Genomic DNA, 144,179 nt, shown 5'->3' with positions numbered 1-144,179 from the left:
AACAGGATATCAGAATAGCAAGATACAGAATCAGAGATCAGAGGAATGGTCAGGCAGGCAGAAGGTCATAACAAATAATACAATACAATATTCCTAAGCTAAGGTGTGAGCTCCGTGATCATCAACACCTTTGGAAACTGATCTAGAACACAGATACTGACAAGGTCTGAGTGCTACCACGTAGTGATCGCAACGCCAGACACCAGAGAAATGACCAGCACCCAGTATATATACTATAGCGCTCTCCAGCGCCACCCCTAAGTGCTGGACCAATGAGAGCTGGTGAAAATGTCAGCTGACCAGCTTGGTCAGCTGACTCTCCTCTGGCTGTCATATAAGCTCTGCCTCTCAGCGCGCGCGCGCGTCCTTCTGAACCTGTGTGGACTATCAGTCCCAGCCACACCAGACATGTTTTGCAATGTATCTGCTGACTCGGGCGCGGGACTAGCCGCGCTGCTCTCCAAGCAAGCGGCGGCCTCCCCGCGTCCAACCACAATGTCATTAACATTGTCATGCGCGCAATCTGCCGCATCCAACGCGGACTCCACCGCTCTGCCCATGCGGCATGCGGCGGTTTCTCCGCGTTGTGCCGCCATGTTGGACGCGGAAACAGCCGCCTCACTCTGAGTACTTGCGGCGGCTTTTCCGCGTTTCCTCACAGTACTGGCCTGATCTTTCTGTGTATCTTGAAATGTTTATCTTTGTTCACACCGGGGGTGTAACTAGAAATCACTGGGCCCCTTGCAAAACTAGGGATGGCTGGGGCCCCCTTAACCCCCCCCCCCACCACCACCACCACCACCACCACCACCACCTCGCTTTCTGCACAAGTAAACTGAGAACGAATGTTAATCAGTTGGCTAGCGCACACTTGAATGTGTTTTCCCCATGCAGATAAAAATGACAGCAGTGAAGCACTGCATACATTTTCTCTACCAATTACATTGACTACACCTTCTATGATCGAATGTTTTCACACATACAGACACACACAGGCAGAAAACACATACAGAAAACTGACAGACATGTGTGCTCCCAGCCTCAGCTTCTTATTACACTCACTCTGTCCCCCGGAGGAGCAGATCTGGCTCTGCAGACTCTTCCAGCAGCACTTGGGAAGGGGATGGAGAGGCTAGGGGCAGGGCGCTGTACAAAAGAACCTGCTGCACACCGAATAGGGACTGTCTACAAATCTTTGTCTACAAAACTTCCTATGATTCCGTATCAGTGGCTGAGCAGATTAGAACAATTGTGCTGAGAGCCTTTATGTGAGGAAACGCGGAAAAGCCGCCGCGTGTGCCAAGAGCTAGGCGGCTGACTCCGCGTCCTACGCGGCGGTTTGCACGCGTCTGGTTGTGTGGTGGAACGCGGAAAAGCCGCCGCATGTCCTGACAGCAAAGCGGCTGTTTGCATGCAGCAGCATGTGCTTGGTGTGGCTGGGTCTGTTAGTGCACCTAGGCAGATGGAGAGCTATGCTCGCGCGGGCCTGAATTCAGGACCTTTATACCTGCAGAGGAAGTGTCAGCTGATCAGGAAGGTCAGCTGATTCCTGCAGGACTCATGATTGGCTGAATGGTTCAGGCGGGGCAGCAGAGTCCAGCCACTATATATTCTGCTGCTTATTCAGTTGCTGGTTGTCTGGCGTTGCGATCACATACGTGGGAGCACCCAGATCCGTAGTCAGATCCGCAAGTGTGCCGGGACCAGCTGGAGCTGTAATCCTACACTAGTTTCTGTTGATAGCTTAAAGTACTAGTTTGATTGTGATTATCTGTTTTGACCTTTTGCCTGCCTGACTATCCTCCTGAACTCTGATCTTGTACCTCTATATTCCTGATACTCTCTGTTGCCGAACCCCGGCTCGTCCTTAGACTCTGCTTCTGCCTACTGATCTTGTACCTCGATATTTCTGCTACCCTGTTGCCGAACCCTGCCTGTACCTGACTCCGCCTTTGCCTCTTGATATTGTACTTTATCTGTCCGTGTGTGTACGACCTGGCTTGTCCGACCTCGAGAACCGACCTCACTGTTGGAGGCGGTTCCCCGTTCTATCAGTGACACTTCCTCCAGAGTGTTACTTTTAGACAATCCTTCCTACTCGCAGCCTGACTCCTCCCGTCTTGGAGAGTCCAGGTCTTCGGAAGGAATCCGTGCAGTATACCTTACTGCGCTGAGGCTTAGTCCTCAAAGTGTTACTGTTACACCAAACACTACACTCTACTCAGGTGAACAGAGGTTAGCTGGTATATCGGATTTTCAGTGATACTGCAGATCACTTATAATCTGGTATACATCTGTATTCCCAGTGATACTGCAGATCACCGGTAATCAGATCCTCTCTGTGCTTCACGTTACAGTTACAGAACGCCAGACCAAAAAACTGATGGACGCACGCGCTGACCCTCTGACTGTGCTTGCCACTTCGGTGGATAGCATCCATCAAGCACTGGGCCAGCACAAAGCCTTAATTGATGCCCTATCAGGCTCTGTGCGAACCCTTCAGACGTCAGTTGATTCGGTGCGATCCCCTCCTAGTGATGACATACGTATGCCCGTACCTGATAAATTTTCCGGCTACAAGTCTGACTTTCGGAATTTTAAGAGTAGAGTGTTATCATATTTTGAGCTGAGACCCCGGTCCTCGGGAACTGAGACCCAACGGGTCATATTTATTAAGACCTTACTAACTGGTGACTCCCAGACCTGGGCGTACAATTTGCCGGCCAGTGACTTAGCCCTTACCTCGGTAGAGGAATTCTTTAAAGCCATGGCAGTGATTTACGATGACCCTGACCTTGCTGCAACCTCTGAGTGGAAGCTTAAGCTTTTGCGGCAAGGCAGGGGTCCAGTCGAAGATTACGCAGCCGAATTTCGTAGGTGGTCAGTTACAGCCAGGTTTGACACCTATGCCCTGTTAGACTACTTCCTGTCTGGGTTGTCGGATGAGGTCTCCGAGCTAATGTTAAGCCAACCCGAGCCCAAGACAGTCGATGAGGCCATCTCGTCGGCCATTCGAATCGACCGTAGGCTACGCCATCAGAGACAAACTAGGGGCAGTCATTGTGTCAGGGTGACTTCCTACGCAGCACCTCCTGCTGCACCCCTAGTAACTCCATCTCCTGCTGTCTCATCGTCTCCGGTCTTGCTGCCACCTGAACCGATGCAGATCGGTCGGTCTAAGTTGACCCAAGTGGAGAGAAGACGGAGAATGTCTGAGCAATTATGTCTATACTGTGGTGAAGGGGGGCATAGGGTATGAGACTGTCCCATTAAACCGGATAAAAATAAGTCGGGAAACGCTACCGCCTAGGAGTTGTAAGGGGTGACACCCTGGGCGCCCAACTCACACCCCTAAAAGAAAGACGTTTACTCCTTCCTTGTACGATTACGTGGGGGGACAAATCTGAAGCCACAGAGGCCTTTCTTGATTCAGGCTCCGCGGCTAACTTTATGAGTTCAGAGTTCGCAGAAAAGTTGGGCATTCCGCTCACCCCAGTAAGACCACCTATCCAGGTTACTGCTGTGGACGATTCCCCGCTGCAAAGGGACCGTCCGCTGTCTCAGACACCAGAGGTGGAAGTCACTATTGGGGTTCTGCATAACGAAAGTCTAAGTTTCTTTGTATTACACATGACCACCTCCACAATTGTTTTGGGTATGCCCTGGCTGCAGCTCCATTCGCCACAGATTAATTGGGCTGCTGGACAATTAACTAGTTGGTCAGACTTCTGTTCCCAACAGTGTCTAGGGAAGGTGACTTTAGGTCAGACCAAGTTTCATGTGGAGGGTGTTCCCGAGCAATACTCCGAGTTCTCGGATGTATTCTGTCCCAAGGCTGCTGACAAGTTACCTCCTCATCGCCCTTTCGATTGCCCCATCGATCTCCGTGCCGGTTGTATGCGCCCTAGGGGTCACCTGTATAATTTGTCTGGACCAGAGAAAATAGCGATGCAGGAGTACATTCGTGACAATTTAGCCAAAGGGTTCATTCGCCCCTCTCGGTCGCCTGCAGAGGCCGGTTTCTTTTTTGTTAAGAAGAAAGACGGAGGGCTTCGACCTTGCATCGACTACCGTGGCCTGAATAAAATCACGGTGAAGAATCGATATCCGTTACCATTGATAGACGATTTATTTACGCAGGTCACGAACGCCAAGATCTTTTCAAAATTAGATCTGAGGGGTGCATACAACCTGATCCGCATTAGAAAGGGCGATGAATGGAAGACGGCCTTCAACACTCCCGACAGGCATTACGAGTACTTAGTGATGCCCTTCGGGTTGTGCAATGCACCAGCCGTCTTCCAAGAATTAATCAACGAGGTATTCAGGGAGGTGTTGGGTAGATTTGTGCTAGTATACCTTGACGATATACTGATCTATTCCAGCAACCTCTCCGAGCACAGGGTCCACGTTAAATTCGTGTTGGACAAATTAAGGCAAAATATGCTGTATGCCAAGGTGGAGAAATGTATTTTCGAGGTGACCACTGTCACATTTCTAGGGTATGTGATTTCCACCTCAGGCTTGTCAATGGATCCTGCCAAGGTCACAGCTGTCCTGGAATGGCCACAGCCAGTGGGGTTGAAGCCCCTGCAGAGAAACTACTATAGGAGGTTCATAAAGGGGTACTCCACAATAATTGCCCCTCTCACCAGTCTCACAAAAAAGGGGGCAGATACCACCCACTGGTCTCCTGAGGCTGTGGCAGCCTTTTCGCACTTGAAAAAATTGTTTTGCTCAGCGCCTATTTTAAGACATGTAGACACATCCTTTCCCTTTATTGTGGAGGTTGACGCTTCGGAGGTTGGGGTAGGGGCGGTGCTGTCTCAGCGGTCAGGGTTACAAGGCAGATTGCATCCATGCGCTTATTTTTCCCGTAGGTTTTCTCCGGCAGAGAAAAACTACGACATAGGCAACCGGGAACTTCTGGCCATTAAATTGGCATTTGAAGAATGGCGCCACTGGTTGGAGGGGGCAGAGCACACGATCACGGTTTATACTGATCACAAAAATTTGGAATACATCGAGGGAGCTAAGAGACTAAGTCCCCGACAGGCCCGTTGGTCTTTATTTTTTACGAGATTCAGATTTATTATCACGTACACTCCAGGCAGCAAAAACATCAAGGCAGATGCCCTGTCCAGATGTTTCGAATTAGAGACAGCACAGCCCCCCGCTCCAAGTCAAAAGGGTCAAGCGGACAAGAGACGTTCCATGGAATGGAAGTTTCAGCCAGGGGATTTAGTCTGGGTGTCCACACGTCACTTGACCCTGAAGCAGCCATCTGCCAAACTGGGCCCCAGGTTTGTGGGTCCATTTTCTGTGACCAAGAAGATCAACAACATCACTTATGCCATTGATCTTCCTGCCAGCATGCGGGGCGTAAGGTCGTTTCACGTGTCCCTACTCAAACCTGCGGTTTATGTGGGTCCTACTCCTCCTCCTCCTGTGATGGTGGAGGACCAACCCGAGTATGAGGTAGAGAAAATCTTAGATTCGCACATTGTACAGAACTCAGTACAATATCTGGTGCATTGGAAAGGGTATGGCATTGAGGAGAGACAATGGGTACCTGGGAACCGCATGCATGCGGACGAATTAAGGAAAGAGTTTCACGCTTTACATCCTGAGAAACCTGGTAGGAGTTGTCCAGAGTCCACTCCTCGGGGGGGGGGGCGGGGTACTGTGAGGAAACGCGGAAAAGCCGCCGCGTGTGCCAAGAGCTAGGCGGCTGACTCCGCGTCCTACGCGGCGGTTTGCACGCGTCTGGTTGTGTGGAGGAACGCGGAAAAGCTGCCGCATGTCCTGACAGCAAAGCGGCTGTTTGCATGCAGCAGCATGTGCTTGGTGTGGCTGGGTCTGTTAGTGCACCTAGGCAGATGGAGAGCTATGCTCGCGCGGGCCTGAATTCAGGACCTTTATACCTGCAGAGGAAGTGTCAGCTGATCAGGAAGGTCAGCTGATTCCTGCAGGACTCATGATTGGCTGAATGGTTCGGGCGGGGCAGCAGAGTCCAGCAACTATATATTCTGCTGCTTATTCAGTTGCTGGTTGTCTGGCGTTGCGATCACATACGTGGGAGCACCCAGATCCGTAGTCAGATCCGCAAGTGTGCCGGGACCAGCTGGAGCTGTAATCCTACACTTAGCTAGTTTCTGTTGATAGCTTAAAGTACTAGTTTGATTGTGATTATCTGTTTTGACCTTTTGCCTGCCGGACTATCCTCCTGAACTCTGATCTTGTACCTCGATATTTCTGATACTCTGTTGCCGAACCCTGGCTCGTCCTTAGACTCTGCTTCTGCCTCCTGATCTTGTACCTCGATATTTCTGATACCCTGTTGCCGAACCCTGCCTGTACCTGACTCCGCCTTTGCCTCTTGATATTGTACTTTATCTGTCCGTGTGTGTACGACCTGGCTTGTCCGACCTCGAGAACCGACCTCACTGTTGGAGGCGGTTCCCCGTTCTATCAGTGACACTTCCTCCAGAGTGTTACTTTTAGACAATCCTTCCTACTCGCAGCCTGACTCCTCCCGTCTTGGAGAGTCCAGGTCTTCGGAAGGAATCCGTGCAGTATACTTTACTGTGCTGAGGCTTAGTCCTCAAAGTGTTACTGTTACACCAAACACTACACTCTACTCAGGTGAACAGAGGTTAGCTAGTATATCGGATTATCGGTGATACTGCAGATCACTTATAATCTGGTATACATCTGTATTCCCAGTGATACTGCAGATCACCGGTAATCAGATCCTCTCTGTGCTTCACCGATCGTTACACTTTAGCTGTCAGTCTCTCGGGACAGAGAAAACTTCTCCCCCACAGGGCCCCCTGAGGCTTCTGGGCCCCCCTGTAGCTGCATCCCTTGCAGGGTCTATTGTTACGTCTGGTCCACACATAAAAAGGTGTCCAGTCCTGTTTTGTCAGTTTTTGACAGTTGGAATCAGTTTGCATGCATTTCTGTGGCTGTGTTCACACATAAATCAGTACTTTTCTGGTCAGGTCCTGTCAGTTTTGTATCAGTTTGTGTTTCTAGCTGTGTTCACACATAAAAGATGTACATTTCCAGTCCAGTGAGGTAAAACTAATAGAAATTTGATGCAACACTGACAAAACAAGACAGTACTGAACCAGACCGAAAATGTGCAGATTTATGAGTGAAAACAATGAAAAAGAGCAGGTCTCTGCCTGGATCTACTCAGGATGCTCTAGCAGATCTGACAGCTAAGACAGAGGACCATATCCATTTCTTTAGGGGAGCCTAAAAAAATAAATGGGTTATTACTTGTCACCTCTTCTTTGAGACTGAGCCTGCCCCCCCCCCCCCCTTCTCACCTGTTTTGCATATGGGAAGTGAAGGGAGTGGTTTATGCTAATTAATTGTGCCTACACTTGTTATGGTTGTGAAGGTCCCCACCCCTGCCACTATAGTGGGCTGCCAAAATAAACAAAATAATGACAATGGAGGAGATGATGGCAGTGAGCCTAGATTACATGGAGAAATGTCTACAATTACTGTATGTCTGGGTTGAATATAACGACTCACCTCTTTTTTCCTATCTTTGAGTAAGAGCAAACCAGGGACTTCGGAAGATGCTACTTTGCATTGTCTTATGCTAATTGGATACCGGCATATTTAGTAGAGAATTCCCAAAATGCCACATGAAAAAAAGATGTAAATAAATAACCTTCTTGTGACCTGCGGAAAAAACAGACACAATGCACTTACCCACCAATGCACTAAGCTATGACAGCCGCCCCGCCACCAACCTCTAGTACAAACACAGATACTAATTGCAAATCTTTCAAAATCCTGCTCTCACTTCCTGCTGTGCCTACACTCCCCCCTTTCCCTATCTCTACAGGGTAAACTGTGTTTAACACTACGAAGCTTAGATACACAAGGCTATCACCATAGTATGTACATTCTATGAGACGGTTTAGATACAATAGGCTATCACCATAGTATGTACATTCTATGAGACGGTTGTTTCACCCTAATTTGTACCCGCTTTCTTCTATTCTATTCTTTTTTTTTTGTCTGCACTTTATTGTATGTTTTGTCAAATAATTCTACCGGTATATTTAACCACTTCACCTCCAAGGGTTTTTCCCCTTAACAACCAAAGCATTTTTCACCTCTCAGCGCTCCTTCCATTCAGTCACCTATAACTTTATTACTACTTATCACAACAAAACAATCTATATCTTGTTTTTTTCAGCACCAGTTAGGCTTTCTTTGGGGGTACTTTTTGCTAAGAATTATTTTATTCTAACTGCATTTTAACATTTTAATTATTTCTCAGTTTTTGGCCATTATAGTTTTAAAATAATACATGCTACCATGTAATTAAAACCCACACATTTTATTTGCCCATTTGTCCCGATTATTGCAATATTTAAAATGTTTGCCTACTACGATGTATGTTGCCAATATTTTATTTGGAAATAAAGGAGCATTTTTTCAGTTTTGTGTCCATCACTTATTACAAGCCCATAATTTAAAAAGTAACAGTAATATACCCTTTTAAAAAAGTTCAGTCCTTAAGATAACTAATTATGTATTTTTTTATTGTATATACATTACATACCTGTATATATATATATTTTTTTTTTTAATTTGAGTAACTGTTGGGGAGTGTGGGAGGTAAGGGGTTAATTTTAAATGAAAAAAAAAGTCTGTTAGTCTAAAAAAAGTTTGTAGCTGTAATATTACTATTTGGCCACAAGATGTCCTCACGCATTACTTCCTTATGCATAGTATTACTGCACAAACAGGAAGCAATGCGTGGCCGTGTAAGTATCAGTTTTTGTGATTGAGGGTGCCATCTTATTGATGGCAGCATTCATTCACACAGGAACTTAGATCAATGAATGGGAACTGCGTTCCATGACGTCACAACATGGGCACCGTGATGTCACAGCAAAGAACCCTGCATCGCCATAGACTAACATGACTTCCAGGCCGACGCAGATCAGGAACCGCGTGGTAACATAGGTATGCACTAGTGTTACTTTAGGGGCTTCCGGCGCAGCGTACCGCAACGTGGGAAGTTTGAACTTCCCCATAGACTTTCATACCTCCCAACATTTTGAGATAAGAAAGAGGGACACTTAAGCCCCACCCCTGCCACACCCCTAGCCATGCCCCTAACACACCCCTAGTCACACATAGCATAAAGATTTAACAAGAAAATATGTTATTTTATAATTCAAACCACACTGATCCTTTCTTTTCTGGTTCCGATTCCTTCATATTAACACTTGAAAATAAGAAATATATCAGTTTAAAGGATGGAAATAAAGTTTAGAGTGAATTAAACACATTTTTCAGAAGATACAATACATATATTTACATAGATCTGTACATCCGTCCTGAAAGAGGGACAAATGAGGAAGAAAGAGGGGCAGAGGGACATGGTTCCCAAAGAGGGACTGTCACTCCAAAAGAAGGACAGTTGGGAGCTATGGACTTTTATTAGGCTGCGGTAGCAGTGTGTCAATTTGATGCACCACCACACCACCCCCAGTGTGTTTGTCCCCTGAAGGAGATATGCTGACAATAGTTCAGAAATGAACAACAAGGTGGCACCTCACCCCACAAAGAAATAAAGAAAATCCCTTGTTTTGTGTAGCAAAGACATTTTTAGAGTTGAAATTCAGATTTTGACACTATTTGTGATTCTGTTTCAAGTCCCCATTTATGGTGAAAAAAAAACATATTTCCCTTGTGGATAGTGCCGAAATGGTTTCAAAACCAATTTATGGCTTTTATGGCCATCTGTGTTCCCATTTCAGATGCTATCGTTCTCTTTTTGTCCTGACAGAAAGCTGGTAAATCTCTTCACATAGGGCAGCCACAGCCACAATAGTAGGTCAGTGGGGGGCAATGAAGGCAGTTTAGATGTTTATTTACTGTAGGTGTGAGGGCAGGAATATAGGAAAGATGTGATTTGAAGACATGCATAACAATCTGAGTTGCAGTCTCAGGTTGACGGAAGCCAGCGAAGGGATTGGCAGAGCATGGCAGCAAATAATGGAGCGGCTACAGCAATGAAGCCACGAGGAGAATTGGGTGCCAGACTGGTTGGTTGTTATGACTACCTTTGCAAAATACACCCCATTGCATCTATCCTAAATCTCAGTTGGACTTGTTTAAAGTGTATTCTGAGCTGATGCTCGGGTACAAAATGAGATATTTACCCTAAAGAGAGGGAAGCCTCAGGATCCTATTGAGGCTTTCCTTGGCAGGAGCCTATAGGCGCAGATATCATGGCACCCTAGACTTCACCCTCCATGAACCTACGAAAGCCGCTGAACCGCACCGCAAGTGTTCTGGCTGGCCCAGCTGTCACTTTTTTTCTAACTTCCCTTGCCCCATCATAGACAGCTACAGGTGCCTCTTAGTATTAGGTAGCCAGAGCTATCCTCAGTATTTAGTTAGAGGTGCCCCCAAGTATTAGGTAGCCCCCGACTAAAGGGAGATCTGGTCAGTGGAATGCAGAGACCCGGGTGAGTAACCGCTCATTTACACTCCCCTCAGGACTCTGCATACTTCAGGTAAGGAAGGAGGGAGGCACTTGGGGAGGGGAGTGAGCCGCCTTTCCATCATCAGGCGCCTGTAGGCACGTGCCTACAGTGCCTTATGGTAAATCCAGCCCTTTTCCTTGGAATTCTGATGTCCCCGTCACTGAGCATGGCCCCCGGAAGATTAGCGATGAAGCATTGTCGCTAATTATATCGGGGCTGTGCAACTCCTCTGCCTGCAGCATGTCCGTGCGTGCCGTGCATGAGCAGTAAGCAGGTTGTGTACGAGCAGCTCTGTGCTACTGCACATACGCGGCCGTGCTTGCGCGGCTACTGCACATCCGTGCTCGTAACTGAGGAGGAGCATGACCGTGATCTGGAGGGAACATCAGAATGCCAAGAAAAGCCTTAATAGGATCTCAAGGCTTCCCTCTGTTCAGTTAAGTATCTCATTTCGATCCCGAGCTTTGGCTCAGGATCATTTTAAGACCCAGATTCATGGAAGAAGTGTATCTTGGCAATACTGCCTATGTAGAAGCAACAGGCGATGTTCTGAATGTGAAAAATGAACGCTCAGCATGACTCTTCCGGGCGGCAAACCTTTTTGGCAGGTTGAACGGCAGCGTCATTTACATCGAAGTAACTATGCTTTTAAAGAGTTTATCCAAGCCAGGCAAACAAAGTAACAGTGATATTTGTATTCATGCACCCCATGCAGTAAGACGCCGCTCCCCCTGCTAGTGCCGTTGATCCATGATGCGCAAAATGTATTTGATGTCCTTAGGCCCAGGTGTCCTGGAAGCGTGAAATAGATTTTATGCAAATGCCGCAATTTCCGCAATATAACTTTGCCTAAAAAGTATGAAGTCTGCCGGAACCTTTCTGGCAGCCGCACACTATGGTTCCATTCACAGGCAGCAGACCATCACCCACCGCCGCTTCCCAGCTGCTGTCTCGTATTGTGAACACTGACATCCATATAAATCACAGCAGACAGAGTGAGGTATGGAGAGACGAGACCTGCCGTCCGTATAGACAGGACAAGATAGGAATTACCACCTACGGAAGTGGAAATGTCCACTAATTATAATCAGCTGTACAAAATGTCATTCAAATGTCATTCAACAGTTACTAATACACAAGCACAATTGAGCAAAGGTGAAGCAGCTTCCTATCGCCTGCAGGTGGTGTTAGTGAATGTCAGATACAGGCGCTCTAATCTCTAAAGTGGCTTTCCATCGGATGATCACAATACTGCCACCTGCAGGAAAGTAAAGACAGTATGGCCCTTATTCAATTGCTCATTTTCAGCACTTTTCAGCACTTTCACGGCGGGGAAGGCGCCAAACATATGATATGACTGAGTTAAAAATAATAAAAGGGAAAAAACAAAGTGGCATACCTCAATGAAGGCAAGTTGTCAATAATAACGATTTTATTATATGCACTGGCAATGCATTTCGTGGGTACTAGCCCACTTCCTCAGGCAAATTAATGTGCCAAAGGAAAATATAAGTCAACAAAAAGGTGCCTTTTTCTTGGCTTAGATTCTCCTTTGGCACATTAATTAAGTAGAACAGCAGAGATCAAAGTCAGCGATGAATATAAGGATATTAACCTATAGAATGCTGGGGCTCTGTTGGATAGGCTGATAGGACACTGGGGGTCTGCAGTCTTCAAACTGCAATCTGTAGCAGGTGCTACTAGTAGCCATTGCCAATGAAATGCAAGACTTGGAGATTTTGGTATGTGCCGCATACCTTTATGACTGTGCCTGCACTAGAACACCAAGCGCCAGTTCTCTTCATTTTATTAGAGCAATTTTCTTCCATGTAACTTCCCAGAGATGACATTTCACAAAACTGCCGAAGGGAATTAGAGAAACTGTCTCAGACTATCTCATCTCTCCTCTAAAATGCAGTGACAACACTGAGCCTGTGGCCCGGTGGGCTTCCTCGCTGGGTGTTGGAAATCACACAGCCTTGTTGATATTGTTCTTTTGGACGATTAGTCACCAAGTAGAAACCGTCTTGTCAGCTGCTTCTTGTGTTTGTAAATGTGATGGGCAAGCTGGTAGCGGTGGCCCTGACCTGACTTTGGTGGGTTGAGTTCTGCTGCATTGGTCTGGTGAGTTGTGAGGGTGTCCTCAAGGCAGACATCATACTATGACGTGAACAACCACCAATGATGGACGCAGTCTATGGAGGAATAGCAGCTGCAAATGCTTATGGTGGAAGGGCACAAGGAGAACTGAAGTCATATAGAAAAAGCATGGTATGCAAAAAATCACAGTAATAATTGAGTTTAAAGTAAGTCAACCTTTTTTTTAAGCTGCCCATCTCCTTGACCCCCCTTTTTTGTGTGTCTATCCAATAAGGGCGCTTGGAAATTTGGGCGCCCAGTTATGCCAATAGTAAAAGTGTAAAACAAGATATTTTACTATGGCCAAACCTAACCTAATGCCTAAACCTAATCCCCACCTCCCCCAACAAACACTACCTACCTAATGGCGAAACCTAAATCGTCCCCTCCGCACACACTACTTGCCTAATGCCTAAGCCTAATCCCACCCCTCCCCCACACATGCTACCTACCTAATGCTTAAACCTAAATCCCCCTGCACACACTACCTCCTTAAAGGATACCCCAACTGAAATGTGACATAATGAGATAGACATGTGTATGTACAGTGCCTAGTACACAAATAACTATGCTGTGTTCCTTTTTTTCTTTCTCTGTCTGAAAGAGTTAAAAAGAAGGTATGTAAGTGGCTGACTCAGTCCTGACTCACACAGGAAGTGACTACAGTGTGACCCTCACTGATAAGAAATTCCCCGTTTTTATCTCTTTCTTGCTCTCAGAAGCCATTTTCTGCTAGGAAAGTGTTTTATAGTTGTAATTTCTTATCAGTGAGGGTCACACTGTAGTCACTTCCTGTCTGAGTCAGGACTGAGTCAGCCACTTACATACCTGATATTTAACTCTTTCAGGCAGAGAAAGAAAAAAAAGAACACAGCATAGTTATTTGTGTACTAGGCACTGTACATACACATGTCTATCTCATTATGTCACATTTCAGTTGGGGTATCCTTTAATGCCTAAACTCCCAAACTACCCCCCTCCACAAATACTACCTACCTAATGCCTCCACCTAGCCCCCCCCCCCCACACACACACAGTACCTGCTTATTGCCTAAACTCCCCAACCCCTCCCCCCTGCACACACTAGCTACCTAATGCCTAAACCTAAATCCCCCTGCACACACTACCTCCTTAATGCCTAAACCTAACACCGCTTAATGCCTTAACCCCCCCCCCTCCCCTGCACACATTACCTACCTACCCTGTGGTGCCTGATATATAGCGGGGGCTGTATCAGCACTCGCTATTTACCTGGTGCCCAAATTTCTGCTCCGGTGCCCAAATACCGATAAAATACAGGCAGCGCCCAATTAGTCCACTTGCTGCATGCGCCCAAATGCATTGCTTCTGTGTCCATATCCCTCTCAGTTCAGGTATCCTTTAAGTAACAGGAGGGTAAAGTAAAGCTTTTAAAACTATTTTGTTTTGAATGAGTATGAATTATAAAGCCTTTTTTTTTGTGAACAAGGCCTTTAATACATCACATCACTGTCCTGTTTGGGTGACAGCTTTTAATCAAGATTCAATCCCCATCCAGTGTTCGCAGGCTTCTATTAGGATTCTCTACATTATTATTCCTGCCTATATCTCTTAAGAAATCTGCACAGTAAGTTTCGCTCTCATTCAGAATAAGACAAGCTCGTTAAGCTTCTGACTATTCCTTCCTTCCCAAATCACGAGTTACAACACTCAGCAGTGACTTGTTGAGGGGCGACTCCAGCAGAGAATGGATGGGTAACAGGCTCAGCAGCAGCAGGAGTTCAGCAGCACCGCACTGCATGGGGCTGGTATTATTATTTCTCAAGCGATTGTCTGGAAAGTGAGTGTTTTCTGCCTAAGTGCCCTTGCCCAGATACCTTCAAACATCTCTCTGTGCTCGAGGGAAAAAGAGAAGGCTGGGGAGCGAGTGAGATGGAGGAAAAGGGCGAGAGACGAGATGGCTGAGGAGAGGAGAGAGGGGATGCAAGGATAGCAGAGGGAAGAAGAAAAGAGAGGAGAGCATCAGGCAGCAAAAGAAATTGGGACAACAAAGAAAAAAAGGAATGAAGAGAGAAAATGGGAGGATAGTAGGTAATTCGAGGATAGGAGTAAAAGAAAGAAGAGAAAGCAGCAGGAAGTCAGAGTCGGAGAGAAGAAGACATAAAGAAGAGGAGCAAGGATGAGAACAGTGCAGAGGAGCAGAGAGAAGGAATGGTAAGCGAGGGAGGAAAAGCGGAGGAAATAGAAGAGGGAAAAATAAGCAGGAGAGGAGAGAAGAGCGAGAAGCAGAGGCGGGCAAAGGGAGTGAAGAAAGAAGGGACAAAAGGGGGATCAGATAGAATGGGAGGAGAGAGAAGAAGAGAGAGTAGTGGAGAGAGGTGAAAGGAAAAGAAGAGCAGAGAAATGCAGAGGGAAAAGTAGAGAGGAAATAGAAAGAGAGAGAGTGAGGGAGAAGTGGGGGAAAAGGAGCGGGGGGGGGGGGGGGGCAATGGAAAGAAAGTGGAAAGTGGGAGAGGGGAGGATCAGATATGACAGGAAAGAGAGACCAACCGGAGGAGAGGAGTGAGGGTAAGGTGAGAGAAGAACAACACATTTAAGAAGAAAGGAAAAAGGATTGGAAGGGCGAGAGAGAGGAGAATGGCAACGTTGAAGCTAAAGAGGAAAGGAGAGGAGGTGAGCAGGGAAGATAGGGAAGGTAAGGAGGGAATAGGGGCACAGAGAGGACCAGAGGGGAGGATCAGAATGGATAGGTACAGGGGCGTAACTACAAATCATGCCCCTCCCCCCAAAAAAACTTTGATGAGGCCCCCAATGTTCGCACCCTTTTCCTTGACTACCCTTAGTGACCCTCACAGCCTGTAGGCCCATCTTGGAAGAATCATAAAACAAGTAAAGCTATGATGATCTTCATGTAAGAAGAGTAGTCAAAAAATACCTGATCTGAAGGATGGACCCTTGTATACAAAGTAGGGGAGGTTAGAAGTTGGGGTCCCCTCTCTGGGCCCCCTGGGCATGCAGGGGCTGCTCCCCTCTAGTTACACCCCTCATAAGAGAGATGAGAGGAGTGAGTAGAGGTAAGAGGAGATGGAAAGAAAGGAGAAGAGGTGGGTTGGGGGTGGAAGGAGACAGTGACGGACTGGGAGGTAGAAAAACTGTGGAAATCCACCTGCTGGCCAAGCAGCAGTAACCCTGTGTTATCACTCCCAATAGAAACCTGCAGCAAGTCTTCACTGTGAGCAGCAACACCTGATTACTACTGCTTGGCCAGCAAGTGGATTTTATTTATTTATTTATTTATTGTATTTATAAAGCGCCAACATATTACGCAGCGCTGAACATTAATTTAGGTTACAGACAATATTTAGGGGTGACATACAGCAATATGACAATACAGGAATACAAGAAAACCAGATCACACACCATAGTATGAGTACCAGGTAATGCTTAGTCAGTCACTGGATGGAGCATGGAGATTAGGCAAGTTAGGTTCACTCAGATGCATAGCATGGGTTCACAGTAATGGAGGTGCAAGATCAGGTAGGACACAAAAGGAGGAGGACCCTGCCCAAAGGCTTACAATCTAGAGGGAGAGGTAAGGACACGAATGGTAGGGGACCAGAGTTCAGCTGTAGGTTTAGAGCACTTGTGAGGGGTAGTAGGCCAGAGTGAAAAGGTGAGTTTTGAGGGCTGTCTTGAAGATGTTGAAGGAGGGGGCTGCCCTAATGGGTGGAGGTAGGGAGTTCCATAGTGTTGGAGCAGCTCTTGAGAAGTCCTGGAGGCATGCATGGGACTGGGTGATGCGGGGGGTGGTTAGGTTTCCTCTGCTTTACCACTTCCCAGTCCGGAAAGAGAGGAAGGCGGAGGGAAAGGTAGGATAGGAAAAAAGAGGAGAAAAAAGAGCACATGTGGAAGCAAAGCCATTTTTTAGTTTCTACTCTTATATCCATTAGCAGCTGAAGAGGACCAAGTCTTTTCTCTTCCTCGCACAATCCATTATAAAAGTCATTAGCAAATGGAGAAGTGTCTTTCCAGGCTGGATGCTGCCTGTAAGCCTATTTGAGCTAATGAGCATGCTACATTTAATAGTTTTAAAATGCAGCTGATTGGTAAAAGCAAACATAATTAAAAGGAAAATGACAAGTAACGGCGTGGCTATTAATAGGCTACTTTCATGCAGCTATCTGCTGTTTGGACAAGAGGGGTTTACCACGCGCCTCGCCTGGGCTTTACCTGGAGACGAAAACTCCTGGGAAATGATAAGTGAGCCGCGTTTATAGAGAAGAGATAATGATCATTATAACAATAAGGTTAAATGAAAGACCACCGGTTCCTCCCAACATCATTATTTCCCACAAAGCAGGGGGAGGGGGAGTTGCTGTGGTGACATCATCACAGTCTGCTCTGTTCCACATGTTTACAAAGGTATCAGCTACTATAGGATTTTTTTTGTTTATTACTCTTCTTACTTGTGCAGTGGAGAGGTGCCTGCTTCTACTTCCCCTCCCCTCCCATAGGACTGAACATGCGTGACTCTCATCTGTCTGCCAGCAGATCAGTGGCTTAGCAATAGGGGGGAAGAGGTTGAGGGTTTTGCCAACTGCTAGCGGCAGAGGTTTGGGCACTCCCATAGAAATATTGGCAATACGGTTAAATGTGAGCGCCTGGGTCACCCACAATGCAAAATACAGCTACTAATAGCATAGAGGATGGCCCATGTTTATTTGGCGCTTGATTTCCCCTCACTGCTATTATATCTATGGGCACATATGGAGCTCACCATACTCCAGCTGAAATTCCCTGCGTCGTAAAAAACGTATCCCCTATTAAGCCATAGCAACTCGGAGGGAGAAGTAATTTAGGGTCTGGCGATCACCAGAACCCTGAATTACCAGTGTGTGGGCCACGGTATAGAGCATTAATGCTATAGTGGCGCCAACTCAGTTGGTACGCGGCTGGTGCCGTGCGCCGAAGTGACCATTCCAATTGTTTTTGCGGATTAGTGTTTGTGTGTGTGTGTGTGGGGGGGGGGGGGGGGGATTAAGGTCACCTGTGGGGGGGGGTAACATTTAGCCATGGGGGAGTGGTTAAGGTGGTTAGCTGTTGGGGGGGGGGGGGGTTAAGGTGGTTAGCCATTTGGGGGAGATCGGTTAAGGATTTGGTATCAGTAAACGGATGGTTCAGTGTGAAAATAGATGTATGTTTAGCAATTAGCTGTAGTAAATATCTGTATTTATTACCAGTATTTTACTATCGTCATTGGCACTGCAACAACAGAATATGGGTAAATTTACTGATATTCTGCTTTCGGCTTTTCTGGATACCCACATTTCCGGGCGCCCTTTTATCATGTACGCCTATGGGTCCAACTTCAATCACTGTGTTAGCTGTTCATAGGTAATGATCACCTCTATTTGGGCCCATTCACACTTGGCGATTTTTTCACCTTCGTGTTTAACGCTTCTATAGCACTAAACGCGATCGCCGGAAAATTGCCTGAAAATGGTGCAGGATGCAAATTTGCGTTTGCCGATTTGCATTAATCGCCGGCGATTAATGTAAATCGCCCAAGTGACAACAGGCCCATAGGGTATTATGGCTTTAAAAAGCGCTAGCGCTTGAGCGTTTTGCCGAAATTGCCGGCAAAACACTCAAGTGTAAATGGGCCCTTAGTACTTAGCAGGCTTTTGTGCTCCTTTATCAGTTATTATGTGTAGAGAGTGCTTGAGGGGGCCCAATGTAGAACCTGCACTGGGGCTCATAGCTACTTAGCTAAGCCACCGGAGAAGACTATAGGCTGAAACAACCCTGGATGATTGTTTTGCACAGGACTTTATCCTTTAAAATGACAACATTTCTACAGCTAAGGAAAATGCAGCAGATATAGATTCATTTTCAGAGGAAAGTCACACTGTGTCAGAATCTTCCGCTCGCTCGCAGCCTTGTAGCTTTGCGCAGAGGTGGCAGGAGGTTGGCAGGGTCTTGGGAAGTCCCGGAGGGAGATGGAGGTTACCAGGAAGCCTGTCAAAGAGAGAAGGTTAATCAAGCACATCGGGATGGTCCCTGGGCCTCCCAGCATTAGCCCTGGGCTGACAGGGAGAAAATGGACGCTGAGCGGCCAAGGGCTGATGGCTTCTCAGCTGGAGTAGAGTCGGACGCAAAAGATGAATTTAAGAGCAAGTGACAACTATGGAGGCCACAGCGGAGAGGCGCGCAGGTACACAGGAGACGTCCATCACCTAGGTTCAGGGGAATGCATGACACCCTTTCACTTCCTGGAGAAAGACAGCAATCTGCAGGACATGAGTGTGTTATAAGGAGAAGAATAAAACCAAATAAGAATGCAAACACTATTCAGTGACAGTGGAACTACCTAAATCACAGCACGCATCGCAGGTATTTTAGAAGTGTGTTTACATTTTCCCACATTGTTCAACCTCTGCATTCCACCCCTCCCCATTTCCCCATTAATAATGATTTGCATATCACATTTACTCTGTATGTAAGTAAAAATAGTACCATTGCATCAAGGCAAATGTTAAAACTGTGATATGTTATTGTCTTTTGCTCATTCGATACCAGCAATATATCTAAAAAATTGGGACAGAGGCATGTTCAGTAAATCATTTTGCTGGTTCACGTTCTCTTTTGTTTTACACTTGAACTGAGAGTTTGCTGTGCATTGCACCACAACGCACGTAATCACCCTGCAGCAGAGTGCGCCCATGGGGTCAATCATATGCATAGCGCCGCCCAGTGGCGGGCTGCCTGCTGGACAGGAAATACATCCCTGGGATTCTCGGGTGTTCCTGTCATATTCCCATCAGTCTGCACATGCGCACAGGGCCGGATTTGTACTCTTTACCACCCAAGGCAAAGGTCACCAGCCGCCCCCCTTCAGTATCGGTAGCCAGATGTCTCCTATCACCTTCCCTCCAGTATAGGTAGCCAGATAAACCCTCCCCACCTTCCCACTAGTATAGGAAGCCTGATGACCCCTCTCCAGTATAGGTAGCCAGATGACCCCTCCCCTCTTAACCTCAAGTATAAGTAGCCTGATGACCCCATCTCCTCCCCCTCCAGTATAGGTAGCCTGATGACTCCCTCAATCCCTCTCTTTCCCACTACCCTCTTTCATTACAGCTCTCCTCCACATCACAGCAGCCATCTGTGTCACTCACTTCTCTGCTCGTCTCCACTGCAGAAGCTTTTTCTTCCCCTCCAATGCTACCCAAGTCCATAGCTGCCCGCCACACAAGGCCATCATGCACAGAAAGCAAGGTGGCCACTGCACAGGTGGCTGGAAGCAGGGAGATCAGACGTTTGCCTGATCTCCCTGCATTGCAGCATTTGCTTGCACCAGTTTAGCCGGCTGCTTTGGTGCCCTTGCTCTTGTGGTGCCCTAGTCCATGGCCTAGGTGGCCTTGGCCTAAATCCGGCACTGCATGCGCACCAAAGCCGTAAACATTTTTAACCAATTAGGATTGCAGGATGTGAATTTCATGTCCTAATTAGCCCCCCCGTGCATTCCAAGACGTGAAATTCACATCCTGCTCTTTGAATCGCTGCCGTGCTGGTGCGCGTGCACGCGTGCTCCCTCCGTTCCTGCGCGTACATGTGCTTGTGCACTCATTTGAATGTGAATGAGTGCTGCTAATAGCAGCTCTCATTAACTGTAAACATGAAAAAAATTATAGGGACAGTGTCACTATTAAGCAATAAAGTGTTTACAACCTCCCCAAGCAAAGTATTAACTCCTACCTAACTAATTAACCCCTTGTGTCACCTATACTTAGCCTTAAGATTAGTGAACACCTGTAATGGCTGCCGCCCGTAGCGATCGGATGCGATCGCTAGTGCGACAGTTCCAAGACCAAACACTGTATAGATACTTTGCTAGATGTTGCCTAGCAATGTATCTGTACAGTACTGGGGTCCCCAAACCGTGCGCCATAGAGATCAGATCCAATCGCTACAATGCACAGGATGGCGATAATGGTACACCACATTCCCAACTCGCCTTGAAATATGGCATGTAGGGTATCATTTCAATCGGAAAAAGATAAATAATATACAATATTTTGAGGTGTGTTAAAACTGTGGCACTTATCATGTTAAAGTTACACAGGGTGAAAAATGAAAAAAAAAAATGTGTCTTTTTTGCATTTACGCTTAATTATTTTCTATAAGATGCTCATAAAATTAAATAAGTCTTGGAAACAAATATTATCCAAAGAAAGTCTAGATTGTTTGTAAAAAAACAATATGTGTATCACTCTGATGGCATAAGTAATAAAAAAGTTATTGCTGTATCATTGCAACACAGCTAATTTGTTAAAACTGTCAGGAATCTTAAAGGGAAGGTTCAGGGAGGGTATTGAAAAAATAAAAATCAATTTCCACTTACCTGGGGCTTCCTCCAGCCCGTGGCAGGCAGGAGGTGCCCTCGCCGCCGCTCCGCAGGCTCCCGGTGGTCTCCGGTGGCCGACCCGACCTGGCCAGGCCGGCTGCCAGGTCGGGCTCTTCTGCGCTCCAAGGCCCGGCACTTCTGCGTCCCGCGCGGGCGCGCTGACGTCATCGGACGTCCTCCGGGCTGTACTGCCCAGGCGCAGTAGTTCTGCGCCTGCGCAGTACAGCCCGGAGGACTCACTCTCTCTGACTGAGCTGGAGGACAGCCAAAGTGTGTAACATTCAACACTTGGATACATTTATGTAGACAAAATGTATCTATTTCAGCTTCGGATGCGTCTGCAGAAATCTCCAGGAACTTTAAAACTCTGTGTAACTCTTCCAATGCTGGTCTAGTAAAAAAAAAATGCGGGCTGCATATAATATACTGTAAATAATGTTTTAGAGCAAAGTTGAAATGCAGGGTTATATTCCGCTTTAGGGCAGAAATCACATTGAATGCTAAATTGCAGGCCTAAAATGCTTTAAAACATCTTGCATGTGTATACATCAATCAGGGAGTGTAATTATAGTACTGCTTTACACTGACACACCAAACTCACTGTGTAATGCACCGCAAACAGCTGTTGTAGTGAGTGACGGCCGTGCTGGACTGGTGCGCACCATGGCGAGAGTGCACTCATATAGCCGTTGGTCATTGCTTCATTGTGATACGCAAGCCCCTTCACCGCAGCAAGGTAATGATCACGAAGAGGAATTGGCACATGTACAGTACATGCCTTTTGTTTTGTTGTTGCAGCTGCAGTTAGGGTTGCCACCCAGCCGGTATCTGGCCGGCCCAGCCGTTAATTCTGCTACAAAGCCGGCGCCGGAATTTTTTTTTTACCGGCACGTCATTTGCATGTCATTTGCCGGAAATTCTCGTAGCAGAACAGAGATGAGACCTCCCAGCTTTTTTCTTAGCTTGGCTTTCCTGTGGGCCACTGCCAGCCAATCAGGAGCGAGCATTTTCCCATCCCCAGGCTGTTTTCTTCTGACAGGCAGGCTCCTGGGGAAAGAGGAGGAGCCGATCTGTGTTTCCTCTGTGAGCAGCGTGTCTGTGTGCCCGGTCCCTGCAGGCTATACAGATTCAGTGCTATCTGACTATAGCTGAGCGTTGCGAGGCTGTGCGTGAGTGTATGGCGTTTCAGCATGGGGGAGAGAGGAGAGTTCAGGGGAGAGCACCCTGGCTGTGTGCATTCCAGGAAGCTGAGCCAGTCCAGCAGCAGAGTCCTGTGAAGAAAGGATCAGCAGCAGCTGCCCTGAGCCAGCCCAATATTTCAGCCTAAACTAACTGTGAAGCTGCCCAGCCAGGTAAAGAGACAGTCAGTGAGTCACACAGTCACTACAGGCTCACACTGACAGCTGTCCAGGAGGCTCAGGGCTCATACACTGGGATACTTTTGTGAGGGATTTTGCTGATCACCAGCGATCAGCAAATTGCTGTGTATAATGTAACCCTATGGGATCATTCACATTACAGAACTTGCAATTTTCCGAAATCGCCAATGCACTGTCTGCATCAGCATGTAGCATTTTTTGAGAAATTGTGATTCTCAGTCATTGAATCAAAATGCAGTTCACAATTCAATTCACAAGTGTGAATGGAATGCAAGTGTGAATGTGCCGTCTGTCAGACCTGGAACCCACTGGGAGTGTTTGCAGGGATCCAAAAAGCCAGCCCAGCACGCAGGAGACAGACAGAAAGCAAAGCCCAGCCACAGCCAGTAAGGGCAGCATGGTGGCGTAGCTGTAGTGGATAGCAATCTTGCTTTGCGGCGGCACTATCTGAACAGCGTTTGTATGTTATCCCCGTGTCTGCATGTGTTTCTTGCAGACACTCAAGTTTCTTCTCACATCCCAAAACCATACAAATAAGTTTATTGGCCACCCCCTAAATTGGCCCTAGATTATGATTGACACATAGTTATGGAAGGGATTAGATTGTGAGCTCCTCCGAGGGACAGTTAGTGACATAACTGTACTGCAAAGTGAAAAAGGAAGATCTGCATGTTCCTCGATGAAAAACATTATTTGTGGACGTATCAAACATGAAAAAACGGACACTATGCTTTCTGGCTACATGTCCAGTTTTTCACTTTGGATATGTGCACCAAACAAAGGTTTTCATTGGGCAATGTGCGGATCTTCCTTTTTCACTTGCTGCATTGGGACCGGCCATTAGACTGGTTAGAGCAGTATTTTCAATTTTCTATATGTACTCTATAAAATGAGGCAGAAGCTGTAGGACATTAGACTATGGTAGGATTCAATTGTGAGCTCCTCTGAGGACAGTCAGTGACATGACTATGTACTCTGTAAAGTGCTGCAGAAGATGTCAGTGCTATATAAATACATAATAATAATATGGTAGGACATTAGACTATGACTATGGTAGGATTAGATTGTGAGCTCCTCTGAGGACAGTCAGTGACATGACTATGTACTCTGTAAAGTGCTGCAGAAGATGTCAGTGCTATATAAATATATAATAATAATATTACACTATGACATTACACTATGACTATGGTAGGATGATTAGAGTGTGAGCTCCTCTGAGGACAGTCAGTGACATGACTATGTACTCTATAAAGTGGTGCAGAAGATGTCAGTGCTATATAAATACTTCATAATAATAATAATATGGTAGGACATTAGACTATAACTATGGTAGGATTAGATTGTGAGCTCCTCTGAGGACAGTCAGTGACATGACTATGTACTCTGTAAAGTGCTGCAGAAGATGTCAGTGCTATATAAATACATAATAATAATATGGTAGGACATTACACTATGACTATGGTAGGATTAGATTGTGAGCTCCTCTGAGGACAGTCAGTGACATGACTATGTACTCTAATGTGCTGCAGAAGATGTCAGTGCTATACAAAAACAATATTAATATGGTAGGACATCAGACTATGACTATGGTGGGGATTAGATTGTGAGCTCCTCTGAGGACAGTCAGTGACATGAGTATGTACTCTAGTCTAGTACATAGTGCTGCAGGAGATGTCAGTGCAGTATAAATACATAATGTGGTAGGACATTAATGACTATGGTAGGATTAGATTGTGAGCTCCTCTGAGGTGCAGTTGAAGACATGACTATGTACTCTGTAAAAACACCTCGGAAGATGTCAGCGCTATGTAAATAATAATAAGTTAGCCAAACTAAGATTACCTGTATGTTCCTCAATACTGCAGGTCAATCAACCTTCCAATTCAATAATTTTATCAAATTGGAAGAGAATCGATGCCAAATATTGCTGCCTGATCAATTTGTGGCCAAAATCGGAAGAATAAAGCGATTAGGAATGGCAGAAAATCTCTTTTTCAAGGGCTTTATCGGATGCGCAGTGGTAACCACGTTCAGTATTGCGACGTCTCCTCGTGCCTATATGCAGTGTTGAAGGTTCACCTGTCTGGCACGATTCTTGGCCTCCTCCAGCGTCCGGCATCACCTGTTCCACATGACTCTCTCGCATGTAATGAAGTCACTAAATGCGCCAGTGTCAGTGGTACATGCACTCATGGATACTGGACAAGGGCAGGTGACCCTTAAACATTGAACACAGAGGGGGAAACATACACTTGGGGGCCATGGCGCTAGGACAGTTTCCAATAGTGCAGTGTGTGGGCAGGCAATAGATCCCTCACTGATCAGATTCAACAGGTGGCCAATCCCAAGCATTGTAGCCACTTAGCCATCCAGTCAGCAACAACCAGAAAGATCCAGCCACAAGCCAGCCACTAAATTGCTGCCAAAGGCCAGCAACAACCAGTCGGGAGGCCCATCCACTCAGGCTAGGCAGTCATCATGTGCAATTTCCGAAAAAAAAGACGTAGCAAACCACTCCCACTTTTAGGCCACACCCCCAAGCCGGTATTTTTCGACCCAAAAGGTGGCAACCCTAGCTGCAGTGCAGCCAGAAAAATTAGGCAGGCATGTACACGCACCAGAAAAATTAGTATAGCATCCGCTGCTAGCAGCGGCCTTAAAAATTCAGGAATCCACCTGGAGTCCTGGACCCTGTTGGTGGTGGCAGAGAAGGCAGTCAAGCGGCCTGCAGGCAGAGATGCTGTGTGGGGAGTGACTTATTCTTGGGGCAGGCAGTCACACGCCGTGCAGGCAGAGATGCTGTGTGTGGGGACTGACTTAGTCTATGGGTGGGCAGTAGCCCTCCGGGATCCATGCCTCATTCATTTTGATAAAGTTGAGGTACTGAACACTTTTGTGACTTAGGCGACTTCTCTTCTCAGTGACAATGCCTCCAGATGCGCTGAAGGTCCTTTCTGACAGGACGCTTGAGGCAGGGCAAGACAGAAGTTGGATGGCAAATTGGGACAGCTCTGGTCACAGCTCAAGCCTGTACACCCAGTAGTCCAAGGGTTAATCGCTGCTCACAGTGTCTACATTCACACTTAAGGCCAGGTAGTCAGCTACCTGCCGGTCCAGGCATTGGTGAAGGGTGGATCCGGAAGGGCTAAGGCGAGACATTGGACTAAAGAATGTCCTCATGTCCGACATCACCATGAGATCGCTGTAGGGTCCTGTCCTTGCCTGCGTGGACATGGGAGAAGGATTACTGGCAGTGGTACCTTTATTGTGTTGTGCTGTGACATCACCCTTAAATGCATTGTAAAGCATAGTTGCCAGCTTGTTCTGCAAGTGCTGCATCCTTTCTGCCTTCTGGTGATTTGTAAACATCTCCGCCACTTTGTGCCTATACCGAGGGTCTAGTAGCGTGGCCACCCAGTACAGCTCATTCCCCTTGAGCTTTTTTATACGGGGGTCCCTCAGCAAGCTGGACAGCATGAAAGATGCCATCTGCACAAAGTGGGATCCAGACGTACTATCCATCTCCTCTTGCTCTTCCTCAGGGATGTCAGGTAAGTCCTCCTCCTCCCCCCAGCCACGAACAATACCATGGGAACGTTGAGCAGCACAAGCCCCCTGCAATGCCTGCTGCGGTTGTTCTTCTGCCGCCGCCTCCTCCTTCTCCTCCAAAGAAAAAACTTCCTCATCATCCGAGTCTGACTCCTCTTTCCCATACGACTCTTCTGTCTCCTCCTCCTCCCGCCCTCCAGGGGCAAATCCAGGATTTTCAAGGGGGGGATTCCTGAAAGTGGCATGTGGGCGTGGCCAAAACATGATGTGCGTGGAGCCAAATACTAGCAGTTTCTAGGCTAAATTGCACCCAGGGCGAGGGCGTAAAATGCGCCCCAATGTGGAGACAGGTATAGGTGCCCACAGTATAGGTAGCCAGCCCAGTATAGGTAGCCCATATAATTGCCCCCAGTATAGGTAAGGTAGGTATATGTCCGCAGTATAGGTTATATAGGTATATGCCCCAGTATAGATTAGATAGGTATATGCCCCAGTATAGGTTAGATAGGTATATGCCCCCCAGTATAGATTAGATAGGTATATGCCCCCCAGTATAGATTAGATAGGTATATGCCCCCCAGTATAGATTAGATAGGTATATGTCCCCCAGTATAGATTAGATAGGTATATGTCCCCCAGTATAGATTAGATAGGTATATGTCCCAGTATAGATTAGCTAGGTATATGCCCCAGTATAGATTAGCTAGGTATATGCCCCCCAGTATAGATTAGCTAGGTATATGCCCCAGTATAGGTTAGATAGGTATATGCCCCAGTATAGATTAGCTAGGTATATGCCCCAGCATAGGTTAGATATGTATATGCCCCAGTATAGGTTAGATAGGTATATGCCCCAGTATAGATTAGATAGGTATATGCCCCAGTATAGGTTAGATAGGTATATGTCCCAGTATAGATTAGCTAGGTATATGCCCCAGTATAGGTTAGATAGGTAGGCAAGGGGGGTGGGGAGCGGGGAGAGAGGAGTTTCCACTTACCTGCCTTCATCCTGCACGCAGCTTCTATCTTCTGCTTGTCCCGGCGCCCATCGCATCAGTAAGAGCTCCACCTGTGATGACATGCGGTGCGTCATCACAGGGGGCGCTGTTACCATAGCGACAGACGCCGGGACAGGAAGTACATGGAAGCCGCGCAGAATCCAGGCACCGTAAGTGGAAAGTCTTCTCTCCCCACAGCTCTGCCTTACGCCCGCCGCCAGCGAGGCCCGCCGCAGCGCCGCACACACATCCTTCCGGTCGCGGGGACACCCGACACCCGAAATACCCCCTTCCGTGCGCCAGTGCTGTCACACACATGTACCGTGAACAGGTACAGTGACTGGTGGTATTAAATATCACACTGTGTGCGCTCACGTAGGTAGGTGGGTGCACTGAAGTGAACAACAGGTAGGTATATGCAGTGATGCGTATTATAATTGCACCTGTCACACACAGACAGGTACCGGACAGGCACAGTGACACTGCGTGCGCTCACGTAGGTAGGTGGGTGCACTGTGAACAACAGGTAGGTATATGCAGTGATGGGTATTACAAATCTGCACCTGGCACAGTAGTAATTATACCACCAAGGGGCCAAAGGCCAGCTGCGACTGACTGACAGGGCTGTATATAATGCAAGTGGGCCACACAAAAAAAAATAGATCACAAGAACAAGACTAGCTCTCAAAAGAGCTGTTGAGGGGTGCTTTTTGTGCAGTGATGGGTATTATAATGTGCACCTGTCACACACAGACAGGTACCGGACAGGCACAGTGACACTGCGTGCGCTCATGTAGGTAGGTGGGTGCACTGTGAACAACAGGTAGGTATATGCAGTGATGGGTATTACAAATCTGCACCTGGCACAGTAGTAATTATACCACCAAGGGGCCAAAGGCCAGCTGCGACTGACTGACAGGGCTGTATATAATGCAAGTGGGCCACACAAAAAAAAAATAGATCACAAGAACAAGACTAGCTCTCAAAAGAACTGTTGAGGGGTGCTTTTTGTGCAGTGATGGGTATTATAATGTGCACTTGTCACACACAGACAGGTACCGGACAGGCACAGTGACACTGCGTGCGCTCACGTAGGTAGGTGGGTGCACTGTGAACAACAGGTAGGTATATGCAGTGATGGGTATTATAATGTGCACCTGTCACACACAGACAGGTACCGGACAGGCACAGTGACACTGAGTGCGCTCACGTAGGTAGGTGGGTGTACTGAAGTGAACAACAGGTAGGTAATGCAGTGATGGGTATCATAATGTGCACCTGTCACACACAGACAGGTACCGGACAGGCACAGTGACACTGAGTGTGCTCACTTAGGTAGGTGGGTGCACTGAAGTGAACAACAGGTAGGTATATGCAGTGATGGGTATTATAATTGCACCTGTCACACACAGACAGGTACCGGATAGGCACAGTGACACTGCGTGCGCTCACGTAGGTAGGTGGGTGCACTGTGAACAACAGGTAGGTATATGCAGTGATGGGTATTACAAATCTGCACCTGGCACAGTAGTAATTATACCACCAAGGGGCCAAAGGCCAGCTGCGACTGACTGACAGGGCTGTATATAATGCAAGTGGGCCACACAAAAAAAAATAGATCACAAGAACAAGACTAGCTCTCAAAAGAGCTGTTGAGGGGTGCTTTTTGTGCAGTGATGGGTATTATAATGTGCACCTGTCACACACAGACAGGTACCGGACAGGCACAGTGACACTGCATGCGCTCATGTAGGTAGGTGGGTGCACTGTGAACAACAGGTAGGTATATGCAGTGATGGGTATTACAAATCTGCACCTGGCACAGTAGTAATTATACCACCAAGGGGCCAAAGGCCAGCTGCGACTGACTGACAGGGCTGTATATAATGCAAGTGGGCCACACACAAAAAAATAGATCACAAGAACAAGACTAGCTCTCAAAAGAGCTGTTGAGGGGTGCTTTTTGTGCAGTGATGGGTATTATAATGTGCACCTGTCACACACAGACAGGTACCGGACAGGCACAGTGACACTGCGTGCACTCACGTAGGTAGGTGGGTGCACTGTGAACAACAGGTAGGTATATGCAGTGATGGGTATTATAATGTGCACCTGTCAAACACAGACAGGTACCGGACAGGCACAGTGACACTGAGTGCACTCACGTAGGTAGGTGGGTGTACTGAAGTGAACAACAGGTAGGTAATGCAGTGATGGGTATCATAATGTGCACCTGTCACACACAGACAGGTACCGGACAGGCACAGTGACACTGCGTGTGCTCACTTAGGTAGGTGGGTGCACTGTGAACAACAGGTAGTTATATGCAGTGATGGGTATTACAAATCTGCACCTGGCACAGTAGTAATTATATCACCAAAGGGCCATCACCATCACCAGAGGGCCAAAGGCCAGCTGCGACTGACTGACAGGGCTGTATATAATGCAAGTGGGCCACACACAGGCTCGGACAGAGCCGCCGAACCACCGACGGTCCCATCGGTGGGCCCCGACTGCCCCTCCTCCTGGGGGCCCCTAGAAGGGGTGCGCTGGAGGGGAGAGCCGGGGAGGGCAGCCCGACTGGTTTTTTTTTTTTTTATGTCCCTTAAAAAAAACTATTTTCCCCGGGGGGGCCCCCTCCTATCCTCCCCCTCCCTCACCTCGTAGGGCCCCCCTCCTGTTACGAGCGGCAGTAGAGCGGCGGGTACAGCAAAGTTCCGGCGAGGTATAGCAGAAGATAGAGGTCCAGCTGCCTCCCGGGCTACGCTGTCTCCTCCTCTATGCCGCTCGCACTGCTTCCTGGTTTAGTGCGCGGCAATTACAAAGGAGACAGGCAGCGACTGGGAGGCAGCTGGACTTCTATCTTCTGCTTTACCTCGCCGGAAGTTTGCTGTACCCGCCGCTCTCCCGCCGCTCGTAACAGGAGGGGGGCCCTCCGAGCGAGGTGAGGATAGGAGGGGGCCCCCCCGGGGAAAATAGTTTTTTTTAAAGGAAAAAAAACAGTCGGGCTGCCCTCCCCGCGGCTTGTAAGGAGGGGGGACACCCAGGTGAGGGGGAGCATAGGAGTCGGGGCCCCCACTGGCTACCCACCCGGCTACCTAACTGCCCACCCGGCTATCTAACTGCCTACATTCCCACCCGGCTACCCTTCTGCCTACCCTCCCACCCGGCTACCTAACTGCCCACCCGGCTACCTAACTGCCTACCCTCCCACCCGGCTACCTAACTGCCCACCCGGCTACCTAACTGCCTACCCTCCCACCCGGCTACCCTTCTGCCTACCCTCCCACCCGGCTACCTAACTGCCCACCCGGCTACCTAACTGCCTACCCTCCCACCCGGCTACCTATCTACCCACCCGGCTATCTAACTGGCTGCCCACCCGGCTACCTATCTACCCACCCAGCTACCTATCTGCCTACCTTCCCACCCGGCTACCTAACTGCCCACCCGGCTACCTATCTACCCACCCAGCTACCTATCTGCCTACCTTCCCACCCGGCTACCTAACTGCCTACCCTCCCACCCGGCTACCCTTCTGCCTACCCTCCCACCCGGCTACCTAACTGCCCACCCGGCTACCTAACTGCCTACCCTCCCACCCGGCTACCTATCTACCCACCCGGCTATCTAACTGGCTGCCCACCCGGCTACCTATCTACCCACCCAGCTACCTATCTGCCTACCCTCCCACCCGGCTACCCTTCTGCCTACCCTCCCACCCGGCTACCTAACTGCCCACCCGGCTACCTAACTGCCTACCCTCCCACCCGGCTACCTATCTACCCACCCAGCTACCTAACTGCTTACCCTCCCACCCGGCTACCTAACTGCCTACCCTCCCACCCGGCTACCTATCTGCCCACCCGGCTACCTATCTGCCCACCTGGATACCTATCTACCCACCCAGCTACCTATCTGCCCACCCGGCTACCTAACTGCCTACCCTCCCACCTGGCTACCTAACTGCCCACCCGGCTACCTATCTACCCACACAGCTACCTATCTGCCTACCCTCCCACCCGGCTACCTATCTACCCACCGGCTACCTATCTACCCAACCAGCTACCTATCTACCCACCCAGCTACCTATCTGCCTACCCTCCCACCTGGCTACCTAACTGCCCACCCGGCTACCTAACTGCCCACCCAGCTACCTATCTGCCCACCTGGCTACCTAACTGCCTACCCTCCCACCCGGCTACCTAACTGCCCACCCAGCTACCTATCTGCCTACCCTCCCACCCGGCTACATAACTGCCTACCCGGCTACCTATCTGCCTACCATGCCATGGGCGTCCCTACATAGGGCAAAATGGGGCATGCGCACTCCCCTGGCTAGCTGCTGCCCCCCCCTAGCTACCCGGACGTGGCTGGCCCGCCCGCCCTGGGGTGGCAGCAGAGAGAGAAAAGAAGCGGCAGGCACAGCGGCGCTGCCTGCCGCATCACTTAATTCTAAAGGGGGGAGCGAGAGAGGGGGAGCCCCAAGGTGAGGGAAGGGGGAAACGTCCTCCCTTCCCCACCGCTTCTCTTCTCTCTCCGCTGCCACTGAGGACACCTATAGATCTGGCTATTTAAACTGGGGACACCTATAGACCTGTCTATCTATACTGGGGGGCCCTGTCACTACCTAAACTAGGGGCTCCTGTCACTACATACACTGGGGGGCTCCTGTCATACCTAAACTGGGGGTACCTGTCACTAACTGAACTGGGGGGGCGCCTGTCAATACCTGAACTGGGGGCACCTGTCACTACCTGAACTGGGGGGCACTGTCACTACCTAAACTGGGGGCTCCTGTCACTACATACCCTGGGGGGCACCTGTCACTACAAACACTGGGGGCTCCTGTCACTACATACCCTGGGGGGCACCTGTTACTACCTTAACTGGGGGGCACCTGTCACTACAAACACTGGGGGCTCCTGTCACTACCTAAACTGGGGGGTATCTGTCACTAACTAAACTGGGGGGGCTCCTGTCGCTACCTAAACTTGGGGGTCCTGTCACTACCTAAGCTGGGAGGCTCCTGGTGCTACCTAAACTAGGGTGCCCCTGTCACTACCTAAACTATCCAGGCCAGCCCAGCATCACCACCAGCCAACCAGCCCAGAATCACTGTCAAAAAGGCCACAGCATCACCACCAACAGTCAGGCCAACATTTACTTCAACCAGCCAAGTACAGCCCAGCATCACCGCCAGGCCGGCCACAGCATCACCGCCAGGCCTTTCAGCCCACACATCATCCCCAATCCAGCCCAAAACAGTATTGCCTGGCACAGCAGCCAGTAGAGGAGAATTCAGAAGCCAGGTGAGAGGTGTCTACCATATTAAGTGGGCATTCTGCCTATTTATGTGAAATGCTGTTTATTTATGTGCCTCATGACTGCTGAATTTGTCTTGTTGGGGGCCTCATGGTTACTGAATTTGTCTTGTTGGGGGCCTCATGGTTACTGAATGTCTTGTTGGGGGCCTCATGATTGCTGAATTTGTCTTGTTGGGGGCCTCATGATTGCTGATTTTGTCTTGATGGGGGACCTCATGATTGCTGAATTTGTCTTGTTGAGGGTCACATGATTGCTAACTGCGAGACTATGGAAAAAGCTGAATCATCATCATATGAGACAATAGCTACTTTTTAGCTTTTTAAAACAGAAAATAAAACTGGGAGGTTCTAAAAAAAAAAAAAAAAAAGAATACATTTTTCAGGAGTAGGATGGATGAAATTGTTTATCTTCACAGTTTATTTTCAACTTGGATTTTCCATAATGTTCATGTATGAGTTAAAACGTTTTTATTTAGTTTAAATTGCTGTTGCCACTTTGCAATAGATAAGTGACTTTTGGGTTGCAGTTTGGGCACTCTGCCTTCAAAAGGTTCGCCACCACTGTCCTAATCTAATGTCCCACCATTCATGCAAATTTGTCTCCACCCATGACTACACCCACATTCTGGTCCATGACCACACCCAATTCTTCCATGACCGCACCACTTCTTCCCCCTCCCCCTTTTTTCTATCTGCCCACCCGGCTAGCTATCTGCCCGCCCTCTCACCCTGCTAGCTATCTAACCTATACTGGGGGCAGCTACCTATCTAACCTATACTGGAGGCACCTACCAATGTAACCTATACTGGGGGCAGCTACCTATGTAACCTGTATTGGGGGCATCTACCTTGCTAGCCTTTACTGGTGGCAACTATACTGGCTACCTATATTGGAGGCACCTACCTAACTAACCTATACTGGGGGCACCTACCTATCTAACCTATGCTGAGGGAAACAATTCTGCTACCTATATTAGCCCACTGCCTTACTGTTACAGTTACATTACAATTACCCCCCACCCATGTGATGTCATGTCCACACCCATTTTTTTTGTCGCTGCGCGCTTTGCTTTTTTTGGGGGGGGGGGGTGTTGGTAAATTATCCGCACCGGGTGTCAAACACCCTAGCTACGCCACTGGAGGGGGGCACAGCTTGGAAGGGGGGGAATTGGGCACAGAGCGGCGGGGAGGGGAGAAAGCGTCCCCCCCCCTCCCTCACCTAGGGCCCCCCCCTTCCGCGCACCCCCCTCCTCCAGAAGTGCAGCCAGCAGCGAGCGGAGAATAGCTACAGAGATGATGCTATCTCCGCTCCGAGTCCGCATGCCGCTGCCCTGCTGGTCTCTGACTGTAGTGTGTGATGCTGTCCAATCACGCTCTCGCAGTACTTCCTGCTAGAGCGTGATTGGACAGCGTCACTACAGGAGACAGAGACCAGCAGGGCAGCAGCGGCATGCGGAGCGGAGATAGCATCATCTGAAGCTGGTAAGCTATACTCTGCTCGCTGCTGGCTGCACTTCTCGAGGAGGGGGGTGCGCGGAAGGGGGGGCCCTAGGTGAGGGAGGGGGGGAGGCTTCCCCGCTGATCTGTGCCCTCTGCCCCCCCTTCCAAGCTGGGGGGGACTTGCATTGTGTGGGGGTATCTCTGCCACCAACCTGATTGCATTGTGTGGGGGTATCTCTGCCACCAACCTGATTGCATTGTGTGGGGGTATCTGCAGCTAACCTGATTGCATTGTGTGGGGGTATCTGCAGCCAAACTGATTGCATTGTGTGGGGGTATCTGCAGCCAAACTGATTGCATTGTGTGGGGGTATCTGCAGCCAAACTGATTGCATTTTGTGGGGGTATCTGCCGCCAAACTGATTGCATTTTGTGGGGGTATCTGCCGCCAAACTGATTGCATTTTGTGGGGGTATCTGCCGTCAACCTGATTGCATTTTGTGGGGGTATCTGCCGTCAACCTGATTGCATTTTGTGGGGGTATCTGCCGTCAACCTGATTGCATTGTGTGGGGGTATCTGCCGTCAACCTGATTGCATTTTGTGGGGGTATCTGCCACCAACCTGATTGCATTGTGTGGGGGTATCTGCCGTCAACCTGATTGCATTTTGTGGGGGTATCTGCTGCCATTTGACTACTTGATGAATTATCATGAGGCATGTAACTACTTGAATATACAATGTATCTGGTCGGACCTAATCTCTGTGAATAACGCCGCTACTTATTTTGTGTTTTGTATTTTTTTTTTAAGTCTGCCCATGACTCATCATGACCACACCGATGTTCCAGTGCATGGTGACACCCATTTAGTTTCGCATTTAGACATATCCCTATTGGAGACTGTCCTCAGAATTGCTCACAATCTATTCCCTACCATAAAGTCATGCAAAATTTCTAGAGTACATGTGTATGTGAGCCCAAAATGGGGGGGGGGAGCTGGATAGGGGGGTGGGCCCCAGGCTGAAACTTCCTTGGTGGGCCCTTGGTGTCCCAGTCCGACCCTGGCCACACACACACACAAAAAAAAAAGATCACAAGAACAAGATTAGCTCTCAAAAGAGCTGTGTGGGGTGCTTTTTTAGCAATAAGAATCAGCAAGGAGCAAGCTAACAAGCCTACAAGAGCCTAACTAAGCTTTCCCTATGAGAGTCTGCAGCAGCTCTCCCTTCTCTAATTACTGCAGGCACACGAGTGAGTGAAAAGCCTGATGCTGCCTGCCTTTTATAAGAAGGGGAGGGGGCTCCAGGAGGTAGTGTAGCCTGATTGGCTACAATGTGCCTGCTGAGTGTGATGTAGAGGGTCAAAGTTGACCCTAGTGATGCACTATGGGGGCGAATCGAACTTGCGGAAAAGTTTGTGGTTCTCCGCGAACGCGAACCATGGAAGTTTGCCGGGAACCGTTCTATCCGGATATCTCCCAGTTACCTGTGCGGGGTGGGCGGGGGGTCAATCTTACCTGCCTGTTGTCTTCTTTGGTCCGCCCCTCGGCACCTCCCACGATGCGGTCCAAGCGGCGCTCACGTAATTACAAACACTTCCTCCTTCCATGTTGAAGGCGGAAGTGTTTGTCGTCACGTGACGCAATGTGGAGCGCATCGTGGGAGGTGCCGAGGGACGAACGAAGAAGACGTCAGACAGGTAAGATTGACCCCCCCGCCCACCCAGCACAGGTTTACAGGGAGATATCCGGATAGCAACTGTCCGGGTATCTCCCGAATACGGATTTGAGCAGCTCTAATCAGGATATATATAAATAAATATATAAATAAATATATATATATATATATATATATATATATATATATATATATATATCAGCATTCCCTGGGAGGGGGGGAGGCGGTGCATCCAGAGCTTGCTCCAGGCAGCAGGAAGTCTAGAACTGGAGTTTCTTACTACATGTAGCAGTACCTGCACACATTACACACGGCACCTTGCTAACTGTTTTCGCGCACAATAAAAGACATCCCCCTCCCGTCAGTTCCCCTTGATCTCTAAAACACTGATACAGCGCAGCTATTGAAGACTGATCTGGGAATGCAGCATCAAACATGGCACGGGTCCCCTGGAAGTTCAATTAATCCGCGCGTCATTAAGTAAATGAAACCTAAAAATATTCTGACTTCTCAGCGTGAATCTATACATGAACAAAGAGCCTCACTGCTACTGAGTCAGGCCCGTTCGAAGCACTGACATTAATTACTAACATATTGAGTTTCATTAGCCTCATCCCAGCATGTCATGCGGCATGGCTGAGATCCACATCCCTACATACGACGAGGCACACGCCATTACTGACATTATAGATAGCAAGAGGCACTTCTGCATTATTAGTGCTGAAGTCAGCAGTTGGTTCAGCTGCAATCCATGCTGGCACTGGGCCGGACTTGCAGGAGGAATGCAGGCAGCTACCAAGGGTGTAGTTCCACAACAGATGCAAGTTTAACCCTTTTTAAGGCCCAGTTCATGCCTATGACTCAAACGCAGCGGATGCAGAAATGGTGCAGTAGGCGCATCCACTTGGGGTGTGCTTGCCTCCGCACCATATCACTCACAATACCTGCCATTTTGCATCTGCTCCCCCTGTGTCACCAGTCTGCTTTGTCCTCCATCGTCCCAAAACCTATCAGAGCCTGGTAGATGCACGGGGCTCTTTTTTTCCTGCAAAAATGTGGAAATAGATTTTCTAAAAGCTACAAGGTCAAAAAACAAAATGCCTTCAAAAAGTTAAAGAAAACAAACAAACATATTTCCACTATTGATCCTGACATAAGTAGCAGATTTGATGACAACAGCATGTACAAGGAATTGCAATGAGACAAAATCTACTGCAATATGACACTGCACTGGATTTGCATTTTCCTCTCTACATTTCAAAATCCCCAGCTCCCCCCCCCCCCCCCCTCCCCAAAAAAAATAAAAAATAAAAACTGTTTTACTGTATAAGGTTTCTTTTTTTTTTTGGGGGGGGGGGGGCAGTTAGCCTAGATATTAGATTGTAGTATTGATATTGGCTTCCTGATGCATTGTAAAAAATCAACTGGAGTCTTACCTAGCAACAGGGAGGATTCTCATTGGTCCACTATGAACCAATAAGAATTCCTGTATATACAGTACTTGCATATAAGCCGCATATAAGCCGAAGTATCCACTTTTCCCTCCGAAAACAGGAAAAAGGGATTGACGCATGTATAAGCCCCCTACCCAGTATAGCTCCCTCCACAGTAATCAGATGTGCCCTCAGTACAAGTCAGCCCCCCTCCCAATAGCAAGATGTGCCCCAAGGATGATACAACTGTGTTTAAAGACACCACTAGACGGTATCATAGATGTGAGACACATCGATTGCCACACAGTAACAATCCCTGATCCTTGCACCGCTGACACGTTGCTGGCACGCTTCGCTCCACAAGCTAGGTGACACAGGTTGTCCTCAGCAGTGCACTTTGTACACCATGTGTCAGGTGATGGAGGGCACTGACACAGCAGGTAGCCAGGTGGCAAGAGCAGGATCACTAGTTCACAGTCCTTATGCTCCTCTGCCAGTAACAAAACCTGCTCCACCATCTGTTCTGCTCCACTGACTCACATATAAGCCGAGGGGGTAATTTTTCAGCACTTTTTTCTGCTGAAAAATTAGGCTTATATATGATTATATAAAGTATCCCTGTTTCTAAGCAGGATTCCCATTGGGCTGCCTCACTTCTGCTGGGCTCCGATCTCCTTCTCCCCTGCAGTGGACTAAATGGTGGGAATCAGCAGCGGTGGAACCAAATCTGCTGGACAGGTGAGTTGGCATTTTGCATGTAGCGACCAGCCTAGTGCATAGGGTTCCGTTGCGTCCAATTTGCGGCGTTTACGGCACAATCACAATACATTTGCGGGAAAATGCAGCAGATCGGGAGACATCTGTGGTCCAATCCATGTGCGCTCCAATTGATAGTGTAAACATATCCTATTAATAACATTACATGCATTCACCATCAAATTTTTCCCTTTTAGTGTTCCGGAAAACACTACAATTGTTACTGCAGCGTAAACGGGCCCTAGCTCTAGTTACTGATTTAAAAGCTTTTAAAGGGGAACTGAAGAGAGAGGTATATGGAGGCTGTCATGTTTATTTCCTTTTAATCAATACCAGTTGCCTGGCAGCCCTGCTGGTCTATTTCTCTGCAGTAGTATCTGATTAAAACCAGAAACAAGCATGCAGCTAGTCTTGTCAGATCAGACTTATAAGTCTGAACCACTGAAACACCTGATCTGCTGCATGCTTGTTCAGGGGCTATGGCTAATAGTATTAGAGGCAGAGGATCAGCAGGGCTGCCAGGCAACTGGTATTGTCTAAAAGGAAATAAACATGACAGCCTCCATATACCTCTCTCTTCAGTTCCCCTTTAAGCACCTATACCAGGAAAAATTACTTGGGGAAAAGAAAAATATTTGCAGCTTGCTTGCAGTCTGCCACTGTGAATGGTTGGGTTTAATGCATACATCATAGCCCCCAACCGTCCCGGATTGGTCTGGATTCTCCCAATTTGGGGGGCCCTCCCGCTGTCCCGGGCCCCCCCTCTTGAATCCCGGCCGGCTGGGCAGATAATGGAGGCGGAAAAACTGATCGAGGCTCCAGCCGCGGTAATGAGGCATGCGGGAGCTTCACTGCTTCCTCCCTCCCTCTCTCTGAATACCCCCCTATGTATGTCTGTGTCCCCCCCTCCTGTAGGCAGAGTGAGCGCAGCGCATCGGGTCCTCTTACCGCTGATGCACGCGTACACTGTCTCTGGCATCCGACCTCCATGTGCTTCCTGTTTACTATGACGTCACAGGAAGCACATGGAGGTCCGATGCCAGAGAGACAGTACGCGCGGCGTGCATCAGCGGTAAGAGGACCCGACTGCCCGCTCCGCTGCGCTCACTCTGCCTACAGGAAGGGGAGGGGGGCACACAGACATACATAGGGGGGTATTCAGAGAGAGGGAGGGAGGGAGGAAGCAGTGAAGCTCCCGCATGCCTCATTACCGCGGCTGGAGCCTCGATCAGTTTTTCCGCCTCCATTATCTGCCCAGGCAAGCCCCCCCCAACCTAAAAGTGGCACCCTCCTCCCCACCCACAGGCACCCTTACCCTCCTCCCCACCCACGGGCAGGGTGTATGAGGGTATACTTATAAAAAAAAATATAAGGGTATAAATATTTAATTAAAAAAAATCTTCAAAAAACGATGGTAGGCGTGTTGGGGGTGTGGTTAGGGGGTGTGGTTAGGGGTGTGGCCAGTGTCCCGGTTTCTTATTTTAAAATGTTGGGAGGTATGCATACATGCTCATGAAAATGTACACATGAAAAAGTAGAGGTAGAAACTGTAGTCATGCATTCATAGTTTTCTGTTTTCCACACAATGTACATAAAAAACTTGTTACCCTATTTGGAAGTTTTGGATGTAGAAATCTGGTCAATGTGAATGTGGCCTAGAGTCTCTCCAATCTACACTTGTAAACAACAGTGATGTCACTTTCTAACTAAGGAGAGAGAAGGAAGTGGACCGTCAGCTATTCAGTTTCAGCCTATGACCATTATGTTGGAATCCCAGCCCCTCCTAGCCTATTTATTTAGACTGGAAATGACATTATTATTGTTTATAACTGCCATTGCCATTGTGGAGTAGAGGTACACTGGGCTAAAAGAAGCCAGATCTCTTTATCCAGACAAAGGCTTTTAAATGTAATTCTTAATGCATTATGACGGTGTAAGTAAGTAGCTGTACTCAAAGGAAACCAGAGCCAAGAGAACAGAAAAGATTTATACAGGACAGGAGCCTATTAGCACAGATGTCCTGGCACCCTAAGTTGCACCCTCTGGCAACCCACAAACCCCCGCCGAACCTCACTGTAAGTGTGCTTGCTGGCCCAGCTGTCATTTCTCCCTTACTTCCCTTGCCCATCATAGGTAGCTACAGGTGTCCCCTAGCATTAGGTAACTAGAGGTACCCTCAGTATTAAGTAGCTAGTGGTACCTCCGACTGAAGGGAGATCTTGTCACTGGAATGTCAAGAGCTGGATGAGCAACCTCTTTTTTATGCTTAGCTTGGGACTCAACATAGGGATGGAGGGAGGCGCTAGGGGAGTGGAATGAGCTGCCCTTTCATCATCAGGTGCCTGTAGGCATGTGCCTACAGTGCCTTATGGTAAATCCAACCCTGGCTACATACCTGGGGCTTCCTCCAGTGTCCCGCCCCATCCACACGGATCGCTCCCACGCTTCCATCCTCAGTCTTCTCCTGCTACCAGCTCTGACGCAAGAGAAGTGCACTCTTTACGTATCTCTCCAGCAGAGATACATAGAGGGCAGACTTCTCTTCTCTTGTGCAGACTGGCTGCGACTGGCTGAAGTTACAGGACCGGGTACCAGAGTTGGAGAAGACTGAGGACGACGGTGTGGGAGCGATCCATGTGGATGGGGCTGCAGGAAGCCCCAAGTATGTATAAATCTTTCATGTTCTCCCGCCTCTGGAACACTTTAAAGACTACCTCCAGCCAAAAAAGGTCTGAATAGCAATACATATATGAATGAATGAATGAATGAATGAATGAATGAATGAATGAATGAATGAATGAATGAATGAACCAATAAAATTTACATCGGTACATCATATTGGATAGAACAGACTTACATTTATATCTGTATGTAGCACTTCCTTATGCCTCCTGAAGCTGAGAGCATTGTGCCCACCTCTTTAGCCTGGTTAACTCCCCTGCCCCTCCCTTCCCTGCTCTATGCCTGCCTGAATCACGTACTTATCTTTTCACAAACTGTAGCACAGAGAAAAGACAGAGAAACTGCAGCAGCCTATCTTATCATGTCTGTTTGCTATAATTCTTATTTCAGATGTCTGTCTGTCTGCCTAGATTAGATCACATGGACATGAGGGGTGGAGTTATGACATCAATCTCCCAGCATCCCTTGCACCTATAGTTTGGAAAGAAAAAAACTGCCCGGGCCCAATTTTACACTGGGGGCGGAGATTTCAAGATTATATGTGGAATACAGACCCTGGGGGTGAGAAAATCACACTTTATCATGGGTGATTTTATATATCTTGGCAATTTACTAGGTTTAAAGCAAACTGTAATTTATAATGTAGGTACTCGAGAACCCTAGGTGAGAGACTAGGGATGCTAAAAAAATTTAGCGGAAATTTGTTTTCCGCAATTCCGGACGGAATTTGGTAGTTCCATTCCGTCACATCGGAACGGAATTGCTGTAGTGGTATGACAGAATTTCCGCGAAACGATGCAGATTTCCGCGGAATGCAAATTTTTTGTGAGCCAGTCACAAAGAAGCCCCTAGAACAAGATTAAAGTGACAAAAAATGTATTTCCTACATGAAAATAGGAATTATTTCAGCAGGAATTACAGTCTTAACAAAAAACAATCAATCCTATGTTAGCAACCTATCCCAACCATTTTGTATAGCTTCCATAGCCTACGCGACACCACTGCAGCGCCAAAACGACCGCCATGGGACCACCGCCAGGTCCCAAAGCTTACGCGACACTTCCTGTGGCGCCAAAATGACCACCATGGAACCACCGCCAGGTCCCAAAACTTACACAACACCTCCTGTGGCGCCAAAAACCACCGTCAGGTCCCAGAGCTTATGCGACACCTCCTGTGGCGCCAAAAAGACCGCCATGGAACCACCGCCAGGTCCCAGAGCTTAAGCGACACCTCCTGTGGCGCCAAAACGACCGCCATGGGACCACCAATAGGTCCCATGGCTTAAAGCGACACCTCCTGCGGTGCCAAAATGACTGCCATGGGACCACCAATAGGTCCCATGGCTTAAAGGGACACCTCCTGCTGCAAAAAAATAAATAAATAAATAAATAAATAAAAAATGACTGGGGGAACAGCCACTAGGTCCTATGGGCTACCATTTGGCATAAAAGAGGTTTCATTTGCGTTTACTTTAATTTTTCCGCCGGAATGCGGAATCCCGCGGAAATCCTCAAAATTCCGCGGAAATCTGATAGCGTCGGAATTTAGCATTGGCGGAATTTCGGAATTCCGGCGGAACGGAATTTCCCCTTTCCATTCATCCCTATTAGAGACTTACGGAGACTGACATATTTATTTCCTTTTCTACAATGCATACAGTATTGCCTGGCTGTCAGCTGACCCACTGCATCTAATACTTTTACTAAATACTAAATTATCAGGGGCGTAACTAGAAATCACTGGGCCCCCCTGCAAAACTTGGATGGGGCCCCCTCCCCCTGCACACTGAATAGGGACTGCCTACAAATCTTTGTCTACAAAACTTTGTATGATTCATTATCAGTGGCTGAGCAGATGCAGTCATTAGAACAATTGTGCAGAAAACAGGAAGTTTTTTCTCTCCTTGCCCTTACTTGTCAGTCTCTCAGGTCAGGGTGTGGCTTTTTTGAGGGAAATTATCCCTGATTGGGACACAAACAACAATTAGAAGACAAAAGAGTTTTAATGCCTCGTCACACATTATCTAAACATATTTTTTTCCTGAGGTTGAAACTTAGGGTGCGTACAGACATGCGACTATAGTCGTTTAAAACGATCGTTACCGACGGCATTGCCCGACGATCGTTCGTAAAAAGTGCACGAACGATCATTAAAACGACCGACCAACGAGATATGTCTTTGGTAAAGAACGATCCATTCTGCCAGATCTTTTCCAACGACCATCGTTCAAAAAGTAATGTCTGTACAACGATCGGTCGTTGATCGTTCGTTCTCAAAGCTTTGCACATGCTCAAACAGTTCTTTTTGACACTTGTGTTTGAAATCAGTTTATACATCATGTTGCGCACGCAACGCTCATTCCAAGATCGTTCGTACACGAACGATGTTCAAAGTAGCCTTTCTTCAAATGATCATCGGCCGATACCTCCTTTAACATCGTTCGTCGTTCAGAACGAACGGTCGTTATCGTATGTCTGTATGTACCCTTAAACTCATCTAGATGTCCTGTTGCTTTTTGCATCTATATGCTAACAAATATACACAGCTGTATTGTGGTGACAGAAAATCCTTCTTTCCTCACCTAGTCTTATAGCAAAGCAGTACAGACAAAAGGTGTATATTGTCACTCTTGTTTAGGCAGAGCCGGGTGACAATGTCTCCAGGTGTCTAGCAGGCAGCAGATAAACACACTGACACTTCCCTCATTATCCAACTTTTGTGTGTACGTTTCCAAAAGCTGCAGCTCAGCCCAGCTATAGATCAGGAGAAGCAGGTGCGGGTTTTAAAAGACAATCTAGAAGTTTAGACATGGCAATATACAAAAAAACAATGGTCTAGACGCCTCACGCACTCCCTGATGAATTTACTTATACATCAGAGGTGACATTAACTGATGGAGGTCTGAGTAATGTCTTCAGTTTTTAGACACTCTGTCATGTGCCATTATATAATCTTTTGTTCGAAGGTAACCCAGGCTTAAATCAGACAGCCAAGGTAAAGAGAGAAGTATGAATATACTGTGTATGTGTGTGTGTGTGTGTCAGTAAAAGAAAAATTATATACAGCCAGGGCCGGTCCGCTCATGAGGCGGGGTGAGCCAAGTTCCTCAGGCGGAAAATTCGGGGGGCTGAATCCAGTTTATTGGTATCTTTATAGCATCCATCTGAAAATGGCGCCTGTGAATAATGGCGCACAGTGTTGCCGCTAATCCGTTTGCCGCTTATCGCTATTTAACGTTAAAGCCTTATTGTTATTTAGCGTTAACACACAGAACCCTCTCTGTACCTATCCCTAACCACTAAACACCCCCGGTGGTGTCGAACCCTAACCACCCCCCTGGTGGTGCCTAACCCTAACCACCCCCCTGGTGGTGCCTAACCCTAACCACCCCCCTGTTGGTGTATATTGTACTGTAACTATACCTAACCCTACTCTCCCACAGAACCCTCCTTGTACCTAACCCTAACCACCCCCTTGGTGGTGCCTAACCCTAAGACCCCCCTGATGGTGCCTAACCCTAAGACCCCCCCCCCCCCAGGGGTGCCTAACCCTAACCTTGACAGTATTACATTAAATCCATTCACCATTTTTCAGTTAAATAACGTCTGCAGTTTGGCTTATGTAGGGCGCTATTGATAAATAACGTTACTGTGGACAATAACGTCTGCTGTTTGGCAAATGAACGGCACTATTGATAAATAACGTTAGTGTGTGCCACTATTGATAAATAACGTTAGTGTGTGCCGTTTTTCTTCTTTTTTCCCTGTGCGCCATTATTATGCAGTACTAACGATAAATAGCGATAAGCGTATCTTTTTAATGCGGCGCCATTTTTATGCATAGGCGCTGTGCACCATTATTCACTGATCCCATCTTTATATGCTTGCATTGCAGCACTGCAGATCCACAGAGCCAGCTTTGAGTGAGTGATTCCTGTTGGGTTTTGACTCTAATCAGGCCTCCCAGGGTCTTATGCAACGCAGTTTCTAGTTAGAACTAGAGACAAAAACTGTCATATAGGAAGGGCCGGATTTTACCATAAGGCACTGTAGGCATGTGCCCACGGGCGCCTGATGATGAAGAGGTGGCTCCCTCCCTCATTATCTATTCAGAGTCCTGATCAGAACGTAAACAAGAGGTTACTCTCCCAGCTCAGCATTCCACTGATGAGATCTCCCTTCAGTCGGGTCACCTCTAGCTACTTAATACTGAGGTTCTTCTAGCTATCTAATAGTAATGGGCACCTGTAGATACCTATGATGGACATGGGGATCAGTTGAAAAGGGTGCCTGGGCTGCCTGTATGAAAAGGGCGCCTCCATTGACATCACTGTTATTTCTGCAAATATTGGCTACAAGGTGGTGAAAGGGGTGCCCGGGTTTTGATATAGGCTACAAGCGGGTAGCCCATATTTTATTTGGCTACTTTCGGCTACAGTAGGGCATCCCTTTGTAGCCCATATGTTTTATTAGGCTACAAGGTTTTCGGCTACAGTAGGTTGCCCCTTTGTAGCCCATAATTTTTATTCGGCTACAAGGTTTTCGGCTACAAAAGGGCGCCCTTTTTGTGGCCCATATTTGTTATTCAGCTACAAGGTTTTTGGCTACAAGGTTTTTGATTCTGCTACAAAAGAGTACCCTTTTATAGCCAAGATTTTAGGTTTTTGGGTGCAGGGGGGTTAGGATTAGGCATTACAAAAGGTGGGGAGGGTCTTAGGGTTAGGCATCACTAGGGGGATTAGGGTTAGGCACCACCAGAGGGGACATAGGGTTAGGTACCACCTGGGGAGTCTTAGGGTTAGGCACCACCTGGGAGTCTTAGGGTTAGGCACCACCAGGGGAGTCTTAGGGTTAGGCACCACCTGGGGGGGGGGGGTCTTAGGGTTAGGCACCACCTGGGGGTCTTAGGGTTAGGCACCACCTGGGGGGTCTAAGGGTTAGGCACCACCAGGGGAGTCTTAGGGTTAGGCACCACCTGGGGGGGTCCTTAGGGTTAGGCACCACCTGGGAGGTCTTAGGGTTAGGCACCACCTGGGTGGTCTAAGGGTTAGGCACCACCAGGGTAGTCTTAGGGTTAGGCACCACCGGGGGGGGGGTGTGTGTTAGGTTTAGGGGAGGGTTCTGTGTGAGAGTAGGGAGAAGTTAGGTCACAGTAATCACCATGGGCTGTCTTAGGGTTAGGCACCACCAGGGAGGGGTTAGGGTTAGGCACCCTCAGGGGAGGGTTCTGTGTGAGAGTAGGGAAAAGTTAGGTCATAACAATCAGTTTTCTCAGCTATGTTATATATCAATAAGAGGGCGCTGCTATCAATCAAGGAGTGGTATTTCTACTAGGGACTTCAGTACTCTGAAGTATTGTTACCCCTCTGTTCCGGTCCTGCCGGAACGATACTACCACACTTCCTCCTGCGGCAACCTGAAACGATGGGTGTTACCCCTTAACCCACCTCCGGGTAAACAATCTATATAAATTATAAGGTGCGCTAGGATCTATTACATATATAAATGGAAAACTACTACAGATCAAATGGAGCTTGTTTTACACGGATATTATGTATATGGCTATGCCTGATTGTTGTGTTGTGAAGTGTGCATGAAGGAGTGTTATTGCTATTTTTATAATTGTATACCTTAATTTTGATTTGATTTAACTTGCCATTTTGTACAATAAAATATATTGTTTAATCTTAAAAGAGAACTGTAGTAGTTTTCCATTTATATATGTAATAGATCCTAGCACACCTTATAATTTATATAGACTTTTCTCAGCTATATCTAGAGCTCTTTTAGAGCCCAACACATTTTGCCTATAACAGTATCCTTTTTATAAACTAAAACTAGCTTTTGTAGCTGAATTTGGCATATATGGGCTACACCAGGCGCCCTTTTTTTCAGGCGCCCTTTTCAAATGGACGCCAGACATGGTAAGTAAGGGAGAAGTGACAGCTCAGCCAGCCAGCAGACGTGTGGTGCAGTTTGATGGCGGTTCGTAGGTGCATGGGGGGCGAAGTCTAGGGTGCAAGGACATCTGTGCCTATAGCCTCCTGTTATGTAAATCCGGGCCTGTATATAGGCCTTAATAATTTGCTCTGGGGTATCTAGGCCTATCAGAAGAGGATCATTCATACTATATGTGTGGCTGGATGGTGTAATGGTTAAGGGCTCCGCCCCTGACATGGGAGTCCAAGGTTCAAATCTTGGCTCTGCCTGTCCATCCAGTAAGCCAGTAGCTATTCAGCAGGAGACCTTAGACAAGTCTCCCTAACACTGCTACTGCCTACAGAGCGTGTCCTAGTGGCTGTAGCTTTGGCGCTTTGAGTCCGCCAGGAGAAAAGCGATATATATATATATATATATATATATATATATATATATATATATATAATAATCCGGCTTGTGTCATCTTTCGGGTGCTGCTCTCCTGAGTGAAGCTCCATGTGAATTGCAAATACTGTTTTATATATGAGCTCCAACTGCCGGCCTACTATTTAGATTAATATTGGCCAATGTTTAGGGAAATTAGTTTCTCTGAGTTTGATTATAACAGACCGTTTGTATATTTGTCATTTAACTGTCTAACTACTGCTCAATGCCAATTGGCGTGAAGTGCTGGGGGCGGAGATTGCAGAGGATCATGCGCGTCGGAGCTCCGTTGTGTCGTCAGCCTCCCAGCGTTGATCGCACTGACTAGTATTTACACTGTACAGCGCTGTGATCTATGGCAGCGCTGTATTGGGGACAGCCGTGTGACACGGCTGTCCCCCTGGGAGGCAAGAGGGCAATCGGCTGTCGTAGGCTGATGCCTTTGACAGCTGATCATGCTGACTGATTGGGGAGGGATATGTAAATAATTAAATAAAGGATAATAAATATTTATCAATAAAAAAAAAAAAACCACACAGGGATCTTCGCCCACCAACAGAAAGCTATGTTGGTGGGCAAAAGGGGGGGGGGGGGAGATCACTTGTGTGCTGAATTATGTGGCCCTGCAGCGCAGTATTGGACTGGGAGGGGGAAAATCTGAGGAAATCCACCTACTGGCCAAGCAGCAGAAATCCTGTGTTATCACTCCCAATAAAAACCTGTAGCAAGTCTTTACTGTGAGCAGCAACAACCTGATTACTGCTGCTTGGCCAGCAAGTGGATTTCCTCAGCTTTTCCAGCTCCCTGTCCGACACTGCTGCAGCAAGCCCTTAAAGCTGCAGTCGACTATTTTGCAAAACATTGCCTGGTCAAAAGGGGGGTTTAAGACCACGGTCCTCAAGAGGTTAAAGTGCACTTAAAGCCAATGGGTACCACTTTAAAAATAAAAAAGTCAGATACTCACCTAAGGAGAGGGAAGGCTCGGTCCTAATGAGCCTTCCCTCTCCTCTCCCGGTGCCCTCGGTGCTGCGCTGGCTCCTCCGTTCGCGTCCGCCGCCGCAGGGACTTCGGAGGTCTTCGGGAGCACTCGGGCTTCCGAAGACGGGCCGCTCCATACTACGCACGCGCGAGTGCGTCATAGAGGGCGCTCGCGCATGCGTAGTATGAAGCGGCCCGTCTTCGGGAGCCCGAGTGCTCCCGAAGGCTTCCGAAAACCTCCCTTTGGTGGCAGAAGTGGCAGTATTTGACCGAACTGGTCGAATACTGCTACGGGGGATCCTGCGCGGGACCGGGAGAGGAGAGGGAAGGCTCATTAGGACCGAGCCTTCCCTCTCCTTAGGTGAGTATCTAACTTTTTTATTTTTAAAGTGGTACACATTCACTTTAATGATTTACTGTGATTTTTGAAATTTGACATCTCTGGATTTTATGGTGTTCTTTGGGCCAAACCCTTTCCAGAGACTTTGGAGGTGTCATTCTCTATTGCATTCCTTTGCAAGCAGCTGTTGGTATTCCATTATTGCCATAACTGCGAGTTCAGATGCTATGACCTATCTGTTAGAACATATTGCTAGAAGGTAAATTGTTCATTTTATCTTTATAGCTGGGTCTCCGGATCCAATAAAATTGCTTAGCATTATACTGCTGGTTCATGTGTATCACTGGAGGTTGTGGGTGAGCAGGACCCATCTAACACAGCTACACCTACAGGTGCACTACATAAATAACCATTGTTTTACTAGTGCAGAGTGTCACCCCCACCTTACTGCCCAGAGTTACAGAATCTGCCAATAGTTCCATGGCGATTGCTATCTTGTTTTTCATGGTCTGGAAATTTCCTTCCATGTGTAGGGGTTGCTACAGAGTTAATCAGGTAAAATAGCTGCTCTGCATGCCTGGTAGCTTGGGTGCAGCCATAGGCCAGGCTACAATGCTAATTGCAGCAGTTATGGTGGAGCCGAAAAGGAAAATTGGGTGCTGCAGTTTAGCTATAGTATATACTGTAGCTGCCAACTGCATGCAGGGGAGAATGGGTGCTGGTCGCTATAGATAACTCTGGGTTGTGTTTTGGCTAAAACTGTAATTGGTGAGTACTGCAAATAAGTACAGAAAGCATTAGTGTTAGATGTACTGTAGGTGGCCGGGAGGGGGGTTAGTGTTGGGCGTAGATAGAGGGGGTTAGTGTTAGTAGTTGGTGGGGTAGGGGGCTAGTGTTAGGCATAGGTAGTAGTGAAGGGTAAATGTGAGAGTAGGTTAGATGAGGTGATGGTAGAATATTGGTAATGTTACAAATATTCTTCTACAATATGTTAGAGTATTTGATGGAACAATATTGGTAATATTTGTAATATTTTACTACCGTCTTTTTATGGGACCCAAATAAACATGCACCTTTATTATGCACCTGTCGTATGCACCCGTTGTATGCGCCCGTCGTATGCGCCCGTCGTACTGTTGCTAAATGGTGTACTGGTTAAGGGCTCTGCTTTTGACACAGGAGACCAGGGTTCGAATCTCAGCACTTCCTGTTCAGTAAGTCAGCACCTATTCAGTAGGAGACCTTGGGCGAGACTCCCTAACACTGCTTCTGTTTATAAAGCACTTCCCAGTGGCTGCAGTTCTGGTGCTTCGAGTCTGCCAGGAAAAAAGTGCTATATCAATGTTATTTGTCTTGTCTTATTAGACGTACGCGTTACAGAGTGGCAACTGACATCTGCTGCAGACAAGGGATGCTCGTGTCTAGGAGAACTCAGGGAGAACCATGAGATCTGTTTGATCGTTAGGTAGAACTACAAAGCGCTGAGTTGTAGTCACTTCCTGCTTTAGCACAAGATCATGAACAGCAAATCAAAACCTCACAAATCTTTCAATCACCTGATCAAACAAATCACATGCTTCTCCATGTGTTCCCATAGACATGACATGAGCATTACTGCTGCAGATACTAAAAGGGTTATGTCTGCCTGTGATGATCTCCCTTGTCAAGATAATCTTTAAACTGGAGGGGCACAGCAGCAGCAGACGTCTGATGCGACATGTTGCAGTTCTCTGTCGCCGAGTGATGCCACCATGCAGCTCCGTTTCTATGGGCATGCAAATAGTGCAATCGCCTGAGGAGCCGGATTGAACGGCAGGAGGGGGCGCAGGCATAGTAGTTACAACTCATCTTCCACCGCCTATCCCCTGCAGCCTCTATCTCCGGGTAAATTCGGGCGCCTGAGGCTACTGGACAAATCGGGCGCCGCCATTCACTCCTATAATAAATATCGTTTAATGGGCGCCCGATAGGAAAAAAGGGCGCCGGAGAAAAATAACGTTTTAAAAGCGGCGCCCGGAGACTTAATGTTTTATTACTGTTTCTCATGATTACACATTATTTAATGATTTATACATTTTTAAATTTTATTTTTAAACGAAAAACAGTACAATATTTTTTTTTAAAACATTATTTTTAAACGAAAAACAGTACATTTTTTTAAACATTATTTTTAAACGAAAAAACTAACAGGGGGGTCTTAGGTTTAGGCACCAACAGGGGGGTCTTAGGTTTAGCCACCAACAGGGGGGTCTTAGGTTTAGGCACCAACAGGGGGTCTTAGGTTTAGGCACCAAAAGGGGGGTCTTAGGTTTAGGCACCAACAGGGGGGTCTTAGGTTTAGGCACCAACAGGGGGTCTTAGGTTTAGGCACCTACAGGGGGGTCTTAGGTTTAGGCACCAACAGGGGGGTCTTAGGTTTAGGCACCAACAGGGGGGTCTTAGGTTTAGGCACTAACAGGGGGGTCTAGGGGTTAGGGGTAGGTACAGGGAGGGTTACTTAGGCACCAACAAGTTTAGGCATCAACAGGGGGGTCTAGGGGTTAGGGGTAGGTACAGGGAGGGTTACTTAGTAATTTTTTTTTTTAAACGTTATTATACGTTTCAGTATTTAAACGAAAGATTAACGTTTTTACAATTGCCGATTTAATGCACATTATTTAATGATTTATAACTTTAAAAAACATTAATTTTAAACGAAATACAGTACAATACATTTTTAAACGTTATCCATGCTTATCGTTAAAAACCCGGCGCCCTTTTTTCCCAGCGCCCCTTTTTAACGTACGCTCTATCTCCTTCCTCTCCCAGGTGTCCATCTTGTTGTTAACAGCGCCCCCTGTGATGATGTGACCGCATGTCATCACAGGGGGCGCTGTTACCAATGCGACAGATGCCGGGACAGGAAGGAGATAGAGGCTGCGGGGATCACAGAAGGAAGGTGAGTTGTAACTATGCTATACCCGCTCCCCTGCTGTTGTGTCTATGTTGGGGCACCTACCTACCTAGACTATACTCGGGGCACCCACCTATCTAACCTATACTCGGGGCACCTACCTACCTAACTTATACTCGGGGCACCCACCTATCTAACCTATACTCAGTGCACCTACCTATCTAACCTATACTGGGGGACCTACTTATCTAACCTATACTGGTGGCAACTATACAGGCTACCCTATACCGGAGGCACCTACCTAGCTAACCTATACTGGGGGCAACTATGCTTGGCTACCTATACTGGGGGGACCTATAGCTGGCTAACCTATACTGCGGGCACCTATACCTGGCTCCACAGGGGGGCTCAATTTTTACACCCTCATCTTGGGTGCAATTTAGCCTAGAAACCGCTCCGCCACCGTGTGTCAAGCGTGATGTTACTAATGCTACCATTCAGCTGCATTAAATTGCACCCAAATGATACTCGTGGGAGGCAGACGAGACGCTGAACTGTTCGGCAACGCACAGTTCAGTCATCCGTCTGAACGAAGCCTAAGATGGAAACAGCACAAGCATCACTCTTTTTCTTGTTCCCGCTCCCTTGTAAGCCCCGTAGATTGTACTGTTGCCATTAATTTAATTTAAATATTTGCCCAGCAAACAAGCCGTTATTAACTACAGGAACTTTCATTAAACAAATACTCCAAGAGCGTTTAGCCGACTCATAAAAGCAAATAAGCCAACTATGCGGTAAATTATATAATGTTTGTCTGCATCTGTGTATTTAATGATCGGATAACAACAAACTTGTTAATGCTTCTGTTAACACTACCGTCTGTAAAAATAAACCTCGGCTCGCATGAGAGTTTCAGAGTTTCTACACAACTCTCTGTAACACCTGCGCCAACAAGCGGATGTCTGAGACTAATGGCAGAAGGTGTTTAACGTTCCGCTACGCTCTCAGCTTTCCAATAAAGGAATATTCACTATGTCTAGACATATTCTCTACAAACGGAAAATGTGGATGGCCAGAATATTTTTTTCTTTTTTGTCCTGAGTATTTCTTATTCTTTCTGACCATACTTTTTCACCTACTTTTGGGTACTTTTTCAAAAAAACTTACTGTATTTTCCTGAATATAAGACACACTTTTTCTCCAGTACAAATGGGGAGAAAAAGTCCCTGCATCTTATATTCCAAAGACAGGAAGTCCCCGACTTACGATCCCCCGCCGATACAAGCCGCCAACTCGCCACCACGTCAGGGATTCCCTGCATTGTTGCCCTGTGTGGTCCTCCCTCCACACACACACACACATGTGTATATATATATATATATATATATATATATATATATATATATATATATATATATATATATATATATATATATACCATGTTACTGTATACTACAAGTTTTTGTAATACATAGTGAATTATCTGCACTCCAGTCTGGGATTCTCACAGTTTCTCAGCATGTGACAGGCAGCTCCCTCCCCCCTCAGCCTCACAAACTGCATCACAGACAAGCTGAGAGCAGAGACACTGTCTGTGAGGAGTAAACAAAGCACACAGAGCCTGCAGGGGCATGCATAACTTGTATTCATTACAACAGAGGCAGTGTATTCCTCTCTGGGTCGACAAAGCTTGACAAAGAAAAGAAGATTTGATATATTATAGAGACAGTGCAACTAGAAAAGGCTGCAGTAATCCAGACCACATTAGAACAGGTATAGGAACTTATAGGATAGAAGATATAAGGCTGAAAATGTTGTTACAGAGTCTCTTTAAGATTCTATTACATTTTGCTTGAACTTTGCACATATATGAGTATAGCATGTTTTTTCCAGGGGTATAACTATAGGGGAGCAGCTCCTGTGAGCGCAGGGGGGCCCAGAGCAGTAAGGGGGCACCCACTTCTAATTTTCTCCCTCTATTAAAGGGGTTCATCCTTCAGATCAGGTGTTTTTGTGGCTACACTTGTTATGGGTGTGAAGATTACGATGGGCGCACTTGTGTTATGCCCCCTGGAAGAAGGGGTAGGGTGAGAACATTGGGGGCCGATTAAAGTTTTGCTGGGGGGCCCCATGATTTATAGTTAAGCCCCTGTTCTTTTCTATTACATTTTGCTCAGCGTTCCTCTTAAGGTTTCCAGGACATGTTCCTGTTGCCTGTATGGGATCCCGGATCCACCCTCATCACCCCCACATCACCCATCGGCCCAACCAGCCGCAGATCACAGTCTGAGCAAATGTAACCTCTCGTCATCTCTAATTACAGAAAATTGTAAAGCAGGTGTACTTGGCTTTGACAATACATAACAAGTAAAGTTGTATAATTACCATCTTAAGAGAAAGGCTGGTAAATTGGATTACAATCCCTGCACTGTGCAATTAAAAGAAAGCAGTGTGATAATAATCGGTAGCACAGACTGTTTAATGACTTTAGAGTTGATGTAATAACAGAGTTTGTGTCCTCGAGAACTACCGATTTCCTGAACAATAACCCGCAAAATTACATCTCTCCTGAAGAGAGCTGCTGAGGCTAAGGATTCATTTCCATTCCACAAATAATATATTAAAAAAGAGATTGCGTACTACCTATTGACATTTCAATGTTTTAAATGTATTCATGTATAATGTGACTGCCAGTAAAAAGGCCCGCCCATTAAAAATGGGCGCTAGGCAGCGGCAACAACCCCCCACAACGTGCACACGGACACGTCCCACAGATGTGACCCTTGGAAACGCACGGTCACACCCGCCCATCTCCCACCGGCCACCGCTGTCCAATGTCCGACTGAGTGTCGCACACGGGTACACAGCAGAATGCTGGGACAGGGGTTTTATTATATAGGATTTAGTCTGCCCATTGCAAAATCTTTCATCTCACAATTTACATTCTGAAATGTATCACTGGTGGTGACATCTTTAGTCCTGTCAGGTGATCTGTACGGAATGTTCGTTTACTGAGAGTTCTATGCACAGAGGGGGATACTGCTTGCTTGGCAGTTGGAAAAAGCTGTTATCTCCTACAATGCAATTAGGTTCACAGATGGCAAACTGTCAGGACCAGACGCCAAGACCTAGGGACACAGGAGGACGCAGGGACAGGAGTTTATTACAGGGGTTGGACAAAATAATGGAAACACCTAACATTTTGGCATCATAATCTTTGAACATGTTTTAAGCAATTAAAACTTGACATATGTTAATTTTTTTTTGTTTATTATTTTTGTTATTTGATATGTTTAATTAAATTGTTTTTTTACAGATATTTAAACCAAAGTTGGTTATAATTTATAAAAATGGCAAATCTCTCAGACTTTCAAAGAGGCCAAATTGTTGGTGCTCGTATGGCAGGCGCTACTGTAACAGAAACTGCCCGAATGCTTGGAATTTTAAGAGGTACTGTCTCAAAAGTAATGACTGCCTTTGATAGAGAAGGAAAAACGTCCTCAGCAAAGCACAGCTGTGGCCGAAAGTCGAAGTTGTCTGAGAGAGACCGTTGGACTCTAAATCGAATTGTTAGAAAAGCTCGCAAGACCGTGGCTCCTAAAATCACTGCAGAGCTGAATGAACACCTACAGAACCCAGTTTCCACAAAAAACTGTTCGTTGGGAGCTGAACAAATCTGGATTCCATGGAAGAACTGCAATTAGAAAACCTCTGCTCTCAAAGACAAATGTTTCAAAGCGTTTAGAGTGGTGCAGGGGTGCCGCCAGGCACCAAGCAGACCAAGCGGCCGCTTGGGGCCTCATGTTTTTAGGGGCCTCGGAGGCTCCGTGACGTCGTCGTGACACTGTTGTCCGCTCCACACTGGACTGGCCGCGGCGTCTAACAGGCAGAGCAGGGCTACGGGAAGATGGTGTCCGAAGCCCTGTACTGGAGACTATTTGTGTCATCTTCCCGTAGCCCTGCTCCGTCTATCAGCGTGGGAGATTGGAAGCGCAGAATCTCCTGGGGAGCTGCATGCCAGAGGCCGGCCCGGCCGGGAGAGGAGACTTCTGCCAGGTGAGTAAATTTTTTTTTTTTTGCTGAAATGTTGCCCAAATTGAAATTGCGTTTATTTTCTGCTGAAATGTGACCCAAATTGCGTTTATTTTCTGCTGAAATGTGGCCCAAATTGCGTTTGTTTTCTGCTGAAATGTGGCCCAAATTGCGTTTGTTTTCTACTGAAATGTGCCCCAAATTGCGTTTGTTTTCTGCTAAAATGTGGCCCAAATTGCATTTATTTTCTGGTGAAATGTTGCCCACATTGCGTTTTATTTTCTGGTGTCTGGGGAAACTGTTGCTGCATTTATTATTTAATAGTCATAGTTGGCTATATTTGCTGCTTTGGGGTTACGGTTATGCTCCACTCATACAATGTCATGGCCACACCCATTTTTCGACGAACACCCCCCCAGACCCCCTCCCGCCCATTTTTTGGCGAACACCCCCCCAGTCCCCCGACCCACTCCACCCACATGTCAAGGCCACGCCCACTTTCTGCAGAATAGCCACAGGATGGGGCCACTTTCTGCAGTCCGCTTGGGGCCACAAAAACCTTAGCTGCACCCCTGGAGTGGTGTAGAAACCACCAGAATTGGTCCCTCGAGCTGTGGAAAAATGTGATTTTCTGACTAATCATCGTTTACCTTATTTCCGATCTCCAGCCGAGTGTACGTTTGGAGACAGCCAAAAGAAGCATTTTATCCAGACTGCCTTCTCCTAACCATAAAACATGGCGGGGGTTCTGTGATGATCTGGGGTGCTATTTCATGGAAATCCGCCGGGTCAATGATTTCCCTTCATGGAAGAATTAACAGCCGAGACTATTTAGGAATTTTGGGTGACCAAGTTCATCCTATGGTTCTAGAACTGTTTCCGGAGGGGAATGCCATCTTTCAAGATGATAATGCCCCAATCCATACAGCAAGAATTGTTAAAGAATGGCACAAAGAACATTCTAATGAAGTTGAGCATCTCATCTGACCACCACAATCCCCAGACCTCAACATTATGGAGCATTTATGGTCGTTATTAGAGATTCAGGTAAGAAGTCGATTTCCGCTGCCATCGTCTCTAAAAGAACTGAAGGGTGTTTTAACTGAAGAATGGGCTAAAATCCCTAAAATAAACAATTGACAATTTGTATGAATCAATACCTCGGAGAACTGAGGCTGTAATTGCCGCAAAAGGTGGACCTACACCATATTAAAATAAATTTTGTTGATTTTCAAGGTGTTTCCATTATTTTGTCCAACCCCTGTATATAGGATAACATTGTAGCAGATGTAAAATTATCCAACTTAAAACCCTTGTTCACAGTAATTATGTATCAATGTACCGTATTTCGCGCCGTATAAGACGCTCCGGAATATAAGACGCACCCAGGTTTAGAGGTCACAAACCAGGGAAAAAAAGATATATATACTAAACCTGGTGCGTCCATATTCCAGGAGCATCTTATACATGTTCTCCCCCAAATGGTGTCCGCCTGTTTCCCCATGTCCCCTCCTGTGTCCCTTATGTGCCCTCCTATGTCCATTATGTGCCCTCTTGTGTCCATTATGTGTTCTCCTGTTTACCTTTATGTGTTCTCCTGTGTCTCTTTACATGCCCTCTTGTGTCCATGATGTTTTCACCTGTGTCTATACAACCTCCTGTGTCCCATATGTGTGTACCTGTGTCCCTTTATGTGTCCCATATGTGTGTACCTGTGTCCCTTTATGTGTCCCATGTGTGTACCTGTGTCCCTTTCTGTGTCCCATATGTGTGTACCTGTGTCCCTTTGTGTGTCCTCCTGTGTCCCATATGTGTGGCCATTCCCTGGTGCCAAGTGGGTGGTCGCTCTCTCCCCGTGTCTCTGATGCCCGTGCACAAGTGAATCAGTAATGCTCAGGCAGCCGGATCACATACCACATGGCCGCCGCCGCCGCCGGGAACTGCCTCCTGTGTAATGCTGCTGGCGGCTCTTGTCCCGTGTGCCCGCTCGTTCTACTGCATGTCACTCCCCCATTTGCCAATGTAAATATCGGGCAGCTGGCTTCACTATCGCCGCGAGGATTGCAGACCTTGTCCCCCTGTGCGCGGCTGGCTCTATTGAAAGGCTCGTACTGATTGCGTCATCAGTACGAGCCTTTCAATAGAGCCAGCCGCGCACAGGGGGACAAGGTCTGCAATCCTCGCGGCGATAGGGAAGCCAGCTGTCCGATATTTACATTGGCAAATGGTGGAGCGGAGACGCAATAGAACGAGCGGGCACACGGGACAAGAGCCGCCAGCAGCATTACACAGGAGGCAGTTCCCGGCGGCGGCGGCGGCCATGCGGTATGTGATCCGGCTGCCTGAACATGATTCACTTGTGCACAGTCATCAGAGACATGGGGAGTGGGCACACACAGGCAGGGAATCCCCGACATGGCGGCGGTTCATATCGGCGGGCGTTCGGAGGTCGGGGATTCCCTGCCTTTGCCGTATAAGACGCAGGGACTTTTTCTCCCCATTTTTGGGGGAGAAAAAGTGCGTCTTATACGGCGGAAAATACGGTATATAAAACTGTTACATTTATGATAAAATAATTGCATGTTTTTCTTCCAAAAGCATCATGTTTTTTTTTCCAAAACAGAAAATGTAACTATCGATTGTTGCAAATCACACAGGTACCCGTCTCCTTACTGCTAGTGTCTTTGCACCTACTCAGTCTTTTCCATCACCAGTGGTGCTCAGCAGAGCTCGAATATTCGAGTAGCTCGAATATTCGAGCTCTTTCTCAGCTATTCGAGCTCGGTATTCGAGCTCCGAATAGCTAGAGCTATTCGAATGGGGTATTCGAGTACACTCGAATAGCCCATTCACTATTCGAGCTATTCGAGCAAAACGGCGCTATTCGAGCTCGGTACCGAGCTCGAATAGCGTCATAGCCCAGATTGATGTCCTTAGAGCCAATCAGAGGGCTCCCAGGCCCTCTGACGGCAGCCAATCACAGAGGGGGACCCTGGCCAGCCCCTACCCTATAAATAGCGGCCGCCATGTTAGGTCTCTCCGTGCTTGCCTGAGACTTGCATAGAGAGAGAGTTGCTCCTTTGTGCTTTGGCTTAGCAAGAGCTCTATTGTGTTCATTTACCTAGCGTTTTTGCTCACATACACCTCCTATATACACCTATATTGTTGTTAGTTAGATAGACATTGTATTTTAGTTAGTAGCTTTTGTGTTACATAGACAGAGACACAGCTGCTGCAGGCTTACACAGCTTTAGGCCTCAGGGCCTGCCTGTGTGGGCAGCTGTTCTCTCCTGTCCTCTGTTAGTATATTTCTCTCATCTATACCAGTATTTCTGCTGCTGTCCTTTACTACTGATTGATTCTGTATTTAGTATTGTAGTTAGGCTAGGACACTCACTGTCACTGTTCATAGGCTAAGGCTAAGGCTACTAGCTCCTGCGTGTGTGCACTCACAGTCTTGTACACACACACTCTATTTCCTTCTGATTAGTGATTGATTATTGTAATTAGTTAGTTACTTACTGTTACTACTTGTTACTCTTACTGTACTAGGAGTCTAGGACACTCTGTCACTGTTCATAGGCTACTAGCTCCTGCGTGTGTGCACTCACTGTCTGTGTACACACACTACACACACTCTATTTCCTTCTGATAACTGATTGATTATTGTAATTAGTTAGTTACTTACTGTTACTACTTGTTACTCTTACTGTACTAGGAGTCTAGGACACTCAGTCACTGTTCATAGGCTACTAGCTCCTGCGTGTGTGCACTCACTGTCTGTGTACACACTACACACACTCTATTTCCTTCTGATTACTGATTGATTATTGTAATTAGTTAGTTACTTACTGTTACTACTTGTTACTCTTACTGTACTAGGAGTCTAGGACACTCAGTCACTGTTCATAGGCTACTAGCTCCTGCGTGTGTGCACTCACTGTCTGTGTACACACTACACACACTCTATTTCCTTCTGATTACTGATTGATTATTGTAATTAGTTAGTTACTTACTGTTACTACTTGTTACTCTTACTGTACTAGGAGTCTAGGACACTCAGTCACTGTTCATAGGCTACTAGCTCCTGCGTGTGTGCACTCACTGTCTGTGTACACACTACACACACTCTATTTCCTTCTGATTACTGATTGATTATTGTAATTAGTTAGTTACTTACTGTTACTACTTGTTACTCTTACTGTACTAGGAGTCTAGGACACTCAGTCACTGTTCATAGGCTACTAGCTCCTGCGTGTGTGCACTCACTGTCTGTGTACACACTACACACACTCTATTTCCTTCTGATTACTGATTGATTATTGTAACTGCTAGTTGTACTTCCTGACTGTTACTACTTACTTACTGTACTAGGGACACTCACTCAGTCACCTCACCCACCAACCCACTCCATTAAAGTACCCCACTTTTCACCCGCCCTTTTAAAAAACTTTTGTCTATACGCCCAAAACATCGAAGATGTCTGGAAGTGGCAGCCAGCGCGGTTTGGGCAAGGGGAAGGGCAGCAAGGGAATCAGGAGGAGAGGGAGCAGCATTGTGGCAGGCCGCGGCCGCGCCACAATGCACAGTTCCGCAGCAGCAGCAGCAGCGTCAGTGGCTAACATTCCTCCCATAGCCACTGGCCGTGGACACCTTGGGCGCCGCCCAGCAGGAGCATCTGCAACTCACGCTGCAGAGACACAGCAGCAGCAGCGTGTAGCACCTGCTCCGATTTTCCTCCAGCCGGGTCGGAAACGTCCCATTGAGGAAAAGGATGCAGACACTGTGGTGCAACTCATGACGGAGGATGAGCAGCCCGCCATCAGCTCTGCATCCGAGGCCTCCACCCTCACCACCACCACCACCACCACCACCCCTGTTCGCAGCAGCCGCCCAGCAGGGCCTGGGGGGGAGGAGGAGGCCAGTTCACCGTCACAAGTTGGCGACTTGTCACTCAGCAGTATTTTTACCCCAGGCACCATCAGGGTATTGTCTGCTGTTGTTGGCGATTTTGAGGAGGAGATGCTGATGGGCACGTTGGGGGATGAGGGATTGGACAGCAAGACTGTGGCGACAGTCAAGCAGCCCATCCATGCATCAGGAGAGGAGTTTGGGAGGTCATCATCCCAGCAGGACATGTTTCAGGAGGGGGAGGATGATGGTGATGACCCGGTGACAGACAGAGACTGGGTGCCACCACCTCCAGGGGATGTCGTCCTCAGCAGCTCGGAGGAGGAGGAGGATGCGCTTGTGGGCCTTTCAAGGAGGCGCATCATTGCAAGCATTGGCAGCAGTAGGCAGGTCCCACAGCCTGCTGGTGTCTCAGGCTCAGCAGCAGCAGCAGCAGCATCTGCCAGTACCACCACCAGCCGCACCCAAGCCCCCCCCCCAACCACCACAGGGAGACAGGCAGCAGCGCTTCCATGCCGTAGGGGGATGTTTTTGTCACCAATCTGGCGATTTTTCACGATGCCCACTGTGTACAGTAAGTACGCCACTTGCAACCACTGTCAGCGGAAGTTGAGCAGAGGTGCAGACCCCTTAAAGTTCAGCACCAGCTCGCTCATAAACCACCTTGCTGCGAAACATTTCCACCAGCATGAGGAGTTCCAGAGGCTGAAGGCATCTGGTGCTGGCAGTGGCACCACACCCATCACTGCACAGCCTTCAGCAGCAGCAGCAGCAGCAACAGCAGCCACCCGCCCTCCTGCTCCTCCAGCAGCACCAGCAGGAGTGCGGAAACGCACTGCTCCTCCCCCCTCTGCAACTCCAGCCGCCGACACTGAGGCCTGTTCTGGCAGCCAGTCCTCAGTGGCCTCCTCCGCTGTGTCTGCTGATTCCCGTGCCAGCAAAAGGCCACGCCAGAGCCTTTTGAGCGAGTCCTTCCAGGGGGTGGTTAGGGCTCTGCCTCCCAGCAGCCGTCGCGTGCGGCAGCTGAACGGCTTGCTGGCACGGGCCATGTGCTCCCAACTCCTGCCGTACACGCTCGTGCAGGAGGGGAGCGACATTCGTGCGCTGCTTGCTTGCGCAGCCCCAGACTGGCAGCTCCCCAGCAGACACTTCTTTGCCCGCAAGGCCATTCCTGCACTGCACCGCTTTGTGATGGCCAATGTGGAGCGAGGGCTGGAGCACGCGGTTGGTGAAAGGGTCCACGTCACCATGGACTCCTGGAGCAGCCGCTTCGGGACAGGCCGCTACCTGTCCTTCACTGTCCACTGGGTCAGCTTGGTGGAAGGGGGTGAGGATGGGAGAGCAGCAGCGGGCACAGCAGCAGCAGCAACACAGTGGGTGGTGCCACCCCGCAGGGTCAGGGGAACTGCAGCAGGTTCCTCCGATCCTCTGCCATCCTCCGGCACACCTGGCCAAACCCCCCGCCTCAGCAGCAGCGTGAAGGCCCGCCACTGCCAAGCGCTGCTGCACTTGGTCAGCCTTGGGAAGACCAAGCTGACGGCAACCCATGTGTTGGCCAAACTCCAGGAGCAGGAGAGGATTTGGCTGACCCCCAGAGGCCTCAGAGTCGGAGAGGTGGTGGCCGACAATGGGGCCAATCTGGTTGCCGCAATAGACAGGGGAAGCCTGACCCACATCCCCTGTCTTGCCCACGTGCTGAACCTGGTGGTGCAGAAGTTCCTGCGCACCTACCAGGGGATGGGCAAACTGCTGGAAACGGCAAGGAACGTTGTGCGTCACTTCCGGCGCTCGGCTGCAGCCTGTGCGAGCCTGGAAGACGTGCAAAAGGAGCTGGATCTGCCATGCCATCGGCTGATCATTGACGTTCCGACTCGCTGGAACTCCACCCTGGCGATGTTGGAGCGTCTGGTTGAACAGAAGCACGCTGTCAACCAGTACCTTGCCCTGGCCACTGTTTCCGCCGCTCAGAGAAGGGACAAGACCAGCAACATCCCGTCCATCGTCCCCGATGATGACTGGAGGCACATGCAGCAGGTGTGCTTAGTGCTGGCTCCCTTTCTGCAGGCCACTAACATGGTGAGCAGGGACCATGCTATGGTCTGCGAGTGGGTGCCCCTGGTTTGTCTGCTGAACAGGGCCCTCGATGCTTTGCTGGAACAGGGAGCGGCAGCCTTGGACCAGCAGGAGCGGCAAGCAGCTGCACAGTCCACCTCTGAGGGGGAGGAGGAGGAGGACTTGGTGGAGGTCCCTGACCTTGCTGCTGATGAGGGGGAGCAGCACAGTGCAGCTGAGTTGGTGCGGGGGTGGAGAGAGGATGAGGCTAACGAGGCAGAGGAGGAGGATGAGGACAGCAGCACTGCCGTCGATGTGCCAGCAGACGTGGCCCGCCTCTTCCCAATGGCAGCGCACATGCTGACGTGCCTGCGCAGGGACCCCAGGGTGATCCAGATGAAGCAGAGGGAGGACATCTGGATCAGCATGATGTTGGACCCACGCCTCAAGGGGAAGTTGAGCCAGTTCCTGCCGCCTGCAGGAGGAGACCCAGCGCAACAAATAAGGAGCTTGCAGCAGGCCCTTGTTGAGCGCTTGGAGGAAGCCTTCCCCTAGCCTTCCACCCCCACTGTCCAGCAGCCAGCACAGAGGCAGCAGCAGGTGCCTGCATCCAGCAGCAGCAAGCGCCCCACAGACCTGCTGTCTCTCAGCCACGAGCTCTACAGGACTGTAGAGGCTCCGGCAGCAGTGACTAGAGAGGAGGTGCATGCAGCAGCATCCTCCTCCGGTCACAGCCAGCGCCTGACCCGCATGGTGGCTGACTACATGGGGTCCTACAGCGGGCTTGACAGCGATGCCCCTGTTGATCCCATGGAGTATTGGGTCAAGCGCATGGAGATCTGGAGCGAGCTGGCGCAGTACGCCCTGGAAGTGTTGTCCTGCCCCCCTTCCAGCGTGCTGTCCGAGCGCTGCTTCAGTGCAGCTGGTGGCGTGGTCACCGAGAAACGCTCACGTCTGTCTCACAAGTCTGTGGACAGACTGACGTTTCTCAAGATGAACCAGGCGTGGGTGGAAGGCGAGTTCCTGGCCCCTGTTGTCGGCGAGAGGGGGACATGAACTGGCTAAGAACCATCGTTAATGTGCCTTACCACCCTTTACCACCTCCTGGCTCCTGCTCACTAAGCCAGCCTGGTTCACTCTTTGACTATTACGTCGCCTGCAGCCACACATTTTACACCTACAGTGGGCTGCTGTGTGCTGCTGCTGCTGTCTGTCTGTGTTTCCCACTGCCAGGGTACACAGATTTACCTTCTGCTGCCACTCTGCCACCAGCTATTACGTCAAACAATAGCTATATATCTGTGTAATTTCTTTTACAAACAAAACCAAAAAACCATTAAAAAAAAAAGGTTTAATTTTTCTGAGATGCCCGGGTTGAAAACTGTGTTGTCCCAGTTGTGTATTGGACACAATGTGGGCTGCACGACCGCTGTCTGGGACCTCCTGTTGTGTTTATTTATGGCCTGGTATCACCGCTAGGTACCAGGGCTATTATGTCACGCTGCCTACCTGCTGCCACACTCACACTACTCCTCCATTCCTCCTGCTGCTGCTTTCTGTCTGTGTTTCCCACTGCTAGGGTACACAGAATTACCTTCTGCTGCCACACTGCCACCAGCTATTACGTCAAACAATAGCTGCTCACAATACTCCTCCATTCCTCCTGCTGCTGCTGCTGTCTGTCTGTGTTTCCCACTGCCAGGGTACACAGATTTACCTTCTGCTGCCACTCTGCCACCAGCTATTACGTCAAACAATAGCTATATATCTGTGTAATTGGTTGTAAAACCAAAACTACAAAACCATTACAAAAAAAGGTTTAATTTTTCTGAGGTACCCGGGTTGAAAACTGTGTTGTCCCAGTTGTGTATTGGACACAATGTGGGCTGCACGACCGCTGTCTGGGACCTCCTGTTGTGTTTATTTACGGCCTGGTATCACCGCTAGGTACCAGGGCTATTATGTCACGCTGCCTACCTGCTGCCACACTCACACTACTCCTCCATTCCTCCTGCTGCTGCTGTCTGTCTGTGTTTCCCACTGCCAGGGTACACAGAATTACCTTCTGCTGCCACACTGCCACCAGCTATTACGTCAAACAATAGCTGCTCACATAATTACTCCTCCATTCCTCCTCCTGCTGCTGCTGCTGTCTGTCTGTGTTTCCCACCGCCAGGGTACACAGATTTACCTTCTGCTGCCACTCTGCCACCAGCTATTACGTCAAACAATAGCTATATATCTGTGTAATTGGTTGTAAAACCAAAACTACAAAACCATTACAAAAAAGGTTTAATTTTTCTGAGGTGCCCGGGTTGAAAACTGTGTTGTCCCAGTTGTGTATTGGACACAATGTGGGCTGCACGACCGCTGTCTGGGACCTCCTGTTGTGTTTATTTACGCCCTGGTATCACCGCTAGGTACCAGGGCTATTATGTCACGCTGCCTACCTGCTGCCACACTCACACTACTCCTCCATTCCTCCTGCTGCTGCTGTCTGTCTGTGTTTCCCACTGCCAGGGTACACAGAATTACCTTCTGCTGCCACACTGCCACCAGCTATTACGTCAAACAATAGCTGCTCACATAATTACTCCTCCGTTCCTCCTCCTGCTGCTGCTGCTGTCTGTCTGTGTTTCCCACCGCCAGGGTACACAGATTTACCTTCTGCTGCCACTCTGCCACCAGCTATTACGTCAAAAAATAGCTATATATCTGTGTAATTGGTTGTAAAACCAAAACTACAAAACCATTACAAAAAAAGGTTTAATTTTTCTGAGGTACCCGGGTTGAAAACTGTGTTGTCCCAGTTGTGTATTGGACACAATGTGGGCTGCACGACCGCTGTCTGGGACCTCCGGTTGTGTTTATTTACAGCCCTGGTATCACCGCTAGGTACCAGGGCTATTATGTCACGCTGCCTGCCTCATTGACTGCATGCTGCCACACACTCATCCTCCTCCTCCTGCTGCTGAATTTACCTCCTGCTGTCTGTGTGTTTCCACTGCCAGGGAGCACATACAATGGCGCTTCCAACATGCGTGCGCCACCAGCTATTTGTTGTTACGCTCAAAAATAGCTGCATTTCTTTAAAAAAAAGAAAATGAAAAGAGAAATAAGTGAAGAAGAAGACGATATAGAAGAAGATGAAGAAGAAGAAGATGAAGAAGATGAAGAAGAAGAAGAAGAAGAAGAAGAAGAAGAAGATGAAGAAGAAGATGAAGAAGATGAAGATGAAGAAGAAGATGAAGATGAAGAAGATGAAGAAGATGAAGATGAAGAAGATGAAGATGAAGAAGATGAAGAAGATGAAGAAGATGAAGAAGAAGAAGATGAAGAAGATGAAGATGAAGAAGATGAAGAAGATGAAGAAGAAGATGAAGATGAAGAAGATGAAGAAGAAGATGAAGATGAAGAAGATGAAGAAGAAGAAGATGAAGAAGAAGAAGAAGATATAGAAGAAGAAGAAGAAGATATAGAAGATAAAGAAGAAGAAGAAGAAGAAGTATATACAGTACTGAACAAAATTCTGGACACAACTTCTCTTTTCACCTTTTTTTTTTTAAAGGAACATCCCCACATAATCACTTGCTGTTGTTACTTGGAAAAAAAGATGTTTCTTGCATCATTCACCCTCAAAACAAGTGTTGGGAAGCTATTTAAGGCCTATTCGAATAGTCAGCTCGAATAATGAGCTCGAATACCGACTCGAATAGTGAGCTCGAAGTCCGAGGTCGAATCGAATAGTAAAATTTATTCGACTCGAATATTCGACTGACCTCGAATAATTTACTATTCGAATTCGACCAAACTCGAATTTTAAAAAGGGGTATTTGAGCACCACTGTCCATCACCTCCCTGGAAGCTTTATTGGCACCCCTCTGGTCACACTGTAACTGCAGTTAAAGAGGAACTTTATCCCAGGACTGAGATTCATCCCAATCAGTAGCCGATACTGTGCTCTGCCGCGTGCCCAGTGCCCTCTCCTTGGTAACAGCAGCGTCTCTTGTCACATGATGCCGCTGTTAGCAGGGAGAGAGCTCTGGGTGTGCTGTAGAGGAGAGATGACTTCATCGGTGGAACGTCTTCTGCTGTGCTGTGGTGAGTTTTCTTCTTTTACATCCGCACTCAGAGGGAGGAAGGGACAGAAGCAGGGGCACATCTGGCTATCTAACAGAGAAAATCTGACTATCTAAAGGGGGGCACATCGAGCTATTTAATGAGAGCAAATCTGACTATCTAAAGGGGGGTACATCTGGGTATCTAAAGAAAGGGGCACATCTGGATATCTAATTGGGGCACATCTGGCTATCTAAAGAAAGGGGCACATCTGACTATCTAATGGGGGCACATCTAGCTATGTACAAGGGGGCAAACCTGGGTATTCAATGGGAGCACATCTGGCTAGCTATAACGGGGGGCACATCTGGCTTTATAAAGGGGCACATCTGGCTATAGGAGGGTAAGAGGGGCAAATCTGGAAATCTATGGGGGGAAGGGGGCACATCTGGCTATTCAAACAGCATTTGTACATTGTTCTTTACCAACAACCACACCCACATTCTGTTGCATAGCCACACCCATTTTGTCCCTGGGCGCTGAAAACCCCAGATACACTGATTGGGGTATATTCAGTGGCGTATCAATAGGGATGCAAAGGTTGCAGCCACTCCAGGGCCTATGGGGTAGAGGGGCACACCAACTATTGCATTAGATCATCTTTGGTGTTATGGTGGTAATAGTCAACTTTATGGCCCATATCCAATTAACTTTTTCACCTGAGGTTTTTCCTAGGTGAAATTTTCAAACTTGCCAATAAAATGTCTTTTAAACCACCAGAAAGCAAAAAAAAAATACTCAAAATAATTTTGATAGTACTTTTCCCCCTACCTTTTGGTATCTTTTCCATTGCAAAACGCTAAAAAGTTATTCTAAATCAAAGAAGAAACATTTTCTCCTGGGAGAAAAGTCAGGTGAAAAAGTGAATTGCTTATGGCCCTATATGTGCTTCAAAAAGTGGTAATCATGAACAAACTTTCCCCCTCAGCTTACGCTTCTCTGACAGTGCAGCTGTCCTTGGTAGACCTTGGAGGATTATATCAATTGTTAGCTTTGAAGTGCTTTACGTGGTTTAATGTAAAAGTCGCACTGGGATACTAACTAGTTAGCTACGCTACTGGGTATAATCACGAAAGTATGGTAAAAATTGCCTTGCACAGACACCACATGTCAATTTTATTGGTATTCATGCAAACAAGGTAACGTATGCTGTGCAAACATTTTAATTGTTATCTCTTTGTTTACTGTTATCTAATTCCTTTCACACTTTTCTGACGAAAAATCTGACAGTGAACCATGAGGGAAGGGGGAATTCCCTCGCACTTCACCTGTTAACACAGTGTGTGTGAGAGAAAGCTCTGCCTGTCTCTGACTGAGCTCTCAGCGATATCCGCAAGACTACACTGGCTCTTCTGATCTGTGCGTGAGCGGCTGCGTGAGCGGCTGCGTGAGCGGCTGCAGCCACACAGAATGGAGCAGGACACGGACGGTGGTAAACCCGCCCTCCGCTACCTCCTCCTCTGATCATTACTGAACGAGCGCTGATACAACGCGCTGGCGTATGTAAGAAGGAGCGTGAGTACACTTTGAACGGCTAATCACCATAACTACTTCCAGCATTGGCTCCACATTTGCATATATGAGAGAACTCTCCATCATATGGTATTGATATTTTTTATGCAGCAAGCAGCACAGAAAATACTGTTTGGATTGATTCACATACTCTAGAAATGAAGTTGTCAAAGCTGTGGAATCTGGTGGACATTTAAGCTACTAAGGTTAACCTCTTCGTTGCTGATTGGGTTTCTCTGAGATTGGCTTCCATCTGCTAGGTTTTAGAAATAATTTCTTGTGCAATATGGGCATTATATATGTGCAATAATTTTTAGTGGTATTTTAATTTATATTATGCATAATTAAAGCATTAAAGTTGTGAAGGCGCAGGAGTTTTTTTTCTTCTTTTTGGTTTTATTATTGATGGGCTAAGAAGCACTATCCCATCTCTCTTTGCAGCCTACTTTGTATAGAACATTGTGCTAACTAGCACTGCAGTCTTATTTGTACAATTCCTTTCACACTTTTCTGACGGCAAATCTGACGGCACAGTGAACCATGAGGGAAGGGGGAATTCCCTCACACTTCACCTGTTAACCCAGTGTGTGTGAGAGAAAGCTCTGCCTGTCTCTGACTGAGCTCTCTGCGGAGAGCAGAGGAAATGTATCTTAGGTGCAACATAAACATTTGTAGTTGTGTGTGTGAAACCTGATACCTGACAGGCTTTTCATATAACTCTACTTCAATATTACCCTGTTCTTAGCATGTCAGACTGCAGAGATTCATACCTTTGCAAATGAGACATTTCAAAAGTAGCTAAAATCTACACACAATGAATTAACGCTTTTGCCTCTGATATTTAACATGAAAAGTAGGGAAATGTTTACACAGTTACTTAGACATTATTTGTACATTGTCATTTTAGAACACTTGGTTTTATAGTGTTCCTTTAAGTACACAATATTGTGTTATAGAGGCAGCATGTGTGTTGTGTACAACACAATTTACATTGTTTGTCTTAAAACACTATAAACCTGCCATGCAGTATCTGCGCCCTGCAAATTTTCCCATACTTTCGTGAATACACCTCAATTTCTGCCAATAAAATTGAACAAAACTAGGATGTTCATGCTAAAAAAAAAAAAGACATGAAGTAGCATGATTAGACACTCGATGGTAAGCACCTTCTGCATTCCCATTGCATTGATACTGACAGTGCCCTCTTATTAGACTATGCTAGTCATACTCTTACAGCAATGAGTATTAGCAGCACATTGCTCTGTGTCAGTCACCAGTAAAAGCAAGAAGTTTTAAATCATGATGATATAATTTATTGGCTAACTTAACAGAAAAAGAGTAAGCTTTAGACTAGGCTTATTAGCCAAAAGCTTACACCTTTTTTTAAAGAGTACCTGTAGTGAAAAAGTGCCCCTAGGTACTTACCTTGGGAGGGGGAAACCTCTGGATACTAATAAGGCTGCCCTCATCCTGCTTAGCACCCATGATCTAGTGCTGGCCCCCTGGAAAGTCCATTGATAAGGGCATGTCAGGGATCACGCAGGAGCAAAGCAGGTTCCACTGCTGGGTGGTAAATAGCCTAAGCTGAGCCCTTTCGGGTCCACTCTACTGTGCAGGCACAGACAACTAGTGCCTTTGCAGTAGAGTGGACCCGATCAGGCTCTGCAATTTCCGCCCCAAGCCTGAGCAGCAAGCAACTACTGTGCCTTCGCGAGGTGCATACATATTAATATTGTGGTGACTGTTTTTCTGGGGCAGCCAGTGCTGGATCAGGACTGCTAAAAAGTATGGGGGAAGCCTCGTTAGGATCCAGAGGCCTCCCTCTCCCGAGGTAAGTACCCCCTAGTGGCAGTTTTTTTATCTTACAAGTTTCCTTTGAGTTAGCCAATAAATATCATCATGATTCAAAACTTCTGGTTTTTACAAGTAGACAGAAGTAGACAATTTGCTAATGTTACATTCTTAATTGAGTTTCAGCCATTCCCCAGCTTCCCTCGTAAAAGTACGTAAATGTATGACTTGTTGAGTTTCAGATTAGGCTCGCATCTGTCTTGTAGACTGGAATTTTGAAAAAAAACGTGACGTCTTCGCCACCTGGGAGAATTCCCTGAATTTCTGGATGTAAACCTGGTTGACGAACGCAGGAGCGATTATTTCCAATAATAGGCTGTTATACAGGTGCTTTTTATCTACGCCGAAACATGCTGTTAACTCAGCATAAGCTACATATCTGAATGTTGGAATGTTCAGCTTAGGCGCTAATTTCTTGGTACGAGTCATGTTTATGGAATAAAATTGGCGCTAAGTCCCAAAGCCAAAAAAAGAATTAGTGTTTCCTTTACTTTCTTCTACCCACTTTTAAAGTGTCTCTGCACTCAAAACTTATAGAATTATACTGAGTGGCCATTGCTGGGTTGAAACACACGTTCTACCTCTCCCTACCCTCATATGCTTTCTAAATCTTTCAGGCAAACAGGATTTGTGGGATTGTAAACCTCTGAATCCTTGATAGGAGATTCCCTGTTTACCCACTGAACCACAACACACGAAGTTTGTGCCATTCAGCATCTTAAATGCTCACCACAATCCCCTGGGGCGATCCCCAAATTCACCTCTTACCCTGAGGGCCTCCCTAGCACCCGGATGCCACTACCCGCTTTCTCCAGTGCCAAAATAACACCCTTTTTGAGGGCTTTTTTACACTTAAAGGATACCCGAGGTGACGTGACATGATGAGATAGACATGTATATGTACAGTGTCTAGGGCACAAATAACATTGCTGTGTTCCTTTTTTCCTTCTCTGCCTGAAAGAGTTAAACATAAGGTATGTAAATGGCAGTTCCTGTCTGAGTAAGGACTGGGTCAGACTACAGTGTGACCCTCACTGATTAGAAATTACAACTATAAAACACTTTCCTAGCAGAAAATGGCTTCTGAGAGCAGAAAAGAGATACAAAGGGTCAATAGTTCATAGAGTTTAGCTCTGGTATATTTCAATGAATGTGTCATTGAGCAAAAACAACAGTAAAAACTTAAAGGATACCCGAGGTGACATGTGACATGAGATAGACATGGGTATGCACAGCGTCTAGCACACAAATAACTAGGCTGTGTGTTCCTTTCTTTCTTTTTCAGTCTGAAAGAGTTATATATCAGGTATGTAAATGGCCGACTCAGTCCTGACTCAGACAGGAAGTGACTACAGTGTGACCCACACTGATAAGAAATTCCAACTATAAAACACTTTCCTAGCAGAAAATGTCATCTGAGAGTAGGAAATGGATAAAAAGGGTCAAAAGTTCATAGATTTTAGCTCTGGCATACTTCAATGAATGTGTCATTGAGCAAAAACAATAAAACAGTTAAAACTTGAAAAGAAGATTTAAACATAAAATGAAACTGTGGAATATCTTAAAAAGTCGTTTTTAGGAGAAGGAAGATCTGTACAATAGTTTATTTTATTAGTTTATTTTCGCCTCGGGTATCCTTTAAAAAGTAGATTTAAATATAAAATAAAACTGTGACTATCTTAAAAAGTCATTTTTAGGAGAAGGAGGAGAGATACAATTGTTTATTTCATCAGTTTATTTTCACCTCGAGTGTCCTTTAATGTGTTGCTTTGCGTTGCATTGCATTGTGTTATGTCGCAACGTGATGCAAATCAGCGCATAAAGTGTAAAAGGGCCCTCAATTTGTGCCACCCCCTTCCTTGAGAAGGCCCTTTTACATTTGTTGAGTTGAGTTGTGTCGCATTGCAGTTTGTTGTTTTCTTTCTTCTATAGATCTATTCTTTTTCTCTAATTTAGATTTCTGTCTTCCTTTCTAGAGCAAATAAGTTCGTCCTCAATGAGCACTCATCGTGAATGAAAGGCAATAAAGACATCCTTTTTCTTTTCCTTTTGGCCAGAGTCAGCTATTAGGCTCGACAAACCCTTCGGGGCTCAGCAACCCGCCATCAATCCCCACATCTTGTAGATAGCAATTTGCTTGGCGGGCCGGTGTGCGAGGATTAGAAAGTGGAATATATTTTCGCCAAGTCTACTTCATCACCAGTTCCCATTATAAAGCCTTCACTTCTTTGTAATTCATTTTCAAAACTTGAGGAGTATATTAAAATTGTAATCTCTTCTTACATGCTATCTTAATTGAGTGTAAAGTTTGAAATTGGTTTTAAATTTTAAATCAGGTTTTGATTTTCGAATCGCTCTAACTTCCAGCTCCTTCCGTTTCTCTCCCTGGTGCCCTCTAGTGTTGTCCGGATCATGAACGATTCGGATCTTTGATCCGAATCTTTTTTATGAGTCGATCATCCGAATCATCAAAATGAACGATTCGGATCGCAAAAGGGGCGGGGCCAGGAGCGACACGCCCCCTCTCAGCGGGCAGCGGGGTCCTGGAAGCAGGGATCGCTCTGTTGGATGGGAGCCAGCCTTGCAGGGAGACAGGTAGCTGAGAGAGGGGACATGGGTGCCACTGCCAGATATGTGTAGAGCACACATACTGGCTATAATGTGCTGCCCATTATAGGCTGGCTGTTCTGTAGTGCTGCACAGTGAACACATGGGAAGCTTTTGGCTCAGCACAGCTCAGTAACTTTGCAGACAGTGTGATTGAAAGGCAATATAATCCTCCTGCACTGGGCACTAAACAGCTGCACTTATCTTCTGGGAATGCTTTCTTTCACTGTGCGACCTTTTCTTTCAAAGTGTACAGATGAGCATATAGGTGAAATATATGTAAAGCATATGATTGCAGCATGTGGGTATTGTGTGCAAACATTTCTGCTCTCTGCTCGTCCCTCCTCCCTTCTCTGTCCACTCCCTGCCCTCTGTCCATCTTCTACCCTTCTCTGTGTGTCCACCCCCCTCTCCTTCTCCTGTCCACAGACCTGTCCTGCTGTTCATTTCACCCCCGAATGCTTCAGTAGTAAAATGATCCGAGATTCGGATCAAAGATCCGGATCTCTTCAATGATCCGATTCGAATCATCCGGATCATTGAAAAGATCCGAACTTCCCATCTCTAGTGCCCTCCTTCGCCGTTCACCATCTCATTTCCCGTCGAGGAGAAAATCTCTGACCTCAGGAGAGTTAGTGTGGGACTTTTTACTTCACCAACCGCCAGGTCTTATTTTTCTAAGAAAATCGGAAAGGTTTAGATAGAAGCACAGGGAGTTTACAGCAGGGCTCTGTTCTGAGGCGTAACTATATTGTTCCCGCCCTCCTCCACAGAGATCTGTCGGCCTGCCTCCCCCCTCCCCTTCTGGTCACAGTATTTAACTAATCTCCGTCACAGGGGGCTGCCCGCTCCTGTATGTAATGCAAGCGTCTGTAGAGCTTTAGGGCCGGTTCACACGGACGGCAGGCGGCGTTGGGGCGGCCAGGAAGTCGCGTCGTCCTGTGACGTCCCGTTCGGTGGCGGCGGTACAGAGATCGTCGCGATCGGCGTTTCTCTTCCCCGCAGGGGGACATGAAGCCGCGCCGGCTAGCCGTCCCTGGACGTTGCATGCGGCTTCTAGGGACGGCCGAAACGATGCGTTAAATCGGGATCAGAACGCCGCGTTTATGCAATCGACGGTAATCGACGGTAACCGCGCAATGCTAAACGCTCCTATTCACTTGAATGGGAGAGTTTAGCCGATGGGTCCCGAACGCTTGACGGTAGACGCCGCCAAGCGTCCGTGTGAACCGGCCCTTATACATTACCTCCTTCTGGCAGGAGGACAGGTCCTCTTCACTAATCTGCAGCGTACAAGCTCCGTACAGTCAATCACCATGCAGCTTCCATCCCTGCATGTCATGTGACAGGTACAGAAGCCGCATGGTGATTGGTTGTATAGCTCTTGTACACTGAAGAAGAGTGAAGAGGACTTCTGTGGCTGCCGGTAGGAGGTAACGTATAACTGCATAACACTCCACTTCCTCTGCTGCCCTGCATTATGTACAAAATTGTGCCCGCCCTTTCCCCATCATGTCAGGGGTCACGGGGGTTATTGTTATACCCCTGGTTTTTATTCAATTGCTGAGTCAAGAGTCATATTTCAGAACAAATGGTACTGGCGATACCTGAACAGGTCACATGGGAGTAGACTGACAAATCTTAGTGAATCTCTGTAGAGTACCATATCTCAGTCAGTGACTCACTATAGATTGCTGAATGTAACACTTTGAAATACTTTTTTTATTTTCACCCATGTCAACCCCAAGCTCTTACTTTTTGTGCTGTTTGGGGGGGGTTCTTTAGGGGCTCGTGGGTCATCGTGAAAGTGCTACTGCGGGTGGATCTGGTAGGGTCTCTATCTCTTCACACTGGAGATAGGTGACAAACCGGTATCAGTGGGAGCGATGTGGGGCAGTTCCAGCTCACTTGCTTTGGCTCCATCCCATTGCAAATGCACTAGCGTAGCACTGATATTGCGCATCTCACTGTGATATACCCAATGGGATTAAAGTGTTAGACTTAGGAGGGAGTGGTGATGGCTGAATTGGGAATGGGATCAGCCACACGTGTGATTTGAGAGAACCCAGATAAGCGGCATGCTTGGGAGTTCAATGGCGTTTGGGGCCCAGAGCGCTAGAACTTATCTTCCCATAGGCTTCTGAGATCTAAATCCAGCCATTGAAGAGGACCAAAAGAAACAAAAAAAAAAAGCCCCTACTGAAAAGGTATACCAAATAAAAACTTGACTTTCCTTAAAGGGACACTGTAGGGGGGTCAGGGGAAGATGAGTTGAACTTACCCGGGGCTTCTAATGGTCCCCCGCAGACATCCTGTGCCCACGCAGCCACTCACCGATGCTCCGGCCCCGCCTCCGGTTCACTTCTGGAATTTCAGACTTTATAGTCTGAAAACCACTGCGCCTGCATTGCCCTGTCCTCGCTCCCGCTGATGTCACCAGGAGTGTACTGCGCAGGCCCAGTATGGTCTGTGTCTGCGCAGTACGCTCCTGGTGACATCAGCGGGATCGAGGACATGGCAACGCAGGCGCAGTGGTTTTCAGACTTTAAAGTCTGAAATTCTAGAAGTGAACCGGAGGCGGGGCCGGAGCATCGGTGAGTGGCTGGGCGGGCACAGGATGTCTGCGGGGGACCGTTAGAAGCCCCGGGTAAGTTCAACTTACCTCATAGGCAACCACTGTACATGTAGGTGAGGAGATTAGACCTGTCCCCACTCAGGATTAAGAAGTCGCTCTCTGTAGATTGGAAAGAAAGGGGGTATATCACCCCTCCATCAGGGGTGGACGCAAATCTTGTATATAGTAAACAGAGGCGCCAAAAGAATAAAATGGACTAAACTTGTTAAAAAATGCTATGAAGGCGGTGTTGGACTTACCTCCTAAAAGCAGACACAAAAACTGTCAATTTCAAAATGACATCAATTTATTGACATACTCCCCAAAGTGTTGCAACGCGTTTTGCAGTTATGACCTGCTTCATCAGGCAATAAATGGGGGTATATAACAGTGTATGGTCAGGGTGCATCCCTGAACATTCACTGTTTACTATATACAAAATTCCTTAAACAGAAGATATTTGCAATTAATCAACATCATATTAGCAAGGAGCAGAGCAGGATCACACACCAGGCAACCCATGCAGGTAAGCCAGCCCCGGATTTATTTCACAGGAGCCTATAGGCACAGATGTCCTGGCACTTAGACTTCTCCCTCCATGAACCTAAAAACTCCCAAACAGCACCGCCAGTGTCACTTCTCCCTTACTTCCCTTGCCCATCATAGGTAGCTACAGGTGCCCCTTAATATTAGATAGCCAGAAGTACCCCCAATATTAAGTAGCTAGAGGTGCCCCTGTCTGAAGAGAAATAGTCATTGGAATGCCGAGAGCTGGGCGAGTAACCCCTTATTTACACTCTCATCAGGACTCTGCATAGGGAAGGAGTAAGAGAGGCGCTTGAGGAGGGGAGTAATCCCCCTTCCATCAGGCGCCTGTAGGCACATGCCTACATTGCCTTATGGTAAATCCGGCCCTGAGGTAATCTACTACTTTGTCTAGGCCCCATCATCTTACTCCATCTCTTGCAAGGAGCCCCCCATCCCCAACCCACATACAGATGCATTACATCAGAATTGTGAGTGAATATGCATATGATTGCCAATATTGGGAAATCTAACTGAATTGGTAATTACCGTAGGCAGAGATAGAGAATACCAGCTTTACTTTTGAAGAACTTTACTTAATCAAATTCTGCTTCACTTTATTAGTAAAACAAATGTGAGCAGAAAGCATGGCTGTCATGTGTAATGTGTGTGAGCTATCTGCACAGTGTGTTCACTTCTCATTACAGTCCTATCGTACACATCACACACCTGGCTGTCTCTTATCACATTCATTGGACCACTGATCAGAATTTCCTTCTCTTTTTTTTTTCACGCTTTAAGGTGTGGAATACAATTTAGTTTACACAATGCACTGAGAGCAGGTGTGGCAAATTCTCTTCAGTTTCTTCTCGCAGGGCACTTAAACTTCTGATCAAATGAAATAAACTGTCACTTTCCGAGCCGGTCTCTGCCTCCAGAGCTCACTTTGAAAACCGGCTTCAGCGTCAGAATGTTATTTCTTAGTGACGGTTATGGCTGCTGAATAATATATCATAACTATTTGTTCATGAAATAGAAATGAGAGCGGCAGAATGGGTGTCTGTGTGTCTGGCGGATCTGGTGAGGAGGCACTTGGGTAAAGATGATTCATTCTTCGGGAGAAATTGATGGAGAAGCGCACTATCTCAGTTAACCTGTCGATCAGTTCGCACATCTTTGGTTGGCTGCTGAGGATCATGTGATCGTGGGGTTGATTCACAAAATGACCTTACCGTAAGGGTCTTGATTCATTAAAGGCCAGCAAATGTATCGCGCACTCACAGCGCAAGTTAAAATTAGCATATGCACGCTACGCGCGATCCTCTATGCATAGTGTGCGCACTTAACTTAAGCAAGCATTTCCTAATTGAAGCGCAATAGCATGTGGCGCAATAGTACACTAGCAGGGCCGCTACTACATTAATGAAAATAGTAGCGGTAATAGTCTCGCTGCATGCTATCGTGTGGCATTTAGGATTAGCTTATGTAAGTTAAGAGCGCGCGCTACGCAGAGACGCTAATTTTCACTCGCACTGTCAGTGCGCGATACATTTACCAGCCTTTCATGAATCAAGGCCAAGGAGAGTTAATTCATGAGATAAACAGATAAGCGGGGTTGATTCACAAAGCTTACGTATTTTTCATTTTAAGGGCTCGTTTCCATGCCACGGGGCTCTGCGCTGTGCGTCACTCCCAACAGGGGCGGAGCTTGCAATCCTATTCATTATACTGAATGGGATCGCGGGCTGGAGCGCCCCGGAATGCACAAACCATGCGCAGTGATTCAGTGGTAAATCGCTGCGCATGAATGTAAACAGCAGACAGTGCGGTCTATGCCCTGTCTGCTTTCCCTGCGATCGCGTTTCCATGAGCGCGCATTAAAGCGCTATATGGAAACAAGCCTAACTGTAAAGAGAGCTAATGAATGAGAAACAGATAAGGACTCGGAGAGATACATGATGAGTTAAAGAGGAACTGTAAGGAAAAAAGTACCCCTATAGGATACTTACCTCACAAGGGAGACACCTCTGATCCCAATGAGGCTTCCCGCTTCCTCTTCAGCCTTGGGGATCCAGCTCTGGCAGCCACCAAAAATCCTCTGAAAGCTTGTTGGCAGGCGGCTTTAGCACGCTACAATATCTACCTATCCATGCTCATGCGCAAGCGCTGTGCAAGCTTACCCTCGGGCTCTGGCGGGAATAGCCGAGCTTGATTTACGTCTGCGCAGTAGCGTGCACCCAATCCAGCTCGTCTATTTTGTACTGCACCTGCACAGGAGTGCAGCAAGGTAAATATTGCTGCACATTGCTTTCAGGTGTGACAAAACATGTTGGGGGAAGCCTATTGGACGGGCAAGGAAGTGGAGATTGAGAACAGCAGGGGTGACTGACGGGGATACGAGCGTTTGGGCACTCTCTAAGCCTCAGCCAGAACGCATCGGGGAGAGCCCATTACACATTATGCCAGTTATCACAACACACCGCATGTGAGCGCATTTTAATAATAAAATTTTAGCTGTTTAAACGGAATTATGCTATGGAAGCAGTCTTTTATGAGGTATTCGTTATCTGCTGAGGACACTGCCTGTATCCACGGTACTGGGGGGAATAATTCAGGGTCAAAGGAGCTCCTATAAGAACCCAACACACCAATCAGGTGAGTTCTCTCCCTCACGGGGTGCCCGGTGGTGGATTCTGGATGATGCTGAGTGACATATATACATACACAGATTTGAATACAGATCTTGAACAATTGACCTTTTTTTATCGTTTTCCTGCACTAAGAAGTTTTATGGCCTGTAATTATTTATCACGGAGAGTTAGTCTATAGTCATGCTGCAGAGAAAGTGTAATTTACTGCCCTGAATTCTTAACCCTTACAGTGAGAAAGTTCTGTGTAGGATTGGGAGTGTACATGCACATGTTTATCTCCTCTTGTCATATGTCACTTCATACACAGACACTTTAAAACAGTACTTTTTTTTTGTTTTTGTTTGCTTGTTGTTGTTTTTTTTAGCTTAATTGAAAAATGGGTCATAGAGCACTACCAAATATACAGTAGCTTTCCATTAACACAATATAATAAGTTAATAAAGTAAATACTTTAAATAGATAGAACTCAAGCATACATGAAAAATCGAGAAATAGGCTCCCAGGAGAGGCATTCCATCATCGGTGGAATGATATCACTCCGCTCGGATGCCTGGCTCTCCCCGGTTTCAGCATGCCACAGTGAGAGAGAGACTGTAGGCAGATAATGACATTGTGTCCCCACAGTACGCTGCCTGTCTTCCTATTTTACAGTGTCAGTCTTTGGAATATCTGACCTTTTCCTGATGGCGCTGTGACATTTAACTAAGAGGCAGCGATGTGAGTGCGGCTTGTGCAGGTACTTCACATCTGTTATCCTATGATAGATCTATGGGCAGCCACTCCAGTGTATAGTCATTTATACAGAGAGTCCTATACCTGTAAAACTGGTCATACACCACACACTTATACACAATGTTAATGTAAAAATTACCATAAGAAGCATGGCCGACCTTTGACCTGAGCGACCGGAGCGGTCGCTCAGGGCGCCGGCTTCCAGGGGGGCGCACGTGGTACATATTCAACTGGCCCTGACCGCATTTCTTCCGCCTGGCTGTGGCTGCGGGCTTCGGGTCCATCTGTTGCTGCTGCGAGTGGTAGCTCCGCCCCCTGGTGCCACTGGGGGTGAAGACTCCAGAAACCTGCTGCTGCCTCTTGCTGAGTCTGTGTGAGCCGTGCGTGCCAGTAGTGCCTCCCCTTGCTCACAGGCGAGGTCTGCGCTGCGCACTAATCAGAGAGAGACCTGCTTGTCACTCCTGACTCCTGGCCATCTTCTGTCCCCAGCTACAAGCAGAGAAGTAAGATTCCCCAACTGTCTCTCGGTTGGGTAAGTGTGTGTGGGGGGGTGCCTATATACGCCAAAGGGGGATCTGCTTGTATACTATACACGATTTATCTGCCTAGCTATATACACTAAAAGGGGAATCTGTTTATATATACTAAGGGGGGGGGGGGGTCTGCCTTTATACACTAAGGGGGATGGGGGGAATCTGCCTATATACACCAAAAGGGATCTGCCTATATACACTAAAGGGGGGGATCTGCCTATATACACTAAAAGGTGATCTGCCTATATATACTAGAGGAGGGATCTGCCTATATACACTAAGGGGGGGAAATCTGCCTATATATACTAAAGGGGGACTCTGCCGATATACACTAAAGGGGGGATCTGCCTATATACACTAAAGGGGATCTTGCACATAAGTGGGTGTGTGCATGCGTGTTTGTGCAAGAGGATGAATGGGGGGCACCAAAATCTGGTTACGCTCAGGGCGCTGTGAAAGCTAAGGTCGGCCCTGATAAGAAGTTCTGGACCATAAGATGCACCTAGTTTTAGAGGACAAAAATCAAGGGGAACAAAATATACTAAACCTGGTGCATCCATGGTGCTGGATTCAGGAATGTCTTGTTGATCTTCTCCCTTCAATCCCCTCCCAATTATTATTTTCCTCATGTGCCTCTTTTATCTTCCTTGTGCCTCTTGTGTTCTTCTCTGTCCCGCCTGTGTCCGTCTGTGTCCTTCTTCACCCCCTTTGTGACCTCCTGTGTTTCCTCTTTTCCATATTTTCTTCTCTGTCCCGATGTCACCTTTGTCGCGTGTCCTTCTGTGTCTCCTATGTCCCCCCGTGTTTGTCCTGTGTCTTCTCTGTCCCCCTGTGTCTCCTTTGTTCCATTTCCACCTGTGTCTCCTCTGTCCCCCATGTCTCCTTTGTCCTGCATCTTCTCTGTTCCCATGTTCTCCTTTGCCCCCGTGTCCTCATCTGTCCCCTTGTGTCCTCCTGTCTCATTTTCTGGCAACCTATGATCCTTCTGTCCCCCTGTGGCCTCCTTTGCCCCCCATCTCCCTTCTGCCTTTCTGTCCCCCTGTGGCCTACTTTGCCCCCCCTCCTTTGCCCCACCTATGTTGATTTTGTCCTCCTTTGCCCCATCTTATCTGTCCCCCTGTGTAGCCTTTGTCCCATGCCCACCTAGTAGATTATATACTTACCAATCGGCCTGAAGGAGGGCAGGACTGGCGGAAGCACTGATTCCCTCCCAGTGCACGCTGTGGTTACAGCTTCCCAGTATTCCCTTCAGCCTCCAGGCGCATGCGATCAGGTTGGGGGCACTGCAATTAAATCAGCCAATTACCGCCACCTTTTCTAACTGCAGCCAATGGTCCCACAGAGACGGGACCAAGGCTCGTCATTGGGCAAATCGCTGCACTCGCTCAGTGGCAGCAAAGGAGGACAAAAGGGACACAGGCGGGGGAGGGGGGTACAAAGGGGCCACAGGGGACAGAAGAGACACAGAAGGAGGTCACAGAAGGACACCTTCGGACCATAAGACACAGGACACCCCCCCCCCCCCACACACACACACACACACACACACACACACACACACACTTTTGAGGGAGAAAAAGTGGGTCTTATGGTCTGAAAAATGTGGTATTTAGTCAGTATTTGCCCATTGTAAAATCTTTCCTCATCATGGTTTACAATATATCACAGGCGGCAACACCTTTGGTCCTGTCAAGTGCATTACTGCAGAATGTTTGTTTCTGAGAGTTCTTCTGCTCTGGGGAGAGAATTCAGCATAGTTAAACAGCCCAGGCTAAGCATCACTGGGAGGGCAGGGCTACCTACCAATATACAGCAATATATAAATATAGCAAGTATTTCTGATGCCGAAACCAGGAAAATTACTGTAAAAGTGGATACCCTGAATAATTTACTGCATTCTACTATATGTTGCTACAGTGCTTCTTTAATACAATCTGATTTCTGATGTGACGTTTATAAGCTGAATTAATATAAGCATGGGTTACCATTCACTTCAGTAGGGTGTACTAAGTGTGATAATTATATATGCAACACAATTATAGAACTTTCAATTAACTTTAATTTCAATGTATGGGTTCAACTATAGAACATCTGAAACACAAACATGTTTCTAAAATATAACCCTGGCAGGGGCATAACTAGAGGAGAGCAGCCTCTGTGATCACAGGGGGGCGCCAGAGCTGTGGGGGCCCCAATTGCCAACCTCCCCTTCCTCCATACTTCAGATCAGGTGGTTTTGTGGCTACACTTGTTATGGGTGTGAAGATCATCATAGCCACACTTGTTATATGGACCTTGTGAGATGGGCTCCAAGGCCGTGAAGGGCACCAAGGGGAGGCAAGGGAAGGGGTGCAAACTATCAAAGTTTTGCTGGGAGCGCCCATGAATTGTATTCACATCACTAAACCCTGACATAAACTGACAACTCTATAGTACTATTTCCATTTTTCTTTTAAGGCATAACATAGGATGGATCAGTGCTGCCTATGTGGTGGCCTGAAGGACGCATGCAGCTCCATGGATTTAGTTTATGGTCCTTTGCAGGCTGTCTGATTCATCAGTAGGCTGAGGCTGGATTCTCCATGTAGTACTCTGAGGTCATCTGTTTATCTCACCTGCTTGAGGAATGTAGCAGTGGCATAAGCCGGCGTATTCTCCATCTTCCATTGTGTGACAGTCACATGATTCACCTCATGATGAAGAACTGATAAAGAAATGCCAGCTGCTTTCCAGAAGATGCTGCAGGCTGATAAGATATGGAAAGGAGCTGCAAGCTGTTGTAGAGACACAGTTGAGATGACTGCAGAAAATGAGAAGAAGAGGACACAGTGGAGCATTATTGAGGATGTGTGTGTGTGTGTGTGTGTGTGTGTGTGTGTGTGTGTGTGTGTGTGTGTGTGAGGGGGGGGGGGGGGCAAAGGGGAGCATTCAAGAGAGAGGAAGGAAGCATGGAAGAACAATCATTTCAGGGGAAGGATCATTACTTACAAGGGACACAAACTGAAGGTTGGGTGGGGGGCATACTAATTATACAAGGACAGGGCATGACTTGGCACTTATTTCAGGAGGAGGTCACTAATAATCACATGGTATGATTGTGCAGGGAGGTGACCCCAGTGTGAGTTATAAATGGGGCCCCAAGAACTCTATTAATATGTAGCCCCAAAACCTACCAGTGTCAGAGAGGTGTACAGAGCGGGCCCTAGTGGGCCCTTCTGGTCTAGGGGCTCTGGTGCGGTCGAAAACTAAATAATTGGCACAAATTGTCACCTAATTAAAGAGGATGGCACTAATTATAAGAAAGTGGGGTTTGTGCTAATTATAGGGGAGAACAGCAAATGAAAATTCTCAAATTAGAGATGGAGGTGACACAGAGGAGAAATAGCTAAGCGGGAGGGGGGGGGGGGGGGGTAAATGTGGTCACTTACAGCAGAGGGAGGAGCACTATCAGTGAGGTTAAAGGGGTTCCAATTGACACTAATTAATAGGAGGAGGTGCAAAGAGAAACATTAATTACAGCAGATGAGGCAATCATTAAAATAGCAGGAAACACAGGGAAGTGCTAATTATATATGGAGGGCAGAAAAGAGAGCCACTAATTACAGCAAAGGTTCTAATTACATATGGTCACTAATTATGAAGGACATGGTTATAAAGGGTCTGTAATTACACGTGAAGGGGAGGACATGTGTGCATTACTGATGTAGTGGGAGAAAAGCACTTATTATAGGGAAGGGGTGTAGTTAGTTTGGGTACAGTTGGAAGAACAACAGGCAGAAGAACTGGGCAGTAACAGATTATGTTGTGGGAAATAGAAATAGCCAGGCCCGATTTCTGGAAAGGGCACAAAGGCCCAGGTGTTGGGCGGCTGCTGCCAATGGGGGTGGCTGGATGGAAAAGGGGTCGGTGAATATAAATAAAAAGGGAGATGTAACTGGGGAGCAATATATGGAAGAAAGAGATGGCTCTATATGGAAGATAGGAACTGCTGAACATGGATGTTACACACAGAAGAGAGGGCTGTACAGGAATGGGAGGGGTGCCTGTTGTACATAGATAGGGATCTAGGGGGTTGGCCTAGGGGTGATTATGCCTTACAGTAGCATAATAATAGTGTGGCCAGAGATTTCAACTGCAACAGATCCTTGGAATCAAAGGTTTAACCTAGGTCCAGGGCCAGCACTTCTATAGAGGCAAAAGGGGCAATTGCCCCAGGGCCCCAAAGCCTGTAAGGGCCCCCCAAGTTGCCCCTCCTCCCCTCCAGCTGTGGTGACCCCAGTGGGCATGCTATGTGTTTACTCTGTACCGGAAAAGGAGGAGGTGAGTAATGGGAACCCTGAAAATGCTTTTTAGGGGACATATGCTGGACGTCTAATGATATTGGCCTCAATTCACTAAGCTTATCTCCTGTCTTTAATAACGTTTCTAGAGTTATCACCATGGTGATGAGGCATGTCCTATTCAGGAAACATTTTACCTCAGGCAAACCTAAAGGTAACTCTTAAGTTAAGGAGAGATCTCTAAAGTTAACTCTTCAATACTTAAAATAACTCCAGAATTCTAAAGACAGGCTACTAATTAACTGCGTACGAAAATAAATTCAGAGGAAGTAGCTTAACTACAGAGGAGGTAATTTAACTACAGACTAGGAGGTAATTTAACTGCAGAGAGGTAATTTAACTACAGAGGAGGTAACTTAAGGAATGAAGAGATAAGATAACTCTCTCACTGTGTGGTGGCAAGTTATCTCTTGCCTTATTATCTCCAGCATGATCTTAGTGAATTGAGGCGACTGTGTTGACAGGGGAAGATGGGGATTGGATTGGGCCTGGCAGCAGGGCCGGAGCTACCATAGGAAAAAATGGGCAATTGCCCCAGGGCACCAGAGCCTGTAGGGGCCCCCAAGGTGTCCCTCCCCCATCTTAACTGTTGCTCCCCAGGGACTCTGCAGAGTCTGTTAAGTTGGGAGGTGATTGGGGGAGGGTCAGCAGCCAGCTCAAGGGCCCTGGAGGGAAATTTGGCTGCAACAAAGGGCCTCTAATGATGCTTTTTGGTGGGGGGGTGTCTGTCGGGGGGCCCCCAGGCTAATTTTGCCCTAGGGCCCAATTGTTACGTGAACCAGCCCTGCCTGGCAGCCGGCTCAACAGCCCTGGGGGTAATTTTGGTTGGAAAGGGAGTGTCAAGTGAGCCCCCTAAGTTATTTTGCCCCAGGGTCCCGTTGTAGCTAGAACTGGCCCTGCCTAGGTCCCTACTCCAGGTGCAGAAGTGGCTCTTCATTGGTAGTAACAATAAGTGCTGCTCGGATACCCTTTTCAAAATCCGGATTGGATCCGGATACCCAGATATCCAATCCGGGTCGGATATACGAGTTCAAAATTTTCCAATCCGGATCCGAATCGTATATCCGACCCTAGTATCCGGGGTATCCGGCCGGATTCGGATATCTGGATAGAAAAAACAGAAGTGGCCTTTAAATTGCTTTAAAACGTCTTTTTTTGGGGGTAAATGAGGAATGTAGCATCATTATTTTGTAAAGGGGAACACTGATGATGTGGGGACTTTAAATCCCCCCCCCCAAAAAAAAAATGGCTGTCAATTAACATTAAGCCTAGGTTCCAGACAGCGGTCGTGCATCCCACATTGTGACCAAAGTCCAACCGCACAACTGGGACATGGCAATTTTCAGCCCAGACACCTCCAAAAAATTACGCAGCAATTGTGTTTTGGGTTAAATATAGGTGGTAGCAGCACAGCAGCAGTGGCCTGTGGCACCCTGGCGGTGGGAGCAGCAAAAGCAGCAGGAGCAGGGCAATGCAGTAGCAGCTGTAGCAGGTGTAACGTCTGCCAGGAGCATGCCGGATGTGGCACTTGGCACACGGCACGTGGCACTTGGCACTTTGCATTTGGCACTTTGCACATGCCACCTGCCACCTGCCAAGTGCAAAGTGCCTCGTGCAAAGTGCCAGGTGCAAAGTGCAAAGTCACGTGCAGAGTGCCACGTGCAAAATGCCACGTGCAAAGTGCCACGTGCAAAGTGCAAAGTGACATGCAAAGTGCCATGTGCAAAGTGCCACGTGCAAAGTGACACGTGCAAAAAGCAAAGTGCAAAGTCACATGCAAAGTGCAAAGTCACATGCAAAGTGCCACGTGCAAAGTGCCACGTAACATGCAAAGTGCAAAGCTTTTGCACATGGGCACTTTGCACGGAGCACTTTGCACATGACGTGGCACTTTGCACGTGGCACTTTGCACTTTGCACATGACGTGGCACTTTGCACTTTGCACGTGCACTTTACACTTTGCATGTGACATGGCACTTTGCACGTGGCACTTTGCATGTGCTTGCACGTGGCACTTTTCACGTGGCACTTTGCACGTGTTTGCACATGGCACTTTGCACATGTTTGCACTTGGCACTTTGCACTTTGCACGTGTTTGCACATGGCATTTTGCACTTGGCACTTGGCAGTTTGCACGTGGCACTTCGCACTTTGCACGTGTTTGCATGTGGCACGGGGCACGGGGCACTTTGCACTCGGCTAGTGCCACGTGCCAAGTGACAGTCAGACAGCAGAGGAGAGGACACTAACTGTCACACTGGCACTGCTCAGCAGCACCGCAGTTCTGTAGTAAGCTAACACAGTAGTACTACTACTCTAACAACTACTAGCACTGACTGCAGTTCTACAGTACTAACTAGTAGTAACTACACAATTACACAGTAATGCTATTCCCTAATCCCTAACCTAACCTGTAGCTAGCTAAGGCTAATAGCTGGCCAGCAGGCAGCAGCTGGCCTGGTCTGTGCACAGAACACACACAGACACATAGCAGCTGCAGTAGCACTGGAGCTCACACTCTGACTGTCTGTCACACAATGAACGATTTAACGATAGTGAAGGGGTTAACCACTGAACAGCTTTAGGTTTATAACTGTGTACAGGCAGCCCTTCCATCAGCACTGGAGCATGTCTCTCAGTGAGCATTCAGCAAGCTAGGACGATCTGTCTCATCATGGCAGCCCTCCTTATTATACAGGGAGGGCTGGCCAGTGTTCCTTTCTGTGATTGGGTGCCATGGTTTAGGCTGGGAGCCCTCTGATTGGCTCAATGAGGTCAGGTGGGGCTGGCCAGGGTTCCCCTCTGTGATTGGTTGCTAGGACTTCTGTTGGGAGCCCTCTGATTGGCTCCAGGACGTCAGCTCCTTAGTTACAGTATTTTGGATGCGGATATCCGCGGATATCCAGGTTATGTGCCCAACTATCCGCAGATAGCTATCCGGATTTGGGCCCAACTATCTGGAATCCGAATCCGGTCAGATAGCTGGAAAAAGGTCGGATATCCGGGTTATCCGGAATCCGGATGAGCAGCCCTGGTAACCATCAGCTCGTCAGGTGTGTATGAATAGTGGTAATTATTACAAATTGTTCTTCCCCTGTTTACTTGTCTCTCACACTGCAGGTTTTTGCACTACCACAGTGCATTTATAGCTATGACACTGATGCCTGGTATAGAAGCACATAACGTATGGTAGTGTCAGGGGCCACAGCCGAGGCCCTCTGTACTTAACCAGCCAATCGCCACTGAGCTGCATAAAGAGAAAATAGCAGTAAAGGAGTTTTCCTAAAAGGAACAATAAACTTGCAGTGACGGATTTGCTGTATCCCTCCGAAGCTCAGGGAGAATTCTATTAGACGTTACTTTGCAGCCCGTGGATGTGCGGCTATTGTATTCCAGAATAAATCAGCTATTCTCCTGCAATATATTCCACGTACGCCGCCAGAGCAGCGGGTGCACCTCCATCGCGGCGCGTGTGACCTGCAGCCACAAAACAGCAGTTTGAGCACATAATAGAGTTGCCTTGGAATAAAATTTCCTGTGTTCATATAATAGCGCAGACTTCTTCATGAATTATGTAGCTGAATTACCCGAATTCCAAACACCGCCTTGAGATTGTAATATATAACATGCCTGTCTTTCTTTTCCCCCTTTTTTTTTTCAGTTGGCGGCTGTTTAACCCGCAGTGAGCCACCAACGTTGCTTCTGTTCATGACAGACACTGACTGCATTGCCTGAGGTCAGAGAATCATGTAAGGGGTGTGTCTTCTAAAGCCCAATGGTAAACTGTCACTGTGCTGAAAGGACCACTATTGCGAAAAAGGTAGGCAGTTAAAGGGACACTACAGCGAAAAATTGTAAAATTTAAAATATGTGCAAACATATACAAATACGAAGTACGTTTTATCCAGAGTAAAATGAGCCATAAATTACTTTTCTCCTATGTTGCTGTCACAGTAGGAAGTAGAAATCTGACAGAAGTGACAGGTTTTGGACTAGTCCATCTCTTCATAGGGGATTCTCAGGGATTTATTTATTTTTCAAAAGCACTTAATGAATGGCAGTTGCTCTGCCCAACTGCCAAAAAACTGTGTAGCGAGCGGGGAAGCTGGCCAGCATCATTGTTTAAATCCTTTTTAGGGAATATCTTTATAAAGAATAAAAGTCTTGCTGAGAATTCCCTATGAAGAGATCATGGACCAGTCCAAAACCTGACGCTTCTGTCAGATTTCTACTACCTACTGTAAGTGACAGCAACATAGGAGAAAAGTAATTTATGGCTCCTTTTACTCTGGAAAAAACATACTTCTTATTTGTCTATGTTTACACAGATTTTAAATTTTACAATTTTTCGCCATAGCGCCCCTTTAAAGGACCACTATGGCGAAAAAGATATGCAGTTAAAATCTGACAGAACCGACAGGTTTTGGGCCAGTCCATTTCTTTGTGGGGGGATTCTCATGGTTTACTTTGTTTTCAACAGCATTTCCTGAACAGCAGCTGCAAAGTCTAACTGACAAAACAATGTGCAAGTGAGTAGGGAGGCTGGCTGGTATCTTACTATTTTGACAGTTAAACGGCTGTTCAGGAAATGCTGTTGAAAACAAAGAAAACCCCAAGAATCCCCCATGAGGAGATGGACTGGCCCAAAACCTGTCGCTTCTGTCAGATTTTAACTGCCTACTTTTTTCGCAGCAGTGGCCCTTTCACCAAGGAACTAGTACTGGGGTTCCAGCGCCTATTTTTATAAAGGTCCTACATTAGACTTCTCTATCTCTATCACTTATCACTGTAAACAAAGGGGTTAGAAGAGGGGGTTAAGAAAGACTAAAATTCCTCCTAATAAAGAGCAATGATGAGTATAATCTGAGTATAATTGTGTAAGTATAGGAGGCTAAAAGAGACCGAAAGCCAGTGGCGTAGCAACAGGGCCAGGCAGAGGCGAGAGAGGCTCCAGCCACAGGGCGCAGTGTAGGACGGGGCGCACAAGTCACTTAGCTATCATTCCCCTATTGTGTTTGAAGCAGAGATAAATAAGAAAAGGGGATACATGGCAGTGACTGAAAGCCAGATAGAGATTAAGGTGTTGGGGGGTTGGAGGCCCTAGGGCGCCTCTTAGTTAAATAGCAATCAGTGTGTGACGGCTGGGGTGGGAGGGATGGAGGGGTGCACTTTGGTGTCTCAGCCTTGGGTGCTGGAGGACCTTGTCCCGGTTCTGCGTAGCAATAGGAGTTGCAGAGGTCTCTACCGCACGGGGCCCTTGGAACAGAGGCGCCCTCCCACAACCGCAGTATTAGCTCTTTATTGGTCCTGTGACTGTAATGATCACTTCTAAAAAATGTTTTCAATGATAATAATGATTAACAAGCTGTTCCCCACCCCTTTCTTGCATCTCTGACACTGTGGTTGTCCTTTGCAGGAATAGGTGCGCCGTATCAATTGTTATGTATAGAGTACTTGGGGTGAGGGCGAGCATGTAAAACTTGCACTGGGGCCTATAGCTCCTTAGCTACACCACTGCCAAAAGCCCTCCTACTAAAGAGCAATGCTGAATGTAATTTTTGGTTTGGGTTTTGGTTGCTTGGCTATACCATCTGCCTCTGTAAGAGGGCAGTGCATTGGGTGTCCACTGTTGGGTCCAAATCGGCTTTGACTTTATGATCAGGCCCCCTAGAAGATTATGATACAAGGGCAGTAAATTGGATAAGAATGTGCAAGGAAATACATGTTCTAACCCTGCTTTTTTAGAATTGAAATGAAACAAATGATTGAATGAGACCCATGGCATTACATACTTGAACTGACAGTCATAATCCACTGCCTCCAACTTTAACCTCCATAAACACCCAAGATGCTTTGCAGCTGCCAGTAAGGTATTCCAGGTCCATCTTCTGTCTCCGATGTTTTTCACCTTCTCCTGTCTGGAACTGAAGGACATTTGGCTTACCCAGGGTAACCTTGTCTCGGTGCAAGTGTGGCAGAGGGTTATTTTATTGCTGCTTAGAGAGGTCCGTATGCCCGAGTCCTTCCTTACATGGAAGTCATCCATATTTTACGGGCTTGCCAAGGGCAGTTTGAAATTTCACAGCCCTTTTAATCTTGCCGCACATAACAGATTTAACTGTGTTTATTAGCATTCCTGTAACGGTTCCCTAGAGCATCTCGGCAGATAACGCAGCGGCGGGCGGCCTCTATGGCGCATACAAATCAGTCTGGGATGGCAGCAGCCGAGCTACGAGTGGGCCCAGAGTCACCTATACGGCAGAGAAGGGATTTATGGGGAAAGCAGGCATTGTGTGTGCAAGTCTGTGTGTTTGCGTAGCTCAGCAGAGGAGGCTCTCAGCCCATGCTTGATGAAGCAGAACTCTGTAAAGTGTTCAAACACAACCCCCGAACACAGTGAACGCTCAATAGGTAAAACAGTAGAACTGCAAGAGGCAGCAAATCTTCAAACTATTCCCTAATAGCATGCAGCAGCCGGCAACGTGCCAGCTATGCTAGGTGCTTTACGGAATGCCTACATCCTTTTGCTTCCTGGCCATTGGAGGGAAGCCGCCACAGATTGTTTACCCACACAAATAGCCGGAGGATCACTATGGCAAAAGACTCCAACATTTAAAGGAAATCTGAAGTGAAAATTAACTTATGATATAAAGAATTGTATGTGTAGTACAGCTAAAAAATAGAACATTAGTAGCAAAGAACAGAGTGTCATATTGTTTCCAGTACAGGAAGAGTTAAGAAACGTCAGTTGTTATCTATGCAAGAGAGCTTCTTTGAGCACTCCGACCCAACCTGGGTCTGCTACAGTGCTGTTCTTTGAAGCACTTTACATAAAAAAAAAAAAGTGAGAGACAGCTTGGGATAAGGTTTTACTGCAGTGAAGATCAAAGGGTCATTAGCTCTGCTCTGTTTCATAGTTTAAAAATAAGAGCATGGTTTGTAATTGCAAATATGACAGAATAATAAAAAAAATAAAAGCTCTATATCTGAAAATAAAAATATGAGGCTCTTTTCTTTGCTACAAATGTTCTATTAATTATCTGTACTACACAAACAATTCATTATATCGTTTTTGGTTTTTTTTTGCTTCAGTGTCACTTCAAAATACATTTGTATGTACTTATAAGAAGCCCCAGAGAAAAATTAACTATAAATTACTTTTCTGCTATGTGGCTGCCGATTACATTTGGCAGTAATAATCTGACAGATCTGTCAGGTTTTGGACTAGTCCATCTCCTCATAGGGGATTCTCAGTATTTCCTTTTTTATTTGAAAAAAAAAAAAAAAAACCTTTATAGCTGACACACTGCAACGCACTTTTAAAACACGCTCCCAATGACTAGCATTAAGATTGCAATTAAAAAACAGAAAAACAAAATCATGATCACTGCAATTTTGTCATGATTTTACCACAATTTTAGTGCAAGTCAATGGGAGCGTGTTTTTGAAAAAGAAAACGGATTGCAAAAGCTCTCTGCAGTGTGTCTCCAGCCTATGAAAGGGATCTGTACATCCTATTAGGAGATGGACTAGTCCAAACCCTGTAAAGGGGCCCATACACCTAACGATTTTCCCGACGATATACAGCAGATTTGATCACTGTGATTGAATCTGCTGTGAAATTGTTACGCAAACGATTGATTTCTGTCCAAAATCAATTGTTCCCATCGATTCCTGTCGAGCCGTCCATGTGGAAGATTTTTCTCAATCGCCGGCGGGTCTGGAGTGAGTTGATAGCGGCGTTCAAATGCCCGACGACCGACGCAATACAGCGGCAATACATTACCTGCTCCAGCCGGCGCGAGTCCCCGCTGTCACCGATGTCTTCTTCTCCGCTGGGTTCTGCGTTCCGGTCCGGCTGGCCTCACTTCCTCTCCCAGCAGGAAGTTTAAACAGTAGAGCGCCCTCTACTGTTTCAACTTCCTCGGACAGAAAGAAGTGAAGCCAGCCGGACCGGAACGCGAGAACCCAGCGGAGAAGAAGACATCGGTGACAGCGGGGACTCGCGCCGGCTGGAGCAGGTAATGTATGCGGGGGGGGGGGGGGGGGGGAAGGAGGCAGCGGCAGCACCACCACAGATTGTGATCGGTTTCATGCTGAAATCGATTCACAATCTGTTTGCAGTAAAGGCAGCCATACGATCCCTCTCTGATTAGATTCGATCAGAGAGGGATCTATCTGTTGGTCGAATCTGATGGCAAATCGACCAGTGTATGGCCACCTTAAGACTTTTACAATCTATTGTAGATGACAGTGACATAGTAGAAACAAAAATGTATAGTGCTTCCTACCCTGGTAACTGGTATGTGTTATAGATTTTTAGTTTGACAATTTTTCACAACAGTGGTCCTTTAAATGGGATTGCTTTTTTTAAGATTCCCATAGCAAGATAACCCAATCACTGGAAGTTGGACGTAGGGCCCAGGCACACTATAAGCGTTTTTCTGAGCGCTTTTTGGGCCCATTCACACTACGGCGACTAGCAAGCGATTCCCACTAATCACCAAAGCACTAGCACTTTTTAAAGCGGTAATGCAATGGTAACTATATGGCAGTGATCTCACTGCTGCGATTGCCACCGATCGCGATTAGCGGCAATCGCAAGTGCGTTGCATGCAGCATTTTGCTGCGATTCTGGAGCGATCGCGGTACAGTGCTTAACAAATCTTATTGCGGTTGTCGGGAATTGCAAGGGTGTCCAGTGATTTTACCGCACTAATCGCGGTAAAATCACCCATGCAAAACGGTAGCGCTAAGCACTGCCGTTTTGCTACTTTATAGTGTGAATGGGCCCTTTGGCCTCAAGAGCTTTCTGAGAGCTTTTTAATGTTATTGCGATTTTAATGTAAGTCAATGGGAGAGTTTTTAGAAAGCTTTCAGAAAGTTCTGGAGGCCAAAAAGCAGTTTAGGTGAGCCCTAAGGCTGGTTTCACAGTGGGACGTTACAGGCGCAGGTTAGAGCAGCCTGTAACGCACCCCACCGCACAGCAATGAAAAATCAATGGGCCGTTCACAGTGCCCACGTTGCGTTACACAGTAACGCTGCGCCATTACACAACGTACTGCATGCAGTACTTTGTAAGCGGCAGAGCCGCGTTAGACTGCTTGGACATGCGCAGTACTGTTGGGGAGGAGCGGAGAGCGGCCAAGCACATGGCTAATTAATATTCAATGCACTCAGTGACGTGCAGTGTTTACTTCCTGGAGCGGCCGCTCTGTGCGGCGATTGGCCGGGCGGGACCACGTGATGCCGCATGCGCACAAGAGTACGCATCACGGGATCACGGACGCCAGAGTGAGCTGCACAACGCGGCTCACTCTGACGTCCACCTTAGAGGGCGCCGCGTTGCGTTAGGGGCTTGTTATGCGACCATAACGTCCCCTAAAACGCAACGTCCTGGTGTGAAACCAGCCTTAAACTCCTTTTATGTATGTTTATACAATTATGTACAGAGCATAGAAACTTTGCAGTGCTTTACAGGCATTTGTGGTTACTACACATCAGGGCTGGTTCAAGGGGCCCTGAGGCCCTGGGGCAAACTACAGCATTGGGCCCCGCATGCACCGCCCCCCCCCCCCCCCCCCCACAGCCACTACTGTTCTGCTCCCCGGGGCCCCAGCAGCGCCGCCCCTGCTATATTTTTTGCTCCTCCACTCCCTGGGGCCCTGCTGAAAGGATATTAACAGCCATAATTACCTTTTAGTGCCGGCGGGCCATGGCTGCACTCGGAGACACGCTGTCTCCCTCCTTCTCTATGACCCAGCGCGTCATGTGTAACACACGCCGGGTCATAGAGTGGGATGGAGACAGCGTGTCTCCGAGTGCAGCCACAGTCCGGCCGCTCACCTGCCGGCACTAAAAGGTAATTGCGGCTGTTAATATCCTTTCAGCAGGGCCCCAGGGAGCAGGGGGAGCAAAAATATAGCAGGGGCGGCGCTGCTGGGGCCCCGGGGAGCAGAACAGTAGTGGCCAGGGGGGGGTTGACGGTGCGTGAAAGGGCGGCGCTGCTGGGGCCCCAGCAGAGGCCTGGGCCCTGGGGAAAATGCCCCTTTTGCCTGTATGGTAGTGCCGGCTAGAGTTGGGCCGAACGGTTCGCCTGCAAACGGTTCCATGCGAACTTCCGTGGTTCGCGTTCGCGTCCCGCAGGCGAATGTTTGCGGAAGTTCGGTTCGCCCCATAATGCACCATGGAGGGTCAACTTTGACCCTCTACATCACAGTCAGCAGGCCCAGTGTAGCCAATTAGGCTACACAAGCCCCTGGAGCCCCACCCCCCTTATATAAGGCAGGCAGTGGCGGCCATTATGGTCACTCGTGTGCCTGCATTAGTGAGAGTAGGGCGAGCTGCTGCAGACTGTCTCTCATAGGGAAAGATTAGTTAGGCTTAGCTTGTTCCTGGCTGCATACCTGTTCTGTGAACCCACCACTGCATACCTGTACTGTGAACCCACCACTGCATACCTGTTCATTGAACCCACCACTGCATACCTGTTCAGTGAACCCACCACTGCATACCTGTTCAGTGAACCTGCCACTGCATACCTGTTCTGTGAACCCACCACTGCATACCTGTTCTGTGAACCCACCACTGCATACCTGTTCTGTGAACCCACCACTGCATACCTGTTCAGTGAACCCACCACTGCATACCTGTTGTGTTCAGTGAACCCGCCACTGCATACCTGTTCTGTTCAGTGAACCCGCCACTGCATACCTGTTGTGTTCAGTGAACCTGCAACTGCATACCTGTTCTGTGAACCCGCCGCTGCATACCTGTTCTGTGAACCCACCACTGCATACCTGTACTGTGAACCCACCACTGCATACCTGTACTGTGAACCCACCACTGCATACCTGTTCAGTGAACCCACCACTGCATACCTGTTCAGTGAACCTGCCACTGCATACCTGTTCTGTGAACCCACCACTGCATACCTGTTCTGTGAACCCACCACTGCATACCTGTTCAGTGAACCCACCACTGCATACCTGTTGTGTTCAGTGAACCCGCCACTGCATACCTGTTCTGTTCAGTGGACCCGCCACTGTATACCTGTTCAGTGAACCCGCCACTGCATACCTGTTGTATTCAGTGAACCTGCCACTGCATACCTGTTCTGTTCAGTGGACCCGCCACTGTATACCTGTTCAGTGAACCCGCCACTGCATACCTGTTGTGTTCAGTGAACCTGCCACTGCATACCTGTTCTGTGAACCCGCCACTGCATACCTGTTCTGTTCAGTGGACCCGCCACTGTATACCTGTTCTGTTCAGTGAACCCGCCACTGTATACCTGTTCAGTGAACCCGCCACTGCATACCTGTTGTGTTCAGTGAACCCGCCACTGTATACCTGTTCTGTTCAGTGAACCCGCCACTGCATACCTGTTGTGTTCAGTGAACCCGCCACTGTATACCTGTACTGTTCAGTGAACCTGCCACTGTATACCTGTTCTGTTCAGTGAACCCGCCACTGTATACCTGTTCTGTTCAGTGAACCCGCCACTGCATACCTGTTGTGTTCAGTGGACCCGCCACTGCATACCTGTTGTGTTCAGTGGACCCGCCACTGTATACCTGTTCTGTTCAGTGAACCCGCCACTGCATACCTGTTGTGTTCAGTGAACCCGCCACTGTATACCTGTACTGTTCAGTGGACCCGCCACTGTATACCTGTTCGGCCGTCACTACACAAACAGCTGTTTGCGGTGCGTTACACGGTGAGTTTGGTGTGTCAGTGTGAAGCAGTACCTTAATTACACTACCTGATTGATGTATACACATGCAAGATGTTTTAAAGCACTTTAGGCCTGTCATTTAGCATTCAATGTGATTTCTGCCCTTAAAACGCTGCTTTGCGTCAAATCCAGATTTTTCCCGGGGACTTTTGGCGTGTATCCCACTCCGCCATGCCCCCCTCCAGGTGTTAGACCCCTTGAAACATCTTTTCCATCACTTTTGTGGCCAGCAGAATTTTTTTTTCCAAAGTTCGCCTCCCCACTGAAGTCTATTGCGGTTCGCGAACTTTTCCGCGAACCGAACGTTCCGCGGAAGTTCGCAAACCCGGTTCGCGAACCTAAAATCGGAGGTTCGGCCCAACTCTAGCGCCAGCCCTGCTACACATCAGTAAAGGCAGTCGTCCATTTAGGATATACTGTATCTTATCAATATGCCTGGAAGATTTGATCACTTTGATGGCATCGGCCAGAGATTTATTGACCCCCATGAAAGCGGACTCATGAACGTCCAAATTATTCACTTTATCATTTGACAAATGCTAATATTAACCCTTTGCACTCCTCTGGAGAAAATTCATCACAGTTAAAAGGGCAAGTTCACACTGGGGTGCTTCTCAGCACTTTGTTGATCGCCGGCGATTGCCGATGATCAGACCAGACTCACTGCAGCATTGTGATTTGTATAAATCACAAACATGCTGCATTCTCATTTTTCCAAACAGGAATCGCAAAAAAGAAATGCAAAAAAAGTGAAAATATACCATTACCACTGAACCATGATAAAGGCTTTGTACCTGTGTTTTTTGTCAGTGATCTCTGCAGTTATCCCCCTTGGGCCATCATTATCCTGGCCCTCTCCATTCCTCTTCTGGTTTCCATTGCTTAAAGCCTAAAGTAACCATAACCTGCCATTGTTAACTTTAATCCCTAACCCTATTTTTTCCTCTAGCATTAACTTCCTGTCTCACTCCTAACCTCCATCTCTAATGTAACCCCCTTCCCTAATACCTAACACTAAGGTCCAAACCTAACAAGTAGCACTGTCCTCCTCCCTATATCCCTAAATTAAGCCTTCCTTATCTGGGTGCCTAATCCTAAAGGCTGGTACACACGTGCAACTTTTCCCCCAACTATCGTCCAAACTTTTCTGTTGGATGATAGGTTAGCCATGTGTATGCGTGCCAAATGACTAGACAAACGACTGGTAAGAGGCAGACCAGCGGATAAGCTGACCAACTGTCATGCAAGTTGGCAACATGTGTACAAGTCGTTTGAACTTGTTGTTTTTTGAACGTGACTATAGTGCGCACGCAATATTTAAATGAGTTGGTTGTCTAGTTGCTCAGCGCGTGTTTACGTACTTGTCATGCAAACATCAAGTTGTGCAGTTCGTCATGCATTAAGTTGCACGTGTATACGAACCTTAAGTGCTAACCCTAAATGATGCTCACCTTCAATTGTCTTGAGTGTTTCACGATTCGACTATAAGGTAACTGACGTACCACATCTCCGCCCCCAGAAGCCAGGAATAGTACTTTGGTTTCAAACAGCAGAAAAAACACAACCAAACTGAGCAGCTAATTCTGATATGTTGGCAACAGCCTATATTTAACATTGTGTGTTTTTATCAACCTAAACAATACTGGTTTGGTGCAAGATAGTGCGTTCTAGCTGGTAAGAAGCAAGGACAATTGTTGCTTATTTTCCACGCCTGCACTAAGTAAGTGACTGATAGCAATTCTGAAGCCATGGAGGACCATGGAAATCCTCAGGACAAGGAATGAGAGAAAATTAGTTTTCCAGTCCAATCAGCTTTCCAAAAGTAATTTTTTTGTGTTGACAAAGATAATGCAGGTCTAGGTAGGTGGGGGATACTCATGTTTTCAGCCAAATAGGCCAGAAATGTCCTCTATGTATGGTTCCATCTCCAGGGGTGTAACTACAAATCATAAGGCCCCCAGAAAAAAATGAATGGTGCCAACCCCAATAGTTCAGGGCCCGGGGCTAGGGGGGAACAAAGCGTTATACATTAACTGATCCAGGTGGCAATACAGGTCCCTCTTCACTCCCTCTTCAGTTTGCAAGTGCAGTGCAGCCAGCCACTCACCGTGTGGCTTCCGTCCTAAGTCATGTGACAGCGACGGAAGCCCCATGGTGATTGGCAGGCTGCACAGCAATTGCAAACTGAAGAGGGAGTGAAGAGGGACCTGTATTGCCACCTGTACTTTTTAGATAACGTAAAAACAACCTTTTCACCACTCTGCATAAACTACGTACAGGACTGGCCCCCCAAGCTCCCACTCCAGGGCCCTTCCCGTCAGAGCCAGAGCTGGATCACCCACAAGGCAAACTTAGGCAGCTGCCTAGGGCCTGGAGAGAGTCTAGGGGCCTGGCATATGCTACCCTTCACCAATCTTACTAAAAAAGCCTGGTGACCATCAGCGGCGGGCAAAACTGCTGTCTTGCCCAGGGCCCTATGTCATCTTAATTCATTTCTGGTCAGAGCATGGGCAGCAAGCAATTGTTTGAGTCACCAGAGCCTTAACTCAGCTCTTTCAGAAGTTCCACGTTTTTGATTTTCTGCAGAAACTTTTTTTTCCTCAATTTGCGCGCATCATTCACAGTAATGGGCTCATTTTCACCATACGGAACACAGAGCTGCATTCACAGAGCTCATTTCTATGCAGCGGAGTGGAAAAGCTCTGCCTGTGTTATCTGATCCGCTGTCTGTGTTGGTACAGTAACACAGCAATTAATCTGTGTCAATAATGGATGTTAACCCTCCAATCCAGCAGCTGCCAGTGAATACAAACTATCCTCTGCTTCCAACAGCAAACTTCCCACTAAAATCTAAAAGAGACTTTCCGGGCAAGAAGTCACATCAGGCAGCGAAATGCACAAAGTGGAGTCAATCGGTAGGAAGGCTGGGTGAACTGAAACGCAAAATTTCCCTGTTTGACCTGCGTGTGCATTTAAAGTCTAGCTCCAGGCTATAATGTTTTGCTGGTACTGTGCAGCGACAGAGCGTGCTTTGTTTTCCTTTATTTTCGTCTGTCTAGAATAATCTTCTTAATAAGCTGATACAGGGGTATAACTACAGCCCCTGCGACCCCCGCAGTCGCAGGTGGGCCTGGGGGGCTACGGGGGGCCGGTTCTGGGGCACAGAGCAGCCACAGCTGAGCTTCGTAATGGAATGCCTATAAAAATGACACCTGATAAAAAGTAGCATCGGAGACTGCCAGTAGTCAAAATTACCAATATTTCACTACTTAAAGTGAACCTCCGGACTAAAAATCTACTCAGCAGAACTGAAAAGGCTTGGTGTTTCTTTAACAGTATCACAGCATCAGAACTTTGTTTTTCTTACTAAAGCATCATTTTTAGCTGCATTTTTATCTAAGCTCCACCCATCAAAGAAAACAAGCCCAGGCTTTTTTTCTCTGATGTTGTACAGAGCAAGATGGGATTTCCTATGTTGTTATTCACGTTGCCTAGCAACTCGGAGAGGTGCTCAGGACACAGGACAGTTTAAACTGTGTCTCATGCTCCCTGTCACCTCCTTTCAACCAAAAAGATGGCTGCCTGCCATCATGAAATCAAACATTTGCCTGTTCTTTTAAAACAGGGTGGGTAAGAGATTATATTACCTATCTACTTTAATTAACATAACTGATGTAACTTAATGACAGTATGTTTGTTTAGGCTGGAGTTCCTCTTTAAAGAGGAATTCCAGTGAAAATAATGTAATTAAAGAAAGTGCTTAATTTTTACAATAATTATGTATAAATGATTTAGGTATTGTGTGCTTATTGTAAAATCTTTCCTCTCCCTGATTTACATTCTGATATTTATCACATGGTGATATTTTTACTGCTGGCAGGTGATGTCACTGGAAGTAGCTGCTGCTTGCTTTTTTTGGGCAGTTGGAAACAGCTGTAAACAGCTATATCACACAATGCAACAAGCTTCACAGACAGGAAATTGCCAGGACCATGGTCCTCACAGTTTCCTGTGGGAGGGGTTTCACCATAATATTAGCCATTCAGAGCCCCCTGATGATCCGTTTGTGAAAAGGAATAGATTTCTCATGTAAGAGGGGGTATCAGCTACTAATTGGGATGAAGTTCAATTCTTGGTTTCTCTATAATTCCTATAGTAAAATATAGGTAATTTTTTCCAATATTTTACTATGACCTAACCGTCTCCCTGTGATTGTATCTAAGTGCCCATGGACTATATGCAGTGTAGATCATATGAGAATGCAAATCTCCCAGTTAACTCATATCGATAGGGTAGATGGCATTTCTCAAAAATGCCTACATATTATGGCCCCAACCACTGCTTTTGGCTACCTATGCTGGTGGGGGGACTGTTGGCAACCCAAACTGGGGTCTACCTAAGCGGTTCCTTTGTCTACCCTTACTGAAAGACGGGCTACTTAATGCTGGGAGGCCCTCTAGTTACATAAAATTGGTGTGTGGAGGGAAGGGGCACAAAGGAGCCCTGTTATTTTTGGGAAGGGGGCCCCAACCAAAACTTTGCTATGGCACCCTATGATTTCTAGCTACGCCCCTGTTGCTGGTGGCCTAAAGGACAACTGAAGTGAGAGGGATATGGAGGCTATCGTATTTACTTCCTGTTAAACAATACCAGTTGCCTGGCTGTCCTGCTGATCTCTTTGGCTGCAGTAGTGTCTGAATTACACACCTGAAACAAGCCTGTGGCTCATCCAGTCAGACTTCAGTCAGAAGAAATTGAATCTGCATGCTTGTTCAGGGTCTTTGGCTAAAAGCATTAAAGAGAACCCGAGGTGTGTTTAAAGAATGTTATCTGCATACAGAGGCTGGATCTGCCTATACAGCCCAGCCTCTGTTGCTATCCCAAACCCCACTAAGGTCCCCCTGCACTCTGCAATCCCTCATAAATCACAGCCGTGCTGTGAGGCTGTGTTTACATCTGTAGTGTCAGTCTCAGCTGCTCCCCCGCCTCCTGCATAGCTCCGGTCCCCGCCTGCATCCCTTCCCTCCAATCAGCAGGGAGGGAAGGGATGCAGGCGGGGACTGGAGTTCTGCAGGAGGCGGGGTGGGCAGCAGACTGACACTATACAGGTAAACACAGCCAGCTCTGACAAGCTGTTTGTCAGCAGCGTGGCTGTGATTTATGAGGGATTGCAGAGTGCAGGGGGACCTTAGTGGGGTTTGGGATAGCAACAGAGGCTGGGCTGTATAGGCAGATCCAGCCTCTGTATGCAGATAATATTCTTCAAACCCACCTCGGGTTCTATTTAAAGGCAGAGGATCAGCAGAACAGCCAGGCAACTGGCATTGTTTAAAAGTAAATAAATACACTCAGGGGAAAAGGTGGATTGAATGAGGCCCCTGTGTCAGTGCTGGAGGTGGCTGAAAGCATGAAGGTGGAATGGCTTATGGTGGGAGTAATTATTTGAAATTGGATTCCTCGTTACAGCCGCATGAATATATCCTGATTAGAGATTAGGCAAAGCGAGTGGATTTGGGATCAGTAGAAATTGATTTTTATCAAGCTGTGAGCATGTGTTTTGGCTGCGCTTTGAAAATGTCGGCAGTCAGTCAAGTGCTTAAGACTTTTGTCTGTCAGCCGTGGAAGGGAAGTTCAATTGAAGATGTTCAGCGGACGGGAAATCTAATCTATATTAAAATGGTAATGGCGGAAAAACTTTTATCGGGTCACGGCGGTCTTACGCGAGAGCTGAGAAGACGCAAAACGCAAATCACTCTACGCGCGCCTAAAGATGCCTTTTATGGGCCAATTTCACTCGATAATGAAAAAGCTCTGTTAAAGTAAAAGTGTCACAACAAGCATGTGTAATAATGTAACTCTGAAACAGCTCTTACGGTGAAGTGTAACCTGCCGGTATGGCTTTCTTCTCTTATTTAAAGTGGACCTGAACTCTTGCACACTGACAAATGAAATGCTGTGCCGCAGTCCACAAACAACCACAAAGACCTTTAGTGATTACATCAAGTGAGCATATCTTTGTTTTTACTAGTTAGTTTTACTCACCTGGGGCTTCTACCAGCCCCCTGCAGCAGTCCTGTGCCCTCGCAGCCACTCACTAATCCTCTGGTCCCCTCTGCCAGCCAGTTTCGTTTTTGCCGACAGGCCCGTCAGGACTGGCCACGCGTACCTTTTTCCGCATTCCCGACTGTAATTAGCGCTATTGCGGACCGCAACGCGTACAAAAATACGCTTGCCGCATTACGAACGCATAGATATGCGGCAACGCATATTTTTGTACGCGTTGCGGCCCACAATAGCGCTAATTACAGTCAGGTATGCGGAGAAAGCTACGCGTGGCCAGTCCTGACGGGCCTGTCGGCAAAAACGAAACTAGCTGGCAGCGGGGAACCAGAGGATTAGTGAGTGGCTGCGAGGGCACCGGACAGCTGCAGGGGGCTGGTAGAAGCCCCAGGTGAGTAAAACTCATTTTTTTTTCTGGCTTAAGTGTCCCTTTAACACTTCCAGGACATAAATGTTAGTCCTCTCGGCAGCCATCTTTGTGTAGTGGTGTGTAGTGGCTGCCGTGCTTGTGCGCACAATCGTGGAAGGGCAGGCGATCACAGTTAAGTGACCAAAAAACACTGGTTTTGCACTGAGGCTTTATACAGGGCGCAGTAGTGGATACTAGATGCCTGTAGTGGTGGTGAAGGATTATTGGGTTATGTTATGGTCGGTGCACTACTAGGACCAGCAGACCTGTCTCCAACAGCTAACTTGTGCACTGGCCACGGAAGAGCACTACAATAGCAAGAAAAACAATGTATTAGCTCTAAGAAGGGCTTAGCTGTTCAGGACAGTGTGGTAGCAGCAAGAATCTGCACTGTGGACACAGACAGGACTACCTAACTCTCTCTCTGTCAGCAATACACTGTCCCTCATCTGCCTAGCACAGAAGCCAACGAGGGGAACGGTCCAGGTAGGAGGGGTAGCTGATTGGCTGCCATGTGTTTGCTGCTTCTGGGGTAAGGGGTCAAAGTTAGGCTCCATTATAATGTATAGGGGGCGAATTGAACACCGCATGTATTCGCCTGAGGGGTCGAACGCGAACAACCCTTGTTTGCCGTGAACTATTCGCTGGCAGAACAGTTCGGCCCATCTGTACTGACCTCTGCCAACATGTTTTTCCAGTCTGCGTAACTGTTGATCATGCCATGTTTTTCACCCTTTGCACTATTTGGAGTAAGTTCTAGAGACTCTTGCACATGAGAATGCCAGGAGATCATCAGTCAAAGAAGTACTGAAATTAAGAGCATTAACAGAAGCTCCTGCCCTGTAGCCGCATGATTTTAGGCAACCATGTGGCTGCCGGTGTGGTGAAAGTTTTTGCAACTTTGTCAGATTTTGCAACCGGTTGCAATCATATACAGGTATTAGTGTATTAGGTTTAGGCACCAATACGGGGGTCTAGGGGTTAGGGGTAGGTACAGGGAGGGTTACTTACTCATTTTTTTTAAACGTTATTATATATTTCACTTTTTAAATGGAACATTAACGTTTTCACAATTGCCGATTTCATGCACATTATTTAATGATTTATAACTTTATAAAACATTATTTTTAAACGAAATATAGTACATTATATTTTTAAACGTTATCCATGTTTATCGTTTAAAACCCCGCGCCCTTTTTTCCCAGTGCCCCTTTTTAACGTACGCCCCCAGGAGGGACCTTATAATAACCCCACCCATCCGGTGGAAATTAATCACCCTCCTCCGGTGGAAATGAATACACCCCCCCCCCCCACAACTAATAAACCTCCCTGGAGGGAACTAATAACCAAGTAAATGTACACTGCTTTTGGAACACCAGTGGTTGCAAATAATTACAGCCGAGATTACTGGAAGAAGTCACGCATGCGCAGTTATGCACAGTCCGTACAGCACGCATGAACTGTACAACAAGTTGCAATATCTGTTGGGTCGCAATATCTTTCACCACACCGGATGATTGACTGATTGATTGTATGAAGAAGCAGCTGTTCCTAATAAAATGTTCAGTGGGTGTCGGTATTTCACTGTGCCGTATTCCACTTCAGATTCGCTGCCGATGGCGGACTTCCTAATCCTTCCCGCTACTCTCTAGTACTCCCAGTGGAGTGGAAGGGGTTAATGAGAGCAGGTAAGGCTAGGCAGTTACGGAGATACAGGGAATTAGAGGAAAAGTTTGGCTTCCCAGAAACAATTAGCATTAATTCTCATTCCAGACACATGGCCAGTGCCGGCCGGCCAAGGACTAATGCAAAGTGACAGGCGGGGATATGTCTTGTGCTGCCCAGTCCAAGCGAAGACCAAGAGGATCAAGCTAAGTGTTCATATCAGGCTGAAAAGGTCATGTATTCCTCATTGCTCGCGCAGACGAGAGCCAGAGCCAGGAGCTGGAACACGTGCTGCAGGCCGCTCCTCGTTTTCATGCCCAGCAATACTAATTACACGGATTATTCTCATTTAGGCACCTTGGCTGAAGCGCTCGGAGCACCGCTCAACCTGGTCTTTTGCTGCCAGGAAAATCAGCCCAATTTCTCTTGTTATTAGAATGTAGCTTGGATCCAGTTTCAGGTGCTTTCCTTACTTGTGTTTGCTCTGACATTATTTTTAAAGTGGATCTGAACTCAGAGTAGTAGCTATGGGTGGGCAAGGGGGAACATATGTCCCCGGGCGCAGCACTGTGGGGGTGCTCAACACGGCCATGCACCCCCCACGTGCATGAGAGGTGGCTTGCTGGCTGCCCGAAGTGCCCCTGCTTCTCCCTCCCTCTGAAGAAGTGTTAACCGCAGCAGAATAAGGCTATATAAAGGGGGCACATCTGGCTAACTAAAGGGGCACACATTTGGCTATTTAAAGGGGAGTATATCTGATTAGCTGAATGGGGTGAGGGGGCACATATAGCTATCTAAATAACTTTTGACTCCACCCATGACCATGACCACATTTTGATGTGTGGCCACGCCCATTTTGTCCAGGGGGGGGGCACGCAAAAACTCTTGCACAAAACAGAAGGAAACAGAGATAAATAAATATTTAGAGCGTTTAGCCTAATTCCCCCTCATCTGTGACTAATCCTAACTGTAATTTATTCTCTCAACTGTGTCAGCTGGCTGCCTTGGCAGAGCAGCTACTTTGTAAACACATGATGTTAACCCTATGTCTGCTTCCATGAAATAAAGAAGTAGACACACTGCAAGAAATATTGCAGGATTTGTGTCAGCTGTAACAAGGATGTTTTTTCTTTAAAGGTTACTATGCCGTTGCTTATCTTTTAGAGCAGAAAGGAAGTTCTGAGTTCAGGTCAGAGCACATGTACATGTAAACAACCTCAATCAACAAGCTCAGCAAGCTACCTGGCTGCCTATTGTTTATGAACTCCTCCCCACTCCCAGAAGACTGTACATTGTATGCAGATGAGCGTGGCCACGTTGCAGCCACACATGCACGGCCTCTCCTCTGCAGGCACAGTACAGCCACACTCGTGCTTGAATAGTAGTGCTTCCCTGATCACATTAACGACAAGACCTTGGAGGGTCCATCAGGGGACCGGAGGACACCTTGGGATGCCTATATAGGATCTAGATGCTTTTCTCTTCTTAGGTAGGCATGTAATAGTTGAACCAAGCAGCTTCCATATCCAGGGCCGGATTTCTGGGAAGGCCGCAAAGATCCAGGCCTTGGGCGGCTGGTGGCCAAGGGGCGGCTGGACATGAAAAAGGGATTGCTGAATATGGAAGAAAAGCCTTAAAATGGAAAAGAGAAGCAGCATATGGGGAGCAACAGATAGTGTTGGGCCGAACAGTTCGCCTGGCGAACCTCTCTGGGCCTCTTACTACTTCCGGGTCGCAATGACCCGGAGTAGTACGCCTGCGCTGCCCGGCGGAGCGCGTCCTAGATCGCGCTCCCGTTGCCGGGCACTCTCTGCGCATGAGCGTGACGTCACTCATGACGTCACGCACATGCGCAGAGAGTGCCCGGCAACGGGAGCGCGATCTAGGACGCGCTCCGCCGGGCAGCGCAGGCGTACTACTCCGGGTCATTGCGACCCGGAAGTAGTAAGAGGCCCATGGATTTAGAGATGTTCGCCGGCGAACGGTTCGGGAACCGTTCGCCACATCTCTAGCAACAGATATGGAAGAGGAGAGATGCTGCTCAATGGAGCTGTAAATGAATGATTAGGACTGCGGTACATGGATCTTACACATGGTGGGAGCTGTACAGGGAATGGTAAGTAACAACAATAAGTGGACCTAGGGGCAGAAAAAGTGAAAAAACGGTCGTGTCAATATTCCTCTCACAGGGTCAGTTTTAATCTATGTATTATACTTTTCTTCTCTGCATTTCCACATTTGCACAGTTTTTGCTTGTTGAGCTTTTTTTTTTTTTACTTTTTCATGTTTACTTTTTCTTTCTTCTTCACTTTTTCTTTTGTGTCAGCAAAAATGAGTTCTTCTTTACTCTCCTCCTTGCATACAGAGCAGAGACATCAGCACCTGGTTTTGTTTGCAGGCATGCCTCATTATTATTTTCTCAAAAATCAATATTACGAGCTTGTCAGTCCAATAACAGATAAAAGAAGACAATCACTCAAAGAGTATAAAGACGGCCATAAAGACCGGCAGTTTGTCAGGATTATACAAGCGTGTGATTCTCTAATGGGACAGGCCAGAGGCATGCAGTAATCCACAGGGACCTGTCAGTTTTTTATTACACATAGTAGAGAACAAATGTTAAACCGTACCTGTAACTAGTGCTGAGCTCGAATTTCGCATAATCATAATTTCGCATCAAAATTGGCAATTATGATGTAAAGTGAAATTGCCAGAAAATTCTTCATTTATTTTGCGCATAACAGTAATTGTGTTTTGTCATTTTGTGATTACACATAAGTAGATGAAAACGCAAAATTGAATTCTTCGGGAACAAGTCAAAAAATGTATTCCCCAAAAGTCTGTCGTTTTTGAAAAAATCGATTTTAAAAATTCCAAAGAAAAAAAAGTTTTTTGAACTTGGTAAAAGGATATTTTGCTGCGGTACACTTTAAAGTTAACCTGTAAAAGCAAACATTTCCCCTAGAGGGTGCTCACCTTGGAAGGAAGAAGCCTCTGGATACTAAAGAGGCTTCCTCATCCTCTCGATCATGAGCTGGGACCCCAAAGGTTGGCCCCCCTGCGCATGCAAGCTAGCTCTGTCCCACTCGGGCTCCGGTGGAAATAGCTGAGCCTGATCTGGTCTGTGCTGCTGCACAGGTGCAGATGGCTCGTGCCTGTCCAGTGGTGCGGACTCGATACAGCCTGGCTTTTTCCAGAGAAGCTCGAGTGGGACGGAGCATACTGTGCCTGCACTAACAAGGGGAATTTTGGGGGTCCCAGCGATGCAACAGAGGGACAGAGGAGGACAGGGAAGCCTCTTTCGGATCCAGAGGCTTCCCCCTTCCGAAGTGAGTACCCCATAGGGGCACTTTTTTCCTTACAGGTACACTTTAATTTATTTTCTCAAAAACTACAAGGTCTTTTTGAAAAACTATTCCCCCTATTCCCCTTAACCATTTTGGTTTAAAGAGAACCCGAGGTAGTTTGTAAGAATCCTATTAGCACACAGAGGCTGGGTCTGCATATAATGCCCAGCCTCTGTTGCTATACTGTCTCCCCCCAGGCCCCCGCTGTGCTCTGCTGTCCCCCATAAATAAAACACTGTGCTAGTGACATCGCTAGTTTACTTCTGCACTGTCACTCTCGCCGCTCCCCCGCTTCCTCTATGTCGCCGCTCCCCACCTGCATCCCTTCCCTCCCCGCTGATTGGAGGGAAGCGACGCAGGCGGGGAGTGGCGAAATAGAGGAGGCGGGGGAGCGGCGAGAGTGACAGTGCAGCGGTAAATATCCGGCTATCGACACAATGCGTGTCGCTAGCACGGCATTTGATTTATGGGGGACAGCAGAGCGCAGGGGGGCCTGGGGAAAAACGGTATAGCAACAGAGGCTGGGCATTATATACAGACTAATAGGATTCTTAGAACCCACTTTGGGTTCTCTTTAAGCAGAATTTTTTTTTTTTTTTTTGCAAATTCAATATGTGCCTCCTTATTCTTAACACTAAGCAATGGCTTTTTGAGTCAATGGTATGAGTCAAGGGAAAGATGGGTTTTACTAAATCTTGAGCAAAACCTGGGTCTGTCTGCCAGTGATTTGACATTAGGACAGAGGTTCACCTTTCATTAGGACAATGACCTGAAGCATATTGCTAAAGCAACCCTTAAAGAGAAACTCCAACCAAAAATTGAACTTTATCCCAATCAGTAGCTGATATCCCCTTTTACATGAGAAATCTATTCCTTTTCACAAACAGACCATCAGGGGGCGCTGTATGACTGATATTGTGGTGAGACCCCTCCCACAAGAAACCCCTCCCACAAGAAAAGTACGTACTTTTTTTGGCAGTTTCCTGTCTGTGAACCTTGTTGCATTGTGGAAAATAGCTGTTACAGCTGTTTCCAACTGCCAAAAACCATGCAGCAGCTACATCACCTGCCAACACTAAAATGTTCACTGGAGTTCCTCTTTAAGTGGTTTAAGGGGAAATATTTAAATGTGTTGCAATGATCTAGTCAAAGTTTAGACCTCAATCCAATAGATAATCTGTGGTTAGAATTGAATAAGTGAAGACCATCTAACATGAAGGAGCTAGAGCAATTTTTGCCTTAAAGTGGAATATAACCCTGCATTTCAACTTTGCTCTAAAACATTATTTACAGTATATTATATGCAACCAGCATTTTTTTTTTACTAGACCAGCATTGGAAGGGTTACACAGGGCTTTAAAGTTCCTGGAGATTTCTGCAGACGCATCCAAGCTGAAATAGATACATTTTGTTTACATTAATGTATCTAAGTGTTGAATGTGACTCACTCTCTCTGACTGAGAAGGAGCTTGGAGGACAGTCAAAGAGTGTGTAACATTTATCAATAGATACATCTAACTAAATAGAATGTAACGATCTGAACTTCTGCATATCTCTCCACGGAACTTGAAACCTCTGTGTTTAACCCTTCCAATGCTGGTCTAGTAAAAAAATGCTTTTTGCATATAATATGCTGTAAATAATGTTTTAGAGCAAAGTTGAAATGCAGGGTTATATTCCGCTTTAAGGAATTAGCAAAAACCCAGTGGCAAGATGAGGCAATATGCAGCCCCACAAAGTACTTTAGGAGAGTGAATGTAACAATCGGTGTACACAGAGAGGATCTGATTACCGGTGATCTGCAGTATCACCGAGAATACAGATATATACCCGATTATTGATGATCTGCAGTATCACCGATAATCAGATATATCTCTAACCTCTGGACACCTGAGTAATATGAGTGTTTGGTGCAACAGTAATACTTTGAGGAGGGTCCCCGTAAAGGGGATACAAGGCAGTATGGGATACTGCCTGAAGGACAGGCTCCTTCCTCGGCCTGAGGTTTCCAAAGGGGGGAGTCAGGCTGAGTGAAGGAAGGACCAGAGTGTGAGTGACACCAAGAGTGGGGTGTCACTGACAGATCTGTGAACCATCTCTAAACAGAGGAGATAGTTCTCGAGGTCGGACTAGCCAGGTCGGCAACAGACAGACATATAAGGTACAAAGACAGAAGGCTGATTCGGTATCCAAGACAGGCAGGGTTTGGCATTGTGATATCAGATATGCGTGGTACCGAATCAGAAAGCAGAGGAATGGTCAGGAAAGCAGGAGGTCATAACAGATAATATACAATGCCTAGTCTAGGTGTGAGCTCCGTGATCATCAACACCCTGGAACTAGTCTGAAGAATAACAGAATGATCATACAAGTCCCTAATCTGGGTGTGAGGTCCGTGATCATCAACACCCTGGAACTAGTCTGACGTATAACAGGTTGGTAACACAAGTCCCTAATCTGGGTGTGAGCTCCTGGATCATCAACACCCTGGAACTAGTCTGAAGTATAACAGAAATATGACACAAGTCCCTAATATGGGTGTGAGGTCCGTGATCATCAACACCCTGGAACTAGTCTGAAGTATAACAGAGATATAACACAAGTCCCTAATCTGGGTGTGAGGTCCGTGATCATCAACACCCTGGAACTAGTCTGAAGTATAACAGAGATATAACAAAGAATCTAACAAAAGGTCTGAGTGCTTCCACGTAGTGATCACAACGGCAGACAACCAGAGAATGACCAGCACCCAGTATATATAGCAAAGCGCTTTCCAGCACCTCCCCTAAGTGCTGGACCAATGGGAACTGGTTGAATCGTCAGCTGACCGGCTTGGTCAGCTGACTCCCTTCTGGCTGTCATAAAAGTTCTGCCTCTCTGCGCGTGCGCGCGTCTTTCTGAACCTGTGTGGACTATCAGTCCCAGCCACACCAGACGTGTTGCAGATCACCTGCCGTGCTGGACGCGGAATCCGCTGCACCGCTATCACGGCATGCGGCGGTTCCTCCGCGTTCGGCCATACTAGTGGATGTAGGCCTACGCGTGCAAACCGCCGTGTTGGACGCGGAATCAGCCGCCCTGTTCTGAGTACACGCGGCGGCTTTTCCGCGTTTCCTCACAGTGAATAGTTATGCACACTGGAGGGTTCAGTTGTTTTTTCCTATTTGTTGCTTACTTCACTATAAACCAAATAATACATCTTTATATTTGTAGGCATGTCCTGTCAATGAAATGGCCCAAACTTTCAAACAATCCATTTTAATTCCAGGTTGGAAGGCAAGCATACATGAAAAATGTCAAGACTTTTGTGAGGCACTGTATACCCAAAATAATGCAGGCAGCAGTTTACCTTATAAAACACAAACACAATTAGACAGCATGCCTCCTAAATAGTAAAATAAGACATGCATTGTCCACCCAAAATAGCCATGTCCCCCCGACAGACCACCATAGTCATATGTCCCTGTAGAGATGGCCATTAATGGTGCCAATTTTAGTGAATAATCGTTTTTTCAGTTAGATCATTCAGATTAAAAAAACATTGTTTTTAATCGATCCATGGCATTAAAGAATTCAAACTATTTCTAATGTCTAAATTAGTTGCGATCTTACGTATGAAAAAATTTGCAATGCCCAATGATGAGTTTTTTAAAGGAAGCTATCCATAATGTGATCATTCACTTGGCCCACCAGATTTTCTGCTTTCATGCAATACGACCTGAATTATCTGATCAAAAACTTATTAGTGTACACCTTTAGTCCCCCATTTTAGCCATGTGTCCCCAGTAAATCTCTTAAAGTGGATCCGAGGTGAACTTTTACACATTGCATAATTGTGTTCCTTTCCTATTGTTTATAGGGAATTCCTCAACCCAAATACTGTTTTGTTTTTGTTTTAATACTCTAATTCCCTATAAACTAAAAAAGCCACGCCCACAGGTTTTCAGAGAGCCAAGGCAGTAGCAAGGGCTCATGGGAGCTCAGTCTGGGCAGGAGGAGGGGGAGGTGTTACTAGCCATTGATTTCAGAGGCAGAGGGGAGGAGGGAGGAGGAGAGGGGATTAGGCTGATCGCTCAAGATACAGATAAGTCTGCCTCTGTGTAATGTTTACAAACAACATGGCTGCCCCCATTGTATCACAGGAATAAATAATCATATTCTATTAAAACTGTTTGCAGCTAGATTTGCTGTGTAAACCATCTAAACTTTACATAAGATATATAGACAAGTTACTTGTTATAGTTAGTTTTTCATCTCTGATCTGCTTAAGTAAAGCCATGACCCTTATTCTTCTTAAAAGGAATGTCACCCAAAGTAAACACCCTCTTTGTGACCTTTGTGAAAGTGATGTCTTTTGATGCCAGATAAGTCACCTGAGCCTGGTATCTAGGGCCTGGTGGCTGTTAAGAGTGGCATTGCATGTCCTTTCTGAGCTCCAATTGCCTCAACTTAATCTCAGCAGCAACCAATAGTGTGTGTGTGTAGGGGAGGGGATTCTACTTCTGCATTCAGAGCAGTCAAGGACCAAGCCAAACATGAGCTTTTCAGAGACCTTCCGAGATCACGTGACACCGATAATGGGCTGAAAAAAACGAGGTGTTTGTTTGCATGTGCCTCTTGGCACTCTATACGCGTGTATTAATAATCTCATCCTGCAGTGCAGTGAAAGAGAATAACCATTGCACTGTTATTACGTGTTCCTGTAATTTTCTCAGAAGCGAAAGCACAGAGATTCTTCCATTTTCTGCTTGTCATCTATCTTCCCGCCTCATATCTGACTTTCTGTCTGTCTAGTCAATTATTAGCATGTGCTACTGTTATTTAACTGAATCTATATACAATTTCTTTAACAGCAAATTAAAACCGCATTGTCTCCAGTATGCTGCCTACTGACTGCATTGACAAGGGATGTCATAAACAGCAGTGTCTCCTGTTATTATAGCACAGTACACAATGGTACGTTCTGCTGCTGAGTGGCACCTGTTAATGCCTCAAGAGATGTTCACCTCGGGCTCTACGTATATATTATTTAACATTCCTGAGATGTGTTGTTTATATGGCGAGATTGTGACATTGATGGATTGACACGATTAGCACTCTCCAGTTATATTTTTAACTGTTAAAAAACAAAGCTTAAAAAACAAAGCTTAAAAAACAAGGCTTAAAGAGAAACTGTAATCAAAAATTAAACTACATCCCAATCAGTAGCTGTCACGGAAGAGCTGTGAGAAAACGCAATCGCAATCGTTTTTCTTCACCGATTGTTGTTAACAACCCAGATTGTATGTTTAGGTACAGCAGACTTCAGCCTTGGGGGTCTTCCTTTGGGAATTTGGCCTTTTCATAGCTGCTGCCAGAGCTTCTTTTCATGAGATATGTTTGCTCTCTGATAAGCCAGAGTTTGTATTCAATTACCTGGTTCAAAGAAACTTATCTCTCAGCTAAGTGTGATTCAGTACAATTTGGCCTGAACTACTTGAGAATGCAGGAAGGCCACAGCAGGGGGCCTATTTAGAATGTGGTCGCTGGTAGACACGGCGGAGCCATGAAACCCAACAGTGAGAATACATGGAGTATATGAATGTAGCTTGTTGAAGGCATACCGCTTATGTGAGGTGTGAAATTATATCATTCCGCTGGTCCAAATCTAGTGAATATTTTGATATTAAATTGGTGGTGCAGACATTTCCAGAACCTGAGGTATTCAGCTGCTTCATGTCAGAACATGTGATCCTAATCAAGTTTGATGTCATAAGAATTGTCATATTCTGAGGAATATGAATCTGTGGTTGTTATGTGTGTGTGGGAGGCGTGAGGTGAAATATGACAATGTTTTACTTTTGGGGACACAAAAAACCCACCCAGAAGGTTAACTGCACCCAGTCCAGCCCCTGGGCTAAACCTGAGACCCCACCTAAAAATGTGGGTCATTCAAAAGAACTCGACATGGACTCCTCCCCAATCCTGCATATTCCATCGTTACGAAAACCTGCTGCTGACCTGAGGACTGAGCTAGCGGCCATTTTGTCTGAACTCTGTCAAAGCGATATACTGACAGTAATGACTCAAGGCACACCTCTTAAAAGGACGGCTAGTTTATTTTCATCAAGAAGCTTGTTGATGAGGCATGTGTAGGAGACAAATGCTACAATTTCACTAGTTACAATGACTTTTATCAGTTACAGTTATGCAAAAATATACATGCCTCTGGGCAGTTCAGGATGTCCATCAGTGTTACAAAAACCAATCACAGTTCAATAATCAGTGCAGACATGAAGCAGTTAACATTTAATTCTTAGAACTCTCCACCCATATTATAATGAGTTTCACCACCCACTGTTCTCTTACTCAACCTTCTGTTTAAGGTCACAAGGGGAAGTGGTCCAGTCTGGACAACACATCACTTGTCTAAATCTGTCCTTGGGGCCTCTTTTCCACTAAAAGTCAAGGAAGCTAGGACATTGCAAAATAACGGTAAATCTACTATTAGGACATGCTCAAGAACAGCCAGTGTCCCTGAACACGTACGCATTTTGTGGCCTTCTTCTAACTGAAATGATTTATACATCACCAAATGGAGCTATATGAACAAAATGTCCGTTATATAAACTAGACGGGTATCACAGCTTTGTCACTCCCTCCTCTAGTTCATCCCTGTGAACTACTCATATTAAAAAGTTTTTATCACAGTATTCTTGTAGTCAGGGCCTCCAGCTATATCACCTCTGGCTCTGTGGTACATATGTTGTAGTGCCATCCTCTTCACCTTAATAAGAGCCACCTTTTTGGCTAAGAACTCATCTTAAGGCAGTGCATCCTCTTCACCTTAGTCAGAGCCACCTTTTGGCTAAAAACTCATCTTAAGGCAGTGCATCCTCTTCACCTTAGTCAGAGCCACCTTTTGGCTAAAAACTCCTCTTAAGGCGGTGCATTCTGGTGGAACGTTTATTATGGTTCCTGCCAGGATGTATCAAGTAGATTCCTTTGATCCTTTCAAGTACAGCAGGTGATGATGTCAGGACAAGAGTGCTCTTGTATTGATCTGTAGTGATGCAATCGTAGAGCGATGTTTTACTAAGGATTCATCTGTCTTTGTCTTTCCCAGCTGGGGTCTTTCTTCCCTTGCACCCTTAGGACCTCTTGCCTTTTATTGTAGAACATTATGAACATGAGGTAGATTTTAAATCAGGAGGTAGAGTTCATACCACAGACCTTGATCCATAAGTGTCTTCTTGGTGATAAGCTGAGGCACAATATGTCTTGTTGAGGTAGAAGGGTAGAACCATAGGGAGATACAACAATAATGCATAAAGAAGGAAATTAACTCATTGAGAGGCATGTGATTTTTTTTTTTTTTTTTTTTTTTTTTTTTTTTACAGTTGCAAATGCCGTCCCTTTTAATCTCTTATTTTGTTTATATATATATATGTTTGTATGATTATTATAAAGTATAACACCAAGTAAGTATAGTAGCAATTAAATCATAATAATAAGTTGATTTAGTAGGGAATTACAATACCTAACAAACCTACCCTTTCATCCATGACAGACTTATCCCGCCCCTCACCTGGTAGTCTGACCACCAGCTGCATAGTTCAGGATAAGCCTGTATTGATTATATTGGTTTCATTCATACCTAGGTTATATGGTTCTCTCCTTTCATGGAGGGCTTCTACTACTTCCATTTACTCATTTCCATGCACTTCCTTTTAACTAAGGGAACATGAGAAAGTTTAAAACTACCCATATAACATTTAGATATATTCTTCACCTTGCGAAACTACCACCAAAACATCCCTGGGTTTCTGTTGTTTCTTACTCATTTTAGCACCTAATCTTTTGATTTTACAAAACACAAGTACCTGGAAAATGTATAGTAAACATGTAAGGACAATGAGCACCACTACTGGATGGAGCATGAGGTTCAGAAAGGCACTTGCCTTTGGACTATACCCAAATAGACTTTCCCACCATGATACTTTAGCATCTTGTTCTAGAGCATGTGAGACTTGTACTAGTTTCTCACGATCGTGCTCCAAACGCACTGTTGCTTGCCTTTCTGAAGCTCTGAGTGTTTTTATGATCTCATCTTCCCTCCCAAAATCCAATAACCATCCTTTCAATTCTGCTCCAAATCCTAAAGGAATTTTTTGTAAACGGACAGGTGTATCAGGCTTGATGTCTAGTCTTTTTTTAGGTGTTATGGGTGTACGTCCCTTCTGCTGTGCCAGATCAACTCCCAGGACTGGGCCAGTGGTACAGTACACCCCTCTGGTCAGTGTTCCACTCTGAGTACAATTGAATGTATATATTGCATAAGAGGTGGCATTCTCCATTTGATACCAGCACCAATAACCCTGTCCTAGGTACTTCATCCGGCTCGGCATCTTCTCTTTTGCATCCATCAAGCATGATCCTTCCTCATCCCAACATTGTTGCCTTATAATCCTGTTTTGCTGTCCTTGACATAACAGTACATTTTCCTTTCTCCAACACCCATCTGTGTCTAACAACCTGGGCTCACCTTCTTCATAAATCATTATGTCATGGTTTACTCTGGGAAGCAAAACTACACCTGCTGACAAAACAGAACCCAAATTTACCACTGTATAAGCTTGATGCTCCTCACCTGCAACTGGCACTAAAGAAGAAATAGTGCATGTGAGGTTTTGACACCCATGGAATTGAGTAAGCCACCATTTTTCATGCGTCATTGCAAATTTAGGAACAGATCTCTCAGCTTGTCTACGCAAATTTATGGGAAAGTGACCAGCATGCAGTGAGGTTATCATTAGCTTTAGATCCTGTGATAGTTCAGATTGAACCTGTGTACAAGACAATGCTAATTGGACTTCTTCCTGCTGTTTAACCAGACCTGCTACTAACCCTTTAAATTTCTGCTTCATTACCTCTGACAGTGAGGCTGTAGCATCAATGTGATCATGTTGTAGATTTTCTAACACATGATTTATATCTAACTGAGTTTTCACTCCCTCCCCTACATGTTGAGCCAGCCCTCCAAGTTTATTTCTTAATACTTCTAAATCCATAGTATTTAAGGCCCCTAGACCAAGACCTCCCGCCCCCAGAGCTTTATCCATCAAATCCCTTTTAGACTTATGGTGACTATACCCCGATTCCAACCATCCTTTCAACATGTAGATCTGATTTTTAATATATACACCACACCTCCTGTCCCACATATCTACCCTAAAATCAGTTAATGTTACTCTCCACGTGTACAAAACAAACTTTGTATCCAACAATACTGCCCAAGGTGAGGCCAGTTGAGGGACTATTAGGTCTGCTATTTTGACAGCTGGGACTTTACATATATTTGGATTCATTTTTACAGGGACCACAACATCCTTTTCTCTTTCCACCCGGACTATAGTTGCACATACCTGGCCTCTCCCTTCCCATGTATACCACCCTCGTTTATTTATTGATGGATTGTTCACACCAGGGACTGGACTTTCTCTGTTCAACTGGACAGATTGGGTAAAAGTCCAGCATCCTTCATCTGACTCGTCGCAGAAAGGCCAAACAAATGGTCCATCCAAGTTTAAATCCAAATCTAACTCATAGCCATGAGGGTCTTTCCAGTCTGTGGTGTGATACAATCCTCTCAATCCTTCAGACATGGGAACCCCATACATCCATTCATTTACCTTTGGTGTGTCTATTCCGTTACACAGTACTTCCCATTTCCACGGGTTTGGTCCATTAAAGACAAGAGATTGGTTAGATGCCCAATGTGCTGTGTCAATAATATAGTGACCCTCAATGTCTGATGTACAGGCTTCTCTCATGATCCTCATCATATACTGTTGTACTGTTACACCTTCTTTTGGAGTGATATGCTCAAATTTCTTATTTCTAGCATCTGTTTGTACGTGCAACACCAGGGTGCTTGCATATGCATTAAGTCTAACTTTCTCATTATGTGTGTACCAGGTGGCCTGTTGGACTACACTGCAGTTGAGTCCAAATATAAGTCTCTCTTGAGTCAGGTATGTAAGTGGATCTACTGTTCCAAAGTACTCAGGGGCTCGAGTAAGCAAGAACTCCATGATTCCATCTGCTGGATCATAACATTTATTTAATAGAGTACCTTGCACGGGTTCAGGTTGGTCATAGAATATTTTCCTATATTGTCTTGTCTCACCCACATTATATACCACATACACTATATACCAGTCATCATACCCTCCTCTTGTTGGGTCCTCAGGATGTAACCTGTCTTTCTCACACCTTACTATCATCAAGTCATCCGATCTCCCATTGTCTAAATCAGTAGATAAGTCTTTTAAATCGTCACCGTCAAGTATCTCAGAATCTGGGTTGTCTGTGTCTGCGATAAAAATCCCTGGCATAGTACATGTGTCTATTTCTGGGTCCTCATCTGCCTCACAGTCAGGGACAAGTCTGTCTTGAACATATGTCAAAAAGAAAGTGATCTCTGGTTTCCCACCCAGCCTTTTTTTAAGATGCTCCTGAAAAGGAGGAATCATTCTGTGGTACATAGTATTACACAGTTCGTCCAAGGTATGCCAGTATGTGTCTATCACCAGGGGTGGATGAATTGGCCTAGCGTGCTCAAAATAGTGCAGGCTAGCAGGACTCATTCCCTTTGTACCGTGTACATGCATATACCCTCGGTAAAAAAGTGGATATCTTGGCACTAGTTTCCCCTGTTTACACTCAACCCTATGCAAGTGGGCAGGATCCCAGCCTTGTGGTTTCACCCCCCACTTACCATATGATGCTGGTGGCACCCAAGGTTGCTGGTGGTGGCTAGAGGTAGTTTGTCCCTCAGCACCTTTGAACATACATGACAAACAACATGCAAGACAGACTAACATAGATGCCCCTGGTGGCATGTTTGCATTAATCACTTTTGCGTATCTTCTTGCAATGAGAAGCATGGATCCAGGGAATTTTTCCTTCCAATTTTACTGAAGTAGAGGTGGTTAATAGGACTTGGTAAGGTCCATCAAACCTGTTTTCCAACCCTTTCCTTTGGAATCTTTTTACTACCACCCAGTCTCCAGGTTTCAGTGAATGGGATCCTGTATCGGACTCAGGATCTGGAATAGAGGAGAAAACTTGTCCATGCAATTTTGTAAGCAAATTATGTAACTCTTGTACATACATTTTCAGTGAGCAATGCATCATTTTCATTTCCTGTGGGAAGAATAGACCCGTGGGTGCTGGTCTCCCAAACAAAATTTCATAAGGGGTGAGTTTCTCTGGACCCCTAGGTGTATGCCTCATTGATTTCAGGACCAGTGGCAAAGCCTGTATCCATGTAAGCTTAGTTTTTTCACACATTTTGGATAATCTGTTTTTGATTATCCCATTGTATCTCTCCACCTTACCTGATGCTTGTGGATGGTATGGAGTGTGAAATCTTTGTTCCACCTGTAGCCCTTCCAGCACTTCGGTCATTACTTGTCCTGTAAAATGTGTACCCCTATCAGATTCCAGAGTCTCAAATATTCCATATCTGCACACAATTTCTTGTAACAGCTTTTTCGCTGTGGCAGAAGCTGTGGCCTGTGCAACAGGCCATGCTTCCACCCAGCCAGAGAAGATGTCAACACATACCAGTACATACTGGAACTGCTGACACTTAGGCAACTGGATATAGTCAATTTGCAGCCTCTGGAATGGATACAGAGGCCTAGGCAAGTGTTTAGTGGGTGTCTTGACAAGCTTACCAGGATTGTGTTTTTGACATGTTTCACATGTTTGACAGAATCTCTCTGCCACTGTGGAGACTCCTGGGGCTACCCAGTATTTTGTGATGAGGCTGATTATTGCATCCTTCGCCAAGTGTGATGGGCCATGTGACACCTCCACTAGGTAGTGATACAAAGTGGGAGGGGCACAGTACCTGCCATCTGCATGGCTCCACAGGCCATCTATTTCACTACATCCTTGTTCCTCCCATTTTTGTCTCATCTGTTTTTCAGTCTGGGTTTGTAAGTTTTTAAGAACAGTTAAATCCATGTACTCGCCTTCCCCTTGTGGGGGGCTGACCACATAGATCTCTGTAATCATGGTGCCATGTAAGGCAGCATCCTTAGCCGCCATGTCAGCTTTGTTATTCCCTAATGAAATCTCATCTGTACCTTTTGTGTGTGCCTCACATTTTATTACTGCCACTTCCGTTGGGCCCCACAGAGACTCCAAGACCCTTTTGATTAATTCAGCGTGTTTGATAGACTTACCATTTGTTGTCAAGAAACCTCTCATCCTCCACAATTGACCGAAATCATGACAGATCCCGTATCCATACCTGGAGTCCAAGTACACATTTAACCTTTGGCCTTTGCCAATGATGCAAGCCTGCATCAATGCCATTAGTTCTGCTACTTGAGCTGAACAGCTGCTTGGTAACTTACCTTGAAAAAGGACATCATCTTTGGTAACCACAGAGTATCCTGTAACAGGTTGCCCTTCTGAATAGTATCGGGACCCGTCAATAAAAACTGTGAGGTCTGCATGGTCAAGGGGAGTATCTTTCACTCGTCCTACCTCCTCATAGTAGTCATCTATCATTTCTTCACAATAGTGCTCGTCTATAAAGGTCTCTATGGTCTCAGGTAGCAAGGTGGCAGGGTTCAGATTCACACACCTCTTGATTGTAATGTTTGAAGGTGTGAGCAAGGCCAACTCATATTTGGTCAACCTGGCAGTTGACATATGTTTGGTGGTCAGGTTCTGCATCACTGCATGAACCTCATGGGGAACTAGAAGTTCAAGGGGGCTTCCTAGCACGATGTCTGCCGTTTTTGACAGTAGTTCAGCAGCAGCCGCCACAGCCCTAACACATGGTGCCATGGCCGCCACTACTGAATCCAATTGGCAACTGAAATAGCCCACTGGCTTATTCTTTCCCCCATGGTCTTGTGTGAGGACCCCTGATGCTTGCCCTCCCGACTCATGGCAAAACAACTTGAACCCTTTTGCGTAATCAGGAAGTCCTAAAGCAGGAGCTTCACTGATTAGGTTCTTTAAAGTTTCAATTGCCACCTGCTGTTCTGTTGTGAGTTCTAGCTTCCCCTGAACATTTACTGATTGGTAGAGAGGTTTGCATGTTTCGGACATGTTTGGAATCCATTGTCTGCAGAATCCCACTAATCCCAGGAAGGCCCTGAGCTGTCTAGCATTCTCAGGCATCTTTGAGCTCAGTATAGCTTTCTTGCGGTCTAGGGTCAAGTGTTTTTTACCTTGGGATATGCAATGTCCAAGGAATACCACCCTGTCTTTGTTGTATTGCAACTTAGAGGGAGAAACTCTGCATCCTTCCTCTCCGAGGTGATTAAGAAGTGACATGGTTGTAAGCATACATTTTTCCTCATCATCTGCCCCGATCAAAATGTCATCTACATAACTTAGAAGTGTAATTCCCTCTGGGCAAACCCACCTGTCCAAGCATTCTTTCATCGCTCTACTGTATTCATTCGGGCTGGATACCATACCTTGCGGCAGCCTGGTCCACGTGTACTGCTGACCCTCAAAAACAAAAGCAAAAAGGTACTGGCTATCTGGGTGCAGTGGCACAGTGAAGTACGCATCTTTCAAATCGACCACGGTGAAACACCTATTGGAGGGCTTAATGTTCCCCAAGATGGTATGTGGGTTTGGGACAACAGGGGTATCTTCTTGAATTATTTTATTTACTGCGCGTAAATCCTGAACCATTCGGTACTGGATTCCAGTTTTCTTCTTCACCGGATACAATGGGGTCTGTGCAGGTGAAGTAGTCTTCACCAAGATACCTTCTTTGAGGTAATGCTTTATCTGATCCCTGATCCCATCCATTTGAGCCATTTTTAAAGGATATTGGGGCAATCTCGGGATAGCTGAGTTTGGTTTCAATTTTATTTTAACTGGTGAACTGTTTATCATGAATCCTATCTTTCCCTCCTTTGACCATACCTCAGGGTTCACTATTTCTGACAAATCACTTGGTAAACTTTCTTCTGTCCCTGTACGCTGGACTAAGGAACAAAGGGCAATGATGCTATCCCAGGTTTCTCTAACAGGGTCAAGCTGTGTTTCAGACACTGAGGGTATGGTCACTTCCACTCCATTTTCGGTGAAAGATATTTGTGCTCTCATTTGGGTGAGTAAGTCTTTTCCCAGCAAGTTGCAGGGAACAGAATCACTCAACAATAGGGAGGCTTCAGTATGAAAAGGCCCAATTTGTATTTTTGTGGGCACTGTTTCTAACAATGGGTATGTAATACCTCCTAGTCCCACAGCATTTGTGGAACCTTGTATGGGTAGTTCAATTTCATTAGATCGCAGCACTGATCGTGAGGCTCCTGTATCTAAAAGACAATTTACAGTTTGGTCATTAAGCTTCATTTCCACATAAGCATTTCCTTTGCCTGTGGTGGAAATGACAGGCAGAGCGGTTAGTCAGTCAGATGAAGAGTCGGGCACTATGTCAGTGTCCCTATTCCTCTGTGTCATGTTACGCTTTCCCTGAGGTGTGTAGTTACACTGTTTGATGAGATGTCCTGGGTCCCCACATCTATAGCACACCCGTAGTTGCCTACGGGGTGGGGGTGGCTCCCTTTGTGTCTCCCTCAATTTATCCCCTCCACTTACAATATAAATTTTCTGAGGCTTTTTTTCCTCTGCATCCAGTATGTTTCTCTCTATGGCTGTAGCCAGAGATAACAAAGAGGAGAGTGGTTTGTCTCTCCAATCTGGATTGGCAATCATCAATTTTTCTCGAATTTTACCTTTCAGCCCTGTCATGAAATTATGCAGTACCACTGGTTTAAGGTCTTCACTAGTGATGTTACACCCAGCTGATTCGATTGCTTGTTTAAACTTATTGTAATAAGCCATGCAATCCTCATTTGCAGCTTGGGTCACAGAGGATACATTGGACCATGACCGAGGGGGGTAAACAGTTTTGATCAACGTGGCAAGGGCACTTGTCCAAAAGTGTCCCTCCTCAATTGAGTCCTGTGCTACCTCCCTTGGGATAAATGTTTTGCTGACTACTTCCTCAAGATCCCCTTCCCCACACACTCGTTTGATAATTTGGAACATGTCACCCCATGTAGCTTTGTAGCATGTCTGAGTATCTACTATTTCCTTTGCAAACTTAGCTGGATCAGTTCTTGGATGGGGTATGGTACTCAGGAGTCCCTTCATTTCTGCGGGTGTCCAGGGTATATGGTGTCTAACAGTACCTGTCTGGTTACCCTGATTATCTGATAGCACTTGCTCTCTAACAGGGAATACAAGCTCAGGTGAATGAGGACCCTCTTCCCAACTAGGAGCAGCAGGAGATCGTGACAGGTTGACACTGCTCCTTGGCCTACTTGAAGTTTGCTGTATCTGTGGTTGATTAAGGAAACTTATGTCATTTTTAAAAGGGTTAGTGTCACTTACCCTGCATGGCTGGCTGTTGCTGTTGGTGTTGCCTGGCTGTTGCTGCGGTGTTAAAGGGATTGTATGTGGATTTAACTGTAAAGTGCCTTGAAAAGTGCCGCTTAGACCACCAGGGTGGGCCATTTCCATACCTCCATTCCCAGGGATGGGTGTGGCAGTAGATGTAGATTCAAGATCAATGAGAGGGGGTGCCACCTCCCCTCCTGGGTTGTAGTGGCTCAGATGTTGTTGCCACCCAGGTGATGGCAAGCTTGGTAGTCTCACCATGCTAGTGGATTGTGAGGATAGTGGAGCATGACAGAAACTAGATTCATTGCTTATCTGGGATGGAACTGAGGGGTAAGCCAGGGGTGTCAGTTGAAACTGCCAGGGGTAATTGCTAGCACTATCAATATGAGTTGGCATTCGCCCACAAAGGGGCAAATATGGACTACCATTCAACATATGCTGAAGGGGAAGTGGCCTGTCATATGGGGCTGGGGTATATCCATGGGGAATACTCCCTACTACTTTACTTGTTCTATAAGCTGGTGGTGGTGTTTCCTCCCTTAGCTGTGTAGGAGCTGTGGGTTTGTTTAACTCATTAGTCAGTCCTGAATACAACGAGGATTGGCATACAGCTGTAGAGTCATCTCTCTCTCTGTCAGGTTGTATGTGGGCCAGCCTGTCACTGCTATTGTGTGTTGTCTCTAATGAGGTCTGCGTTAGCTGTCCGTTGTCGCTGTGTGCCTGTACTTCCTCTTTCCCAGTGAGATCAACTGGTGGCCGTGTGTCAGCACTGTCATCAAGAGCTTCTGCAGCAGCTCTATATTTCACATGCCGAGACACGGCCTTATCAGTCCGCCTACGAGAAGACCTAGACATAAGTGCTGTCCAAGCCTGATGTGCTCCCATATCCAGCACATCAGTGTCTTCAGTCTCCTCATCTTCTAGCTGTGGTGACCCTCCTGTGCCTGATTGTTTTACTGTCATGATGGTGACGTCTTCGGATCGGCGAATCGCCTCCATCATCCACCTACTCCATGCTTCTCGCTCGTTTGGGCGAGTCATCCTTACCCTATGGACATCCCACAAATTTTCCCACATCTTTGGTTTAAAAGTTCCCTTTCTGGCATATTTCTGGTTAGTCCATCGCTCCCAGTCCTCCAAGTATCGGGAGACCCACGGTCCATACTTGCTACACATCTCTTCTCGCGGCGTCAAATGCTGCGGCTCACCGCGATTTGACGCTCGCTTCTGAGCAATTGAATTCCCCATAATATGGACTATGTGTTCCCCTTGAATTCCAAGCAATTCTCACACCAGAGATGGCCAATCTCTGGTTTCGCCTGGGAGCAACTTGAGCAACAGGTTCTCTCCCTGTTGCTACCGTGTGAACCACTAAGCACACTGGAGTCAGCCAATCCCGTCACCCCTCTGTTGATTTTCACAAGGGTCAGCAAGGTTTTACTGATGTTATTCAGCACTATTGTGCTCACTCCAGCACATAGTAGAGGGAGTCACAATAGTCACACTGTCTCACGTGGTCTGGCAACATTGTGCTCACTCCAGCACACAGTAGAGGGAGTCACAATAGTCACACTGTCTCACGTGGTCTGGCAAACAGCAAGGTTTTATGTTTGTTATTCAGCAATATTGTGCTCACTCCAGCACACAGTAGAGGGAGTCACAATAATCACACTGTCTCACGTGGTCTGGCAATATTGTGCTCACTCCAGCACATAGTAGAGGGAGTCACAATAATTACACTGTCTCACGTGGTCTGGCAAACAGCAAGGTTTTATGTTTGTTATTCAGCAATATTGTGCTCACTCCAGCACACAGTAGAGGGAGTCACAATAATCACACTGTCTCACGTGGTCTGGCAATATTGTGCTCACTCCAGCACACAGTAGAGGGAGTCACAATAATTACACTGTCTCACGTGGTCTGGCAAACAGCAAGGTTTTATGTTTGTTATTCAGCAATATTGTGCTCACTCCAGCACACAGTAGAGGGAGTCACAATAATCACACTGTCTCACGTGGTCTGGCAATATTGTGCTCACTCCAGCACACAGTAGAGGGAGTCACAATAATTACACTGTCTCACGTGGTCTGGCAAACAGCAAGGTTTTATGTTTGTTATTCAGCAATATTGTGCTCACTCCAGCACACAGTAGAGGGAGTCACAATAATCACACTGTCTCACGTGGTCTGGCAATATTGTGCTCACTCCAGCACACAGTAGAGGGAGTCACAATAATTACACTGTCTCACGTGGTCTGGCAAACAGCAAGGTTTTATGTTTGTTATTCAGCAATATTGTGCTCACTCCAGCACACAGTAGAGGGAGTCACAATAATCACACTGTCTCACGTGGTCTGGCAATATTGTGCTCACTCCAGCACACAGTAGAGGGAGTCACAATAATTACACTGTCTCACGTGGTCTGGCAAACAGTTATGTTTGTCCTTGCTGCCCAACTGGTCACCCGATCCTTTACTGTTGCCCAGTAGGCATTGGTCTGGTGAACATTGCCAACCCTGTGAAATCCAAACTGCAATAATTGTGCGGGTGACAAACACTTAGATCTGGCTGAGTGGACCCTTCACTGGCTTGGTCTGATAGAGGGTCCCCTCCCGATGGACTAACCTCGACACCACCATCTACAATCTCTATTGAATGGCAACTGACCGAGTCTAACTGATTGGGCTTTTCTCTGAAGTGGCACTGAGTTTGCTCTCCTGATGCCCTGATACCAAAACCGAACCTCAATGCTCTCTCTGACTCAGCCCTGGTTCCGTATACTTCAACCAAATCAGGACAACACAACTCCCTCCAGCGACAACAACACCAGGCAACCACCAGAAACACCACAGCGCAGGCTGCAACAGCAAACCCATAAGTCCACACACCACAGCCTTGTTCAGAATAGGGCGTATATTCTATGGTCATTTAGTCAAAGGAAGAAACCTGCCAGTGGCATCACCAGTTTAGCCAGTAATTTATGCAGAGTAATTTATGTAGAGTTCATATTTACAGATTTTCGGGTTTTTGAGTTATTTGAGCCCGTCTAACCCTTAGATAGCGCTCAACACTTTCCTGCACCTGTGGGATAGGGCGGTGGCAGGGAGCAATTATTGGCAGACTCTCAAACTCGTCAGATTCCGCTGAGCTTTCTGAGTCCTGTGCCTGTTCCCCTGGTATCTGAGGATTGGATAGGTTCCAGGGTGCATTCAGCACTGGCCGAAATTTAATGCCTAATTCGCTGCACTCCCAGGGTGCTGAATACAAAGGAAATGTATAGCTGACTGGTGGCTGCAGCGAGCCAGGTGGCTTGTAAGATTCTATCACAACTGGCTTACGTTTATCTAGAAAGGTGTTTGGGATACCACAGGTTATTCTTCCTCTGACCAAATAACCAACAATACTAGATATTTTTCGTAACGGTGTTAGGCACTCAGGACATGTGTAAAATTTCTTATACAGTGTTGTACAAGCCGGACACAAAGCTGGTAAATTCACTCTCCTCCTCTCCATTCATCATCCCAGCGCACCGCAGTGACTAGCTGGCTAAATGCCTTCCACCGCGATGTATCACTGATATTTTATGCTATTAAGGTGACCAATGGAAAGGAGAAAACAACCCACCAACATAGACTGGTGAACACAATGATCAGCACTAAGTGTAAGCACCTATATCTTGACCAACAAAATACTTTCACTATATGCAACAGAAACTTGATAAGAACAACACAGTTTGACCTTATTTTCAGATTACACTCTGCCGAGAACACCTCGTGTCCCTATATGTTAATTTACTAACATTACTGATAGTCAGCGTTACCAATTAAGAATCCTATTTTACTCTAAAGTTCTGTTAGGGATGTCCGAAGTGTCTCAACAGTATGTATCCTGAGGCGATGCTTAGAACACAAATAATGGCATGAGTCATTCACACATTTACATCAGAAACTGCAGCACAGTAATATATCACTTATGCTTATTCTCTATATTTTTCAAGCAGCAAGCTAGTTAACAAAAAGACATGGTATGCACACAAAAAAAAAATTATAAAACATACCAGAACATACCACATTCTAGGACTAGGAAGAAGCCGTCAGAAGGAGATCCATATCAGATATCGGCCGAGCAGAGGATGAATTCGCACGCAGCACAGGGGTGCAATATCAGATTTAAGGTAATAAAGCTCACCTTTTACAGCGCTGTGAAGATCCAATACTTGGACCCCTGAGCTGATGCTAGTCCGGTCTCCGCTCTCCCAAAATCAAAAGGATCCCTTCAGAGATGTGCCACAAAGTCAATTTATAGTTCTATTGTGCCCGTCATTCTCCACCAAAACTGTCAAAGCGATATACTGACAGTAATGACTCAAGGCACACCTCTTAAAAGGACGGCTAGTTTATTTTCATCAAGAAGCTTGTTGATGAGGCATGTGTAGGAGACAAATGCTACAATTTCACTAGTTACAATGACTTTTATCAGTTACAGTTATGCAAAAATATACATGCCTCTGGGCAGTTCAGGATGTCCATCAGTGTTACAAAAACCAATCACAGTTCAATAATCAGTGCAGACATGAAGCAGTTAACATTTAATTCTTAGAACTCTCCACCCATATTATAATGAGTTTCACCACCCACTGTTCTCTTACTCAACCTTCTGTTTAAGGTCACAAGGGGAAGTGGTCCAGTCTGGACAACACATCACTTGTCTAAATCTGTCCTTGGGGCCTCTTTTCCACTAAAAGTCAAGGAAGCTAGGACATTGCAAAATAACGGTAAATCTACTATTAGGACATGCTCAAGAACAGCCAGTGTCCCTGAACACGTACGCATTTTGTGGCCTTCTTCTAACTGAAATGATTTATACATCACCAAATGGAGCTATATGAACAAAATGTCCGTTATATAAACTAGACGGGTATCACAGCTTTGTCAACTCTCATCCGGAAACAAAGGAACATAACATGCTCTCCCTAAAGGACATTTTCACCTGAACTTAAGTATTCGTTTACCTCTTCCCTTTTTATTTTTATACTGCCCTACTATTGTCTCTATAATTGTTGATTTTAATGATTTTCTGTATACAGTGGGTTGCAAAAGTATTCGGCCCCCTTAAAGTTTTCCACATTTTGTCACATTACTGCCACAAACATGCATCAATTTTATTGGAATTCCACGTGAAAGATCAATACAAAGTGGTGTACATGTGAGAAGTGGATCGAAAATCATACATCATTCTAAACATTTTTATAAATAAATAACTGCAAAGTGGGGTGTGCGTAATTATTCGGCCTGCCACTATATATTAGTTATTTATATTGTATTTATAATAAAAGACTCTAAAGTTATTTATTTGTTCAGCTACACCTACTATTCAGCCACACAGAACGAATAGCAGCTTCTTGAAGATTCGCTACTGAGAAGTGTTGTTATTAGCTGGAATAGAGTGTGTTTTTAACCCTTTATCTGCAGGTCTTAGAGTCAGCCAGAGTGGGCTTCTCTGTCCCATTTAAACAGAGACGGTGGCAACCTAGTATTTTGTGTTTTATGGTTCACACGCCTCCTTCTAGTCTGTCTGCTGCTAAAATTCCAGTGGTTTCAGCTCATTGATTGCATCCATGAAATTGGCTGGTCTGTGTGCTGAAACCGATTGGAAGGCATTGTGCCGTCCAGCCACTAGGGGAGACAGTAGCTGATACCACCTTTCCCATGAGAAATCTTTACCGTTTCTCAAACTGATCATCAGGGGGCTCTGTATGGCTGATTTTGTGGTGAAACCCCTCCCACAAGGTGATGTCAGCGCCTCGCAGCTCTGAGGTCCTGACATCACACTGTGGGAGCCTTGTTGCATTGTGGGAAATAACAGCTGTTTCCAACTGCCAAAAAAGCAAGCAGCATCTCCTTCTAGTGACATCACTGGCCAGCAGTAAAAATGTCACCATGTGATAAATGTCAGAATGTAAATCAAGGAGAGGAAAGATTTTACAATCAGCAAACACTGACTAAATCATTTATACATAATTATTGTAAAAATTAAGCACTTTTTTATTACATTATTTTCACTGGAGTTCCTCTTTAAAGAGACACTGAAGCGAAAAAAAAATGATATAATGAATTGGTTGTGTACTATGAATAATTACTAGAAGATTAGCAGCAAAGAAAATATTCTCATACTTTTATTTTCAGGTATATCATGTTTTTTCTAACATTGCATTATTCTATAATATGTACAGATTACACAACACTCAGCATTCAAAATGATTCTTTCAGAGCAGTCTGTGAAGTAATGACATCTCCTCTGGCAGAGGAAAAGTAAATAGTCCAGGAACAGTTGAGATAATAAAAGTCAGATAACAGCCCTCTCCAAGACTAACTTAAGGTACCCATACACTCGTCAGATTAGCAGCAGATAGATCATCAGATGGAATTCTTATCTATCTGATGTGTAAAATGAACATTTTTTACTAGAATAGAATTCCAATAGATTTCAGTTTGAAATCTATTGAAAAACGATCTGATGGCATTTTTTTGCCATCAGATTTCCATTAGGGCCAATGCAAAATGAAAAGCAATCTCAACAGATCGACCTAGATTTTCCACCCTGCCAGTTCGATGGAAATCCATCGAAATCGATCGAAATCGGCCGTCGATCGGTCGATTGGGCAACCGATTTGCAATCGATCAGTCGATCGATCGATTTGGATCGATCGATCGGCCAGAAAATCGGCTGAGTGTATGGGCCCCTTTAGTTGGAGAGCTTAATGGCTTGTTTGCATAGAGATAACTGGAGTTTCTCAACTCTTCCTGTACTGGAAACAATTACTGATGTATCTGATCTTAATGTTTTATTTCTTAGCTGTACTACACATACAAATCATAATATCATATATTTTTTTTCGCTTCAGTGTCTCTTTAAGCTATTGTCCTGTAAAAATCATCATGTCAAGTCTGAAGCCAGGATGTTAAATCAATCCTACAGACACAAACGCTCTCTTAAGGTACCCATACATTAGTACAATTTCTGGTCGATATACAGCAGATTCAATCATTGACATACAGTAGATTTGATACAGTGCCCTCTGCTGTTTGAATTTCAGCTGCCACAGGACGGGACAGGAAGTGAAGAGGACATGGAGGATGCTGGAAGAAGTGACAGTATGGATCCTGGGGACTTGCACCGGCGGACAGGTGATATTATTGCTTCTGGCCAGGGGAGCCGGAATGGGGGGAGGCCCAGGGGCGGCGAGGCAGGTGGCAGCGACAACTCCACAGGATTTGAATCAATATCATGCTGAAATTGATTCAAAATCTGTGTGCAGTGTATGGGCAGCCAATAGACTTCTCTGTGATCAGATTCGGTCAGAGAGGGATCTATCTGTTGGTTGATCTGGTGGCTATCGACCAGTGTACGGCTACCTTTAGTTTTGTGCAGCCCCTAATCGTTGAGCTTGACTTTAATTGGGCAAAAGCTTCTTGGTCAATTGATAGGAAATGCATTACTTTGAAAGTACCTAGTCCATATCCCTTCAGCAACTGTTTATTTAGTAAGTGCATAACTTAAGGTCGGTGAGGTAAATCTACAGGTCAGTATTCTTCAAGGTGAATATAATAGGTCAGGTCAGGAATAAATGGTCTTCCTATAGGAGGGTACTTCTGAAATCTTTCTATGACTGTGGTAACTAGGCAGGTTAGGATTAGGAAGATATGGTCTTCCTATAGGAGGGTAACTCTACAGGTCAGTACTCTGTAGTCTACCTGTAGTAGGTTAGCTATTCAGGCTAGAACTTTGTGGTCTTCCTATGGTAGGGTTAGGGTAACTCTGCAGGACAAGACTCTGTGGTCTTCCTATTCGAGGGTAGCTATGTAGGTTAGGACTCTGTGGTCTTCCTATAGGAGGTTCACACTATATGTCTGGACTCTGTGGTTTTCATATAGGAGGGTAGTTCTGCAGGTTAGAACTCTGTAACATTCCTATAGGAGGGTAACTATGCAGATCAGGAATATATGGTATTCCTATAGGAGGCTAAGCGGGTCAGAAATATAGGGTCTTTCTACAGGAGTGTATAGAAGTTTAACTTTGCCTGTCAGAAATATATGGTCTGCCTATGGGAGGGTAACTCTGTAGGACAGGATTCAGTGGTCTTCATATAGGAGAGTAATGCTACAGGTTTGGACTGTGTGGTCTTCCTGTAGGAGGGTAAGTTTGCAGGTTAGGACTCTGTGGTCTTCCTATCGGAGGGTTACTATGAAGGATAGGACGCTGTGGTGTTCCTATAGGAGGGTAACTCACTTTGCAGGTTAGGACTCTGGTGTCTACCTATCAGGGGTGCTCATCCAATATTCGGGTATCCGAACTACCCAGATAATCCAAACTTTATACCCCAATCCAATTTTTGGATTGGATTCCGGATAGCTGTGGAAATCCCAATAGCACTATCCTAGGTAATTCGGATTTGTATTTGAAATCCAAAATCTTGGTCGGATTTTTCATTCTTGTATCCGAGCAGTAGGTTTTGAGGGCAAAATTCAGTTCGGTGGGAGAGAGAGAGAGAGAGAGAGAGAGAGAGAAATTTTTTACTTTCCCAAACGATTTGGAAACATTTTAAAGGCAACTTCCGGTTTTCTATCCGGATATCCGAATACGACCGGATATTGGGTTCGGATATCCGATTCTGCTCGGATACCCAAAAGTTCAGATTCGGATATCCGATTCGGATCCGGATATCTGGGTATCGGATCCGAATCAATTCGGATTTTAAAAAGGGATATCCGAGCATCCCTGCTACCTATAGGAGGGTAACTGTATGTGTGGACTCTGTGGCCTTCCTATAGGAGGGTAACTCTGCAGGTCCAGACTCTGTGGTCTTCTTATAGGAGGGTAACTCTGCAGGTCTGGAATATATGGTCTTCCTATAGAATGGTAACTCTGCATGTCAGTGCTCTGTGGTCTTCCTTTTGGAGGGTGTGACAACGTGTCAGCAAGCGCACAAATATCTGATTATGTGGTGATCTGCAGTATCACCACCAATGCAGATATACACGAACAAGTAATCAGTACTTTAATAAGAGTGTGATCTCAGGTGATTAGTGCACAGTATACAGGAGTACTCCTATGTGATAGTCCCCTGACTGTAGGGACTATCACTAACAGATTGGTCGTACAGGCAAAGTCGGCAACGGATCGGTCAGAAACAGTACCGAATCGTTAGGCTAATCGTAGTCAGAGATAGCTGAGGCCGGCAACGGATCGGGCAGTAAAGGTACAAAATCAGCAGGCAAAGGCAGAGTCGAGGTCGGGCCGAGGTCGGCAACAAGACAGATGAGCAGAGTACAGAATCGAGAGGCAGTCAAAAGTTCAGGCAAGGTTCATACACAATAATACACAATGAAGTTATAATTACAGCTATCAAACAGATCCTAAGCTAAGTGTGAATTCCCGGCTCCTGCCGGTTCTAACACACTTGGGAACTGACTAAGGTCTGAGAGCTCACACAAAGTATTTGCAACAGCAGACAAGGAAGAAGTGACAGCCAGCTCCTTAAAGGATACCACAACTGAAATGTGACATAATGAGATAGGCATGTGTATGTACAGTGCCTAGCACACAGATAACTATGCTGTGTTCCTTTTTTTTCTCTGCCTGAAAGAGTTAAATATCAGGTATGTAAGTGGCTGACTCAGTCCTGACTCAGACAGGAAGTGACTACAGTGTGACCCTCACTGATAAGAAATTCCAACTATAAAACACTTTCCTAGCAGAAAATGGCTTCTGAGAGCAAGAAAGAGGTAAAAAAGGGGAATTTCTTATCAGTGAGGGTCACACTGTAGTCACTTCCTGTCTGAGTCAGGCACTCTTTCAGGCAGAGAAAGGAAATAAGGAACACAGCATAGTTATCTGTGTGCTAGGCACTGTACATACACATGTCTATCTCATTATGTCACATTTCAGTTGTGGTATCCTTTAAGTGCTGGGGATCGCTCTGCAGCGCCACCCAGCAGCCCAGCCAATCAGGAAGCCAGCTGGAGTAAGCTGACCGGCGAGTCAGCTGACTCCCCTTCTGCTGGCATAAAGGTTCTGCCGCTGGGCGCGCACACGCGTAGCCCTTACCTTATGTGCGGCTGAAGGATCTGGCCGTAGTGTGCTGTGTGACTGTGCAGCGGCCCGCGTGGACCGCCGCCAGCTGAGATGCGGAAGCGGCGGACATGCCGCTCTCCGCCGCGGTGGTATCCCTGCCGCATGTTATAGTGCCCCCCCTTGAGGAGTGGACTCCGGACACTTCTTACAAGGTTTCTCAGGATGTGCCTCATAAAAGCTCCGTCTCAACTCCTCAGCATGAAGGCGATGTGCCGGAACCCACGATCTTTCCTCCGGTCCATACCCCATCCAATGGACATGGTACTGCGCCGAATTCCGCACCCACCGAGAATCCAAAATCTGCTCAATCTCAAATTCAGGGAGGAATCAACATGCACAGCAGGTTTTAACAAAGACACATGAAATGACTTTACGCCTCTCATACTGGCTGGTAAATCCACTCTATAAGTCACATTATTGATTTTTTTGAACTACCGGATATGGACCTATAAATTTGGGTCCCAACTTGGCCGAGGGTTTCCTCAAGCCAATATGTCGAGTAGAAACCCAGACCCTGTCACCTGGTTCGAACTGCCATTCTACAGAGCGTTTCTTGTCCGCTTGCCTTTTCCGAACCCCAAAAGTCTTCTGTAAATTGGCCTTTACCAACCCCCAAACTCTTTTCAAACACGCCTGCCAATCCTCCAGAACAAGGAAGGGAGAAGTCACCAGTGGCAAGGGAGAAAACTTAGGCGATCTACCATTGACTATCTGAAAAGGAGTGTATCCGGAAGATGCGTTTTTAAGGTTATTATGCGCAAATTCAGCGAATGGGAGGAATTTTGCCCATTCATGTTGTGAATCTGATACATAACACCTAAGGAATTGTTCCAGGGACTGATTGATCCTCTCAGTCTACCCATTAGTCTGCGGATGGTATCTGAAGAAAATGACAGACCCATCCCAAGATGCTGGCAAAATGCTCGCCAGAATTTGACACAAATTGGACCCCTCTGTCCGACACCACATTTTCCGGGATACCATGCAGGCGAAAGATGTGCAGAATGAACAGATCGGCCAATTCTTGAGCAGATGGGAACCCTTTCAATGGGATGAAATGGGCCATTTTACTGAAACGGTCAGTTACAACCCAAATGACTGTCATCCCTTGGGACTGAGGAAGTTCCCCAATAAAGTCCATGGATATATGAGTCCATGGTTCCTCGGGTACAGGGAGTGACTGTAATGTCCCGGCAGGTGCCTGTCGCGACGGCTTGCTTTTAGCGCAGACAGTGCATGCTCTTACAAATTTCCTACAATCTTGTCTCATAGAGGGCCACCAGACACATCTTGACAGCAAATCTTGTGTCCTGGCCACACCTCCTGGGTGGCCTGCGTTTTTGTGGCTATGAAACAACTGTAAGATTTGAAGCCGCAAATGCAAAGGCACAAATAAAGAGCCTTCAGGTTTACCATCAGGGGAATCTTGCTGGAAAGACTCTAAAAGGTTCATGACATTTTCCTGAGTCTCGGTGGCGGCTAGCACAACATTTTCTGGCAAAATGTTTTCGGGTTCAGAGGACTGAACAGATTCAACTGTGCGTCAGCTTTGATATTCTTGTTCCCTGGCTTGTATGTGATTACAAATCGGAACCTGGAGAAAAATAAGGACCACCGGGCCTGTCTAGGGTTAAGCCTTTTGGCCCCCTCAATGTACTCCAGGTTCTTATGGTCAGTATACACGGTAATAACATGTTCAGCCCCCGCCAGCCAGTGCCGCCACTCTTCAAAAGCCAACTTAATGGTCAACAACTCTCTGTTCCCAATATCGTAATTCTTTTCTGCCGGAGAGAATTTGCGAGAAAAGAAAGCGCAAGGATGTAAACGGTCCTGATACCCTGAATGTTGGGACAACACTGCTCCTACTCCTATTTCGGACGCGTCCACTTTCACAATGAATGGACAACTGAGATCCACGTGACGCAAAATAGGAGCGGAGCAGAACAGTTTTTTCAACAGAGAAAAAGCATTTAAAGCCTCCTTAGACCAGTTGCAGGTGTCTGCCCCTTTTTTAGTGAGATCAGTGAGAGGGGACACCACTGAGCAGAATCCTTTCATACATTTTCTATAGTAATTGGCAAAACCAAGAAATTTCTGGAGTGCCTTCAACCCTACAGGCTGAGGCCATTCCAGCACTGCGGAGACCTTTTCTGGGTCCATGATCAGCCCAGAGGTGGAAATGATGTACCCAAGAAAGGGTACCTCTGTCACCTCAAAAATAAATTTCTCGAGTTTGGCATAGAGGCTGTTCTGACGGAGCTTCTGTAACACAAACCTGACATGGTCACGGTGCTCTGACAGATTTTTAGAGTAAATCAATATATCATCAAGATACACTAGAACAAATCGACCCAGAATTTCTCTAAAAATCCCGTTAACCAATTCTTGGAACACCGCAGGTACATTGCACAACCCGAAGGTCATCACAAGGTATTCGGAATGCCCGTCGGGCGTGTTGAATGCCGTCTTCCACTCATCCCCCTCACGGATGTGAACAAGATTATATGCCCCCCGTAAATCCAGTTTGGAAAAAATACTGGCATTAATGATCTGTGAAAACAGGTCATCAATCAATGGAAGTGGGTAACGGTTTTTTACAGTGATCTTATTTAACCCCCTGTAGTCTATACACAGGCGTAACCCACCATCCTTTTTTTGTACAAAAAAGAATCCCGCCCCTGCAGGGGACTTGGAAGGTCGGATAAATCCTTTGGCTAGATTCTCTTTAATGTAATCTTTCATAGCAATTTTTCAGGACCTGTCAGGTTATAGAGGTAATTGTAGTAGGGGTGGATGAACACCCTGTAGAAAAAGTCACAGGAGACAAAAAACGGGAGCCCAGTAGTGCAATATGTCAATGACCACAATAAAAGACAATAAATTAAAAGCACTTCTCACAAAGGGAGGTTGCTTGGGGCAACCAACCACAGGAAGCAGGTGGAGACAATAAACCCGACTCCACTCGGGGTGGTCCTAGCCAGAACCGGAAGGATGGTCGCTCTCTTAGTGGAAAAAAGGGGACAGAGTCCACTGTGGGGACTCCACTGGTGGTCTGCCACCTCCCCTCGGACAGGATGTGTTCGGGGGTATACTTAGCACGTAAAAGGGAAAGAGGCGCCCTGATGTAATAAAAGCATCTAAAATCAGCTTAAAATCGAAAAGTGATATGAGGTAGCTTACCTCAATGACGAAACCTCTGTAGTTAATACAAGGGATTTTTATTAGCACAGGCAACGCATTTCGTGGGTCTCAGCCCGCTTCATCAGGCCAGTAAAAGTGCCAAATAGAAAAGATCATCTAGCATAGGGAGCCTCCCTATGCTAGATGATCTTTTCTATTTGGCACTTTTACTGGCCTGATGAAGCGGGCTGAGACCCACGAAACGCGTTGCCTGTGCTAATAAAAATCCCTTGTATTAACTACAGAGGTTTCGTCATTGAGGTAAGCTACCTCATATCACTTTTCGATTTTAAGCTGATTTTAGATGCTTTTATTACATCAGGGCGCCTCTTTCCCTTTTACGTGCTAAGGTTATAGAGGTGACCTCTAGGGGCATGGTTCCAGGTCTTAACTCAATTGGACAATCAAAACTCCGATGTGGAGGAAGTTTATCCGCAGATTTGGGGCAAAAGACGTCAGAGAAATCTGCAAACTGAGGTGGCACACCCTCTACATAAATCTTGGTGGCACAGATCGCAACTCTCTCGAGACAATGATGATGACAGTAAGGAGACCAGCTTAACAATTGGCCTGAGCTCCAGTCTATCTGAGGAGAGTGCTTGCATAGCCAAGGCATACCGAGAATTACAGTAGAGGTGGCCATTTTCAAAACGTAAAATTGTATTTCCTCCTTATGTAACATCCCCACTGTGCAAGCAAGAACGGGAGTCTGCTAGAGAGGATGCCTGTCCTGCAAAGGGGAATCATCCACTGCCGTGACAACAATCTGTCTATCCAGGGGTATGATAGGGATCCCCCATCTTTGAACAAAGCCTGAATCAATAAAATTGGCTGCTGAGCCAGAGTCTATAAATGCTTGGGTAGCAAAGCTCTGCTTCCCCCAAGTTATAGAACATGGCAACACTAATCTTGTATCAGATAGAGGTATAACTGGCTCACCTAGGGTAGTACCTCTAACTACACCTAGGCGGAGGAGTTTTCCGCCTTTTTAGCACAGTTTTGCACCAGATGCCCCTTCTCAGCGCAATACAAGCACAGCCCCTCTTTCCTTCTCCTGGTCTTCTCTACCTCAGACAATTTAGACTGACCGATCTGCACCGGTTCGTCTTGGGGAACATGAGAAGGGGTAGAGATGGAGAAGGTTCTAGTCGAGACCCGGGATCTACTCTGTTTCTGGTAGCGGATTCGACGATCAATTTTTACTGTCAGAGAGATCGCTACATCCACTGTTTTAGGCTCCGGGTGGCTCAATATTATATCTTACACAGAATCAGACAGCCCTGTCAAAAAACAATCCAACAGTGCAAATTGTCCCCATCTAGCTGAGACTGCCCACCTCCTAAATTTTGCGGCATAGGTCTCCACCGAGTTATGACCTTGCCAGAGAGTCTTTAGCTTCCTTTCTGCAGTGACCGCGACATCCGGGTCATCATAAATTATGGCCATGGTCTTAAAAAACTCCTGTACCGAGGATAGTGCTTCATGGCCCTCTGGCAGTCTGTAACCCCAGGTTTGCGAGTCCCCAGATAGCAGGGTCTTAATGAACATCACCCTCTGCATCTCTGAACCTGATGATACAGGTCGCATGTCGAGGTATGATAAGCAGCGATTTTTAAAGTTGCTAAAATCAGACTTGTGACCTGAGAATTTTTCCGGGAGAGGCATTCTAGGTTCGACCACAGGAGGGGATTGCCCTGGTAATGTTGGGGCCTGGAGTAAACGTACCGCTTCAGACAATTGATTAATTTGAGTCTGTTGCGTATTGACCGTGGTAGTCAAAGCATTCACGGCTGCGGTTAAGGCCTCGACTTGTGTACACAGAGCATCCATAGACATCTTGGTCTGCTGTTATGTGACAACGTGTCAGCAAGCGCACAAATATCTGATTATGTGGTGATCTGCAGTATCACCACCAATGCAGATATAGAACAAGTAATCAGTACTTTAATAAGAGTGTGAGCTCAGGTAATTAGTGCACAGTATACAGGAGTACTCCTATGTGATAGCCCCCTGACTGTATTGACTATCACTAACAGATCGGTCGTACAGGCAAAGTTGGCAACGGATCGGTCAGAAGCAGTACCGAATCGTTAGGCTAATCGTAGTCAAAGATAGCTGAGGTCGGCAACGGGTCGGGCAGTAAAGGTACAAAATCAGAAGGCAAAGGCAGAGTCGAGGTTGGGCCGAGGTCGGCAATAAGACAGATGAGCAGAGTACAGAATCGAGAGGCAGAAGATTGGTCAAAAGTTCAGGCAAGGTTCATACACAATAATACACAATGAAGTTATAATTACAGCTATCAAACAGATCCCAAGCCAAGTGTGAATTCCCGGCTCCTGCCGGTTCTAACACACTTGGGAACTGACTAAGGTCTGAGAGCTCACACAAAGTATTCGCAACAGCAGACAAGGAAGAAGTGACAGCCAGCTCCTTAAATGCTGGGAATCGCTCTGCAGCGCCGCCCAGCAGCCCAGCCAATCAGGAAGCCAGCTAGAGTCAGCTGACCGGCGAGTCAGCTGACTACCCTTCTGCTGGCATAAAGGTCCTGCCGCTGGGCGCGCGCGTGCGTAACCCTTACCCTATGTGCGGCTGAAGGACCTGGCCGTAGTGTGCTGTGTAACTGTGCGGCGGGGACCGCCGCCAGCTGAGATGCGGAAGCGGCGGACATGCCACTCTCAGCCGCGGCGGTATCCCCGCCGCATGTTACAGAGGGTAACTCTTTAGGCTAGCACTCTGTGGTCTTCTTCTTATAGTAGCGTAACTCTGCAGGTCAGGACTCCATGGTCTTCCTATAGTAGAATAACACTGCAGGACAGTACGTTGTGGTCTAAGTCTACTTTGTGGACTTTGTGAAAGTGGGAGCCAAGTGAAAGTGGGAGCCTTCATTTTTGGTCCATGAAGCTGTCCCTAACATTAAGAGCCCTAAAATGTGACATGTATCTCCAGATGCAATAAAGTTAATTGTTCCATTTCTTCATAGGTGTGACAGAATACCCGGTAAGATCTGGTGTCAGTACAATAAATCCCCAATTTCTGTCTGTTGTTGTTGGCCATGAGGAGGGTTTGGAAAGGGATGGAACGTCCGCTCAGAGCCTCAGACAGCCTGGCTGCAGAAAAATAAACAAGAATTACACAAATTGCTGTGCCTTGTCTCCTGTCACCTTCCTGGGGCTACGCGCTGACACACTTACTGATGTGTGATACTCTTGGCGAGGAGCTGGAATAGAAAGGGCAAGAGATTTATTCATTTTTATTTTCTATTGTTCGAACATTGTCGGTTGAAGGAGCTTTTGGCAAGAGGTTTCGGAACTCTCACTAAATCATAATCCTGGGGCTGTTTTCAAATTAATTTCTACCTTGTGACATATACCAGTGTAATTGCTTAATGTGAGGTTATTAAAAATTACCTTTTATCTCTCCATTTTCCTTTACAGCTAGTTATGAAAGTCTGAACTGTCAGAAAATACCAGGAAACAAAATAGTTTTTTTTTCTGGCTATGAAGTTTTTTTTTCATGCTGTCCCACCTCATTTGTTTAGTCGACTCTTTGGGCTCGATTCACAAAGCCGTGCTAACTGTTTAGCACGGGCGTGTTAAACAATTAGCATGTAAAGTACCGTTTGCGCAATCTTGGACTTTTGCGCACGCAAATTGCCGCGGTTCGCAGCAATTTGCCTGCGCAAAAGTCCGCGAACGGTACTTCACGTGCTAACTGTTTAGCACGCCCGTGCTAAACAGTTAGCACGGCTTTGTGAATCAAGCCCTTTGTAACCATACAGTATGTACTTTTGCATGCCAGATGTGTTAGCCAATCACTGCTTCTTGCAGCTGTTGCATAAGCAAGTTCAAAGCTTCAATGTAATAAATATCAGTAGGACAGCTGCAGCGAATGGTACTGCTGCCACATCTGCCTCTACCTCCCTGCCCAGCCACACTCCCGTACCTCGGGCATCTAGCACGCCGAGGACAGGTCTTTCTGTTGCCCATCATGTCGCCCTAGTGCGTGCGCGCGGTCAGCGGGGCGACCTTTATGCTGCGAGGAGGCGCATCACCTGACCCATGGGTTGTGTCTCGTCATAGGACGCGACCGCCGCTCTGGATTGGCTGGGCTCTGGGGGGCGTGCCTCTGGGTCTCCACGGCTTCTTAAGCAGCTGATCTTCACTCTTGTCTGCTGTTGCGAATACTATGTGTTAGCGCTCAGACCTAGTCAGGCTCCTGCTGAGATAGATGTATATGCAGTGTTTGCAATATACATCTATTTATAGTTAGTTCATTGATTGTATTCTGTGTTTTCTCCTGTGTATGACTCTGGCTCGTTTCTGACTACCCTTCTGCATTACGCTTCTGTACTTTAGCCCATCTGATCTTGTTGCCGACCTCTGCCTGTTTAACCTTCTTGCCTTTGCCTGTCGATTTTGTACTTTATCTGCCCGTCTGTTACCGACTCTATTTGTCTGACCACTCTACTCTCACCAGGGAGCCCTTGTCTCTGGTGAGGGGCTCTTTACTGTTAGTACTCACCAGCTCCTCTGGTGAGGTGTAGTTAAACCTATCAGTACTTACTGTTGCACCAAGCACTATACTCAGTTATTTAGTATATCTTCTGTGCTGGCTATACTTGCATTATTGGTGATTCTGCAGATCACCACATAATCAGGTATAGTGTCGGGTTATTGGTGATACCGCAGATCACCTAATAACCAGACATCTGTATTGCTGACGCCTATCGTTACAGAACAGCAGACCAATATGTCTATGGACGCTCTGTGCGGACAGGTTGAGGCCTTGACCCCAGCAGTGAACAATTTAACCGAAACGGTCAATAACCAACAGGCACAGATCAACCAGCTGTCTGAGGCCGTTCGGGCCCTCCAGACTGCAGGCGCACCAGGACAGCCCCCCTTGTTCTTTTAGACAGGCAAATTTTTGTTACAGCAGTTGACGACTCACCATTACAGGGCAGACAGGCCCTTTCACAAATGCCCAGTCTCCTGTGTCACGTGGGGGTTTTACACAAAGAAAGATTACAGTTTTTTGTGCTAAAAATGGCCACTTACACCATGATACTTGGAATGCCGTGGCTACAAAAACACTCTCCCCAGATAGATTGGAGCTCCGGCCAGTTGTTAAGCCCAGTCCCCATTCTGTCATCAACATTGCTTGGAGAGAGTTGCGATTTGTGCCACCCAGGTTCAGTTGGAAGGCTTGCCTTCTCAACATGCGGAATTCGCTGACGTGTTTTGTCCCAAGTCGGCAGACAAACTTCCTCCGCACAGGAGTTTTGATTGTCCCATTGAATTAAGACCAGGTTGTATGCCCCCTAGAGGTCATTTGTATAACCTTTCCGGTCCTGAAAAACTCGCTATGCAGGATTACATTAAAGAAAACCTAGCCAAGGGTTTCATCCATCCTTCCAAGTCTCCGGCCGGAGCAGGATTCTTTTTTGTCCAGAAAAAGGACGGTGGGCTTCGGCCATGTATCGATTATCGAGAATTGAACAAAATTACCATAAAAAATTGTTACCCACTCCCTTTAATTGACGATTTGTTCTCCCAGGTTACTGATGCATGTATATTCTCTAAACTTGATCTAAGAGGGGCATACTACCTGGTACGCATAAGGGAGGGTGACGAGTGGAACACGGCGTTTAACACACCCGACGGGCACTACGAGTACCTTGTTATGCCCTTTGGGTTGTGTAACGCTTCCGCCGTCTTCCAGGAGTTGGTCAATGAGATCTTCAGAGAGGTCCTGGGGCGGTTCGTCCTGGTATACCTGGACGATATACTGATTTTCTCACCTAACTTGGCAAAGCACAGGGAGCATGTAAAGTTTGTCTTAAAAAAACTTAGCCAAAACTTGTTATATGCTAAACTTGTAAAATGTCTTTTTGAAGTGTCGGAAGTCCCCTTTCTAGTCCCATTTCTACTTCCGACCTCTCCATGGATCCCAAAAAGGTTTCGGCAGTTCTGGAATGGCCACAGCCCATAGGGCTAAAGGCACTCCAGAGATTTCTGGGCCTTGCCAAATATTATAGAAAATGTATCAAGGAGTTCTCTTCTGTGGTATCGCCTCTCACTGATCTCACCAAGAAGGGGGTGGACACTTACAATTGGTCACCTGAAGCACATGCTGCTTTTTCGTCATTAAAGAAATAGTTTTGCTCCGCCCCTATTTTGCGACATGTGGACGTCACCTGTCCCTTTATAGTGGAAGTGGATGCCTCAGAGATCGGGGTTGGGGCTGTACTATCCCAACACTCCGGTTTCAAGGGCAGATTGCATCCGTGTGCATTTTTTTCACGTAAATTCTCTCCTGCCGAGAAAAATTACGACATTGGAAACAGAGAATTGTTGGCCATCAAACGTGCGTTTGAGGAATGGCGACATTGGCTCGAGGGAGTGGAACATGTTGTTACGGTCTACACGGACCATAAAAACTTGGAATATATTGAGGGGGCCAAGAGGCTCAGTCCCCGACAAGCTCGCTGGTCTTTATTCTTCTCGAGATTCAGATTTATCATTACCTACAAACCAGGGAATAAAAACATTTGTTTTGAGACTGAGACAGTACAGCCACCAACCCCCGGAAATATCCTGCCCGAGAAAGTCGTTGTGGCAGCCACTGAAACTTGGGAGGATTGGTCACGTACATTAGACCCCTACCAACAAGATGTCCCCGAGGGTAAACCTGATGGGGTTCTGTTTGTACCTCTACACTTCCGGTTGCAGATTTTGCAGTTATTCCATGCACATAAAATTTCAGGGCATCCTGGGGTCGCGAGAACCCAGGATCTACTTTCTAGATGTGTTTGGTGGCCATCTCTTGCCCTGGATTGTAGGGAATTTGTGAGGGATTGTTCAGTCTGTGCCAGAAATAAACCATCCAGGCGGGCTCCTGCGGGTACTCTCCAATCATTACCAGTACCCGAGGAACCATGGACCCACTTGTCCATGGACTTTGTGCGCGAACTCCCCAGCTCAGAGGGGAAGACGGTCATTTGGGTGGAAGTCGACAGGTTCAGCAAGATGGCTCATTTTATCCCTCTGAACGGACTCCCCTCTGCTCAGGAACTGGCAGATCTCTTTATTCAACACATTTTCCGTTTACATGGTATTCTGGAGAATGTGGTGTCAGATAGGGGAGTCCAGTTTGTATCCAAATTCTGGAAAGCCTTTTGTCATCATTTGGGGATGAACCTGTAATTTTCATCCGGCTACCATCCACAGACCAATGGGCAAACAGAAAGGGTTAATCAGGCTCTGGAGCAATTCCTTAGGTGCTATGTAGCGGACGCTCAATTGGAATGGGCAAAGTTTCTGCCTTTTGCGGAATTCGCACACAACAACTTGAAAAGCACTTCATCTGGCTTTTCTCCTTTTCAGGAGGTCTCAGGGAGATCTCCCAAATTTTCCCCGTTGCCAGTAGTGTCTTCTCCTTTCCCTACTCTGGAGGATTGACAGGGATCATTAAAGAAAATCTGGTCTATGGTCAAAAATAACCTGGAAAAAGCCTTCCAGTCTCAGAAAAAACAAGCAGATAAGAAACGGTCAGTGGAATGGAAGTTTGTGCAAGGGGACATGGTCTGGGTTTCGACTCGGCATCTGACACTGAAACAACCCTCGGCAAAATTAGGCCCCAGATTTATTGGCCCATACCCCGTTTCCAAAAAGATCAATGATGTGACGTATCTGATTGCACTGCCATCTAGTATGAGAGGTGTGAAGTCTTTTCATGTGTCTTTATTAAAGCCGGCTGTGCATGTGGATTCCTCCCCCCCCCCCCCCTGTGGTGATTGATGGAGAACCTGAGTACGAGATTGAGCAGATTTTGGATTCTCGGCGGGTACGCAACTCGATTCAGTACCTAGTTCATTGGAAGGGATATGGGCCGGAGGAGAGATCTTGGGTACCAGGTCATCGGATGCATGCTGAGGAGTTGAGACAAAAGTTTCATGAGTCACATCCTGAGAAGCCACGCAGGTCCGGAGTCCACGCCTCAAGGGGGGGGGGGGGTAGTGTAATAAATATCACTAGGGCAGCTGTGGCGAACGTTACTGCCGCTGCATCTGCCTCTACCTCCCTGCCCAGCCACACTCCCGTACCTCGGGTGTCTAGCACGGGTCTTTCTGTTGCCCATCATGTCGCCCTAGCACGTGCGCACGCTCAGCAGGGCGACCTTTATACGGCAAGGAGGCGCATCACCTGACCCACAGGTCGCGTCTCGTCATAGGACGCGACCGCCGCTCTGGATTGGCTGGGCTCCGGGGGGCGTGCCGCTGAGTCACCACGGCTTCTTAAGCAGCTGATCTTCACTCGCAACTTGTCTGCTGTTGCGAATACTACGTGTTAGCGCTCAGACCTAGTCAGGTTCCTGCTGAGATAGATGTATATGCAGTGTTTGCAATATACATCTATTTATAGTTAGTTCATTGATTGTATTCTGTTTTTTCTCCTGTGTATGACTCTGGCTCGTTTCTGACTACCCTTCTGCATTACGCTTTTGTACTTTAGCCCATCTGATCTTGTTGCCGACCTCTGCCTGTTTAACCTTCTTGCCTTTGCCTGTCGATTTTGTACTTTATCTGCCCGTCTGTTACCGACTCTATTTGTCTGACCACTCTACTCTCACCAGGGGGCCCTTATCTCTGGTGAGGGGCTCTGTACTGTTAGTACCCACCAGCTCCTCTGGTGAGGTGTAGTTAAACCTATCAGTACTTACTGTTGCACCAAGCACTATACTCAGTTATTTAGTATATCTTCTGTGCTGGCTATACTTGCATTATTGGTGATTCTGCAGATCACCACATAATCAGGTATAGTGTCTGGGTTATTGGTGATACCGCAGATCACCTAATAACCA

General features: G+C 46.6%; 1 long non-coding RNA gene across 4 annotated transcripts; it reads left to right on the top strand.

The window, feature by feature from the left end:
- Positions 1 to 37,401: 37,401 nt before the first annotated feature.
- LOC137561670 (uncharacterized) lies at positions 37,402 to 138,674 on the top strand. 4 transcript variants are annotated; one of them, XR_011030082.1, is made up of 3 exons: positions 37,402 to 37,596; positions 129,100 to 129,190; positions 138,298 to 138,674. It is a non-coding gene; the product is annotated as an uncharacterized lncRNA (long non-coding RNA). The 4 variants fall into 4 exon arrangements; XR_011030081.1 differs by lacking the exon at positions 37,402 to 37,596 and adding an exon at positions 86,229 to 86,404; XR_011030083.1 differs by lacking the exon at positions 37,402 to 37,596 and adding an exon at positions 97,939 to 98,003.
- The last annotated feature ends 5,505 nt before the right edge of the window (positions 138,675 to 144,179 follow it).

This window comes from Hyperolius riggenbachi, chromosome 3, assembly GCF_040937935.1.
Source record: "Hyperolius riggenbachi isolate aHypRig1 chromosome 3, aHypRig1.pri, whole genome shotgun sequence".
NCBI classification, from domain to species: Eukaryota; Metazoa; Chordata; class Amphibia; order Anura; family Hyperoliidae; genus Hyperolius; species Hyperolius riggenbachi.
The sequence above is the reverse complement of the archived record's forward strand: the minus strand, read 5'-3'. Positions and strand labels throughout refer to the sequence as shown.